General features: G+C 35.8%; 1 protein-coding gene across 1 annotated transcript; it reads left to right on the top strand.

The window, feature by feature from the left end:
• Positions 1-10,765: 10,765 nt before the first annotated feature.
• Prx4 (Peroxiredoxin 4) lies at positions 10,766-102,473 on the top strand. The gene is made up of 6 exons (XM_090391826.1): positions 10,766-11,130; positions 21,627-21,744; positions 52,462-52,578; positions 58,110-58,232; positions 80,111-80,276; positions 102,061-102,473. Exons 1-6 carry the CDS (start codon positions 10,977-10,979, stop codon positions 102,115-102,117), a joined length of 735 nt encoding a protein of 244 aa, XP_090247952.1. The 5' UTR covers positions 10,766-10,976; the 3' UTR covers positions 102,118-102,473.
• Positions 102,474-103,414: the final 941 nt, after the last annotated feature.

The following is a 103,414-nucleotide window of genomic DNA, read 5'->3' as shown; positions in this document are numbered from 1 at the left end:
TTAATTATCCGAACATTGATTGGATAGCTATGAAATCGCATGAGAAGAATGAAACTGAATTTATTGAACTGCTGTGAAAGAACTTTCTCAAATAGCATGTGACAGAGCTTAGCAAAAATTCCTCTAGTCGGTGACTAGACTTGAACTCCAAGTCTGCCTTTAACTTTCCTACCTGCTGCGGTGGATGAAATATCCAGCCCACCATAGCATTCTGCATGGATCAAAACTTCATCGGCATTGTACCTTTTGTCATGCCATTACCTCCCTATTTTAGAGCCATTCGGGGATTAACTGTTAGTGCCTGACTAACAGTTTGTGTCACCTGTCTTTACACACACTGTTTCACTTGGAATTTTCTTTATTGTCCTAAAATATTTGACTTTTTTGCCTCTAAAACGATTTATTGTGTTTTTTTTTTCAAAAATTGAAACGAATTTCACATGTGCGAAAATAATCAATCCTGAAATGACCATCTATCAGCCTTTGCAATGAATCTATTTAGTAGTAGCAATGTTGTTATTATTCTGCTGTATTATAAATTCATTCTTCAAATCACTGCAATGGAAGAGTTGCACTGGTTGTTCCAATATAGAAAAAACTTTTTTCGCGAATTTTCGATGTTTGCATTGAACATATTATGTCACATATTTATATTTTTAAATTATATTTATTGAAATCAATATGACCTTTTGCTTTCTTTCCTAGCAAAATACTGTTATATGGATCATCACATTTCAGTTTTAGAAACGAATTTTTTTTTTGTTTTGTTTTATGAACAACAAACGATGTTATATTGCATAACTCGGTTTCCGATTGTAAATGTTTGTAGTATCAAAAATTTATATCCAATGATGTTTCAGCAGGGATTCTTCGCCTTTTTTTTTTTTTTTTTTTTGTAGGATGCACATTATTATAATATCCAGTGCGTAACAACCGTAGATATGTTGAAAATATAATATGAAGGATATCATATATAGAATGATTCAAAATTTATGCTCATTTTGAAGATTTTCTAATGCTTATTTCCTCCTTCCCCCCATCCTTATCCTCTCTTGGAATTCAATTACATAACCACTCTAAATTTCTACAGGTTCATAAACGTTTCCAGACAGTATTCAAAATCTATTACTTCATTTTACCGTTTCGACAAAAGAAATAAGACAATAATATTGTTTTACCCTGAAGCTTCTAATTCTGTACTATTTCTTTGCAATCTAAAACCAGCTGTTCTACTGTCTGCTGAAATTATTTGAAATTTTAGAAATACTATGCTATATTTTCATCACATAAAATTGTTTATATACATACCACACAAAAGAAAGTTCAGTAGTATTATTTTAGTTTCTTTTTCTTAAAATAATCTAAATATTTTTACTTCTATTTCTGCTTGCTATTTCTGAAGTAATCTACGTTTTAGAAATACTTGTAGTAGTCCTCTTAGCTGGAGGCAAAGGCTTAGATTACTCTCAGTGCTATTGAGGAAGAAAATTGAGAACAGTTAGCTAGAAGAGATACTAAAGTGCCTCAAGCTATAGTGCGAGATACATCAAGAATTTTGTATTTCGTTTTCAATTGTTGATTAGTAGACATGCTAACATAGAAAAAATATAGACATTTCTTTTACAGGCTGATACAGTATTTATGCTGAAATCTACTAACGCCTTTTTATACCCGTATATGGAGTAGGCGAGGAAGTTTTAGCTCTATCTAACTTTTGGAGACTGAGTGAGCAGTACAATCTCCACTGTTAGCCAATCAGAGATAGCTGGCCCAGGGCTATCAATGATTAATCGGTACGAGGTGAAGAAGGCCGCTAGCAAGTGCTGCCATCTCGTGGTCCCTTACCTTAACACAATATTTTGATGTCTGAAATAGTGTGGGTTCTAAGGTCGATTTTCTTGAGTTTACGAAACGAAAAAAACGCTTGCCCGTGCCAGAGATCGACTAACTCGGGAACTGGTCGAAAAAAGGCTTAGCAAAAATTCCTCTAGTCAGTGACTAGACTTGAACTCCAAGTCTGCCTTTAAGCGATTTAGCGCTGAGGACTGCAAACATCACTTCCACTGAGTTTATTTGTATCAACAACAGCAGCTGTGTACATTTAAAAATAAATATATATATACAGTAATTTACAATTTATAACATAGGCTGCTAATTCTATTAGGCATTTTCATTTACTTGTTACAATATACTTATGACATCTGTTTTACAATCACTGTTTAAATAAGATACAACATGTCACATGCTCAATTTCCATTTTCCTTATTGTCCTATTGAATTGTTTGAGCTGTTATTTTTGTTGGTACATGTTACTTAGTGATTTCAGTCTATTTATAAGTTCCATTATCAGATCAGTCTATTCACATTTATAAATATATATATATATACATACGCATATACATCCACATATATATATTATTATTATTATTTATTATTTATTGTTATTTTAACGGTGTCTCCATGGAGGCATGTGTATATATATATACATATATATGTGTGTATATATATATACATATATATATGTTTATATATATATATATATATATATATATATATATATATATATATATATATATATATATATATATATATATATATATATATATATATATATATATATATATATATATATATATATATATATATATATATATATATATATATATATATATGACAGAATGATCATTGACTCGGTTAACATACATAGTTTTATGAAAAATATTGAATGACTAGAACCGAGATTTAATTAAAAAGGTTTTAATATAAACACACTACTAGTTTCGGCATGTAACAGCCTTCTTCAGGTGACATTATAAAAGAAAAAACACTAAACATTGAGGGTTAAAAGACTATGAACATCATAGACAGTCTTTATACATAATTAGCATTAAAACGTTGTAGTTGTATTTGAAGCTGTTCTTTCATTTGTTGCATTGTTGGGAGAGTGCGTGCTTGCTGCATCACGTGAACGCCAGTACATGATTACAGCTGAATGACTATCTGGGAGGTTGTAGCTTAAGTTGTTATTTAGATGAACAGGATTGAAGATGATTTCTCTCGATTCCACAATTTTTCTCTCTATTTCGTCACTGCAACGGAAGATGTTTGTAGATTTTTCCCAGCAGACTTTGTGACTTTGGTTATTATCATTAGGATTAGCCGAGAAGAGGATATGACTTGATAATGCACTTGCTCGCTGTCTGTTGTAAGTAATGTCTCTCATGTGTTCTTCCATACGCATTTCGACAGATTTGTCTGTCTGCCCGAAATAAGGAATATCGCAGTCACATAATATTTATATACGCCAGGGTATTTGAGTTGATGATGACAAGGTTTTGGGTGGCTAATTAAGGAACGGATCTTTGAAAGTGGAGTGAACAAGGTTCTGATATTGTAATTTTTTTTACAACTTTTGCAAATTTATGTGAAACAGTACTTATGTAAGGAATAGATATATTGCTTTTGAATCTATTTGTTTCTTCTGAGTGATGTCTGGGAGGATTAAGAAGGAATTTGTTAATGATTTTCTTGGAATATCCATTAACTTCGAAAGACGTTTTCAGATGGTTTATTTCTGTAAGCAGTTCATTTGGATCATCAAGAAGAGAACAGGCTCTATGTCCCAAGGTGGAAATTATTCCAAGCTTATAAGGAGGGAAATGATGGGATTGACTGTGCAGATATCTGTTGGTATGTGTGGGTTTTCTATATATCGATATTTTTAGTTTACCAGCAGAAGAGCGAGTCAGTTTGACATCAAGAAAAGGTAAGGAATTATCCGTTTCAAGCTCAGCAGTAAACTTAATACTTTGATGTCGGCTATTGAGATGTTCGAGGAAAACCATAAGGGATTCATGGCCATGGCTCCAAACAATGAAGACATCATCCACATAACGTTTCCAAACTTTAGGTGTTAAAATAAAGGAAGAGATAGCTTTGGTTTCAAAATCTTCTAAGTAAATATTTGAAAGAACAGGAGATAAAGGATTACCCATAGCCAGTCCATGATTTTGTTTGTAAATATTATCTTGAAATTTGAAGTAACCGGACCTGATGCAATGTGTAAGCAAGGCTAACATTTTTTTGGATAACTTGTCCTTGAGTAATGTTAGGACTTCATCTGTTGGGACATTAGTGAACAAAGAAGTTATGTCCAAGCTAGCCATGATGTCATTTTCATCAACTGTAATATCCTTGATGTATGTAACAAATTCTGTAGTGTTCTTGATAAAGGAAGGTGATTTCCCTGAAAAACATTTGAGGTATTTTGAAAGATTGTATGTAGGAGAATCGATACCTTCTACAATTAGGCTTAATGGGGTGTTCTCTTTATGGATTTTAGGAACACCATATATGCCAGGAATTAACGGATAGAGAGAGTGAAGAGATAAACGGACGTTTCGGGATAATTCAGTTGTTGTTTTTATCAATTTTATAGTAAATCAATCATTTTATTCTTGTAATCTTCGGAGTTCATGATGACTGTTGCATTTCCTTTATCTGCAGGGAGGTATCATTATGTAGTAAATCAATCATTTTATTCTTGTAATCTTCGGAGTTCATGATGACTGTTGCATTTCCTTTATCTGCAGACAACATTACTTCAACTGAACGCAAAGCTATTAAAAGTTTAAAAAACAACAGAGATATAGTCATCCTCCCTGCAGATAAAGGAAATGCAACAGTCATCATGAACTCCGAAGATTACAAGAATAAAATGATTGATTTACTACATAATGATACCTACTCAATACTTGAGAGAGATCCAACTCGTGAACTTCAAAATCGTACAAACAACTTATTAAAAACAACTGAATTATCCCGAAACGTTCGTTTATCTCTTCGCTCTCTCCATCCGTTAATTCCTCGCATATATGGTGTTCCTAAAATCCATAAAGAGAACACCCCATTACGCCCAATTGTAGAAGGTATCGATTCTCCTACATACAATCTTTCAAAATACCTTGCCAAATACCTCAAAAGTTTTTCAGGGAAATCATCTTCCTTTACTGGTATGTAATTATTCACATGTATTCCTGAAGGAATCCTTAGTTGGTTTTCCCACTTTCCAATTATTTTGCAGTGGGATTTTGCTAGATTCACATTCAGTGCTGAGGCTTTGCTGAAGGCTTTTATTATTTCGAGTGTTGTGTCCAAGGATTTTTGTGTTCCTAGTATTAAAGTGACGTCATCAGCATATGCCAAAATTTTTGCGTCGCTTTCTCCGTGTATATGTGTTCCTTTGATATTATTGTTTGTGTTAATGGCTATAATGAGTGGTTCAATAGAGCCATGGATAGTAGGTCTCCTTGCTGGTTAGAACATTTTATTGGGAAAGAGGCTGATATATCTAACTAAACGATCTATCAAACTATCGACCAATCAATTATCTCATGAGCGATGATAAACATTATGTAGAAGTTGGTTAGGGTTCGCATTTAGAAATGGGGTTGATAGAGAATCTCTACTTTGCAACGACACTATGTGTTTATTAAGGTAATGTCATGCTTTAGCAACTAGCTCACATTCTATAATAATGTTACCATTGAGTTAGACAAGGGGAATGGATACACTATGATACTTTGGGATTTTGCTAAGGTTTCTAATCGAACATGGCATGGAATACTCTTACATAAATGGAGAATATAGGATTGGAGTATAAACTGTTAACATGCATAAGAGGATGGCTGACTGACAAATATCAAAAAGTCGTATAGGGTGGGGTGAACCTGCAAGATACAAGGACCAATGGAATGTATATGCCTCAAGGATCAGTCCTTAGTCCATTGTTATTTATTCTGTATATTAATGATATTGGAAAGGATTTGACATGAGATATTGATCTATATACTAATGCAAAGGTAGGTAGGATGATCAGGAATGCAGCTGATATGCAAGTTATTGCATATCAGTACTTCATTTAGACTCCTAGTTTCCATGGTGATTCCAGTACGGTAGAGGGAGTGCACATGATAAAAAAAAATCAGGTAACACCTTATTCCAATACATGGAGTAGGCAAGGCCATATCTAACTTTTTGGAGATTTAGTTGGCAGTTAATCTCCTCTGGTAGCCAATCATGGAGAGCTGGCCCCAAGACTCTCTCTAATCTAATCGACAATTATTGAAGAGACGACTAACACGTGCCACCATCTGGTGAACCCTAATATAATATTTTGAATGTCTCAAAATAGTGTGGGTTCAACGGTCGATTTTCTTGAGTTTACGGGACGAAAATCCCGAGTTTCAGGTAGAAAACCCGCTTTCCCGTGCCACAGATCGACAAACTTGGAAACTGGTCGAAAAAAGGCGTAGAAAAAGTTCCTCCAGTCACCACTAGACTTGAACTTAAGTCTGTCTTTGAGAGTTTATGGCTGAGGAGTGAAAACACCGCTTCCACTGAGCTACACAGGCTCAGTGCAGAACTCATGCATTTCCTACGTACAAATAGTGAAATGATGTATTACTGTATTAAATATTCGATATTAAAGATAAAAAATGATATAATATTTATAATGTGGCAATAAAACCTGTTACTAACATTTTCATCATTTTGCTTTTTTTTTTTTATCATTTCACCATTTTTGCATTTTAGTAAAAGGTTTAAACATACCTCTGTAGAAATGGTAAATTTCTACAGAGGTATAGAAATGGCATGTGCATTTATTTCACTAGAATGCTCATAAAAGATCATTATGGTGTTATTTTAACTCCTTAACTAGAGAAAATTTTCTAAGCCTTTCTTTCGACTGGATCCTGAAATAGTCGATCTCCAGCCGAAATCAGTCTGTGTATTTCGGCCAGTATCGACGATGCATTTTTGGTTAGAAATAGCTGGGTTCGAATTCCATTTATGATGCAAAGAATATATATTGACATCTTTTCAGCTGAAGATAAGTCAGCTGGTCTTATAAGGAGGCAAAAGGATTTTTTATTTTTTTCTCTGCAAACTCAAGTTTTTCATCCATCAAACTGGAAAACATGCCGCAAGAAAACAATTGACACTAGCCTGTCAATTGTTTAAGTTGCTTCGTCTATAATCCCAAATAACATGAACAACATCTCGCAGCATGGGCAAGTAGGGGTTTTTCTAACAGAAGCTCTGGTTTTTATCTGGAGAAATTCATCTTAAATTTCACACTATTAAAGACAAGGAAACCGAATGTTAAGGTTTAGGACCACGAGATAGCAACCGTTATTTGCCATCACCTCCCCCCCCCCCAAAAAAAAAGAGTTAGTTTATTGATGGCTTAGGCGAAGATCGGTTTTATCATTAGGCGAACCTAGGCAATCGCTTAGGGGCGCTAAGACTTCGGTGTACGTGTGTGAGTATGGCAAAATATATAGAGAGAGACAATGTATAGAGGCGCCTAAATTTTCTTTGCCTAGGGGCATTAGATACTCTCGGACGAGCCCTAGCTCAGGCTTATTATCAGTAAAGGTTTGAAGGATGGAAACTTGCTGCCTGCCAGTCTACAAGAAGTTAGTTAGTCCTTCATTATATCAAAGCTTGTACACGCCTCCATAACTTTTATCCAGAAAATTATAAATGGAGAGCTCAACCACTAGTTCTGTAAGATGAGATTAAAACAGTTTTTGCTCTTTATACGTGATACTAACTGTATCCCTAACGAGATTTAGTTTATCCTAATATATCAAATGCACTCAAAAAGGAGTTGATATTTGACGAACCGTTTTTGCAGTAATCCGTTAACCCACTATCATTTAATTAATTATTATAATACGTTAAACACATATTAATTATAAATGATGAAAGCTTGTGTAGCTCAGTGGAAATGGCTCTTGCGTCTTGGTCTCTTGAAGTCAGACTTAAGTTCAAGTCTAGTCGCCGACTGGAGGAACTTTTTCTAAGCCTTTCTTCGCCCGATTCCGAGTTAGTCGATCTCTGGCACGGGCAAGCGAGTTTTTCCACCCGGAAATTCGGGTTTTTCATCCCGTAAACTCAAGAAAATCGACCGTAGTACCGACATTATTTCAGACAGTAACATATCTTGTTAGGGTTAGGTACCAAGAGATGGCAGCACTTGTTTGCCAGCCTCTTCATCGGTGGCTGCTATAATTAGTGATCGACATGGGCCAGCTATCTCTGATTGGCTACCGGTGGAGATGGAGCTTCCCACTCAGTCTCCAAAAGCTAGATAGGGTATAAAGGCTTCGCCTACTCCCTATAAGGGAATAAAAGGCATTAGCTGAATTTTTTTTTTTTTTTTTTTTTTTGATGTACAAGATGTGGCGTTCTTACCCTACGGCACTTGCCTGCATGAAGGAAGACTTTGTTTCGAATCTAATCGTCGACTAGAGGAAATTTTTCTAAGCCTTTTTTCGGCCGGTTCCCGAGTTAGTCGACCTCTGGCATGGGCAAGCGGGTTTTTCTCCCGGAAACTCAAGTTTTTCGTTCGACCCGTAATCCCAAGAAAATCGATAGAACCCACATTATTTCAGACATTAAATATATTGTGTTAGGATTAGGGACCACTAGATGGCGGCACTTGTTGAGCCGTCTCTCTTCACTGCGTGCCGCTTATTTAGTGATAGCTTTGTGCCAGCTATTTCTGATTGCCTGCCAGTAGAGATTGAACTGCCCAGTCAGTCTTCAAAAGTTAGATAGGGCTAAATGGCCTCGCCTACTCCATATACGGAAATAAAAAGGCGTTAGCTGAGTTGATTTTTTTTTTTTGAGGTATCTCTAGACAGGGTGGGTCTAAATTCCATGTACAAATTTAAGAGGAGGTAGAGAACATCAAAATCAACCATATTCGCATAGGAAAGCATGACTGAAAACTAGACGCGTAGCTACGGAGGGAGCAGAGGTTCGCCCCGTGTGGCACTTTGAATTTTTGCAGTTAATTCTTAAATACAGTCTGAAGAACTCATTTCCAAATATTGTAACACTGCTGCGAATTTTCTTCATAATTGCTGTAAGTGTTGTTAGTTGTAAGAGGAGTTTTTCTAAATAAAAAATTGATTAAGAATTACCTACATTACTATGAAATAGACTTTGCCAATATCATCGACGATTTTGCTAACAGAAAAGCAAGAAAAATAACATTTTAGAATGTTGAAATTAAAGTTAACTTCGACCATAAACCTAGTGTTTTAATTTTTTCCCCTATACGTCGTTTTGCCTTTTTTGTAATATTTTTGGTGTGTGTTGAGAGGGGCGGCAAACTAAGGGACTTCCCCGAGCTGCAAAAGCTCTAGCTACACCACTGCCGGAAACGGCACTGGAAGATACTAACATGACTCAAAGATATACAAATAACACATGGCAGTAAGTAATGTATAAAAAACTCTATTAGGCGTAACTGAACAGTTCAGTAGTAGTTGGATACATGATATGGTTTCACATCAGGTGCTCAAAGTTACGACCATTACCAGTGATGAATGCCTGACACCGCCGACGCATTGACTGCTGTACATTTTCGAAAATGCCTGGAGTTTCCTGGATATTAGCAGCGGTGATGGCGATACTTGCCACGAGGTCCATGCCAGAGGCAACATGCGTTTCGTACACAATGGGTTTAACGGTCCCCACAGAAAGAAATCAATGCTCGATAAAGCAGGTGAGCTTAGTTCCATGCGACGGGTCCACCACGCCCGATCCATCGAACCCCAAAGGACCTATCGAAATACTGACGCACAGAAATGCCAAAATGGGCTGGAGTCCTGTCGTGTTGGAACCACATCTGCTGACTCACAGTCATTGGAACATTGTTCAGTAAATCCGACAGAACTTCTTCCAGAATGGTCCGATACTTCTGGAAGTCCAATCGGGGTGGTAACAGGTATAGGCCGACTAAACAATCAGCGATGATACCTACCCATACATTAATGGCGAAGCGTTGTTGTGCAGCATGTGATCACACAGCGTGTGGGTTTTCATGGGGCCCACACATGAGCATTGTGGTGATTGAAGACCCCTTTGCGGGTAAATGAGTCTTCATTCGTAAACAAAACACAAGTTGGAAAATCCGGATCTACGGTACTTTTCTGCAAAAACCGCTGAGCAAATTCCACACGTCGAGGATAATCTTCGGCCATCAGTAACTGGACTTGTTGCAGATAAAATGGATCTAAGGACTCAGAGTGCAAAACGCGCAATACACTGGATCGAGATACTCCTATAGCAGAGGCAACGGTAAGTGTGCTTGTCTCTGGTTATTGCAACATCTCCTCTTCCATGGCGTGATTTCGCGTCGATCTTGGCCGCCCACTATCATGTCTGCGATCTCTGAATGATCCATAGTCACACAAATTCCGATGCAAATTTCCAAACATTTGGTGATGCGGCACACGTCTGTTTGGGTACCTTTCGCGATACATTCGTACAGCGTCTCGTCCATTATCGTGAGCTAACTCGTAAATGAGGTGCATGTCTGCCATCTCAGCATTAGTAAAACGACGCATATTCTTCGTACGACGTCGAAAGCTTGAATGAATAAGCCCCAATTGCTCACCTAGAGCGCTGGAGAACAGCGCCACCTATCACTTTGGGGTGGCGTTTCAAGTCATGCTTTCCTATGTGAATATGGTTGATTTTGATGTTTGCTACCTCCCCTCAAAGTTTGCACGTGGAATTTTGAACCACCCTGTATAATTCTTAACAGTTCTAGGCTCTTTTTCCGAAATAAAGAGATTTCACGATCAGTACCATCTTTTTCTGAATTTTTTTTTTTGTTGTTGTTGTTGTTACACTCTCGAACGGAGGGTACACTTGTTCGATTTTATTACGTTAAGACTTTGCCGAATGTGTGACGCATTTTGTTGTGTCATTTTCAAATCAAACTGATGAGATTATATATCGCAGAACACCTGGCCGGTTCAGTATTCACGTGGCATGTAATGCGGTCAAGTCATATTAAGAACTGTTAAAAAAAGTTATTGATCTTTTGAAGTTAAATTTTTTTTTTTTTTTTTTATGTGTGTAAAATAAGTTTCTGAAGAGACCGAAGTACAATGTCGATTTTGTTACATGCATTTTTTATTTATGTGGTTTTTGTTAAATCCACAAAATTAGAAGAAGCTTGTTATTCCTACGGAGAAGGTCAAGTTTACCCGCATGAGTCCACTCGATCATCAGGACATACTCTACATTGGAGCAAAGCCCAAAGTGAGTTAATAGTTTAAAATTCATTGGGAAAAACACACTTTATGCTTGTATTTTTAAAAGTCCCATATTCGTGTTAGGTCCAGTGGTCTGTCATCACCACACCAACTAATTGGGGTTCCTTAAAACTTGATTAATGTTCTGATAAGATGATTAATGCTGTCAGCATGGTGTATTGTCTGTCACTATTCTTCTGTCCCGATTTACAAGATGAAAAACGCGAGCGTCTGGGAGAGAACCCAGACGCTCCTCCCACCCCCCACCCCACACACCTGCCTATGAGACCGGCTAATTCAGCGGCAGCTGAAGATCCTTGAGAAAGGTCATTGCGTCTTGGAAGGGATTGGAAGCCACGTCTCTCCACCGACTGGGCATCTTGGAAACCATTTTGCTGTGGAGACCGTAGTGTTTTAAATTACTTTAGGAAAGTGTTGCTGATATAGCATGTACAGATACATCATTGATATATTATGCGAGATCTGTTTGCTGCTTTTCAGTTGTACAACTAAAAAGTAATTCAGCTGTGTGTATAAAGCATTTAAATATATGTTGAATAGCACTGTATTTTCGGGCAACATAGATACACGAAGAATTGACATTTAAACTATTAATCAATAATTTATTGCTTGCATCCTAGTGTTCTGCGACCTAGAAATACAGAATAATATACCCATTATGAAATATAAGTAAGGCTGGGATTGGTAAATTAACATGTCCTTTAAAGACACTGAAGGTACTTTTTCTTTACTTGGCTTGAAAATGCAACCTATCCCTAAACACCTATTTAGGAATAGGTTGTCAAACACACAACCAGAAGTAGTTGTGTGTTTGGCTATCCTAAGCAGCAAGATGTTTTTTTACACATGCTTTAGTGGGGCAGGGGAGGTATTATGCACCCAAATTTAAAGGGATGCCAAAAGTTAAAATACAGTAAATACAGTTTTTATTATTACAATAAATGCTTTAATATTTGCTTAGTGTGATAGGAAGAGATTGAACTCTAAATGGAGAAAAGAAATTGTTATTGCAATCTTTGCAATAAGCTTTCATTTCTTATTCCCACACTTGAAATGTATTCTGTTTCACAGGATCTTATTGGTGGCATTACCTCCGAATTAATTCCAAGAATTTCACTGAATCCATACGAAAAAATAGCTCTCCATCCTGCCAGTAGTTTCACATCAGCTAATATTTGATGTATTTTTTATGTTATTAGTTGTGCTTTTTTTTTTCTTCACATAACATAACATTTCACATAATATCTTGCTCCCAAAATCTTAGAGAATCCAGCAGATCATCATTATCCATCTGGAAAAAATCAGAGCAAAATAATATAATGAACTTTCAGTTAAGTAATAAAAGAAACCCATTTATGTGCATTTTTTGAATTACAGCATGTATTTAAATATGTATAAAGTATGTGTAAATTAAGGGAAAAAATAACTCTTGAAAAAGTAATGCAAATTATTATTATTACATTGATTACTCGGAGTAGTTAACACTCATCATAGGATATTCGTTCTTGGAGTTTATCACACCACTCCTCACCTTGAAACCTATTCGTTATCTGCACTTTACCACCTTGTCATGCAATATATTCCAGGCCCTTATCCATCCTTAATGCAAAAAAAAAAAAAAAAACCAATTTCATTGCGCAGTTTTCAGTAATGATATAAATAAAATTTTCAAATATTTTTATGCATTTAATTTTTTCACCATTACAGCAATACTGAGTTAACCTTACCTTATCTTTCACCTTTTAAAAGGCATCACTGAACATCCCTTGGGTGCTCCATTTCCTCTGGTATTGTTTTACTAATAGGAGACATAGCCTTTCATCTGTGGATCCCAAAGTTTACAACTTTACACTTAGTTACACTAAACTGGATTTCCATATGCATACTCAATCAGCTTATTCTAAACCTCATGAAGTCTGTGTCAGCACCATTTCTGATAATTGTATTCAAACAACTTGGCACGTCCTCTAATCCATTTACAATATCATTGATATAGAGGGTGCATATAAGTACCCCATTCTGATCTCTGTAGAATCCTACATATATTACCTTCCTGATCCAAGTCCTTCTTAACATTGCAATTTTGTATGTCAGCATCATTTACTTCTTGAACTTTAATATTAACTTGATATGCAATAAAAGATAACGAACCAACATCTAATAAACAGTTTAAAATTCATCTCCTGCAACAAGGAGAGTATTAGAAACTTATATAAAAGCAGACTACAAGATAAAATAAAACCAACCACAAATAATATTGAAACCAACTGGAAAAATATAAACAAAACCATACTAAAAGCAGGCAGAAGAAAGTTTAGGATACAAATCAAGGAAAAACAAAAAATGGCTCAGAACTTGGAATGATAACTTATAGGAATTAATCAAAAAGAAAAAACAGGCTTTTAAAATCTATCTGCAGAGTAAAAATACTGCTGACTATATACAATGTAAGAAACTATGGGCTGAAGTCAGAAAGCTTTCCAGAAGTATACACAGAGAAGATTGGAGTAAATATGTTAAATCATTAGATTAGGATATCACTGGACCACAAATAATAGGTTTTAAAATTTTCAGGCAACTACACACACACAGCAGAAAATGACCAGTTAAGAAATAATGTAATTTCCAAAGAAGATTGGATAGAACACTATAAAATATTGTGGAATGAAAAACAAGAAATACAAAATGATGACAAAACTCACAATATTGAAGATATCAATATACAAGAAAGTACAGAAGAAATGGTAATGGAAGAATTAGAAAAAGAATTTAAAAACTCAAGAAATAGAAAAAGCTTGGGCCTGGATGGAATATGCTTTGAGCTCTTTAAATATGCAGACAATAGCCTAAAAGAAAACCTACTTGAGCTCTTTAATAATATCTGGAAATATCAAAAGATCCCAAAAGAATGGGAAACTGGAGCAGTAATAAATATTCACAAAAAAGGTCCCAAGGACAAATGTGGAAATTACAGAGGCATTACTCTCTTAATAACAGCATCTAAACTATAGGCAAACATCTAAGAACAGGCTAATTAAATATACAGAAAATTATTTAGAAGAAGAACAGTGTGGTTTTAGAAGAGGGAGAGGATGCACAGATGCCTCTTTCACAATGCAACAGGTCATAGAAAAAAGAACATTTAACCTGTCCACTTTTCTTCTATTTCTTCTATTTATAGATTATGAAAAGGCATATGATAATTGAACAGAAATCTAATCTGGAAAATATTACAAGACGATAAAATACCTCCTCAATTAATTAAAGTAACAGAAAGTCTGTACAGAGAGGCAAAAATTTATATCAGATTTGCAGATGGAACTTTATCAGAACCTATAACCATAAATACAGGAGTAACATAAGGTTGTGGCTTATCCCCAATCCTATTCAACAGTTATATAAGCAAAATTCTAAAAGAATGGAAAACAACTGTCAAATATGGAATTAAATTAACAAATAATATACAGCTAAATACAATACTTTATGCAGATGATCAGGTACTAATTTCAAATTCAGAAGATACACTCCAAATTGCAACTAACCATCTAAAAGAAATGGCAAAAAAAATGAAAATCTCTGAAACAAAAACTATGGCAATATGTGAAAACACCATTCAAAAATTCAAAATTATGCTTAACAATAAAATAATAGAACAGGTTACAGAATTCAAATACTATTAGTATTATCAACACCCGACCTCCATTGATTCAGAGACTCATCGTGAGAGGTACTCACTATTGCATACAATGCTCATCCAACCGCATCTTAAACTGATTCAGTGTGTCCACATCCACAACACACTCAGGCAATGCATTCCACTCGCCACCTACCCTCCCATGCAAAGAACCTGCTTCTCACTCCTTTGCTTACACTCTCCTTATACAGTTTCCAGCGATGGCCTCTTGTTCTACTCCCCTCTCCCATTCTATGAAAACTCTCTTCCATGTCTACCTGATAACAACCCCTGACCAGTTTATATGGCTCAATCATATCCCCCCCCCCTTCCTCCCATTCACAAGGTTCTGCAAGTTACATTTCTCAATCTGTCCTCGTACTCCACATTCCAAAGACCACTGACTACCTTTTTGAATCTTCTCTCTCTCTCTACCCTTTCCAGATCCTCGTCACCATGAAAACCCAGCGACCAAATCTGTGCACAGTAATTCATATGATACCTGATCAAAGCATTATACAATGTAATCATAACCTCTCTATTTCTGCATGTCAGGGTTCTCCGCATCATTGCCATTATTTGATGTGATGTCTTCACAACTTGTGCAATTTGGCTGCTGAATTTCAGGTCCTTGTCCACCATCACTCCTAGATCTCTCATCTCCTCTACTTCTGTTAAAGTTTCCCCACTAACTATATACTTTTAATCCCATCATTGCTTACCAAATCTCAAAACCTTACACTTGGTAACATTGAACTGACAGTTCCACTTACCTGCCCATTCATGCAATCTATTCAAGTCCTTGTGTAAAGCATTAACATCAGCCTGACTGTGTATTGCTCTCCCCAGTTTTGCATTATGTGCAAGCAGCTGGATATCACTAGTTAAACCTAATCCAATATCATTAACATACAAATTGAACAACAATGGCCCCAAAACTAACCCCTGTGGCACACCACTGTGACCTTTCTCTTTTGAGATGCTGCACCCCCATATACAACTTTCTGATACCTATCTGACAGCCAGTCTCTGATCCAACACAGAAGTCTGTTATCCAATCCCATCTGTTTCAATTTATTTTAGAGCTTGTCATGTGGTAGTCTAGCCTTTGCAAAATCGAAGTATATCACTGTATATGTATCTCCTCTATCCAAGGTATTTGTCACCTTGTTATAGTACATAAGTAAGTTAGTGAAACATGATCTTCCCTTAACAAATCCATGCTGATAACCACAGAGAATATTGCTGTTATCAACCCATTTCTGTATCCTACTTCTCACCAATCTCTCCAGGACCTTCACCACAACTTCAGATATACAGACCGGCCTATAATTTAAAACTACAGCCTTATCACTGCCTTTATGCAGTGGAACAATTTTGCACTCCTTCCACTCCCTTGGGACCTGTGCTGTTGCAAAACTCTTGTTAAACAGGCATGACAATGCTACTGCCAGTTCCCTGGAACATTCCCTTAAGATGCGTGGTAATATTTCATCAAATCCTATTGCCTTATTAACATCTAGGTTACTTATTTCCTCAAATACCTCCTGCTCACTCACAATTAAGCTATCCTCTCCTATGTCCTCTACACTTAAGTTCCTCATGATTCCATCCTGATTATGATGAAACACACTTATAAATCGATCACCTCAACAATGTCTTCTGCAGCAGTTACCATTCTACCACTTTCATCCCTTAACTTCATCTTTCCATGATCATTCTTCCTTCTACTTGCCACATATCTAAAAAAAACTAGGGTTTTTTCTTAGCCCGATTTGCCAATTTCTGCTCATACTCTACTTTTGTTTTCTTTACTAACTGAGCGACTCTCCTGGCTTGTTCTTTATATTCTTCATGTGACTGATTACCATTATTCATCTTGTACTTCCTCCAAAGGACTTTCTTTTTCCATTAAGATTTCATACTTAAGCTCCACACTCATCCATTTTACATTAAACTTATTCAGCCTTTTGGCCTTTGGGATACATTCATACATTGATGCTGTTATGCATTTTGTAAGTTCCCATGCAGCATTTATTTCCTTACTGCTCAACTCCTCGTTCCATGTTATAGCTCGAAGTTGTCTCCTAAGCTTGTCATGATCCACATATATCTTGCCTTATAATTCCACATATATCCTTTCTTTGCAAAAGCCCGCATATGACTAGCCAGAACACAGGTGATTACTTCATGATCACTTTCACCAACTGGAGAAAAATGTGAAAACTCCTTCTAACAATTACATCTTCTAATGAAATGATGAGATCTAGAACTCTTGATCCTCATGTACCTTTCTTTACATGCTGCCTGAGATAGTTATCTCTCAAGAACCTGAGAAATTCACTTTCCTTATTCCCAAATGCTATCTCATCATTCCAATCCATACCGCCATAATTAAAATCACCCATAATAATTACCCCTTCCTTTATTCACTAATCCAAGTTGTTTATACATTTCTTCATCACCACCTTCCACATTCCCAGGCCTATAGCAACATCCAACTAAATATGTCTTCCTCTCAACCTCCACGTTACACCATACTGCCTCATAACCATTGCCACTATTTCCCCCCTTTCGTGTCTACCTTATGCGGACTCAATTCCCCTGTTATCATCAGGCAGCGTTCCCCTCCCTTCCTGCCCTTTCTATCCTAATGGAAAATACTGTACCCTTCCATTTCTATTCCTGTTACGATATCATCTTCATTCAACCATGTTTCACTTATTCCAATGATTTGGGGGCGAATAAACTTGATCACTGAAACCATTTCATCCCCTTTATTTCTGATACTTCTGGCATTTGTAAACAAACACAACAGTTCATTTTTAGGTCTATAACCAGTCCTATCCAAGCCATATGTTGGTTGTGATTTCCCCACTACACCCGCCAAATCGCTTTTATCACTGCTTACCACATATTCCTCCTCAATCTCCACTTTTCCACCCACATTACAACATACTCCATCTTCATACACACATTCACTGCCACTTCAACATTCACTCTCTCTGCTCTCCTACCTGGGAAAGATTGCCAAATGAGATTACTGACAAGATTGCAAAAAATCTTGAGGAGTAAAAACCTCGTACCTGATGAGCAGGTTGGCTTTTGTGAGAATCGCTCAGCTGTACAACAAATCATCAGAGTTGTGGAACATATCAATGTGGGATACAGTTGGAGACAGCACACCGGTTCCGTCTTTCTTGACGTTTTGCAGAGGCATTTAATAAAGTCTGTCATAGAAGGCTCTTCTATAAACTAATCAATGTTAAACTCCCATTAGGCCTGACCAGCCTTATCAGTTCTTATCTCGAGGATCAGAAGCTTCACGTGAAATTACAGGGAATCGGATCATCCAAATGCAGGATTACAGCAGGAGTTCCCCAAGGCTCCCTACTGTTACCCTTTACTCTTTGCCATTTGTTGCAAAGAGTAAAGGCCATGGCACCACAACAGTGGCTTTATATGCAGACAACTGCAATATTGGCCCAATCCCTAAGTCTGAGATTGGTAACTGAAAAGCTGCAGACTATCTCAGAATTAGAGCAGTGATTCAGGAGATGGCACATCAATGTCAGTGCAGACAAAAGTTTCACTGTCCTCTTTACAAGGAAAAAGGGCACACCCCCAAAGCAAGATCATCATGTTTGACACCCCCATTCCCTGGTGGCCAGTTTCCAAATACTTAGGAATACAGCTAAACAAAGGACTCTGCTTTGCATCCCATGTATAGTATGCCTGCTCCAAAGCAATAGGACCATTTTACATGTTACTGAACCAACACAGTTGGCTAGCATGGAAAACAAGTTACTCCTATACAAAATGATGATCAGATCTGTACTGACGTATGAATCACCAAGCTAGTAACACACAGCAGAATAGAACATCAAAAATATACAGATCATACAAATCAAGTGCATCCATATGCCATTTGATGTCCAATGGTTCACGAGAAAGCACCGCTTCACCAAGAAGCTGAAATCCCAGATGTTGCAACTTTCCTACGTGAAATGACAGATTTGTTGCAACTGCTATTCAGTTTAGATAGAGAATCCTGGAGACATGTTAGATGTGTTTAGGAGTAATTATAACAAAGAGTTAAGTTTGATATCTTCCATTCTGATATCAAGTTTAATATCACTTTCTTTCCTAATGTGATCCATATAAGTGATGAATAAGAGGGGAGATAGTGTGCACCCTTGTCTTACACCTGATTTTACATCAAACTCTTTCTGTACCTCCTTCAACTCTAACTGCTGAGACACTATATAGAATAATACAAGTATTACTCTATGTAGTGTCTGGTTTTCACCATATAATTGTAATGTTTTGAAAAGCTTTTCTCTTGCCATCTTGTGTAATGTATTTTCCAGATCCACAAAACTTAAATACAGATCCTTGTTATATTCCCATGATTTCTCAGGTGAGTTAAGAGAGGAAGTTTATATCATTAGTGGAGGGAAAAATAGAAGAAATCTTATTTACTTGCTTGAAAGTTGCTTGTAAATCAATTTTTTTAGAACCCTTGAGATTGTGTTCAGAAATGCCCTTGATATAACAAGTGGAAATTCTCTGATTTATTAAAATCTTGACATGTTGTCTTTTTGGCCTGAACCCATCTTGTTCTTCTCCAAGTTTCTTTTCCACGTTTCTTAACCTCTTCTCAAATATGCTTGCATAATCTTACCTGACACTTAATTAAGTAGAGAAAGTCTTCAGTAATTCTCCATTCTGCTTTATTCCTCTTCTTATAGATAACAACTATGAGAACTCAACTGCAATCATCTGGAATCCAACATTCTGACCAGGCCCTATGAATTATGCATTGTAGCTACTGGAGAACTTATATATATGAGCATTTCTGGTTGTATAACATCTACTCCAGTTGCCTTTCCACATTTCAGGCTTTTGATAGCTTTTGTACCTCTTTCAAGTATTGATTTCTGCTCTGCATTTTGCTGCTCATAAATGGAAATTATGTGACTTCTGCATTGATTTAATCTCTATCTTCCTGGGTCTAGCTCCCACTGAGGAGACTTCAATAAAGGTCAGAACTGGTCTGGGTAAAGATCCTTCTCACAATGCATGGCAATATACATGTTTGAGAGGCAGTGTGGTTTGCATCATGGGATACTAAGACAATTAATGTGAAGTTAAACAACTTCTGTATACAAGTAGCCTAGTCATGAAGATACTTCATATGCAAACTTTATTTGCTCATAATATGTGAACAAATAAAGTTTGCATGTTATAATTCATCTGATTATAATTCACCTGATTACCAAACAAAAAACTTTCTACATCTATCTGTGGAATTTGATCTTTAAACTAAAACTTCAAACTACAATGTGATTCATTACACATTGGTAGTACACTAATTGATAGCATTTTGGTAGAAAATAGTATTAAAAAAAAGTTGGAATCCAACCTTTTAAGAAAATTGGTTCACATGGACATTAGGAAAATTCTGGATATGACAGTCTCTCAGAACAGCTATGCTTTCTATGCAAATTATAAATCTGACCTGCTGTAGATTACCATTCTCACATTTAGTCATATTCCTAGAAATACTAAAAATTCTTGATGAGTGCAGTAGAAATTGGGGCAGTTAATGATGACTTAATTCTTTCTTGTTACATGGACATTAATTTTTTAGTATACCTATTTTCTAGATAGTTCCTAGGATTCCATGACAGTGTCAATTAAGATTAAATCAGTAATTCTTCCACTTTCTTATCTGTTTAGATATGTAACAGGAGCTATCCATCATGCATTTGCAGATAGACCAATTTTTCTTTTTTCCTTAACAAATTGCACAAATTTATAGTGTAATTTGTGCTGGAAGTAACTTATTTATTAATCTGGTTAAATTATATTTAACATTTTTATTTTTCAAATACAGTCATACCCTGACTTACGCAAATCCGGAGTTACGCGGTTTCTTATATGTACGTATTCCCATCCTGCTTCACGCCTCATCACTAGTCGTATCTTTCAGGCGCTGGCTGCATTCACTGGTGTCGCACATGCTGTGAACAAGCACTGACGTGTTTTGCGCGGTCTCCATTCATACACAATTTTTATAGTCTACAAACCTTGCGATTGTTTAATGTTATGTTCGTGATAAAAATTTTATCACATAAAAAATAATAATGTCGTCCAAAAGAAGCAAGTCCGATTCTTCTACTGCTAGCAAGAAAAGAAAAACATTGACTTTGGAAACAAAACTCAACATTATTAAGGATTTTGAAGGCAGAATGAAAATTTGTGAGCTATCAAAGAAGTTTAGTCTACAGGAATCCACAGTAAGAACAATCATAAAAGAAAGGTTTACAGATTTTGGAGGACATAGATTCTAAAGAGGAACGAATTGTAGCCACAAGGCAAGGAATAAAAAAAAATCATTTGGCTTGCTATGAAGAAATTCTGTGTGACAAGAAAAAGACATTATGCCGTCAGACGAATCTATTAGATTTTATGAAACTATCGGCATCGAAATAACTTTCTTTTTTTTTATGTACGAAAAACTACAATTATGATTATATTTCTTAAAAAATATAGGCGTTTTTGTAAACCTTTGGTCCCAGTTGTATGCTTGTATATATAAATTACATGCAAAATTATACCCCGAGTTAAGCAAATTCAACTTATGCGCTTTTTGTTGGTCCCACCTACTGCTTAACTTCGGGGTTTTACTGTATATGCTTTTTGCAGCGTTTTAAAATTGTGCTTTTGGTTTCATAAGGATAGTATAATTGGAATGTTTGCCAACTGGAAAAGATTGACTTAAATTTATTTTGTTTATTTTTTAGTTTCCAAAGCTGCACCAAAATGGGAAGGTACTGCTGTTGTCAAGGGCGAGTTTAAAGAAATGAAACTTTCTGATTTTAGAGGAAAATATCTTGTATTTTTCTTTTATCCTTTGGATTTGTAAGTTGATATTAACCTTGGAATAGTATACCTATTGTTGCAATATTTTTAGGCAATTTTTTGTTACTAAATTTTACTATAGGGAGGAGGAGAACTGGTCATTACTTTTATCTCATAGCGTGCTTATAATGCATATATCATTATAGCTGAATGTATCAAGTTTGTTGATCAGTTTCTTTTCTGTAAATTATAGTTTGTTTGTTCGTTTTTCTCTCTCTATCTATATCCATTCACTTATATATCTAACATAAACAACAGTATAAACAACTTGGATTAGTGAACAAAGAAAGGGTAATTATTATGGACAATTTTAATTTTGGCAGTACAGATTGGAATGAAGAAATAGCATTTGGGAATAAGGAAAATGAACTTCTTGAGAGATTACTATCTCAGGCAGCATGCAAAGAATGGCATGCGAGGATCGAGAGTTTTAGATCTGATCATATCATCATAGAATGTAATTGTGAGTGAGGTTTCACACTTTCCTCTAGTTGGTGAGAGTGATCATGAAGTGATTTACCTGGGTTGTGGCTAGCCAAATGCAGACTTCCGTGAGGAAAAGATATATGTGGAAGTTTAAGGCTGGTGATTATGACAAGCTTAGGAGACAGCTTGGAGCTATAGCATGGAATGGGGAGTTGAGCAGTAAGGAAATAAATGCTGCTTGGGAACTGACAAAGAAATACATAACAGCATCAATGTGTGAATGTATTCTGAAGGCCAAAAGGCTGAATAAGGTAGGTGTAAAATGGATGAATTGAGTGGCTTAAGCATGAAATCTGGAAGAAGAGGATACTTTGGAGGTAGTACAAGATGAATAATGATAGTAATCAGTTACATGAAGAGTATATAGACAAGCCAGGAGAGTGACTTAGTAAGGAAAATAAAAGTGCAGTATGAACAGAAATTGGCAAAATGGGCAAAGAAAAAACCCTAGAGTTTTTTTCAACATGTGGCAAGGAGAAGGAAGAATGATCATGGTAAGATAATGTTAATGGATGAAAATGGTAGAATGGTAACTGCTGTAAAAGACATCGTTGGGGTATTCAGTGATCAATTTATCTTGATCAGGGCAGAATCATGAGGAACTTAAGTGTAGAGGACATAGGGGGATGGCTTAATTGTGTGTGAGCAGGAGGTGTTTGAGGAAATAAATAACCTTGATGTCAATAAGGCAATAGGATTTGATTACATATTACCACTTGTCTTAAGGGAATGTTAAAGGGAATTGGCAGTAGCATTGGTATGCTTGTTTGTCTTACAATAGCAGAGGTTCGAAGGGAGTGGAAAGAAGGTGAAATTGTTCCATTGCATAAAGGTGGTGATAAGATTGTGTCTTCAAATTATAGGCCAATCTGTATATCTGGAGTTGTGAAGGTACTAGAGAGAGAGATTGGTGAGAAGTAGGATACAAAATTGGGTTGAAAACAGCAGTATTCTTAATGGTTATCAGCATGGGTTTGTCAAGGGGAGATCATGTTTTACTAACTTATTTATATACTATAACAAAGTGATGAATATCTTGGTGTACTTGGATTTTGCAAAAGCTTTTGATAGGCTCCCACATGATAAACTAATAAATAAATTGAAACAGATGGGATTGGATAACAGACTTCTGAGTTGGATCAGTGAGTTGCTGTCAGATAGGTATCAGAAAGTTATATATGGGGGTGCAGTATCCCATAAGAGGAAAGTCGCTAGTAGTTGTGCCACAGGGATCTGTATTGGGACCAATGCAGAGTCAAGCAGATGTTATGGCCTTGCAGGAGGACTTGAATAGATTGCATGAATGGCAGGTAAGTGGAACTGTCAGTTCAATGTTGCAAGTGTAAGATTTTGAAATGATGGAATGCAGAGTGTACACTTGGTAGGGAAACTTTAAAGGAGGTTGAGGAAATGAGAGATCTGGGAGTGGTGGTGGACAAGGAACTGAAATTCAGGGGCCACATTGCATAAGTTGTGAGGATATGACATCAGATAATGGCAGTGATGCAGAGGACCTTGACATGCAGAAATAAAGAGGTTATGATGCCATTGTATAAAGCCTTGATCAGACCTCATATGGATTATTGTGCACATATCTGGTTATCGGGTTTTCATGGCCACAAGGATACATTGGAGTGGGTTCAGAGAAGATTCACAAAGGTTATCAGTGGTCTTTGGAATTTGGAGTACAAGGATTAAGAGAATGTAAATTGCAAAGCCTCATGAATAGAAGGAAGAGGGGAGGGGGGGGTTATATTTGAGACATATAAGCTAGTCAGAGGTTGTTATCAGATTGACATGGAAGAGATTTTTTATAGAATGAGAGAGGGAGGGGGTAGAATAAGAGATCATCGTTGGGACTGTTGAGGAGCAGGTTCTTTGCATGGAAAGTGGTTGGTGAGTGGAATGCATTGCCTGAGTGTGTTGTGGATGTGGACACATTGAATCAGTTTAAGATGCGGTTGGATGAGCACTGTGTGCAATATCTTCCATGATGAGTCTCTGACTCCATGGAGGTCGGATGTAAATAATAATATGTATGTTCTCACACACACACACACACACACACACACACACACACACACACACACACACACACACACACACACACACACACACAAAAGCTTACAAAACCTATAACATAATAGTGCTGTGTTGGTAAGAGGTTATATATTTCCACCTGGATAATACATAAGGTGGGACCTTATGTATTATCCAGGTCATGGAATGAGGAGTTGAGATCACTGTTGAGATATAATGATCCACTCATGATGGTTTTCAATTATGACCAATGTACATTTATACAATCCAGCATTTGCTCATATGATGGTTTTAGCCACATGATGCTGCTGCTGTGAATCAGCTGACGTACAGTATTGTGGACTCGGTTTGTTTACTATGTCATTGTTTATTGCATTTCAGTGTTTTGCTGTGAATTATAAACTGTTTAACTCTTATTTTATTTTATTCTTGTTGACAGTGGCAGATAAAAAAAATCAAAGTAAGGATGTTGTTGCATCCAGTGAAAAGAAGATGACGCATAAGCATATTAAATTAGACACTAAGATTAAAATTAAATTTAGTGGTGAAGGTACATATCACCACTAAGATGGGTGACAGACTAAACTTACCCTGCACTACTGTTGTTACAGTTGTTAAAAACAATTTTTTTTATTTTTGCAAATGAAAAACAAAATGTTCATTTGAAATGTGATTCAAAATTTTTTGTTTGTATGAGTGATGTAAATAAAACATTTTTTACATCAGTTATGTACCTAATGTGACCACTTTAAAATGTTACTAAACCATTATTATGACGTAAGATAATGGCGTCCAAAAATACGACGCCATTGTTCAAAAACTGTAGTGTGAGAGAGTTTGTCCGGTGTGATGTGTGTGGAATGTATGCATTCCCGAATGAGTCTGGAGTATGGGTTGAAAGTGATAGTGGTGGGAGAATGTGTAGAAAGTGTATGCAAAGTGAGGAGTCGAAGTATGTGTCAGGTTGTGAGACAGTTATGGTTGAAGAAAGCCAGAATGCGAGTGAAAATAGTGGCTCGATAGGGAATTGCGGTGTACAAGATGGCAATGTGAGCGGTGATCTAAGAAAGAGTGAGAGCAATTATACAGAAAGAGAAAATGGTTTGAATGATAAAAAAAATGAGGAATTATTTGTAGGAAGTGAGATCGCTAGGCTGCGCGCAGTGATACAAGATGCGCAGCGGCAATTAGAGCACCTGCAAAACTCTTTCCAGAGTGATTCGGCTAACGGAAATAAACAGCGTGGGCGAGTTTCCGAAATGAAGGAGAGAGTATTGTATGATGACTCGTTATTAAGAGGAGTAATTGATGGGAGTGTAACTAAATCGTACTTGTCGGGTGCGAAATTTAAGGATGTAAGTGAGAGCATTAGAGTGCAAAAACAGAGGGTGAAAGAAATAACAATTGTGGCTGGTACGAATGAATTGAAAGGTGATAAATTTTTTATGAGAGAGGACTTGAAAGTATTGTTAAAGGTAGCGAAAGAAAAGAGTGACAGAGTTAGAATGGTGAGTCTGTTACCGCGGTATGACAGAGAGGAGTTTAGAAGGAGGGCCATAATCGCAAATGATATTATGCGCAGGTTATGCGGACGGTGTGGTGTGGAATTTGTGGACGTGTGGAATGAGTTTGATGGGTGAAAGGACTTATACAAGATGGATGGACTGCATTTGAATGGACTTGGTGTGCAGAGACTGGAAAAAGTGTTGCTGAATGAAGTGAAAATGGATGTGCACAACCAGGTAAACTAGAACTACCAAGGAGGGGGGAAGTGGATATCCAGACATCAGTGAGACAGTTGAGTGTAAAAATGTATATAATGTACCTGAGCCAGCAATAAGGACAAAAAATGGGAATGGGATATTTAGAATAACGCATCAAGATAGGGGTGGGACAAAGGGAACACTGCAATTCATGTATACTAATGCCAGGAGTATTAGGAACAAGAAGGAAGAATTTTTGGCCTTGATTGGCTCTTCCTGGCCACAGGTTATTGGCATTAGTGAAACATGGCTGACGGAAGATGATATAGTTAGTGGGATAGAATGTGTAGGTTATAGTATGTTTAGGAGGGACAGAGAGAATAAAATTGGGGGAGGGATGTTATTGATGATAGCTGATGAACTGCAGCCAAGGAGAATTGAAGTATTGCAGGATAGTGAAAGGAGCTCATTTGAGGCTATTTGGTGTGAGATTGATACTGGCAGAATAAAATATACAGTTGGGTGCTGCTATAGACCAGGTGATGGAATAGATGGTGGAGATGGTATGCATAAACAAATTGATGAAATGAGTGGAAGGAGGGTAATTATTATGGGGGATTTCAACTATGGTAACATTGATTGGAAGGAGGAGAGGACACATGTGAGGAAGGAAATGGATTTTATTCAATTATTAAGGGATAACTATCTGAAACAGCATGTAATTGAAAATACTAGGGGTGTGAGAGTGCTTGACCTGGTAATAGTATCTGAGAATTTGACTGTAATGAATATGACCATGTTGCCACCTATTGGTGAGAGTGATCATAAGGTCTTGACCTGGGAGGTGGCTAAAGGTGTGAAATTTGTGATTAAGACAGGGTATATGTGGAATTACCATGCTGGCAAGTATGACAAGCTTAGGAGATTGCTTGGATCAGTGCCATGGCATGTACAACTGCAAGGGCTGGACTTCGATAGAGCATGGGAAGTGATCAAAGAGCATTTACAGGAGGTTATGGCTGATTGTATACCTAAGGTCCGAATAGTGAAACAAGGAGGGGTTAAATGGATGAATAACACTATTAAGCTTGAGCTGCAAAAAAAGAAACAACTATGGAGGGAATTTAAAGAAAGGGGTGACCTGCAGGCACACGAACGGTATAAAGTACAGGCTAGAAGGGTAAAGAGTGTGGTAAAAACAGCAAAAGCCGATTATGAAAGGAAACTAGCTATGCAAGCAAAAGAGAATCCCAAACAGTTCTTTCAATATGCTGCAAGCAAGAAAAAAACTGTACATGGCAAAATGATTTTAAGGAATGACAATGGTAAAGAGTTCACTGAACCAGTCGATATAGTGGAGTTACTGAGCGCGCACTTTGCAAAAGTATATCATCCAGGTGGTGACGTTGAAAAAATGAAGGAACCATTAGTTTATATGGGAATTGTGATGAATGAAGTGGAGGTGAATAGTCTATTACAGAACCTTAATGTGAATACATCTGTGAGATTGGATGGTATACCGGCACGGGTCTTGCGTGAAGCGGCTAAGGAATTATCAGTGCCCTTGACCATGTTGTTTAATCTGAGTCTCAGGTCTGGCTTAGTCCCGAAGGCGTGGAAAGAGGGGAAAATAGTTCCACTGCATAAAGGAGGATCCAAGACTATGGTTGCAAATTACCGACCGATCAGCATATCAGGAGTCGTTGTCAAGGTCTTGGAGAAAGTAGTCAAGGGAAAAATACCGGAATGGATTGATGAAAATGAGATACTGTACAGAGGACAGCATGGCTTTGTGAAGGGTAGATCATGCCTCAGTAACTTGCTCAAGTTTTATAACAAGGTGACGGCTGAACTGGATAAGGGAAATGGGTTTACAGTGATACTGCTGGACCTGGCAAAGGCGTTTGACAGGATACCACATGGAATTCTAATCCGTAAACTACAATATATGGGAATGGATATAGGGTTGGTGAGATGGATAGCTGGGTGGTTGATGGAGAGATATCAAAGAGTAGTTTATTCAGGAGTAGAGTCCAAAAAACGGCCTGTGACTAGTGGTGTGCCACAGGGTTCTGTTCTTGGACCACTGCTGTTTAATCTGTTCATTAACGATATAGGGAATGGTCTAAGTGGGACAGTTCATTTGTTCGCTGATGATGCAAAGTTGGGTAGGGCGATAGTGAATGCAGAAGATGTCAAAGTCTTGCAAGATGACTTAGATAGATTGGAGTTCTGGACTAAGGAGAATGGATGTCAATTTAATGTGACAAAATGTAAGGTTATGCATTTCGGAGTGAAAAGATTAGCAGCAGTATACCACATTGGTGGAACTGTACTCCAAGAGATTGATGAGGCCAGGGACTTGGGAGTGTTGGTGGATAGGGAGATGAAGTTTAGGGGGCACATTGCGAAAGTAGCTAAATCAGCTCATCAACTCACTTGGTTGTTGAAAAATACCTTGACGAGCAGAGAAAAACAAGTTATTGTACCTCTGTACTGAGCCCTGATAAGACCTCATCTTGACTACTGTGCCCAGATTTGGTCACCTCGGTTCCTTCTTGATGGGGAGGAGGTTGAGAGGATCCAGAAGCGAGTGACTAAGATGATAGCAGGTCTATGGAATGAACCATATGAGAACAGGTTGAAGATTTGTGGGTTGCAGAAACTAGTTGATAGGCGAAAAAGGGGAGATATGATTGAGACATTCAAATTGCTAAAAGGATTCTATAGGATTAATTCAGATGATATTTTTGAGATCAGGACTGGTGGTGGGAGAACTAGGGGACACCCATGGAAGCTGGGCAAGAGCGTGGTTAGCAGGGGTGTTAGAGCTGGGTTCTTTACTTTTAGAGTGGTAAATGAGTGGAATAAGCTGCCAGAGTCTGTTGTGGGTGCTATGACAGTGAGCGAGTTCAAGGCAAGGTATGATAGATACTGTGAAAATGTTGAACAGCTGTGTGAACATGATGTTTAGGGCCTCCCTCGATGAGTCTAAGGACTCCTGGAGTAGCCCGTGGTAGTAATAATAATAATAATAATAATTATGCATCTGCAACTGCGGGGGGGGGGGGAAACAGCAATTCTCTACATTAAAATTTACTATATGATGGTGGCCTAAAATTTAATGTGTCATATGACCTAGGTGCACCTGTACATATTAAAATTAATTGTTACATTATTTGTTAGAGAGTTTAAAATTACAATTTCCCAGAATTTTTAAATCTTTAAACCATCATTGTGATTCTAATAATAATCAGGTTAATTATTATTATTATGTGATACCTCCATGGTGTCCGAAGACTCATCAAGGGAGAGTGCCAACAGTATCGAACGAATGTTCACTTCCAACTACTAATTCCACTCAAACTTGCTTAACTTTTTGCATGAGCAATCGACCAACCTTTGCTGGCAAAGGATTCATAACATTCTTGTGAAGAACTTTTGTGTCATTGCAAAGGATTCTGCAGTGTGACTTATCTGGCCAGAATAGGAAAGATCTCAGGAACAAGGAATTTGATATACTCTCAGGTGAGTTAAGAGAGGAAGTTAGAAGAAATCTTGTTTATTTGCTTGAAAGTTACCTGGAAATCAATTTTTTTTTTTTTTAAACCCTTAAGATTTATTCAGAAATGACTTTGATGTAACAATTGGAAATTCTCTTGATATCTGATGATGAGCTGATATGCTGGAAAATCATCAGAAAACAAGTGACGAGCTGTCTCTTCAAAACATGTTGATAAAGAGGAAAACAACGTTAAAAGTTCATCACGATGCCAGAGCTATAAAGGTGCAGATCTTTCACTTTAAAGTGAAATCTGTGGTGTTTTTTATATAGATACGTGATTTTCTGCTTAGATTAATGAACAGTTTCAATGAAAATTTTGAAAGTTATGAGTAGAGCCGAAATCAACCAATAGCTGCAAAGGAATGCGTATTTTATGTATTTTTGGAAGTCACATAATCTTGTAGTTTTGGTATGAAAAATTCCTGACTTTTTTATAGTGCTACAAAATTAGCATTTTTGTTTAGCAACTGATTTACTTTATTTACTTGTGATTTGGTCAGATCTCTGGTGATAGGTTTATAAAGAATATTCTCTAAGAAGAAGGCTAATGTTATGATTATATTCAAATGAATTCATGATCACTGGAATTTCCCTTTTCCACTTTTGTGATAGTAATATGATGGTTATTTTTTTAATGAGTTTAGAGCTTTTATTTCTGAAATAGGAATGTTTAAAGGAAGTATATACGAGGGTGGTCTGAAAAGTTCTCAGCCTAACAATGAAAAAACGAATTTATAATTTCAAAAAGTATTTTTATTTTTCAACATAATCTCCCTTAAGACTAATACATTTATTCCAGTGATGCTCCAGCGCTATTATCCTGTCCCTGTAGTGGTTCTCAGTAAGATCTGCAAAATACCCTCCTACAGCTGCAATCACCTCTTGATTAAAAAAAAAACGCTGACCAGCAAGGAAGAGTTTCGGTTTTGGAAAGAGGCAGAAGTCAGAGAGAGCCAAATCTGGTGAATAAGGTGGATGTTCCAACAATTCATAGTGTAGATCCCTTAATTTTCCCATTGCCAAAACACCTTTGTGGGCATGTGCATTGTCCTGATGAAAGATGATTTTTTTCCTTCTGCAAACCGTGTCTTTTCTCATAAATTTTTTCATCTAGTCTGGTTTAAAGATCAGAATAATATTCCCTGGTTATTGTTTTACATAATTAATAAACAAAATGCCTTTAGCATTTCAAAACACCGAAGCCATTACCTTTCCTGCTGATATAACCGACTTTGACCTCTTTGGCACTGAACCACTGGCTCTGTGCTGTTTGGATTCTGGTGTGTAATGGTGGATGCAAGTCTCATCCATAGAAATAAATCGATGCACAAAATCAGTTTTATTCTTGTTAAAATGCTCCAAGCAATGTTCAGAGATTTTCATGTGAGTGCATTTTTGATCTGCTGTGAGCAAGCGCGGCAGTCATTTTGTGTAAAGCTTTTTTATTTGCAATTCTTCATGCAAAGTATATCCTACTCATTCTTTTGAAATGCCTATAGTCTCAGCAATTTCATGCACTTTGACTCACCGCTCATTCCAATACTATATTGTGCATTTGATCAATGATTTCTGGTGGTGTTACACTTTTTGGACGTCCTTCACGTGGATCATCTTAAAGGCTGATACGGCCACATTTAAACTTGGCAGCCCATTTCTTAATTGTTGAAAACAAAGGAGAAGAGGGCCCATAAACTTTTATGAACTTCGAATGAATTTCTTTTGTGTTAAACCTTCTTTTTACAAAGAATTTTATAACCGCATGATACTCAATTTTATCCATTTCAAGGGATACAAACACTTTTGCTTCAGACAGCTAACAAACTACTTGATAGACTGAGTTGCAATTTCACATGGATGCTTATGACAGATGTACCAACTTAGAAAAAAAAATCTTGCATATAGTGTTGCCATCTATGGTTGAGGCCGAGAACTTTTCAGACCACCCTCGTAACATATGTGCCACTTCAAAACGTAATTTATTAGCTCTATTAGAAGGAAGGTTGTGTGAGTTCCTTTCTAACTGCAACATAAAATCAGTGTAAGGAATTTTCTTAGGAGTGAGAGCAAAATCATAACCTCTTGATAAGGTTAATTTCATCTTGAGTGAATATAAAGCATGATATGTTAACTGACTATTTTTCTGTAGTCATGTAGTCGTGGAAAGAGTAGAAAATTTCAAACATTTGTGTATGATTTTGTTTAGATTTTAGAAATATTTTGTTGCCAGATTCTTGAGAGATAATCAGGGTATGTAAAAAATAAAATAAAAAATGCTGAGAATTCAGTTCATTAGACAATGTTACCTAAGCTACTAATAGAAATATCAACTTTGGTCAAATCATGTTTTGCATAGTCACTGGTTATAAAGTAAGGATTCACTAGTTTGTAAGTTAGTCAGTCTTGTACGCATATAACGAGACTAGATTTTTAATTCTGGTAAAGTTTAGGAATACAGTCAGCCATAGCAGCATTTAGGAAATGTTGCTCTTTTCTGTAACCCTGTAAGCTTCTGATGTAACTTACTGAACTGGTTAGTCAACTTCTGAAATTGATATTCCCATGCAGAATACCAATTTGGTTATTAATGTTAATAAAATTCATAGACATGGTGAATTTACTATATACACAAATTGCATAAAGAAAAAATTTATTAAGTATTTCATAAAAATACTTATATTTTGTGATGAGTATTTTACAATATTATCATAGTGAACACAAAAAAAGATGGACCATCATCACATGAAGTGTGAATGGAATGAAATGATGTTACAGAGATCATTCGTACCTACTACTACTATCTGACCAGTAATATGATATGAACTCTTGGCACAGAATATAAACATAGCCAATAGGCAGGCAGTGGAGTGCAAAGGCTCATTGCAGTATATAGAATGTGGATGTAAAAAAAAAAAAATAAATAAATATAAAAAAAAAACATTTATGGCAAGCATATTGCATCTCACAATTACTCAGATTATTCCTCTACAAGGTATGTAAAAAATAAAATAAAAATACTGAGAAATTTCAGCATCTCTGAGATAAACATCAAGAAGAACATCAAGAATATATTTCACTTAAAGAGTCCAATAAATTTGATTTAGCAAGCCACACCTTATCTACAAAACACAGAATTTTGTGGAACAATACCAAAGTTCGACACAAAAGCTATTTTCTTCTGGAGAGACTGTTCAAAGAAAGCTGTGGAGCACACATTGAACAATCCCAACCTTAACAAAAACCGTTGCCTTAAACTTTCTCAATTTTGGAAGTTATCCTAACTAATACTCATCATTCATGATTTTCATAAATTGTAATTAATTATTTAAATATTATACTGTCTTCCACTTGTTTCGATTTTTAAATCAATCAGAGATGTTTAACTAAGGTGGTTTCTAGTCTCTGGAATGTTGAGTATGAAGAAAGTCTGAGGAAATGCAATTTGCATAGGAGGAGGAGAAGGTAAGGATTTAATTATCAGATTAATATGGATCAGGTTTTTCGTAGAATGGGAGAGACAGGAGGAGAACGATGCCATCCCTGAAAGCTGTATAAGGGGGGGGGTGAGGTGCACGTATTTTGCATGGGTAGTGGTTGGTGATTGAAATGCATTGCCTAAGAGTGTGGGGACTGAAGGCACTCGGGCACAGTTTGATGAGCTATGTGTGGGACAGTGAGACTTCCCACAATCTTTTTGACTCCACAGATGTCTGATGATGATGATAATGTGCAATTCTTATGTAAATGTATATTTTTAAATATCAGTCTCACACATGAGAAGTCTCAAGCCCTATAACTAGATAGTGTAGTGTGTGGGAAAATGATCAGAAAGAGAAGAAAGGAATCTATTAATGTTTTTCTCTAAGGGTTGGAGGTTGTATGCATTGGGGAAAATAATCCAAAATAAGGAAAAATAATCAGAAGGACAGGTACAGTAGAATAAAGAAAGAGGAGAAGTTAGTTTGAGTCTGGAGCTAAACAGCATATGAATATTGACCAGTAACTGACTGTATATGTACACAATTACAGAGAGAGATAGATCAGCATCCATTGAAATTATTATGGAAAAGACAATGCAGAAGCAGAACATCTGTGGGAATGCAGCTGTAGAACAGTCAGTGATGTTTATCAGTTCACAGGAGCAGTGACATGGAAGTACCTTTAGAAGACATATGGAGCCAAAACATTGCATCTGTGAGATAGAGGTTGAAGCAAATATAGTAGAGAAGAGTTATCTATGAGAAGGGGAGAGAAGAGAGACATCTGTTCTAAGGATGATTGGATTTGTAATTTGTATAGGGTTAGTAACTGAGTGAATGTAAAACAGCTTCAGTAGAAAGGAATGCCTGTGTTTTAGAGGCTAAGGAAGGTATTGATGTGGTGTGTGTGTATGCCATGAGAGAGAGATTCAATCCTATCTGGCGATTTGTGTATTGCTGAGGGTAAGGGCTGGTCACTTTCATTGTCACCAAAACACAGTCCTGCCTTTTCTCTCGCATATACTGATGGATGGTCTAGAAATGATGTTTAAGACATTAGATACAGATGATCTTGAAGCTTGAGATGTCTGACAAATACACACTTTGGCAAAAGAGTAGGATGAATGGATTGTATACTATCACCAAAGCTATGAATAGGATGTGGATATTGCCTAGATATTGATAATGCAGAGTCAAGAGCAGCACAAATGACATGATAGTGAGAATATGTTGAAAGGGATGTCTGAAATATGTGGATACCTGAATTGCATTTGATGATAGAAAAGAGCTGTATGCAAGAGGTGGACTGTATTCAAACATGGAACATTTGAAAAGATTGTTGTTCTCTGGACAAGTGAGCATGTTAGAGAAGGGAAACTAGTTGTCAGAGTGGATTGTAGCAGGAGTAGCCTCTTTTGGGGGATATGGGAGAATGTGTGGTATATTGCAGTTGTGAAGGCTTGGGAGGGGGGGGATAATATCAGGTATAAGAATACTTGATATTATTATTATTACCCCAAGACCTCATGGAGTCAAAGACTCATCTGGGAGGTCCTTTTATCACACACACAGCTCATCATACTGTGCCTTGAACACATTCAAACTCCTTGCAGACACCACATTCTCAGGCAAGGCATTCCAATCATTCACAACTCTGCACGAAAAAAACCTGCCTCTCATTCCATATTATGCACTAATTCCTCTAGACAAATTCCAGAAGTATCAGGAATAAAGGAAATTGAATTAGTGGCATTAATGGCCTCACTCTGTCCAAAGATTATTAGAATTAGTGAAACATGGTTGACAGAAGATGATGTTCTGACAGGAATAGAAAGGTATACAATAGAAAGATTCACCAAGTTCGGAAGGGTAAACAGAGAGAGAAGGTGGTGGAGTATTACATGTGGTAAGTGATAAGTTGCATTCTGGAGAATTTGGAGCAGAAATTATACTAATGATTTTAAGAGCATATGGTATTGAAACAGGCAGGTAGGACAGGATATTTGGTTGGATGTTATAGGATAGTGAACACAGAGGGTGAAGAGCAGATGATTAGGCAGTTTGACAAGTGCAAAACAAGTGATGATTACAGGAAATTTTAATAAATTCAAAGTGGAAATAGCATGTATTATGGGAATTTCTAGAATTCTTGAGGAACATATATCTTTTGGCAGCATGTAGTAGAAGGAACATGTAGTTCAAGAGTTTTGCATTTGGTCCTAGCATCAGAGGATCTGATTATAACAGATATCATCTTGCATCTGGTTTGTGAGAGTGACCAATGTATTCTGGGCTTGGAAGATGAGACATGCAGGAGTATGAAAGAGAAAGGAATTTATATAGAATTATAAGGTAGGTGATTATAATAATCTTAGAAATCAGCTTGGTGTGGTTCCATGAATGGAAGAATTGGAAGGGACAGATATCACCAGTGCAATGGAGCCAGTGAAGAAATATTTGTCAGCAGCAATAGCAGGTTGCATACATCAAGTGAAAAAGGATAACATGTTTTGATGTAAAGCGGATGACTAATGACATCAAACAAGACTTAAATAGATTATTTGAGTGGGCAGCAGTATGGAACTGTCAGTTTGTTGTTGCAAAGTGTAAGTTGTCACATTGGTGAATGTGAGGTGGTACTTGGTGGGAAAATTTTGGAGTAGTTTGAGGAGACAAGAGACCTTGGAGTGGTGGTGCACGAGGATAAAATTCAGAGTTCACATTGCACAAGTTGTGAAGTGATCACATCAAATTAGGCAATGATGCAGAGAACCTTATGCAAAAATAGAGAGGTTCTGGTTCCATTGTATAAGGCCTTGATCAGGCCTTGCATGGATTATTGTGCACAGGTTAGGTCCACTGGTTTTTCATAGTGATAGGATTATATTAGAAAGGGTCCAGACAAGACTAATTAAGGTGGTAACTGGTGTCTTTGGAATGTGGGATATGAAGAAAGATTGAGAGAATGCAATTTGCAAAACTTTGTGAATAAGAGGAAGAGAGGGGATAAGATTGAGATCTTTAAGTTGGTAAAGAGTTGTTACTAGGTTGATATGGAAGAAATTTTTCATAGAATGGGGATAGAACAAGGGGATATTCCTAGAAGCTGTATAAGGGGGGGGGGATGTGTGAGCAGGGGATATAATGAGCAGGTTCTTTGCATGGAGAGTGGTTGGTGAGTGGAATGCATTGCCTGACATTGTGGTGAATGCAGATACATTGAATGAGTTTAAAGCATGGTTTGATGGGCTTTGTGTTTAGCAGTGTGACATACCATGATGAATCTTTTGACTCCATGGAGGGCTGGTGTTAATAATGATAATAACAACAGAACTTGCAGATGGAAAGGAGGTTATGGAAAAATTATAAAAAGAGAGGTCGAGAGAAGTTGCAACCCAGTCACTTACCTGACATCAGTCACATATTCCTGTGACTGATGTCAGGTAAGTGACTATACCAGTCAATTTCTGAATTATTTTGACTCAAGGAAGACAAAACTGTAATACGAGAAGGGACTAACCCTGTGATCCAAGGAAAACTGTAATGACTTCTTTCATTATGTGTTTGATAGGGCAAGAAATAATGTGGAAGAATGGCATTGTTAGATGAAACGTTTGAGCATTGAATGCAGATGATTAATGATCACTTTATTTGAATATTTCATCCTTTCTGAATGATATATTCAGAGGTTAAAAAAAACATTTGTCTGCTTGTCTATAAAAAAAAAAAGTGAAAAGAGTTTGTTTTATATGGCATGTTTTATGTTGAGTTTTTTTTTACACCTAACTTTCACACTTATTGGATCAATCATGCAAAACATGCTTGTTTTGTTGATTATCATTTCCATAATCATTTCCATCATCTGCTGATGATGCTAAGTTGGGTAGGGCAATAGTGAATGCAGAAGATGCCAAAATTTTGCAGGATGATTTGGATAGTCTGGAGGACTTGGCTAAGGAGAATGGATGTCAATTTAATGTGGCAAAATGTAAGGTTATGCATTTTGGGGTGAAAAGATTAGCAGCAGTATATCACATTGGTGGAACTGTACTCCAGGAAATTGGTGAGGCCAGGGACTTGGGAGTGTTGGTGAATAGGGAGTTGAAGTTTAGGGGGGGGGCACATTGCAAAAGTAACTAAATCAGCTCATCAAATCACTTGGATGCTGAAGAATACTTTGAAGAGCAGAGATAAGCAAGTTATTGTTCCTCTGTAATCGAGCATTGATACGACCCCATCTTGATTACTGTGCCCAGATCTGGTCACCTAGGTTTCTTCTTGATGGGGAGGGTGTTTGAGTGGATCCAGAGGCGAGTGACCAAGATGATAGCAGGTCTATGGAATGAACCTTATGAAAACAGGTTGAAGATTTGTAGGTTGCAGAATTTGGTTGATAGGCATAAAAGGAGAGATATGATTGAGACATTCAAATTTCCTAAGGGTTTCTATAGGATTAATTCAGAGGATATTTTTGAGAACAGGATTGGTGGTGGTGGTGGGAGGACTAGGGGACATCCATGGAAGCTGGGCAAGAGCGTGGTTAGTAAGCGTGTTAGAGCTGGGTTTTTTACTTTTAGAGTGGTGAATGAGTGGAATAAGCTGCCAGAGTCTGTTGTGGATGCTATAACAGTGAATGAGTTTAAGGCAAAGTATGATAGATACTGTGTGAATGTCGAATAGTTGTAATGGATGTGATGTTTAGGGCCTCCCTCGATGAGTCTAAGGACTCCTTGGCGTTGCCCATAATAATAATGGAATATGACCAATAAGAGGATATGATATGCATCATTTCCTCTTTAGAGAATGTTCAGACATGTTAAAAATTAACACTAATTGCAACATGGTAACCTAAAATAAATGCTCAATGGATGGCAGTAATTTGCTTATTATTTTGACTCAAGGAAGACAAAACTGTAATACAAGAAGAGACTAGCCCTGTGATCCAAGGAAAACTGTAATGACTTCTTTCATTATGTGTTTGGTAGGGCAAGAAATAATGTGGAATGACATGTTTAAAATTTGAACTGTGAATATTAAAATTTGGAAAATCGAGAAAGATATATTCTTTATTTTCCAAATATTTATAATTTCTTTATACTGATTCTAAAAACAAAACTTAAATTACTTTTTTCAATTATCTCAATTGCTGCTGCATCATATGACATCACTAGTCCTTTCCATTTGATTGTTTTGGGCCCAATCAAAATTTAAAAAAATCTGCTGTAGTTAATGTGCATTTAGACCTGAAGGGTTTTTTTATTAACATTTTTTATGACTTGTTTTCATAAGTAATTCATGACATATAAGTATTAAAACTGAAAATGTGTGCAAAAATGACATGCATCATTAATAAATAGTAATAATAAATTGCCATGTATCACTCACAAAATATTATGAGCTTTTAATTTACAGATTGATAAATACAAATATAGGGTGTTTCACTTGTTGGAGGAGGCCCTGAGTTATCATTTATTACAGACATAACATACAAACAAGATGTTTGCAACTATGGGAGTACCATGGATAGAGACATTTAAATGCAACATGGCTCCTCATGTCTTGCCTGCGTGGCAGCACATTGCGGCTGCAATAGAAACCATTGCCAACTTCTAACGTTAAGCTCCCCTCATCTTGATAAGCTCGATTCGCAGCCAGTCACAGTACACATACATATGTCATGTCATGCACACGAATCATAGGGTCTATGTTGTTTGAAACGACAGTGAACACAGACATGTACTGCAAAATTGTCGACACATTTGTTAATCAGTTGGATAACATTGAGTTACAACGTTTTTGGTATTTGGTAACAATGTAGAATTGCTTCTGCACTCTTTAAATAACCACTCAAACCTAAACCTGCACCAATATAAAGGGCACATATTGGACCATAGGATATCGTGGTCAACGGTAAGAAACAAGTTACAATGTGGCTACATCCAGCAAGATGGAGTGACCTGTCACACATCCAAAAGGACGTGTAATATGATACATGAGCAAGGCCAGATTTTTCAGTGTTGTTAATATAAGATTGGTGTTCGTATAGTCTTTTTTTCAGCAAAACGTCCTGTTTGTCCTGAGCAGAGTTTACCAAGTTCAATGCAAGTATGAGCAGAGGTGCTTGCAATTGAACTTGGTAAACACCAGGGAGAGGGGAGGGGGGCTGTTTATCTTTTTTGGATGGTAACCAAAAGGAGAGTTTGTTGATCTAAATTACATCTTTTCAGAATCTTAGTAATTGTTTCAGAGATGCCTGCATAAGGGTCCAAGATGCATTTAAACTTCCTTGAGGTGAAACCATTCTATAGTAAGATGCATTGGATGGTGCTCAATTCTTGTTGGAGATTTTGGGAATTGGAACAGATAACACGTGCTCTGTTGAGCAAGGATTTGAAGACTGCCTATTTTTTGACATGGATGGTGTTGCTGAATCTTGCTGTATGTAGAAGCCCGTGAAGGTAGGTTTATGATGAATAGAAGTAGCAAGTATTTCAGAAGGGGTAAGCAAAAGGAGGATGTCCAGGAATGCTAATTGTCCATTCCTTTTCTTTTTCCATAGTGAAGTTGATGCGTGGGTGTAGGCTGTTGATTTTGGTTTAAAAGGCAAGTTGAGATTCTTTTGAGTCTGGCCAGATGGCAAACACATCATCTAAATATTGAACCCAAAAGGAAGGTTGGGGTTTGTATTGAAGAGAATAGAGATTTTTCCAAGATGCTCTAAGTAGAAATTAGCAAGTGCAGGTGACAAGGGGCTTCCCCATGGCAGTTTTTTTTTTTTTCAATCTGTTTGTAGAATTGGTTCATGCAGATGAAATAGCCTGAGTGCATGACAAAGTCAAACAGTTCAACTATGTCTAGAGGAAACTCATTGATAACTGTTGGAGAGTGTCAGCCAGAGGTACAAGTAAATAAGGACTGGATATCAAAGCTAATCATGAGGTCTGTAGGTTGAAAGGTTAGTTTTTTTTCTTTTTGTCAAAAAATCTGATGAATTCTTCAGAGGTTTGTGCGTGGCCAGTGCAGGAGCTTAAAAGATGAGCTGGGAATTTGGCTAAATGATATGTTGGGGGCAGGGAGAGTCTATGCAGTCTGCTACTTGTTTGAGTGGAAAATACATAATGAACTTCTTCCTTATGTATTTTTGAAAGGCCATAAAAATATGGACTCCTACCAAAAGGGATCTTTAATTTTTTGTTTGTGTAAGTGATTAGTTCGGATGTCTTCATCTCAACTAATCACTTATGTTTGCAGAAGATAATTTCTTTTCACAAAGATTTCAAAGTGTTTATTGAAGAAACAAATATTGTATATCATCATCATGCTTTTCAAGGATTTAGGCCTAGAGTGGCCTGTTCCAGCCTTAGAACATCATCGAATCTCTTTCAAGGATGTCCTGGTTTTCTTTTTTCTATCATCATCAAATTCCTGACATGTACCCTCAAGGGGGTGTACAGGATATGATAGTACTACATGAAAAAAAACTACATCATTACTAACTTCCTATCTACAATTTTCCTCCAAATCAGTCTGTTACTTGTCAAGACTCCAACATTATCAGATCTTATATTTCTATTGTCTAAGGCACTTTGTACTGTATCAATCCACCTATATCTTGGTCTTCCTCTGGGCCGTTGTCCTGCCAGCCTGGCAGAGAACACTTGTTTTGCTAATCTTTCCTCGCCCATTCTGTTTAAGTGACTATACCACCTGAGATTAGCTCTGCTAACGCATTCCTGGATGCCGACAATGTCAAGTTCTTTCCTAATATCCTCGTTTTTAATACGATATTGCCATTCAATAAAAATCGTGCCTAAGTAGCTGAAATGTTTTACTTGTTCCATAGGTTCTCCCATTCACAACACAGTTGACATTTTCAACAATTCTACCTATTTTCATTGTCTTTGTCTTTTTAATGCTGATCTTCATACCATATTTATTACAATAGTTATTCGATTTAGTCAGGGAATCTTGCAAACTTGTAGCAGATTTATTTAGAAGTATAGCATCGTTCGCATAAAGCAAAGAGCTAACATTAACATCTCCAATTCTGATATCATGTTTAATACCACTTTCCTTCATAATGTTATCCATATAGATAATGAATAACAGAGGGGATAATGTATACATCCTTGTCTCACACCAGATTTAACATTAAACCATCTTCCTGTACTTCCTTCAATTCTAACTGCCGACTTACAACTCAAATACAGACTATGTATTGCTTGGTATAATGCCCCATTGACACCATATAACTGAAGCATATTGAATAGCTTCTCTCGTGGCACCTTGTCATATGCCTTTTCCAGATTGACAAAACTCAACCTTTTCTCAAGTATACTTGCATAGATCTTGCCAGGAACACTCAGAAGGGAAATATCTATGTAATTCTCACATTCAGTTTTATTTCCCTTTTTATATATATGGTTACTATTAGAGGTCTACTCCAATCATCGGGAATTCGTCCCTCTGTCTAGGCTTTCTGAACTATGCAGTGCAGCCACTGTAAGACTTTTATACCACCGTATGTCAGCATTTCTGGTCGAATATCATCTACTCCTGCTGCCTTTCCACATTTCAAGCCTTTGACTTTTTCTACTTCAAGTATGGATATGTATTCCTGACTGTATGCCTGTTGAGTGTTTTTTACCACTGTGCTATCACTGCTTGTTTCATTTAGTAATTTTTTGAAGTAATTACTCCATACTTCAAAGATATCTTTTTCTCCTGTTTTCATGTCACCTTTATCATCTCTAACTCCTTTTACAGCACTCTTTCTGCCATTTCTAAGCTCCATTTCTTTTTTCTAATGGTTTGTAATTTAAGGCTTGTTTTGGTAATCTTTCTGTTTTCATTCTTTTAACATGTTCCATCCATTTATGTTTATATTTCTTAAATTTTTCTCTTACTGATTCCTGGTTTAATTCTTTCATAATTTCTTATCATTCAATATCATTCATTCCACAAATGGATTATTTATAAAAGTATTGATTATAAATCTGTATAAGACTAGATATGTAATTTTTAAAAACAAGAATAAAATATGATATATAAGGATAAACAAGTCACACATTGATATGTTTTATCTTTTTTTTTGTCACTCTTACCTACTTGGTTTTAAACCTATAGTACATATTTTATGTTTCTATTTTTATTTATTTTTTAATTTATTTTTTTCCTTTTTTTATTCATTTTTAACTGCTTCAGAAACCTTGTTCTAGAGACCCAACATGGAACTTTTTCAAGCCATTTCAGGCTTTCAGTAAGCAGGATGGTGATGGTGTAGAAGACATTGGAGAGGATGGCTTAATTGCGAGTGAGCAGGAGGTATTTTGAGGGAATAAATAAGCTCGGTGTCAATAATGCAATAGGATTTGATGACATTGCCACATGTCTTAAAGGAATGGTTCAAGGAATTAGCAGTACCATTGACATGCCTGTTTTAATAAGTCTTACAACAACAACACAGGTTCCAAGAGAGTGGAAAGAAGATAAAATGTTCGCCTACATAAAGATGGTGATAAGGCTGTGGCTGCAAATTATAAGCCAGTCTGTATATCTGGATTTGTAATTAAGGTATACTGGAGTGATTTGTGAAAACTAAAATACAGAAATGGGTTGATAACAGACGTGTTTTCTGTGGTTGTCAGCATGGATTTGTTAAAGGACGATCGTGTTTTTCTAACTTATGTACCATAACAAGGTGACAAATGTCTTGGAAAAAGGGGAGATGCATATGCAGTGGTATATCTAGATTTTGAAAATCTTTTAATAGACCACCACATGACAAGCTATTAAATAAAATGAAACAGATGGTATGGTAACAGATTAGTGAGTTGGATTGGTGACTGGCTGTCAGAGAGGTATCAGAAAGTTGTATATGGAGGTGCAGTATCCCAAAAGAGGAAAGTCACTAGTAGTGTGCCACAGGGATCTGTATTGGGACAGATCCCATTGTTGTTCAGTTTGTATATTAATGATATTAAGATGAGTTTAACTGGTGATATGCAGATTTTTTTGTAGATGATACAAAATAGTGGAAAGCAGTGTAGAGTCAGGCAGATATTATGGCCTTACAGGCAGTCTTAAATAAATTGTATGAATGGCTAGGTAAGTGAAACTGTCAGTTCACGGTTGCAAAGTTATAAGGTTTTGAAATTGGTAAGCAATGATGGGATGAAAAGTATACACTTGGTGGGCAAACTTTAAAAGAGGTAGAGTAGTTGAGAGATCTGGGAGTGGTGGTGGTAGACAAGTATCTGAAATTCAGGAGCTACATTGGATAATACATGATGTAAAGGGCCCTGACATGCAGAAATAAAGATGTTATGATTCCATTGTATAAGGCTTTGATCAGGCCTTGTGGATTATTGCAAACAGATTTGGTCACTGGATTTTCATTGTGATGAGGATACGCTAGAAAGTGTCCAGAGATGGTTCACAAAGGTGGTCAGTGGTTTTTGGAATATGGCATAGGAAGACAGAATTGAAAGAACGTAAATTGCAAAGCCTCGTGAATAGGAGGAGGGATATGATTGAGACATAGCAACGGTTTTGTTCCTCCTATTTCTGTTACTTCTTGCTGGCATTCATATACAAACAATTAATTTCTGGGTCTATGTTATGACTCTTCCTTGCCACCATTTGTGAAGAGTGTTTATTTATGTTTGACCATTTATTGGTACTTTGCTTATGGAATTTTGCTGATCTTGTTTAACTATTAATAAAAGGCTTTAATTTAAAAAAAAAAAGTAATAATAAAACTTTAATAGCGACATTTAATGAATTTTAGATGCACTTTGCGAAATCCATAGTATAGCAGCTAGAATAGAGAATGTTGGTGCTGGTAGGATGGCCTCAAACACAGCGATTGTTATGTTTATACACAAATGTAAGGAGTATTCGAAACAAGAGAGCTGAGTTTGTGGCATTAATTGAGACAGTATGGTCAAAAGTAATTGGAATAAGTGAAACTTGGTTGTCTGAGGAGGATGTGATGTCGGGAATAGAATTAGAAGGATATATATAATTTTCCAGAAAGATAGAGAAGTGAAAAGAGGAGGGGGAGTGTTGTTAATGATTGCTGAGGAATTGTGCCTGCAAAGTGTGGAAGTTGATGGTGCATGCATAGATTTTGAATTGGTGTGGTGCGAAGTTGAAATAAGCAGTTTAAGATACTTATCTCTCTTTCTGAGAGATAAGTATCTTAAGCAGCATGTGATAGAAGCAACTAGAGGCTTTAATGTTTTGGATTTGATGATAACTTGACAAGATGTAGTTGTTAATGAGGTGTTGACACTGCCGCCAGTTGGTGAGAGTGATCATGAGGTACTTGTTTGGGAAGATGAAACAAGAAAAAGTCACTTCCAAAAATGGATACATGTGGAAGTGTATACAGGTGATTATAGAAAGCTCTGTAGTCAGTTAGCATCAGTACATTGGGTTGAGTGGAAAAGAGGTTGAAAATGCATGGAAACTCATAAAGCAATGTATGACTGCATACTGAGGGTTAAGCAAGTAAATAGAGTGGGAGTGAAATGGATATACAGCGAAATCAAACAAGCCGTGCTGGAAAAAAAAATGTTATGGAGAAGGTACAAGACAGTTGGTGGTGATCAGATCCATGGAGATTATAAGGTACAGGCTAGGAATGTGACAGGCATGGTAAAGAAAAAAAAGCTGCAGTATGAGAGGAGATTGGCTGGTCAGCCCAAGTTAACTCAAGGGAATTTTTCTGTTACATGGCAAGCAAGAAGAATAATAATAATTATGGCAGACTAACATTGGTAGATAGTCATGGCAGCAGACATAACAGCTGCAAAAGATATAGTGGAATTATTGAACCAGCACTTTATCAGCATATATCATACTGGTATAAATTATCTGGTACAATATATGGAAGAGAGGCAAGTATTAGGAGAATTCAAAGTGAAAGAAACAGGTGTATCAGATGTTGGTTGGGTTAGATGTGAATAAGGCTGTAGGAATGGATGACATATCACCACATATGCTTAAGGAATGTGCACCATGGTTGGTTATGCCCCTGACCTTGTTATTTAATGAAAGTCTTGCAGTGGTAGGGTTCCTAAGGAGTGGAATGAAGGCAAAATAGTACCACTCCACAAGCATGGTTCTAAGATGGAAGTCTCCAACTATAAGCCAGTCTGCATAACTGCAGTTGTGGTCAAGGTGTTGGAGAGATTGATAAGGAATAGAATATAGTATTGGGTTGATGGACATGTCATTCTTTATGAAGGTCACCATAGATTTGTAAAGGGTAGGTCCTGTTTCAGTAATTTACTTGCATTTTATGATAAGGTGATAAGTGTGTTAGATAAGGGAGAATCATATATGGTGATATTCTTAAACTTTGTAAAAGCGTTTGATAGATTATCACATGATAAGTTGATATACAAGCTGCAGATGATGAGAATAGAGAGTATATTCCCGTCATTGTCAGATAGATCAGAGATTGGTTCTCTGTATGATACCAGCAGGTTGTGTATGATGGGACAGTGTCTCAAAAAAGAAGGGTAACCAGTGATATGCCCCAGGGTTCTGTTCTTGGGCCCCTTGCTGTTTAACTTGTTTGTAAACAATATATCATGTGGATTGACTGGGGATCTTCAGTTATTTGCTGATGATGCAAAGTTGGGAAGAATTATAAGTAGCACTGCTGATGCTGAATCCCTTCAGGAAGATTTAAATATTTTTACTTGGACAAAAGAGTGAGGTTGGTTTAGTGCAAGGTATTGCATTTTGGAGTGCAGAAATATAAGGCTGTGTATATTAAATATATTGAGTTCTGTACTACTGCAGGAAGTGGATGAGATTAGAGATTTGGTAGTGATGGTTGACAGTAGACTGAAGTTTAGAGGGCATATTGCTAGGGTTGCAAAGGTTGCACATCATAGTGCTGTTATGATAAGAACTACTTTAATATGTAAGGATAAGGAAGTGGTTGTGCCACTGTATAAGGCACCGGTCAGACCACACTTGGATTATTGTGCTCAGATCTGGTCATCTGGTTTTCAATGTAATGTGGAGACATTGGAGAGGGTCCAGAGATGAGTGACTAAGACACTATCAGGAGTTTGGAATTCTGGAGAGAGGTTGAAGAGATGTGAATTGCAGAGTTTTGGTGGATAGGAGGAAGAGGGGTGTTATGATAGAGACGTTTAAGTTAGTGAGAGGATTTTATCAGATTAATCCAAAGGAGATTATAAAAAGAGTAGAAGGTGAGAGAGGAAGAACCAGATGTCTTTCCTAGAAGTTAAGTGTGTTAAGTGTAAAAGTGTGGTGAAGAAGGGTGTGAGGAGTAGATTTTTTACATGGAGAATTGTCAGTGAATGGAATGCATTGCCAAGAATTTGTTGTTAATGCAAGGAGTGTTAAGGATTTTAAGATTCTATATGATAGAATCTTAAATATGAATATGTTGTCAGTTGAATGAACTTCCCACAATGAGTCTGTCAACTCCATGGAGGGTGTAAAATAATAATAAAAAAAAATAATAAGATTCGTTTTGTCTATCCTTATGCAGGTTATTCTGCAGTTCTGGCAAGATGGATTTTATTGAAAATATTATTATTATTATTATTATTATTATTAAACAAGACCTCATGGAGTCAAAGACTCATCTAGGAGGTCCTTTTATCTCACACACATCTCATCATACCGGGTCTTAAACACATTCAAACTCCTTGCAGACACCACACTCTCAGGCAAGGCATTCCAATCATTCACAACTCTGCACGAAAAAAACCTGCCTCTCACTCCCCTACTCACACCCTCTTTATACAGTTTCCAGGGATGATCTCTGGTTCTCCCCTGATCTCCCACTATTCTCTGTAGAACTTCTCCACCATTGATCCTATAACAACCCCTTTTTAAGGATTTACAATCCTTAAAAAAAAAATTGGTTATGCCATTCAATTTTTTTTTTTTTTTTTTTCCAATTGGACAATTGCAGAAGTGTCAATTTTATTATTATTATTATTATTATTCAGGCCTCCATGGAGTCAAAAGACTCATAATGGGAGGTCCTTCCTAAGAACATAAAGTCTGTCAAGATTCATCGAGGGGAGATCCCCCCTTAAGAAACACAAAGTCTATCATGCCACTCCTTAAACTCATTGACCGTTCTCATTCTCACCATTCCATCAGGCAATGCATTCCACTGTTCAACCACCCTCCACGCAAAGAAACCACTCCTCACCCTCTTGCTCACAGTTTCCTTTCGTAACTTCCAGGGATGGCCTCTTGTCATCACTCCTTCCCGCTGTTCAACCAAGCGAAAGAACTCCCCAGTGTCAACCCTGTAACCACCTCTCAACAGTTTAAAAGTCTCAATCATATCACCTCTCCTTCTTCTATCCACCAAACTCTGCAGTCCATATTCCCTCAGCCGATCCTCATAACTATGCTTGTACAGTCCTGAAACCATCTTTGTCATCCGTCTTTGTATCCTTTCCACAGTTAATTTATCCCCTTCAAATCCTGGGGACCAAATCTGAGAACAATAGTATAAGTGTGGTCTGATCAGAGACTTATACAATGGAATGATAATCCTTTTATCTCTGCAGGTCAGTGTCCTCATAATTGCAGCAATCCTCTGTGCTTACCTTCACCACCTTTGCAATATGTCCCCTAAATTTCAGGTTTCTATCAATCATCAACCCCAGATCTCTTGTCTCCCCTACTTCCTCCAGTATAACTCCTCCCATAGAGAATATACTTCAGTAATTTTGCTCTCACTGGATCAGATAAATATTTAGGCTGTATGAGGTATTCATGTAATTCAGTTTTAGATGGTAGAACCCATTAATACACCATCACCTTTCTTATTGGAGATCTGAAGTCTGTGGTGACCCTTGCCATGCTTGTTCTCCAGAATATGGTTTCTGCCTAGGGTTATTGATTCTTGGAAGAATATATGCTATATTCTCCTAAGCATAGGCTTTTTAAGTGATTATTTGACAGGTCATAAAATTAAATAAACTATGAATTACATCATTCTTTTAATTTTTATATTTCAAAATCCTTTTCAATCCTATGAAAGTTGGCACTCAAATTGAGTGAGCTTTGTATTTTATAATCATATGCGCTTGTGCATGTTATCTACTATTGTCATGTAATGCATGCATTTCAGACCATAACAATCTCACACTGTATTTCCATTTGCTGTACTGTGTATTGTGTATATATGCATATTAAAAATTTTAAATTACATGTTATTAATATCTGAGAGGAACAATGCTGAAAATAAAAATTTTAAGAATTGTCAATATATTCACTGTAATTGTACATTGTGTAAATTTAAACACTTTTTTTTTACCTAATAATTTTTATTTGTTTGTTTGTTGATTTTGTGTATGTATCATGTAGTTTACTTTTATTTCTGTTGTTACTGTGTATTTTATAATTTAAATAAAATTATAAAACTATTATATTTACGGCTACTTTGCCTGCTTCTGTTTAGGAGTGCAGGCAATATAGCCGTAAATATAATAGTTTGTTAAGAGGAGTAACATGGGAGTTTTCCCAGAAATAATATCCATTATAAAACTTTTTTTTCTCATAAAAAATTAAGGGAAAAAATATTCTACCAGAAACATAGTTTTGGCAGTTGGCAAACTTATTTCTCCTTTTCTCCTTCTTCCATGTAGTGGGAGAGGGGTTGAGCCTGTGAGGGCATATCATATGTAGTGTAGAAACCACAAACATCAAACGATAAAGTAGTTAACAGTCTCTACAGTATGTGTGGTAAGTTCCTTAGCAGACTCACTTGTAGGCAGGTTCGAATCTACAAAAAAAATTTGAGGGAAGACAGAGGCCAATTTCTGCTGCATGTATTATAGTTTCAGAATAACTATTATTTTATAAAATCACTTTTTTTGTTTTTTTCTGCTTCTTTGGGTAAAGAAACACATACAAAATAATAATAATATTATTATTATTACATTACACCTCCAAGGAGTCCAAAGACTCATCGAAGGAGGGCACCTACTCTCCAACTCTGTCTCCACCAACTACAGCGAACCACATCATCTGCACCAATGTCATATACTGCTCACCATCACTACTAGTATTTTCACAGACAATCATAAATATCCATGCTGATGGCGGGATTCGAACCTGCAGTCTTTTGACTGTAGTGCAGATTTTATACTTCATAAAAGCTTAGGCCTTGTTTGGGTGATTTAGACAAATTTTAAGCATCTATTTTTGCAATGCAATGCATTTATCATTACTATTTTACATATTTTTATTTCTGGTTTTGTTCACATTCAAAATATAATTTTGATTCTTGTTTTGGTTTTGCAGTCCCATTAAGTTGCTGTTTGGGACAAGTGCTGAAGTTTTCTCCCCCTCCACCGAGATCTGTCAGTAATGCATAAAGAAATCTCCCAAACCAGTTAATTCAGCCACCATTTTGTCAGATATCATACTTGAAAAGTAGAGAGAAGAAAAGTAGTAGTATGCAGTTCCTTCCTCTCTGTTGAGGCCATGCATTAGACGAGTGAATGCTCTCTGTGTGGGAGGCATGGCTGTAAGTCTTTCAACCCACATTGCATTGTTCTCCACAGCACCCGGCAATGCAAATCATCATAAATAATTTTGTTAATACAGTCATCCCTTGACGTACATTGGGATTCTGTTCCATCTGACAGGATGTAAGTAGATACATTAAATCAACAGAGTTATAGGGGTTAGGGACTTAACTGTAATAAATCTACTGTCGTTTTAATTTTTAATCCTTATAAAACTGTACTGTGCATTACTGCCACTATAAAACAGGAGAATAATCACCCAAATCTTCCTCCACAATCACATCCTAGGACCAGGCTGTGGTTCTTCTGGTGTAACCTTTGTTTTTTTTTTGATGAAAATGTGCAATGTGCTTTGCTTATTTCTCTTTTTTCTTTTCATCATAAATTAGCAAGCAAACGCATTATGTACTTTCCTTTTTACTAAGAAGTAGTGTTCAACGGGGGGGGGGGGGGGTCCATGTCTTCGTCCATTTTGAGAGTATTGCTAACTGCAGAGAACATTTCTGCAAGACCCTTCACTGTGAATTGTTTAACTACCTCTTCTTTTTCTCTATTCCTTTTCTCGTTCTTCCTCTTCTGCAACACACTGTTCCTCCAGTTCAACCAATTCTTTGTTGGTCAACTCTTCAGGGGGCACCTTCTACAAGTTGAATTATGTCGTCATCATTCACTTCAAGATTCAGATTGTTTGCTAGGCCCACTATTTCTTCACTCAATTTACAAAGGTCTTAATTTTTTTTTCAAAACTTCCAAAATTTTGCACAAAACCTTTTTAATATCTTTTTCCATATGCCACTCATACGTTGAGAGGTTATTTTGTCCCAAGCCACAGCAATATTTTTAATAGCATGATAAATATTGAATGCTTTCCAGAATTGCACGAGATTCTGATCATTTCCTTCAGTGGCAGAAATGACCTGTGAAAAAGTTCTCCATAGATAATAAGCCTTAAACACTGCAAGAACTCCCTAATCCATCGGTTGGATCAGTGAAATAGTGTTTGAAGGAAGTAGTAGTGTTTGAAGGGACACGACCTTGATCTTGGGGTGAAGATCACTGATGTATGGTGAATGGCCTGAAGCATTATCTAGAATTAATAAAATTTTAAATTCTACATTTTCTTTCACACAATAGTTTTCTATTTCACTTATATGACAGGTTGATTAAGGCATCCTCAAACAATTTTTGAGTCATCCACGACTTCTTATTGCTCTCATAATTAACTAGAAGAGGATTTTTCCTAATGTTTTTGAAGACTCGGGGATTCTTACTATGCCATATCACAAATGGTTTCAGTTTATATCCAGCCAAATTAACCCCTAACAGAATCGTAATACGGTCTTTAAGAGTTTTTAAACCAGGCATAGATTTTAGCTTTTTTGTGGATGAATTTCTGCTCAGGCATATTTTTCCAAAACAAGGTCTCATCCATATTAAATATTTTCTGTGGCAAATAATTTTCCTTCTTAATAATTTTATCCAGTTTCTCCACAAACTCCTTGTCAGCTTTCTCATTGGCACTTGCAGATTCACCATACATTTTCACATTATGCAGTGCAAAATGCTGTTTGAATCTCATGAATCAACCGGAAGAAGCGTTGAATTCATAGTCTTAATCGGCCTTGCTTTCTCCTTCAACATGTTAAAGAGACTTAGTGTCTTAGTGTTATGGTCATATTTGATGGAAGCAGATCCTTTCACAGCCTCTACAATTTCATCCTTATGTCACAATATGGTTGTCATCGTAGAATGAGACCATCCAAAGTCATGTGTGATTACACTGACAGGCTTACCAGCTTCATGTTGCTTTATAGCTTGCAATTTCGTTTCAAGATCAATTGCTCACCTCTTTTTCTGTGATTCTTCACTAGGTCTTTTGAATGGGTGTGTAAGGGCCATGTTGCACAAAATATCACGAAATATCTAATGATAAATACACAACTAACCTATTTCTCAAACTAAATCAACAGAGGAACTGTTGAAGTCATGTGCCAGTTGCTCAGGGAGGTTGCCGCTGAATGCATTGTTGCTAAACAGCAACCTTTTTACTTGATGCTCGCTTGTGTCTTGTTCAAAAGCATAGTCAAAAATGTTTATTCCGTTATGGGATCATGGATGTATCTTCGAGCAGATGTAGTTGAGAGATGACTGTATCAGTCATCAGAAAATAATATAGTGTAATATAAATATAATATAAAATAATGATACAGAAAATAATACCAAAAGAATACAACAGAACTTATCAAAATGTTTTTTTTTTTTAAATCTTTGTAATAACAAAAATCTTTCATGATGAGCTTTGACTGTTAGAATATCACATAACAATAATAAACTCCAGATCTGGTCACTGGAATTTGAAGAGGATAAATTAACCTTGAGGCAGATAACCAAAATGATATCAGAACTCTACAATGTCATGACGATAGACTGAGGGTATGCAAACTGCAGAGCTTGTGTATAGAAGATGGGTGACATGACTGAGTCATTTAAACTGTTGAGAGGCACTTACAGGATCAACATGAAAGGAGAAAATTTTCTTATAATAGAACAAGGGGAGAGGGTACAAGGACAAGAGGTCATCCTTGGAAGTTGCGAAAGGAGATGGTAAGAGTGAGAAGTGGCTTTATACATGGGGGAATGGTTGACCCATGGAATTCATTGCCTAATAATAGTGAATGTGAATTCACTGTGAATTTAAGGATTCATTTGACAGATTTTGTGTTGTCTAAGATGGGCCTCACATGATGAGTCTTATAATTCCATGGTGGTCCATGGAATTATTATGATAATAATTATAAATACTACTATTTATGATTATTAATAATGATAATAATTATAAATACTACTACTTTGTAAACAAAATATCAATAATATATCCATTTTTTCTTCCATTTTAGTACCTTTGTATGCCCTACAGAAATTATTGCCTTCAGTGATAGGATTCAGGAATTTAAAAATATTAATACAGAAGTTGTAGCTTGTTCTGTTGATTCTCCCTTCACTCATTTAGCATGGTATGTATAAACCTATAATAAAAATTGTTATATTTTGTAAATTAAATTATAAAATTGAAGCAAGACATTTCCCAGAAAAGTATGTTAATCAACTGCTTTTGATTTCATTTTTATTGTTGGAAATGTTTTCATTTTATAATGAGACTGTTTTTATTAGAACAGATTTGTTTTTAGCTCTCAAACTGACCTAATTCCTGGAGAAAACTTTATATTTCATTTTGCCTGCTTTGTCAAACAAACACTAGTTCAAATTCCTAGTGAAGTGTATCCAGTAATAGTTTGTGCATATACGAGGGTGGTCTGAAAAGTTCTCAGCTTTGACCATAGATGGCAACACTATCGTCAAGATTTTTTTCTAAGTTGGTACATCTGTCATAAGCATTCATGTGAAATTGCAACTCATTCTATCAAGTAGTTTGTTTTGTACAGCTGTCTGAAGCAAAAGTGTTGTCTGTATCCCTTGAAATGGATAAAATCGAGTATCATGCAGTTATAAAATTCTTTGTAAAACAAGGTTTAATGGCAAAAAAAAAAATTCATTTGAAGTTCATAAAAGTTTATGGGCATTCTTCTCCTTCGTTTTTGACAATTAAGAAATGGGCTGCCGAATTTAAACGTGGTTGTACCAGCCTTGAAGATGATCCACACGAAGGAGAAGACATCCAAAAAGTGTAACAACACCAAAAATCATTGATGAAGTGCACGATATGATATTGGATGACTTCGAGTGAAAGTGCGTGAAATTGCTGAGACTATAGGCATTTCAAAAGAACGTGTATGATATATTTTGCACGAACAATTGCAAATGAAAAAGCTTTGTGCAAGATGGGTGCTGCACTTGCTTACAGCAGATCAAAAATGCACTCACATGAAAATCTCTGAACAGTGCTTGGAGTGTTCTAACAAGAATAAAACTGATTTTGTACATCGATTTATTACTATACTATGGATGAGACTTGGATTCACCATTACACACCAGAATCCAAACAGCAATTCAAAACAGTAGAGAGAAGCTGGTTGTTCAGTCCCAAAGAAGACAAAGTCGGTTCCATCTGCAGAAAAAGTCATGGCATTGGTGTTTTGGGATGCTAAAGTTTTGTTTATTAATTATCTTGAAAAGGGTAAAACAGTAACCAGGGAATATTATTCGTATCTTTTAACCAGACTGGACAAAAAAAATTCATGAGAAAAGACTGGTTTGCAGAAGAAAAAAATTATCTTTCATCAGGACAATATACCTGCCCACAAAGGTGTTTTGACAATGGGAAAATTATTGGATCTGCACCTATGAATTGTTGGAGCATCCACCCAGTTCCCCAGATTTGGCTCCATCTGACTTCTATTTCTTTCCAAAACTAAAACCCTTCCTTGCTTGTCAGCGTTTTTCTTCAAATCAAGAGGTGAATTCAGCTGTAGAGGGTATTTTGCAGATCTTACTGAGAACCACTACAGGGATGGAATAATGGTGTTGGAGCATCGCTGGAATAAATGTATTAGTCTTAAGGAAGATTATGTTGAAAAACAAAAATAATTTTGAAATTATAAATTCGTTTTTTCATTGTTAGGCCGAGAACTTTTCAGACCACCCTCGTACATTTGTAATGGTATACAGTAATACCCCGACTTGTGTGAATCCCGGAGTAGCGCGGTTTCTTATATGTATGTATTCCCGTCCTGCCTCACTACTAGTCGTATCTTTCCGCGCCAGCCACATTCGCCAGTGTCGCACATGCTGTGAACAAGCACTGACGTGTTTCGTGTGGTCTCCATTCATACACGATTTTTATAGTCTACAAAATCACATAAAAAATAATAATGTCATCCAAAAGAAGCAAGTTCAATTCTTCTACAGCTAGCAAGAAAAGAAAAACATTGACTTTGGAAACAAAACTCAACATTATTAAGGATTTTGAAGGCGGAATGACAATTTGTGAGCTATCAAAGAAGTTCGATCTACAGGAATCCACAGGAATTCTCGCTGCTGTGAAAAATGCCTAATCATTGAATTTAAGCATAATTCATAAACGTCATGGGATTATTGGAGATGGAAATGATGCTTAAATTATGGTGTGATAATCAAGTGAGAGTAAAAAATTGCCCAGTTGATCAAATGACGATATGTAACCAAGCCAAGCTGATTTTTGAGAGGCTAAAAGTAGAAGCAGCTGGAGAAGCGGCCAAAGAAGAAAATTTCGTGGCCAGTAATGGTTGGTTCTACCGATTTAAAAATCGCTGTAACTGGCACAGCATCGCGGAAAGTGGAGAGGCAGCAAGCGCTGATAAAGAGGCTTCTCAAATACTAAAAACACATATATTAAAAACCTCCCTCCCTCCTCTTGATGGTATATATTAGAAATTTGTTGATGTTTATTATTATTGATTTTTTTGCCATTTCAGTAGGTACAGATTCTTCTGCCTGTAAAGCTACACCATACTGGGGATCTGGTGTTGTGCTATGATCTTAATTTGGCTATTCACCTGAATTTATACCTTAATGAATGATATGTGCAAACATGAGATCATTTTTATTTTTATTTATTTATTTTATTTTTTTTAAGGCATATAGTTAGCAAGTGATAATATCTCTTAGTGAAGTAAACTTACAGTTAATTATACTTGCCATATAAACAAGAATATAAATTATATTGTTTAATCTTTTATCTAAGTGTAAGCAAACAAATTTTGCCTGTGAAACATCTTCACGACTAGGCTACTTGTATATAGTGGCTGATGACTTCACATCATTTCCCTTAGCATCCCATAATACAAAGCACACTTCTTTTTGGATGTGCATAATTCTAAGAATTAGGGAGAGTCACTACCCAGACTAGTTTCAACCTCTTTGTAAGTAATAGCGTCTTCTTCAAAAACTAGGCAATTCTTTGGATTGCCCTAACCTCAGTGAGTGATCCAAAGGAGCATTTTAAAAAACTCATTGACTCTTGGTCACTTCAAGATACTCAGCAGTGGTTCCACTCAGTGACAGCAAAAAAAACACCAAAAAAAAAAAAAACCTACCACTGAGCAGAACCGTTCGTCTCCTAGGGCAAACACCCACTGCAGGGCACTGATCAAGGCCATATCAATAGGAGCTATGCCATAGGCAAGCATCCATTGGAATGCAGTGATCAACACCACTTCAGCAAAAGCAACCTCATCTGTGAAAAACCATATGAGTGAGACAATTGATTTGACAACAAATTACCTCAGTATCCATTATGCTTAGCTCACTTCCTCTCAGAATGTATATATATTTCTATACATTATGAGAAAGAACTCCAATTGTTGGACCCTCAATTTTCCTTTGAAGTATATGGCTATATACTTCAAAGTTATACATGGCAAATAGCTCCTTTTTAGCATTGATAAATGTCAAAATCCATCTGAGTAGTGATGTTTTCATAATGTATGCCATATAATATACTACATGCTTGAAAGGAAGTGTGCTGTGCATTATGTGATAATGAGGAAATTTGACGTGAAGTTGCCTAGAAAAATTCATATGGCATACGATCTTTTTGTGTCAGATAACACTAGGTCGAAAGTGACTGAATGAGAAGTGAGAAGAGATCAATAAATTGGTGCCCGACCTAGGACATGCATCAAAAGGAAGTTTGCTTTACATTATGGGATACCATGGCAATTGATGCGAAGTCACTCGATGTATAGGAACATAAAACATTATAATTAATAAATAACATAAAAACTGATTTACCTTACATATATATTTTTATTAGTATAAAATTTTCTCCCTAGTATCAAGGGCATCTTCAGGTTGACTCTCAAATTGTACAAGACCAGAAACCAGTATGTTCAATAATGACATGGGCAAACTGCCAAAAGAATTTGGCATCTGGTGGTGATAGCATGCTCTGGGAATTCCTGATTGCTCAGGCTCATAGAACGTAATGTAGTCTAAATGTTCATCATGATTCATGGATGTAGATCTGTTTGGTCAGAATATGATAATCCACACTGACAAGGAATTTGATTCACTTCAAGGTAGTCTAAAGGCAGAAGTTTATCTTTAGCTGAGCCTAGAAAATTAGATATCTTATTGATAGGATGTCTACTTTTCTAGAAAAGTAGATATCCTGTTGATAAGAGGTAAGGACACTTGTGGACTAACAGATCTAAGTAGTTTGGCTATACTTTCTGAAGAGCCTTTAACATAGGGTATGATGATATAGACCACTTCTGTATCTCAATTTCAATGAGAGGCAGATGACAAAGAAGTTCTATAATTATTAATTATCTTGTCCACATATGATTTGGTAAAGCAATAAAGGTATGAAAGTCATACTGAAGATGTTCTTGATACAGTGGTGAAAATTTTATACTAATTAAAAAAACAACAAACCTTGGACAGGATGGCATGGAAATCTCTTTGGCAAAATCTCGACGCTTAAAAGTATAAGAGATTATAGACGAAGAAGAAGAAAATACATACTGTATGTAAGTTAAATCCATTTTATTTTATTTATTAACTGATGTGAAGTCATCAGCCTCTATAAAGAAGTAGCCTGGTCATCAAGATACTTGTCTCATGCAAACTTTTTTGCTTACACCTGGGTAAAGGATTAAACAAGAATGTTCAGTATTGACTTTCAAATTATACAAGAACAGAAACTGGTATATTCAATAATGACACTGGCAAACTGCACATACATGATGTATGGTGTCATGGTCTAATTGTATGAAGGTTCTATTAAAAATAACTTTAACAAGGTTATTAACTTGTTATTTATTTATTATTATTAAAGAAGAATGACTGAACAAGAACAACATCCAAAAAGATATGTCCAAATTTTCCTCCTATATTATTCTTCATATATTAGTTTTATAACACTTCAGTAATGCCATAAGATTTGGGTAAAGAGCTAATGACATTATAAAAAAAAGGACACTCCTAAACAGAAGTAGGCTATATTAGCCATTAAAATAATAAGCAAGAATGTAATTTCTTGGCAAGTATAATTTGTAACTAGTTATATAACAAAATTCATATTTATATCAGAATATGTATAACTAAAACCAGAATGTGTTCAAAGGTGATTGTTTGTAAAAGGAAAACTGGAGCACCCAGAGGAAAATCAAGTTTATAGCCACATTTTGAGACCAACTGAAGGCTGAAAGAGAGAAAAGAGACTGAACAACAGATGAACCGTATGTCGACAAAAATTCACTATGAAATTTAATTCTTTTTTTATATTAATCCCTCACATAACACAAACAGTTCGCAAAACCTCTAGCATGCTGGTGTCATGGGCAATTGGTTAAAAGGGGAGAAGAAACCTGTTCATGTTTATTGAATAGTTGGGGAGCCCTTAGGACAAGAACACCACATGAAGAGACTATTCCACAGGAAAGAGATAATTGGTGTTGACCAGCAGTTGCTAGGCCTAGAGAAAAGTGGAGATGAGAGTCAGTTGAATTTAATGTTGCATTTTTTAATGTAGCTAATTTCTTTCTTTATGTAGATAACTGTTTAGAAAGGGTATGTATATTACTATTACTTCTGATATTTTTAGGATTAAAACGCCACGAAAACAAGGTGGTTTGGGTCCTTTGAACATTCCTCTTCTTTCTGATCTTACACATCAGATATCCAAGGATTATGGTGTATATTTAGAAGATCTTGGTCATACTCTTAGGTAAGGAAGTTAAGGTAATTTATTATCTACAGATGCAAAGCCTGAGGACAATATAATATAATATTATGTTATATTATACTAACAGAGACAAATCAAAGATTTACCTAGTCTCTAGTGGCTTTTACTCACCACAAGTTAGTAACAGTTTAAAAATTTCTCTCTTTTGGAAATGCTGTCGTTACTTTTTGCTTTTATAAACTTATTTTATTTTTTAGTAATCTCGCATACCAGAAAGGTTATAGAACATACAATATATTATAGGTTGGTTAAAAAAAATTATTAATTTTTATTTTAAAATCCAGTAATTTGTGTAAGGATTTGCTATTAAAACTATAAGAGTTGTTTTACACCTTTTGTGACAGTACCATAACTGCTGAGGCATTATTTGAAAGTCATTTGACACTTATTTTATTTCTTCAAGGTTGTGGGGATTCATTGTATTAAGAAGCTTTTATGTAAATCCTGCCCTAAAAGCCACTTATGTACCTGTATGGTACATTAACACTGTGGATAGGCTAAGAATTAGATAATCTGGAAACCCTGCTCTGGAGACTAAACATGGATTATTTTCAAGCTACTTCAGCTTTTAGTAAATGGTGATGGGTTCACACTGAACAGTAAAATTCAATTACAGTTACTCTATCTAAAGCAGAATTGTAGAGACCACAGGAACAGTGCAGTGGATAATTTACTGTGGTAAGCTTTGATTAGGACTTTTCATTAGTTGGTTATAGCAAGAAGTTTTATTATAGAAGTGTTTGTTATTGTGAGAGTTAACTGGACAGCCTAAAGATTTCACAGATTTGGAAATATTTTTGCTTGGTTAAAGTTTATGATCCTGGAGAAGAAATTATATTCTTATTTTAATCCTTTACCCAAGCATAAGCAAGGTTTGCATGCAGAGTATCTTCATGATTAGTCTACTTGTATATAGAGGTTATTGAGTTCATATCAATTGCTTGAGTAACCCATAAAGGTTGATACTTGTCTGGGTAGTGACCTTTCTCATAATATCAAACGTATATACAGTTGAATTCACATCAACTGTATATACACAAATAGGCAGTTGATGTGAATTCAACAGCATCTAATATACAAATAGACTAGTCATGAAGATATTTAATGTGCAAACTTTGTTTGCTCAGGTAAAGGATTAAAACAAGAATATAATTTTGTTGTGAAGATACTGCGTACTCAAACTTCGTTTGCTTATGTTTGAGTAAAGAATTAAAACAATTGTAACATCTTGTCATAATATAATTTGTAATCAAGTGTAAACACTTTAATTATCTCTGATTTAGAATATTTTAATAATATATTGATACACTATTTTATTGCTTGTATATGGAATATATATGACTTATGATCTCTCATTAGCATCATCTAGCTTTTACTGATGAGATCTCAATAAAAGTTGAAGCCAATTTGGGTATTGGCTCTCCCATAATGTTTCAGCATTATGGGATACTGAGGCAGTTGATGTGAACTCAACAGCATCTAATATACAAATAGACTAGTCATGAAGATATTTAATGTGCAGACTTTGTTTGCTTGGGTAAAAGATTAAAACAGGAATATAATTTTTTGTCAAATATAACATATTTTGCAGATAGCCATGTCACAGTGGAATTGAAATCCACATCCTGTTGGTTAGATGCCATCCACTCACCCAGTCCAGCCATATCTAAAAACTGTGTTGCCATTGCAACAAATGTAAAAATGAGATTACCATACCTTAGATAGAAAGATAGCTCTACCTAATGTTTGCAGAAATATGTTTCTGTTGCAAATAGTCATTTAGATAGCATTCTATAAAATTTCTTATGTGAAGTTTTAGAACTATAAACTAAAATGTATGGTTAGATATAGCACAATTTTAACAGGCTACAGATCTATTCAGTTGGAGAGACCTGAATTCAGTATCATCTAGGAAATGAGGATATTGGTGATGGTGAGTTAGCTAGTCTCATGTGAAAATAGCATGGTTTTAGCTTCTGAAGTTTGGTTTTTACTCCTGCTTAAGACATTAAATGAAGAATGCATATTTCTTTTCACGGATGCACTGAATTTATTACCTTTTCATAATCCTAATATTTTCCTTACTCCTGATTTTTCTCAGAATTCCAGGCTTGCAAAAGTGAGCTGAGAAAATTTGAGGAGGTAGGGCTGACAGTAATGTTTTTAAGATGTTCTTAAGTTTGTATGGAAAGAATACAGAAAAGTGTTCCTCCATATAAAAAGGAAAGTGTTATTGATTAATACATTGAACTCTGTATTATCTGAACCTCAATTAACTGAATTACAAATTTCAGAGCAGCCTAGTTTCATTGATTACTACCAGAGGTGTTATGCTGAATATAGGTTATAATTCCTTTGTTTTGTGTATGTAGAATTATAACTATTCACTTTTTTTTTAACACAATTTCTCTCATATCCACATATCATATGGCATTACAAGAAAGCCAAGTGGGACGATCTACACAGCTATATGTCACTTTTCCTTGGATGGATTATTGTTTCTGTCTATCTGACCCAAACCTATATGTTAAGCATATCACCAAAATAATTCTTACTGGCATTTATTTCCTGTTCCATCTTCCTGAGTTCTCATTCCTTCTCTTAATCTTGGTCCTCCCACAGTTTTGCCAAAACTCTACAAGAGAAGAATACAGCATACCATAACTGGCTTGCATCTAAAATTCCATCCACCTATAAAGGCTTTGCCCCAAAAAAAAGAATTGCAGGTCATAAAGGTGATATAAAAAAATTGAAGATATGGGTATCCTAAATGTCTGGAGTATAGACTCTCTCACTAGCAAATACTATTAATAACAACTGACGAGTCCTGACTGAAGTAATCCGATGGGCACAAAGAAAAAATTGTTATAATAAATTATCCACTATAATTAACTCTTCATGTGATCCTTACAAGTTTGCTATTGAGGTTGATTGTAGTTAATTTGAAAAATACATTAAGGAGCCAAAACATTATGACCATCCACTCTGTTTACAACCAACCAGACTGATCTGGAAACAGGCTGTTGGTGGTATCTTGTATGAGATTTGTTCCCATAGACATTACCATACCATCCAGGTCCTCTCATTCGCTTAACACACCTTGACCACTAATTCTTATTGCCTTACATGCTGATAGTGTGGCTCAATGAATTGAGCAAGACGACTTTCTTGTCATGCCAAGCCAGATTGCTCAGATTAATTGCTCACACAAATAGAGCATGTATTAATAAAGTTGTTATAATTCTAGTCTTCTGTGATGGATGGTAGGCTGATTGCTGTTGAATGTGGCTAATAATTAATAATGCAATGTTCCCTCGGCTATACCATTGCAATGTTTTATGTATAACATCACTCAGCTCTTATTTTTTCAAACCAATCCATTGTTCATGTTCTGCCTTGTAGCCATCGATGATGGCATATAATATTTAGGCTGAAATATATGGATTTAATTAAATAAATATTATTACTTAATACCTTGTGTTTTTTGTGTTAATATAGAAAAGTTATTATAAACCTGAGATTAGAAACAGTAGCTGTTTCTAATCTCAGGAATAGATGATATCCAATTCTAATCTGGAATAGATGATATCCAAGATTCAGAATTGCTAAAATATCAGGATGAAGTGATTTGAAACTGTTGCTATGGGTTTGTTTCTTCATTAAAGCAAGCGAGATTCTGATATTTTAAGATGAATTTAATTAAAAATGCACCTAGTTTTCATATATGTTAAGGCATAAGAGTATTAAATAAAATATTCTTCTTGTCTTCAAGGATTAATCATTTGCTTGTTCTGGCATCTTGCAGCTGATTTTCCTTTCTCTCTCCCCCCTCCTGATCTACTATATTTATCAACTTCCTTTGATAGCTGATATCTTTCCATCCTAAAGAAGTTTTTTTCCATTTCTCTCTATATTCTGTGATCTTTTCATTTACATTATAAATATCCAGTTCTCTTCTGTTATCTTTATTTTTTATATGGTCCAATTTTGTGCATCCTTTAATTGCTCTTAAAAATCTCCTTTCTCTACAGCTTGTATTTTATTTTTATCTTTCTTTTAAACAGTTCATGTTTCTAAAGCATATAATAGAGCAGGAGTGGCCATTATTTTATAAAAGTTTAGTTAAGTTTCTCGTCTTTTTTTTTTTATTCAGTGTCCTTTTAATTGTTCCACAGATTTTCTGAAATTTCTTTCTTTTTTTTTTTTTTTTTCATCTATATCTATTTTTTACATATATGCAGCCTAAACTATGTCAGAAAATAGGAATAAAACCATAAATATACAAAATTTAAATAGAAGGCAATGAATTTCAAGATTATAAAATTTAAATGACCAGACAGCAGCATAAATGGTGTGTTTGCCTGCTTTGGTGGATTGTTATGAATAACAATAATAATAATCCATTTCTATTCCTGTTCTGTTATTTTATTTTCTGTGACTGTTTTTGATCTAACGTTATCTCAACCTTTAAGTGCCATGACTTTTTGTTTTCTTTTGTTAAATTTTTAAATTGTATTGTTGGCTTATTTTGTTTAATTCATAAACTGATTTTTGAAGGGTATCTGCATACAGCATTATATTGATAACAGTTCTTCTGGTTAACTGGATACCTTGTTTATTGTTGTTTTACATATTTTAATCATCTGATCAATATATATCATCATCATCAAATTCCTGATATACCCTCAAGGGGGGGGGGTACATATCAGGAATTTGATTAGAAAGTGTACAGGATATGATTGTACTACATGACAAACTTACATCATTACTAATTTCCTATCTACAATTTTCCTCCAAATCAACCTGTCAAGACTCCAAAATATCAGATCTTATATTTCTGTCTTCTAAGGCATTTTTTACTGTATCAATCCACCTATATCTTGATCTTCCTCTGGATATTTTTCCTGCCAACCTAGCAGAGAACACTTCTTTTGCTAATCTTTTCTCTCCCATTCTGTTTAAGTGACCATACCAACTGAGATTAGCTCTGCTAAGGCATTCCTGGATGTTGACAATGTCAAGTTCTTTCCCAATATCCTCATTTTTAATATGGTATTGCCACTGATGCCACCTGTTCAAGCCTCTAATCTTTCTCAGGATTGTTATATCTGCAGTCTCTAGTAGTTTTTGGTCAAGTGTTTTATTTCTAACCCAGCTCTCAGATATATAAGTTAAACTTGGTTTGAACACTATCTTGCTAATTGTACAGCTAATTTAGTGTATTGACTAATTTCTCTTTTATTCCATATAAATTTATTGAGTTGACTTCCTTTGTTGATTCTGTTAAATATGGAAATAGACAACAATAGACAACTTTTCCAGTTTCATTTTCGCTAAAAATTGTGCCTAAGTAGCTGAAATATTTTACTTGTTCTATAGGTTCACCATTCACAATGCAGTTGATATTTTCAATGCTTCTGCCTATTTTCATTGTCTTTGTCTTGTTATTGCTGACTTTCATACCAAATCTATTACAACAGTTATTCAATTTAGTCAGGGAATATTGCAAACTTGTATTGGATATATTTAGAAGTATAACATAACCAGCCTTATTGGCCGAGTGGTTAGCATATCCACTCTCCAGCCAAAAGGCTGCGGGTTCGAATCCCGCCGTGGACATGGATGCTTGTGATTGTCTGTGAAAATACTAGTGGTGGTGGATGGCATTGGTAGTGATGATTGTAGTTGCTGGAGATCGACAGCTGTAGAGTGGGTGCCCTCCCTCAATGAGTCTTGGGACTCCCTGGAGGTATCATGTAATATAATAATAATAATAATAATAATAATAACATCTGCATAAAGTAAAAAACGGAGATTAACATCTCCAATTTTGATATCAGTTTAATACCACTTTCCTTCATAACGTGATCCATATAGATAATAAATAACAGAGGGGATGAATATGATACATTATATTGGATTTTTTATTGGACCATGATTCAATTTGTTTAACTAATTTTTAGGTCGTTACTGCATTCTTTTGTTTTAGCATTTAATATAAATATAACCTTTCTCATCTTGAAGAAGCCAGACAGATCCTAGCTGGCGAAACTTGTCGGCGATTATGTATAATATGCTTATCAAAATTTTGGTCCAATAAAAAATCCAATATAATGTATCATATTTAGTAAAAAAAGGACCAAATATTAACTATCAAAATGAACAGAGGGGATAAGGATAATGTATATCCTTATCTGACACCATATTTAACATCATAAAACCATCTTCCTGTACTTCCTTCAATTCTAACTGCTTACTTACAACTCAAATAAAGACTAAGTATTGCTTGATATAATGCTCCATTGATACCAATGGAGCATTATATCATTACAACTGTAGCATTTTGAATAGCTTTTCTCTTGGCACCTTGTCATATGCCTTTTCCAGATCTATCAAACTTAAAAACAGATCTTTGTTATATTACCATGATTTCTCAACTATTTGTCGTAAAGTGAAAATATGATCCTGACAGCTTCTATTTGGCCTGAATCCATCCTGTTCTTCATTAGGCTTTCCTTCCTTCCACAATCCATCTCAACCATTTCTCAAGTATTCTTGCATATAATTGTACAAGTATAATCTTACCAGGAACACCCAGTAGGGAATTGCCTCTGTTCTCATATTCAGTTTTATTTCCCTTTTTATATATGGGTGCTATGAGAGCTCTACTCCAATCATCTGGAATTCATCCCTCTGTTCAGGCCTTCTGAACTATACAGTGTAGCTGTAATATTATGGTATTTAATTATTTCTTCCTCAATATCTGGGCTGTTTTGCCTTTGTATTAATTCTACTCTTTTTCCGTTTCCTATGTTTGCTTTAACATCTAACTCTCAGTTAAGTATTCTTTACCTTGTTCTAACTTAAGCCGATGAATTTAGTCAACGCTTGTGATCCCTTATATTTCCTACAAGTATTAGCGCTGTTAGTGAAAAGGTATTTAGAATAGGCAACTCACAGTTACAGTTAACTATTTCCCATGCAATATAATTCAGGGGAAATTTATTGTTTTCTGACTGCGCCACCCTGAATTAATGTTATATCACGGGAAGAATAGTTATGCCACTTATAGAATAGATCACTTTCTAAAATAATACCTTAAATAGTCAGTCATGGCAATTTCTCTAATTTAAGCAGACAGGTTCGGTTATTTTTGTGAGACAGTGCATTGGTCAAATATCAGGTGATAGTTTTAAACAAACAAAACGTGTTTATTTTACCTTAAGCTCTATACAATATGAGACACATTAAACAATTTCTCTCTAATGCCTATTTTTAAACTAAATTGTAATAACCTTACAATTTAGACCTGCAATTCACAATGCTTGAATTACTTGCTTTACAAAATCTAGGCAATTACTGCCTGTTACAATCAATATCATTGGCTAACATTCTTCTCAATAAATATACTGGTTAATTTTCAGCCTCAATTCTTCTTATAGTGACTTATACAACTATTTTAACAAAGCTATGTTCAGCAGACATACAATTCTTAATCACCATCTCAGTGTTAATATATTAGAACCTATTCACAAATTCGTAGAAACATATACAGTCCTACCAGTCTTGAAGATTTGTGGTGGTTCTGCTGACTGCTTTCCTCGGTCCTATTTCCTAGCCTTTGCTTGAACGACTTTTGGCAGTCTTCGTGGTGTAGTCCTCTGCCTGGATTTGTAGCAGAGCTCACCGTCAGTTTTGGACCTATTGTTGGCATATCTGGTCGCATGTGGCACATTCTGCTACCGAAAATACATTTCCGTAGATGATCTGGCTCTTCTGGGTTTTCCCCATGCCTAGAGGTCACGATCCTACGACGAAATATGGAGGTCTGAGCAGACCAACGGACTGCAGCAAGACAAAAAACAACTCCTCTCTAGGTTCTCAATACCTCTTTTATATGATTCAGAAGCTCCTTGTTTTTAGGGTCGGAGACCCCGAATCTTCTGTAAATAACTGACATCACTGTTATCTTGACCTTCAGATTTGGTGGCAACAATCTCTACATCTGAATGACCTTCAATGCCTTTTTTTACTTTCAAGATGCCAACATAATCTTGTCTATTCCCCTTAACTTAAGACAGAATTACTTTTAACATTCTATTACATCAAATCAACATAATGCACAATTTTAACCTTTACAATATTTTTATAATTTGTGAACAATTTCTATATCATTCTTTTTGTTAGTTAGTTTTAGAAGTTTACAATCAGCACTTCTCCTTTAAAATGCAGTCATTTAAATTTTGTTCTTTCCACATGATTTATGACCTCTATAAATTCAATGTCAGAAAATCTTTATATAAAATTTCACCGCATCAAATTTTACACATTCTGCCCCCCTCCTCGATGCCTACACCCCACCCCTCGAGTTCCGGACTGATAGGCCGGTTTCCTCGAATTCTGATGACTTGAATTTTGAAAACTCAAAAGGGGGGCACCCTTCCGAGTTTTCGGCATCCAACCCCTGAGTTCCGGACTGGTATTCCGGTTCTCCTTGAATTTTGATGACTCGAAATTTGAAGCCTCAAAAAGGGGAGGCTCCGACCCCCACTCCCCTGCGGCCCACCCCCTGAGTTCCGGACTGGTAGGCCTGTTCTTGAATTCTGATGACTCGACACTCAGGGTTGCCCCGAGTTTCGAAACATTTCAAATAACTTGACAAAAAACGTTACAAAAAAAGTCTTATCATTTTATATTATAGAATAGATATATATATATATTGAATAAAGTTGGAGATAAGCCACATCCCTGTCCAACACCTTGATTAATTTCAATCTCTTCTGTTAATTTATTACCTAATTGTAACTATTTTTGTATCTTTATATAAACTTTGTTTAGCTTGTACCAAATGTAATCTCTATCCTTGTTTTTTCATTATCCCATAATTTTTCTCTCTGTATTTTATCAAAAGAACTGTTTTCTCCTAATCTTTAAATTCCAGATGAGCCTCTAAATTACATTCTCATCTTTTTCAATAATTTGTTTTAACACATAAATATTGTCTATACGTCATCTTTCATGTCGGAAACCATTTTGTTCTTTTGAGAGTACATTGTTTGCAATATTTCTAAGTCAGGATTTGCAATATTTCAGGATTTTACTGTAAATTTTGTAACCTGTATTTAATAAACTTATTCCATTCAAAATAAAAAATAACAAACTATTCAGCACTTATAAACAAATAACTATTGAAGTAGTTCTTTATTTTCACGATTAATACATCATAACCACACCTTAATTTTTTTTTTTTTTTGAAAGTTTTTCCACTTGTTTATATTATAAATTAAAGATGCCAAGAAATTATATTCTTAGTTTCATCCTTTATCCAAGTGTAAGCAAACAAAGTTTGCAAATTAAGTAACTTCATGACAGAGCAACTCGTATATAGAGCCTAATGACTTCGCATCAATTGTCGTAATATCCCATAATGCAAACATCCATATGGACATGTATAATGAAGGGCCATTACCCAGACTGGTCTTGAAATTTATTGAGGTCTCATCAGTGGGAGCCAGACCTAGAAGTGATACAAAGGGATACTATCCCATTATGGGATGCTGAGGCAATTGATGTGAAGTCATTAGCTTCTATATGTGAGTTGCCCTGTCATGGTTACTTATTGTGCAAACTTTGTTTGTTTACAGTTGGATAAAGAATGAAACCAAGGCTATAATTTTTTTGTATGTTTAATTTATAATATAACCAAGTGGAAAAGCTTTCAGCATCTATTTCTTATCCAGAGTATTTTAATAATTAAGGTGTGATACCTTTTGGCTACTTGTATATGGAAATATGACTTTTGCATTACTTCAACCTTGATATTACTTCTGAATCTGGCTCACACTGATGAGATCTTAATAAAGGGTGAAACCAATGTGGGTAATGGTCCTTGCTTACACTTGGATAAAGGATGAAACCAAGAATATAATTTCTTGGCATCTTTAATTTATCACATTTTAATTACATGTTCTTTATCTAACATGTCAGCCACCATCTGTATAGATGAACACAAAAAAATACATCTGCAATGATGACTATGGTCGGTCTGATCTTGCAGACTATGCATTTCATACTATTTGTAGATTCAACTGGGAAAGAAAACACCTTACTCCAGCAGATCAAATTTAGAAAAGAAAGACTGTTTTTAGAATCTTCAGCTATCCTCAGAAATTAGCATAATTTAAATAAATAGATGCAAGAAACTTCCCAAAATATGGTAAACATTAATCCTCAGAGATCCCAATTTACAACTGAGGTCTCCTACAGATGCTGACAGAGGGTGCCCTACCTTGATAGGATTCTATCTAGGTGATGCCCTTTGTGAATACTAAATGAAATGTGTATATCCATGTGATGTCTTTGGTTTGTTAGGATATATATCATATCATCTGGAAAGGATATCACTCTCATCTAACCGTGTTTCACTTATATTGCAATTATTTGCAGGTGAATTAAACTCAGTTAACACAACAATTTCATCTCCCTTATTTCTGTTACTCCTGGCATTCGTAAATAAGTATAGCAATTCATTTCTTGGTCTATAACCAGTTCTACCCATGCCACTCCTCATCTATGACTTCTCAACTGCTTTTATCTGCTCACCTTTACCATTTGTTCCATATATCTCCCTTTATAAAGATGTCTGAAGACTGTCTCTTAATGAATTATAATGGGATCACACAGTGAATTTCTTAGCATTGTAAACTAAGCGACTTTGATCAGGACTTTTCAGCAAGTTATATTGTGAGTTTATTATTATTATAGTGGCGTTTGGTATAGTGAGAGTAGACTATATATGATATTCTGGATAATGAATGCATGCAGCTTGAGAATAGATAGAAAGTTATATATATTTATATATAAGGGAAAGGCTCAACAAATTTTGCAACTCTATTCAGCAGGCAAAAAAATTTATTTACCCAGGATCACCCATCTTTATTAAGAAATCTAAAAAAAAAAAAAAAGTTCCACAAAATGATTAATATTGCTGTACCATTGTCGAAGTTGATATTGTTATTTCCCCTCTTGCAGCTAATCGCCAGCTAGTAAAATCTACTTGTCATGGGCGAACGGATTTGGCAAGCCCTTTATTAAGGATGTAGGCAACAGGAAAAACAGCTATTGGTGCAGTTGACAAAATGCTCAGTGTTATTTAAACTGAGAAATAGCCAACTTACAGTAAATACTAGAGGTGGCTATAAGTATTGCTGTGTACCAAGTGCAAACTTTGGAAGAAAATCGCTGAACCCAGCTATCAGATTAATTGAGTCCATATTACTTAATTGCAAAAATTGTTTCACTGTAGACATTTACAGACAGGAGATATAGTGGTTATCTAGAGCAGAGCTTCCCAAACTGTGGGCCGCAGCCCCCTAGGGAGCCGTAAGTTTTGTTGAGGGGGGGCCGTGAAAGAATGAAAAAAAATTTTAAATGTTTTAAGACTAAGTAGTTTTTTTTTTCTAATCTTAAAAGAAATGTATTTAATTTTTATTATTTGTTATTTTTTATATTTTAATAGAAAAAATCGCACATTGGGGTTGCTCAAATTTTGCTTCCTGCATATTTCAGCGCTTAATGAATATTAGTAAATATATGCTTATTCATATAAGTTTCATTTCAAAGGTATTGATAAAAAGCACAAAAAAGCTTACAAACGCAGAATCTTGAATATAAATACAATAAATATTATAATAATATATGTCTGTAATGAAAAAGATATAAACGTAAAAATTGCAAAATATTTAAAAATAACAGGTGTAATTAACTCTATATTTATTATTATTATTATTATTATTATTCAGGCCTCCATGGAGTCAAAAGACTCATCATGGGAGGTCCTTCCTAAGAAACAGTCTATCAAGACTCATCGAGGGGGAGGTCTCCCCCCCCCAAGAAACAAAGTCTATCATACCACTCCTTGAACTCATTGACCGTTCTCGCTCTCACCACTTCATCAGGCAATGCATTCCATGGTTCAACCACCCTCCATGCAAAAAAATCGATCCTCACCCTCTTGCTCACAGTTTCCTTTCGTAACTTCCAGGGATGGCCTCTTGTCATCACTCCTTCCCGCTGTTCAACCAAGCAAAAGAACTCCCCAGTGTCAACCCTGTAACCACTTCTCAACAATTTAAAAGTCTCAATCATATCACCTCTCCTTCTTTTATCCACCAAACTCTGCAGTCCACATTCCCTCAGCCAATCCTCATAACTATCATTGTATAGTCCTGAAACCATCTTTGTTATCTGCCTTTATACCCTTTCCACAGTTAATTTATCCCCTTCAAATCCTGGGGATCAAATCTGAGAACAATAGCCCAAGTGTGGTCTGATCAGGATCTTATAAAACGGAATGATAACTGTTTTATCTCTGCAGGTCAGTGTCCTTCTCATTATTGCAGCAATTCTCTGTTACCTTTGCCACCTTTGCAATATGTCCCCATTTAAACCAAACCTAGTTCAAAAACAAACCAGACTAAAAGTATACAATACATTAGCCCTACCAGTCTTAACGTATGGAATCGAAATCTGGACAATAAAACAAAAAGACAAACAAAGATTAACAACAGCAGAAATGAAGTTTATGAGAAAAATTGCAAAGTATACCCTATTTGATCACAAAAGAAATGAAGAAATTATGAAAGAATTAAACCAAGAACCAGTAATAGAAAAAATTAAAAAATATAAACATAAATGGATGGAACACATTCAAAGAATGAAAACAGAAAGATTATCAAAACAAGCCTTAAAGTACAAGCCATTAGGAAAAAGAAAACCAGGACGTCTTCTTAAATGATTCAACGATGACTTCTAAGGCCGGAACAGACCATGCTAGGCCTAAATCCTTGATACGCATGATGATGACGATATGTCTGTATTACGATTTTTTTTCCGATGGGGGGGGGGACGTGACATATTTTAATTTTACAAAGGGGACCTTGCCATCCATAAGTTTGGGAAGCACTGATCTAGAGAATTGATAAATTCATTAGAAGGTGATTTAGCAGAGGATAGGTGTTCTGGTATTGAAAGTGACAAATCTAGAATAGATAATGCTAGTGATAGTTTGAAAATCCTGTGATCTCTCAATTATTTGACCTTCAAATAAATGAACCTCCAATTAACTCAACTCTAATGGCTCAGTTTATCAACTAACTTCTGCTGCAGCATCATGTAATTATATCCTCCATTATCCAAGTGACAAATTATTCTATCACTGTGGATGAATAATTGAAGGAATCCAGTAACCAGAATCCATCATTTGACTGTGTTAAATTGTGAATGAAACTATGTTGTTGTAATTTATTTTTTTCATTCACATTTAACATTGCTTACTATATATATTAATCATGATTTGTATAAAAATTATTTATTGTTCCTTAGTTAAGGATTACTATTTAAATATTTATTCTAAACTTAACCTACTATTAATTTATTAAATAATAATATGTGTAGAAATTTATGATAACTAAAATATATATATAAAGTAACGAAAAGTGTTATTATAAATAATTGTATACGTAATGAAAAAGCTGATTAAGTAGCTCAAATATTCTGTTTATTCTTATTTGTAAAAATTTAACGTTATGTAATCACTTATGTAGTTGTAGAGCATTGTATTACATTATTACAATATACGAAATGTTTGCGTATATTGGTTGTCATAGAGACGCATGAAATAAACATGCACGAGTCGAAGAGTGCGTGACCTTGGAACCAGAAGGAGAAAGCAAGACAATAAGAATTTGAGATAAAAGAAAAGGAGAGAGTTTTGCGGAGCCTGAAGGAAAGTAGGATACAAGAAAAGAAGTGAAAGAAAATTATAAATTCTTTAGGGCAGAAATTCATGAGAAGAGTGTTTAGAAGTGAGCAAAAACGTAGTGAATCATATACTCAGCTGCAAGTGAAATCAGCTGTTGTTGTAGAGGAAAATTGATGTCGTAATCGGATAAATAAAGAACTGGACATTCAATGGGAAATTCTGATTAGTTCCAGCTAGTCTAGGATTACGTCTTAATTCTATGTTGCCCTGAGAAGAATTATAATGAATTTAACTAGTTGGAGAAAAGTAAACAAGGAAAGATATCAGTACCTTATTGTTGTTATTTAGAGTAGTGAAGCGCGATTAACAGTAGTTCAGTTAAAGCGTTGGAGAATTTTATTTAATGTGTTCTGCTAGCTAAAATAAGTTAATTCATAAGTGTGCTCACAATAAATTGAAGTATTGAAGATTGTATCTGGTAAGAGTAGTCATACATGTTTGTTTATTCTAACATTAACTATAACGTATCTTCGAAGTTCAAGGTCCGAAATAAGATTGCTTGGAATATTGTCTACCTTGATTAGTGCCTGCTGTGAATTTAAACATTAAGTACAACTGATAGATATGTGCAGACTGATAAAATGAGAAGTTTTGTTTTATTAACTTGAGTTAAGAAGGCTTGTAATTTTGAAGCTGTGGATTGTATGTTAAAGTTTAGAACATTGAATTGGAATGAGTGACTTAGCAAGATGTATTAAGTTATTTGTATTGTTTCATTTAAAAGTAGAATTCTTGTATTTGTTATATATCATATATTAAATGTCTTATTTTGTTAATCTAAATATTGTGTTTGCCTGAATTCCCTTTTATTGCACCGTTCATAAAAAAATTCGAATCTTGCGGGTGCCCCAAGTAGAATAGTAAATAATTCGGCCTAAATGAGAAGACTGAAGACTGCTAACTTAATTAAGAATTGATCCTACTGTTTTATATAGACTAATCTAAAAATAGGGTGGCACAGTATAATTATAAATTTCCCTACTTTTGGATCGGTGATCAATTTGCAATTAGTTGTTTTATTAATAAGAGTGACTTGAAACAAGATGGCAGATTAGAACACAACATGAAAATAGAACGTCACGACAACTGTGTTAGATACAGATTCTGCTTGAAGTGTTTAGATTAAAATCTGGCAATTCTATTGGAGCTAGAATAATATAAATTATTTGTAAGGAAGATGACAAAAATTTTGAAGTATTTGTTAGTTAGAAATTGATGCAAGAGTATGGTCGTTTAAAATTACTACAGGAATAATTATTGCACTTATTATTAATCGTTAAATCAGGAGCTACAAAAAATGGCTTTTTTTATTAATATAATGCCCGGATTTAACATTGAGAAATTCACGATGAGAGCAGTGACAACTAATTAGAGATGTTTACTGGCAATAGTGACCAACTCTAATGGGCATTCTGAAAGTAATTCTTCCATTATGATGGCCCCCAACTCAAAAAAACAGATATCTCAGTGAAATAGCAAAAGATATCTTGAGGTCTGTACTTTATGATATCTCTCTCTCTCCCTTTAAACTAATTTTCTAGTATTCTAGAGCATTCTCAGTATGAATTTTAAATTAAACATGCAGTAGAATTGCTTTTGTGAAGGGCTTTATGTTCTCTAAGTCCAGACTGTTCCAGCTCATGGTATTTCACATAAGTTAGAAGTTAATCATAGCAAATGGCTGCAGATATACTAGTTTAGCTAAAGTTTGCTCACCCAGAATGAACAAGGAATTTGATAAAGACCAGACTAGGCTAAAGGCAGATGCTTATTTTTTTCAAAGCTTAAAAGGGTGAAAATATTGTTGACAGAGTGAAAGGACACCTGAATTCAGGCCAACAGATCTAAGCAATTCTAAGCTATTCTTTCAGAACTGCCTTTAACCTCCCAACTGGCTAGGACGTCTATAGATGTCCAGCTAAATCTGGATACGATTCAGACCACCTGTTGAAAGAACATGGATAAGAAGTGCAATTTGGCCATCATGTCATTTAGAAGGTGTGATAATCCCTCATGCTGAAGAGAACAATCAGATTATCTCATGTTCATAGCTGCATCTCAGTTGCCTATAACAAGAAACACAGGATATACTGGATAGACTAAAAATATAGAATTTATTTTTGTTTTCTCTTTTTATTGTACAATACAATTTTAATGCCTGGACAAAATAAAGATCCTTGCATAGTTTCTTCACTTAAATATTGCCTTTCCTTGGAGAACCAATTTAATTTTTAATTTTTTTTGTGCTAATTTTTTCTAATTGCCTACTTGACAAAACATTTTCTTTGTTCTTAAAAAAAATTAATTCACGATAATTATTTGAAATATAATTAAAAAAAAAAAAAACCAGCTGCCGATGTTCCAGATTATGTTATTTTTGTTCAAAAGCATATTTCGACAAATACTTCACATATTTCCTGAAGGATGCACTTGGGCAACGTTGCTTTATAGGGAATAACATGAAATTCTTTAATCATATCACTAATTTTTTTTACTTTATATCGTAATTAAAGACTGTTCTTTGCACTTTCACCTTCTTGGTTTCCCTGTATAATTGGTCATTACAAAATGACCAATGATTTAATTTGATATGTATATATTTTCTGCTAGTTCAGATATTATGCTCCAATTTTAAAGTAAGGGATACTTTTGCTTATATTCTATCATTCAAAATGTGTATATGCACATGCATCAAATGTGAAATTTCATTTCCATATTTTTACAATAGAATTGAACTTTATTTTGCCTTTGATAGTTTAATCCCCCCCCCCGACTGCTGCATCACTATCACACACTCGAAAACTGTTATGAAACATAGGCGCGGTTTTTATTTATTTCATTATTTTTTCTCTACTAATTGTTCCACATAACTGGTTCCAAATTTCTTGTGTGGGAGATATATTTTACAAAGTTTTGTAATAAAAATTTCCACTACAATGAAGTGTGACAGAATCAACAATATTATTGTCTTATTTCTTTTTCTCATGTGGGAGAAAAATGGTAAAATGTCACTCTTATAATTATATCAGATGTTATAATGGCAAAAATAGCAAGAAAAAAATCATTTGCACTTTCTTTTCAAAACACAAAGAAAGAGCATTGTAAATTCACCCAATGAAAAAGAAAATGCTACATATTTTTCTTCTGCTATCTGATTTTTTTTTCTTGTGGTACAAAGAAGAAATCACTGCATATAACATGGGAGAATGCAAGAGAGCAAAAATCTGTAAATTGATTACATTATAACTAATAGAGAAATTATGCCAGAAAAAATTATTTATGTAAGAGTTCTCACATCTCTTACATAAATAATTTTTTTTATGTAAGAGATGTGAGAAAGAACTTGACATTGCCAGCATCCAGGAATGCGTTAGTAGAGCTAATCTCAGGTGGTATGGTGACCTAAACAGAATGGGCGAGGAAAGATTAGCAAAACAAATGTTCTCTGCCAGGTTGGCAGGAAAACGACCCCAGAGGAAGACCAAGATATAGGTGGATTGACACAGTACAAAGTGCCTTTAGACAATAGAAATATAAGATCTGATAATGTTGGAGTCTTGACAAGTAACAGACTGATTTGGAGGAAAATTGTAGATAGGAAGTTAGTAATGATATAATTTTTTCATGTAGTACTATCATATCCTGTACACCCCCTTGTGGGTACATGGCAGGAATTTGATGATGATGAGTTCTCGCATCAGCAGATATAATGACATTTTCTTCTATTTTAGATTCTTCTAGCATTGTTGAAGTAGCTAAACCTTTGCTACTATTTTACACTAAAACGAATGGGCATGTTCCCAAAGTGATTTATGTTTGTAACAGTTGTCTTGCGAATGATTTATAAAAGAAATTCTCTGAAATATCTGCAGATTGAATAGGTCTATAACCCCCCCCCCAAAAAAAAAGATTATGTATAGTACGCCCACAGATACGAGACCCTTCAACACTTCTGCGCATGTCAACAGAAGGAGAATCCATTCTGATAATAGGGTAATCAATCCGTATTAGGGGATGAGTTGTTTATTATTACACGTTGGAAAATTAACTTCTCTTTTATGATCATTGTAGTTTTTAAAGTGATAGCTATTTTGCTTGTATAATAGTTGGAAAATTTTACCTATAAAGCACATGATTTCATGTGTTGTTGACCAATTCATTCATAGCCTTATTTCTTTCTCCCCTTCAACATGAATTGACTCTTCTTGGCAGTCTGCCAACGAGAGTTCTCACTTATATGGTCAGACTATAACACATGGCTCCTTTTCGTTTGAAATAATTCAAATCCTCTTTTTCAAGGTAATTGTATCAAATAATTTATAATCTTTCGATAATAAAAGTGAAACTGATCATTATAAATTAAAAAATTATTTTGGCACAAATAATGTATCAGCATGTAAAAGAAATGTCAGTATTTTTGTGTTAAGATGTCTGCTAATCAAAATTGTAAATGAAACAAGACATTCTTGATGTATTCTGCACTACAGCTTGAGGCACTTTAGTGTGACTTCTGGCTAAGTGTTTTCTCTTTTCTTTCTCAATAGAGGTGAGAGTAATCTAAGCTTTTAGCTTTTCCTCTAGCTAAGAGGATTATTATCAAGTATTTCTAAGACATAGATTATTTCAGAAATAGCAACCAGTAGTAGTAATATTTAGATTTTTTAAGAAAAATAAATAAAAATAATACTACTGAACTTTCTTTTGTGTGGTATGCATAAAAAACAGTTTCACATGGTGAAAATATACCATAGTATTTCTAAAATTTCAAATAATTTCAGCAGACAGTAGAACAGCTTATTTTAGATTGCAAAGAAATAGTATACAATTGGAAGCTTCACGGTACAACAATATTATTGCCTTATTTCTTTTGTCAAAATGGTAAAATGAAGTAATAGATTTTGAATACTGTCTGGAAAAGCTTTCAAACCTGTAGAAGTTTAGAGTAGTTATGTAATTGAGTTCCAGGAGAGGAGAAGAGGGGAGGGGGGTGGGAAGCAATAGAACATTTTCAAAATGAGCATAAATTTTGAATCATTCCTTATATGATCTCTTTCATATTATATTTTCATCTCATCTACAGTGGTTATGCACATAATGTGCATCCTACAAAAAAAAAAAAAAAAAAAAAAAAGTCCCTGCTAAAATATCATTGGATATAAATTTGCGATATTAAAAAGACACAACAAACATTTGAAAATTCACGAAAAATTTTTTTTCTATATTGTAAGTGAATTGAAAAAACAATCAGTGCAATTGTTCCATTGCACTGATTTGAAGAATAAAATACAGCAAATTTACTTACTAAATAGATTCATTGCAAAGGCTGATCGGTGGTCATTTCAGGATTAATTATTTTTGCACATGTGGAATTTGTTTCAATTTTTGGGAAGAGACACAATAAATCAATTGTGAGGCAAAAAAAAGATCAGATATCTTAGGACAGTAAAGGAAATTCGAAGTAACACAGTACACATAAAGACAGGTGACACAAAGGTCACTCACCAACAGTTAATCCACTAATGGTTCTAAAATAGCCATAAAGGGATTAACGGCGGAGGGTCGTATGACATTTTAACTGATGTCTATAATAAATAAAACTGTATAATCTATAGAAATAATAAATATTAAATGGTATTGACATGATAAAAGGTAGAATGCCAATGAAGTTTTGATCCATGAAAAAAGCTAGGGTGGTCTGGCTATTTCATCCACTTCGGCCAGTTGGGAGGTTAACGGAAGGAAATAATGTCATGAACCACTTCTTCTTTGGAGAAAGGTAAAAAAACAAACAAACTTATAGTTGCTAAATGACCTTGTTGGCATAAAGCCGGGTGAAACCATTGTTTAGTAAGGTGGCCTTAATATAATTTATTTTGTGTGATAGCATCACTTCAGCAGAGCATAAAGAGTGAGTCTAATGTTCAAGCGTAATGGGGTCAGATTTTTTGACAAGGATATAAAAGAGCATGAATGAAATCTAATTTCTGTTTTCTTTCTAAAAACAGAAATGTAGGCTACCATCTGGCTGATGAAGTAATAAAGGCATAAAAATGAGATCTTTTAATTTCAAGAGTTAACTGAATGCATTTGTTTTGTGAATTCTGTTAATCTTTGTCATGAAATCTTGACATTCCCAAAGGGAAACCTTGCCAGACTGCAAAAATGTCATCCATGTATCTGTACTAAAGGAAGACTTAGGAGAAGGGTTATTTATCTAGCAATCTTTGTTTAAATCACTCTCTGATATAGAAGGGTTGAAGAAAGAGAACTACTCATTGCCGTGCCTTCAGTATACTGGTAAACTTTCAACTTTCTCCTTTGTCACTCCCTTGACTTATATAAACAATCAAATATATATTTTGTCATGTTGACTCTTCTTTCATACCACATAGCTTCAAATGCACTACTTCTTTAATCCTGCCTTCCTGATAAATTTCTATTCCTTTTTGGATGTAGATGTCTTTTTCTTATCATTAGCAATCCCCCCCTCTCATCCTGTTCTCTTTATTCTCCCGAAAAAAAAATCTTCCCTTAAATTATCTTTCTTCTGTGTTCATAACAATATCCTCTTTCATCAGCCATGTCTCACTAATGCTTTACATTTTTTGGCCAAATCAAGCTAACTGATGCTAAAAACTCTTCAACTTTGTTCCTGATGCATCTATCATTAATGCACCTACAGTGCAATATCTCTTTGAGCCAACCACTATTTTTGCATCTGTTGAGTGCTCCATTTGGTTTTGAGACTCAAGAAACTTCATTCATCATTCTTTGATCTTTCTTATTCCTACACTCACTCACTCATCCTTCATGATGGCAGTATACTTGCAAACCTTCTTCTCTCTCTAATAAAGTTTTTCTCTAATTTTCCTTCTCTTCTCTCACTGAACAAAACTTTCTTGAGACACCTAACTGCAGATCCATTCAAGTACCATCCATCAGTCATATGCAACTCTTTTTCATCAGTCAGTTTCACTTGATATATCTATATATCTAAAAACTGCCCACCATTCCCTTATAAGCTTGCATATTGACCATTGACTCATTTGCAATCATGATCTCTCAAAATTAAGTGTACAAAGTGAATATTAACTGTTTATGCATAGCATGTGTGCTATAGGTTCAGCAGCTCTTTCTCTGTGTGTGTGTGTGTGTGTGTGTGTGTGTGTGTGTGTGTGTGTGTGTGTGTGTGTGTGTGTGTGTGTGTGTGTGTGTGTATTGGAGGAGATGCACACATGCATAATTGATATATATATATATATATATATATATATAAAAGAAAATATTTAGATAAATAAATTTCATCCAAGTTAGGTAGTATATGAATTTCATCACCCATTAAGTACAGATTGAGGGAATGGGCTCTGTAGAGCTTTGCTGACGAGAGGTGATGTGATGTGATTGAGATATACAACTTGGTGAGAAGAACCTGTTTGTGGTCAGTGAGGGTTGGGCTTTCTGTGATGAGTCTTCTGACTTCATTAGACTCAGAAATAATATTAATACTTATACTGTTATGCTAATACTTATAAAAATGTGTTAATACTTATTTGAAGAACTAAGTGATGTAATTCCAAAGAACAAGTAAAGAGAAGTGAAATTTTCATGTTTTTTTCAGTTAGCATCAAATATCAAGTACATAAAAGATAGTTTTTGGATTCAATTGAATTGTCTGAAAGTAAGAAACTAATTTGCAAACAGCATATATGGACATATTTAATGTGGATATTAAAGGTTTTAAATAGCTGGTGTTTCTAATTATTTAATACCAGATGAGCATCCTATGGTTATTGGCAGAAACACTAAATTTGTTGCTGTGACAAAAAAAAAAGTATGAATTGGATAATTCAAATCTATTTAGGTGGATTTTTGTTTTTTCTTATGTAATTTGAATTAATGATTTTCTTTGGTGAATGATATTGTTGATCATTTTATTATATGTATATAGATATGTATATGCTTGTGTGTACTGTTCAAGTTATTTTTCTAAGAAGAAAGCTTCTATGTTTTTTTTTTTTTTTTTTTAAATATGTTACAGAGGTTTATTTATCATTGATGATAAAGGAATATTACGGCAGATTACAATGAATGATATGCCAGTTGGCCGTTCAGTGGATGAAACCTTGAGATTAGTCCAAGCATTTCAGTATACTGATAAGCACGGTGAAGTCTGTCCTGCTGGCTGGAAACCTGGTGGTGATACGGTAATGTCTAAAATTATGTACTATAAAGGAAATACATTGTAGTGCTTAATAAATAATTCGATTATGTACAGTTGCAAAATTTTAACTGATGCCTATAATAAATAAAACTGTATAATCTATAGAAATGATAAATATATAATAAATAAGATTTAACATGAAGGATTTTGTGACGTACAGATTTTGTGTATGAGTGAGTGAGAGATTCTTTAGTTGAAAGGGTTTATGGATGGAAAGTGATAATGGATGAGAAATTGTGTCGGATGTCATTTAAAGCCAATGCTAAAGTGTAAGCCATTTAAAACGCAAAATGGTGGAGTGCTGAACTACTTAGAAAAGGTGCAAAATAGAGAATGAATGCAGATAGAGATGCACTTGTGAGATTGAATGAAATATGCATGATAGCATGAAAGAAGTGGTAGATTGGGCAAATGATGAGGTGGCACTGTAAACAAAAATAGTGTAAAATTTTGTAAAGTTTTACTTTTATTGTAATAGTATTTTATACACTAGTTATTGTATGTCTACAAAGAGCTAAAGTCTTTCCTTTGTTTTTTTACTCACTTACGCTGCCTTGCCCTAATCTTTATCATACGTATGGATGGCTTTAATTCTAACTGATAATTAATTTACGGAATTAACAACGCATATAAAGTAAATTAATTAAAGATAACTTTAATGAATCACTTCTATATTTCGACAATGTCACATTGTCATCTTCAGGAACATAAAGATATGGTATGTGCACTACAGGAACTAACAAAGCAAATGAGGCAGAAATTAAGACACTAATTTTGTTCCTAAAGTCCTAATGGTGCCCTCTTGCGGGCTAATTTGGTAGTCTTGGCCGTTGGGCTGAAGTTCTCATAATGAAAGTCTCCCAAATTTGGGGCAGTTTCATGCACCCAAATTTGTTGAGGTTAGGAACGTTTTTTAGAGCTGCTGAAGATTCTTTGAATAATCTTTCGTATTTAAACTTGCTGCGATGGATTATTTTTGTCTTCTTCCAACGAATTTTATGGTGGGTATCTAAGGCATGGTCTGCCAGCCCAGAGCGGCTGTACTGGTGAAACCGGATGTAGTCTTGGTGTTCTGAAATCCTGATATTTGTTGTTCTGCCTGTTTGGCCAAAGTAGGACAATTTGCAGCTGCAAGGGACCTGGTATACACCAGGTAGGTCTAGGGGAAGTGGTTGGTCTTTGGTAGAGCGGATAAGGGATGCCAACTTTTTATATGGTCTGTAACAGGAAGTAAGGTCATATTTCTTGAGGATATTAGTTATTTTTTCAGAGGTGCCCTGGATGTAGGGGATAGTGATAGACTTGGTGTAGTCTTTATTGTTGAGGGGGGAAGGGGGGTTGTGGTTTTCAGGTTTTAGTATTTTTTGGATTTTTTTGGGGTTATAGCCATTGGCTAAGAAAGTGTTGAGGATGTGGTTTAGTTCTATAGTCAGGGCCTTGTCATCTGAGCAGATTAATTTTGCCCTGTTATATAGTGTTTTTATCACCCCATATTGTTGTGAGGGGGGGGGTGGGATTGCTGGTGAATGTATCTGCCAGTGTGGGTGGGTTTTCTGTAAACAGAGAAAACCAAAGATCCATCAAGCTGGCGGGTGATTAAAGTGTCTAGGAAGGGTAGGGTGTTGTTTTCCTCTTTTTCTAAGGTGAACTGGACTCTGGGATGTTGGTTGTTTAAGTGTGTTAGGAAGGAGTGGAGTGAGTCTGAGCCATGTGGCCAAATAGCAAACACATCATCCACATAACGAAGCCAAATAGTGGGTTTTTGTGGGGCGGAGTTTAAGGCTTTTTCTTCAAATGTCTCCATAAAGAAATTGGCCAAGGGTGGGGAAAGTGGTGAACCCATGGCTGTCCCCTCTATCTGTTTGTAGAACTTTCCTTGCCAAACGAAATAGCCTGAGTTCATTGTGAACTGAAATAGGGCTGAGATATCGGGAGGAAACTTGGCTTGGATGAGCTCAAGGGTTTCTTTGAGTGGGACATTAGTGAATAGGGAGGAGACGTCAAAACTGACCATTATGTCAGTGTGTTGGAGTGTGAGGTTTTCTATACTGGCTTTAAAGTGGGCCGAGTTTTTTATGTATGATGGTGTGTTGCCAGTGTAGTGTGTGAGCGTTTTGGCTAAATGTTTGGCTAATTTATATGTGGGGGAATCAATGCCATCCACTATGGGACGTAATGGCACATTTTGTTTATGTATTTTTGGGAGTCCATATAATCGGGGGGGTCTAGAGTTATAAGGTTTAAGCTTGTTGGTGACTTCCACAGGCCAAGAAGTGACTTTCTTAAGGAGTCTGTGGATAGTTCTAATCTGAGAGCTGGTCGGATTATATTCAATGGGGAGGTAAGTAGTACGGTCTCGTATTAAAGAATTTAGCTTACCTTTGTAGTCTTTTTGATTGAGTACCACAGTGGCGCTTCCCTTATCAGCTTTGGTGATTACTATTTTTTTGTTGTTTTTTAATTCTTGTAGGGCTGTATATTCGTTTTTGGATAAGTTGGATTTTGGAGGTTTGGCTTTAGTGAGAACACCGACTACATCCAGTCTCACGTTGTTGGCGGTATGGATAGGCAGGTTGCGAATTCCACGCTCTATTTGAATCATGATTTCTTCAGCAGGAATACTTTTTGGAGCTAAGGCGAAATTGTGACCACGTGAAAGTGCGGTGAGTGCTTCAGGCTTTAAAACTGCTGACGAGAGGTTGACTACTGTGTTAAGTGGTGGCTGGGGTACAGACGTAGAAGTCTTGGTCAGGTTCTCGTATTTTTTTATGTGCCGACTACGTATTTTTTCGAATTCCTTTCTTGCCGATGTGCATGATATGTCATGGAGTATCGACCATAGATCAAGGCCGAGTGTGTTAGAAAGCTCTTCCTCTAGCGTCCGTACGTTTTTGTTTTCGTCGGCAAGGAGAACGCGCGTCGCGGTAATTTGTTCTCTTAACAGGGCGAAGCTAGTGCGGTTATAAATGCGTAGAGCTTTCTCGGAAGTGAAACGGTGCTTCAATTTGACACAGTTGGGGATCACTTTGTTATCCCGGCAGCGTTTTAGGAACGTCAGGCGATTTATTTGCCTCGATATCTTTAACCTCAATTTGCCGTATTGACGGGCCTTTCGTGCGATTGCATCTCCGTGGATGATCATGATTCTAGTGGTAAGACTTATACGTTGGTTAGACATAACTGGTAATTAATTTACGGAATTAACAACGCATATAAAGTAAATTAATTAAAGATAACTTTAATGAATCACTTCTATATTTCTCGTCACTCTCGTCAGCAGTTTTAAAGCCTGAAGCACTCACCGCACTTTCACGTGGTCACAATTTCGCCTTAGCTCCAAAAAGTATTCCTGCTGAAGAAATCATGATTCAAATAGAGCGTGGAATTCGCAACCTGCCTATCCATACCGCCAACAACGTGAGACTGGATGTAGTCGGTGTTCTCACTAAAGCCAAACCTCCAAAATCCAACTTATCCAAAAACGAATATACAGCCCTACAAGAATTAAAAAACAACAAAAAAATAGTAATCACCAAAGCTGATAAGGGAAGCGCCACTGTGGTACTCAATCAAAAAGACTACAAAGGTAAGCTAAATTCTTTAATACGAGACCGTACTACTTACCTCCCCATTGAATATAATCCGACCAGCTCTCAGATTAGAACTATCCACAGACTCCTTAAGAAAGTCACTTCTTGGCCTGTGGAAGTCACCAACAAGCTTAAACCTTATAACTCTAGACCCCCCCGATTATATGGACTCCCAAAAATACATAAACAAAATGTGCCATTACGTCCCATAGTGGATGGCATTGATTCCCCCACATATAAATTAGCCAAACATTTAGCCAAAACGCTCACACACTACACTGGCAACACACCATCATACATAAAAAAACTCGGCCCACTTTAAAGCCAGTATAGAAAACCTCACACTCCAACACACTGACATAATGGTCAGTTTTGACGTCTCCTCCCTATTCACTAATGTCCCACTCAAAGAAACCCTTGAGCTCATCCAAGCCAAGTTTCCTCCCGATATCTCAGCCCTATTTCAGTTCACAATGAACTCAGGCTATTTCGTTTGGCAAGGAAAGTTCTACAAACAGATAGAGGGGACAGCCATGGGTTCACCACTTTCCCCACCCTTGGCCAATTTCTTTATGGAGACATTTGAAGAAAAAGCCTTAAACTCCGCCCCACAAAAACCCACTATTTGGCTTCGTTATGTGGATGATGTGTTTGCTATTTGGCCACATGGCTCAGACTCACTCCACTCCTTCCTAACACACTTAAACAACCAACATCCCAGAGTCCAGTTCACCTTAGAAAAAGAGGAAAACAACACCCTACCCTTCCTAGACACTTTAATCACCCGCCAGCTTGATGGATCTTTGGTTTTCTCTGTTTACAGAAAACCCACCCACACTGGCAGATACATTCACCAGCAATCCCCCCCCCCCACAACAATATGGGGTGATAAAAACACTATATAACAGGGCAAAATTAATCTGCTCAGATGACAAGGCCCTGACTATAGAACTAAACCACATCCTCAACACTTTCTTAGCCAATGGCTATAACCCCAAAAAAATCCAAAAAATACTAAAACCTGAAAACCACAACCCCCCTCCCCCCCTCAACAATAAAGACTACACCAAGTCTATCACTATCCCCTACATCCAGGGCACCTCTGAAAAAATAACTAATATCCTCAAGAAATATGACCTTACTTCCTGTTACAGACCATATAAAAAGTTGGCATCCCTTATCCGCTCTACCAAAGACCAACCACTTCCCCTAGACCTACCTGGTGTATACCAGGTCCCTTGCAGCTGCAAATTGTCCTACTTTGGCCAAACAGGCAGAACAACAAATATCAGGATTTCAGAACACCAAGACTACATCCGGTTTCACCAGTACAGCCGCTCTGGGCTGGCAGACCATGCCTTAGATACCCACCATAAAATTCGTTGGAAGAAGACAAAAATAATCCATCGCAGCAAGTTTAAATACGAAAGATTATTCAAAGAATCTTCAGCAGCTCTAAAAAACGTTCCTAACCTCAACAAATTTGGGTGCATGAAACTGCCCCAAATTTGGGAGACTTTCATTATGAGAACTTCAGCCCAACGGCCAAGACTACCAAATTAGCCCGCAAGAAGGCACCATTAGGACTTTAGGAACAAAATTAGTGTCTTAATTTCTGCCTCATTTGCTTTGTTAGTTCCTGTAGTGCACATACCATATCTTTATGTTCCTGAAGATGACAATGTGACATTGTCGAAATATAGAAGTGATTCATTAAAGTTATCTTTAATTAATTTACTTTATATGCGTTGTTAATTCCGTAAATTAATTACCAGTTATGTCTAACCAACGTATAAGTCTTACCACTAGAAGAAGGCTTTAATTCTGATTACCACCAGCGATATGTCTATGACTTATTTAGTCCCTTATGCTCTTCAGTCTGGCAAAATTTGTTTGTTTTTCGACTGCACCAACCAGCCAGACTGTACTTCCGAGAGTGAGAGATTGAAATGTGGAATAATGGCAATGTAGGGGCTCGTAACTTTAACAGAAATTTCTTATTTATGTTACTCAATAATAGGTTAGTCGTGCCAATTTCTTACTAACACACAGGTTCGTAATTTTTTTCGAGATACTGCATTGGCAAGAATCCGATCAGCATGTTGTTCACAAGTCATTCATTTTAACTAAGAAATGCATGTATAGTTAAAGCAACAATTAGTTATAGCTACACTTCCCTAGCTGTTTTGATTGAATCTTGATTAAAAGCTATTATAAAATACAAAATTATACACTATGCTATTATATAACTTATTGCATACCTTCTCACAGTTGCATATATCCCTATCACAAGAGTGCTAACTTATCACAGCTATTCACAGGTCTTCCTTTACAAACAGCCCTTTATATTCAGTAAAAGTTCTGTCAGGATACCTCTTTCTTCTGTCTTGAAGTGACGTTTCTTTTTCTCATTAGGGCGTTGTGGCAATGCATTTCATCCTTTATGGTAGCTCAATGCAAATTACAAGTGATGTTCTCCCTGTCCTTTATTTCTGTAGTCAACAACTGGAAGCTTTTTTATCGGGGTAATTCCTGGGGAGATTTGGACTACGTCGGCGAGATCCATCCTTCGGTTCCTGGTCACAGGTGCCAGTGATCACTGAGAGCCTGGCAACTTCTGTACTTCGGAACTTCTCAACCCTGGGAACATCTGGAAATCCCCTTTTCTTCTCACCAGGTCACTTATATATCCTTTTCTGTTCTGTCTTTACTTCTGCATTTTTCGCGCTTATCCTCAGGTGTGCCGACGTCATTTTTGCGCGCCTTTACCGAGGTCTTTGTTCTTGATGATTTTTTACCTTCGCAAGTATTTGCAACTTTTCCCTACAGGGATTTCCCTTTGTTCTTTACTAATCTAGCAACTTTTCTGCTGACTCATTACTTAACAAAGGGCGATTCTTTTCCTTTGTTTGAGCACAATTGTTTTGCAGGTAATATAAAAATTCATACATATATTACACATCATAACTATTTTTTCATATATACTTTACATCATCTTCAGTTTACATCTTATGTAATTTCTTGATTTAAGACCCTTGTAAAACCAAGCATGATAAGTTATAGAATAACTTGTCGTGCGAGATTTTACAATAGCTTTGTCATTAATTATTATTATTACTATTACTATTATTACGGGAAACTCCAGGGAGTCATTAGACTCATCGAGGGAGGCCCCAAATCATATTCATCGCAACTATTTGACATTCATACAGTATCTATCATACCTCGCCTTAAACTCATTCACTGTCACAGCATCCACCACAGACTCAGGGAGCGCATTCCACTCATTCACTACTCCAAAAGTAAAGAACCCAGCTCTAACACCTTTACTAACCACACTTTTGCCCAGTTTCCATGGATGTCCCCTAGTCCTCCCACAACCAGCTCTGTTCTCAAAAATATCTTCTGAATTAATTTTATAGAAACCCTTCAGTAATTTGAATGTCTCAATCATATCTCCCCTTCTCCGCCTATCAACCAATTTTTGCAACCCACAAATCCTCAACCTGTTCTCATACGGTTCATTCCACAGACCTGCTATCATCTTGGTCACTCGCCTCTGGATCCTCTCCACCTCCTCCCTACACAAGAAGAAAACTAGGTGAAAAAATCTGAGCACAGTAGTCTAGATGGGGTCTTATCAAGGCTCGATACAGAGGAACAATAACCTGCTTGTCTCTGCTTGTTAACGTATTCTTCAGCAACCAAGTGATTTGATGAGCTGTTTTGGTCACTTTTGCAATGTGTCCCCTAAATTTCAATTCCTTATCTACCAACACTCCTAAATCTCGTGCCTCATCAATTTCTTGGAGCACGGTTCCACCAATGCAGTAAACTCCGGCCAATCTTTTCACCCCAAAATGCATAATCTTACATTTTGCCACATTAAACTGACATCCATTCTCCTTAGCCCAGACCTCCAATCTATCCAAATCATCCTGCAAAATTTTGACGTCATCTGCATTCACTGTTGCCCTACCCAACTTCGCATCATCCGCAAACAAATGAACTGTTCTTCTCAGATCATTTCCTATATCATTTATGAACAAATTAAACAGCAGTGGTCCAAGAACAGATCCTTGTGGCACACCACTAGTCACAGGCCGTCTTATGGACTCTACTCCCAAGTAAACCACTCTCTGATATCTCTCCGTCAACCACCCTCCTATCCATCTCACCAACCCTATGTCCATTCCCATATGCTGCAATTTACTGATTAGAATTCCATGTGGAATCCTGTCAAAGGCCTTGGCAAGGTCCAGTAGAATCACCGTAAACCCATTACCCTTATCCAGTTCAGCCGTCACTGTGTTATAATACGTGAGCAAGTTACTGAGGCATGACCTACCCTTCACAAAACCATGCTGTCCCCGATACAGTATCCCATTTTCTTCTATCCAGTCTTGTATTTTCCTCTTGACTATTTTCTCTAAGACCTTGACAATGATTCCTGATATGCTAATCGGTCGGTAATTTACAACAGCAGTCTTGGAACCACCTTTATGCAGTGGAACTATTTTCCCCTCTTTCCACCCGCTCGGTACTAACCCAGACCCGAGACTCAAATTAAACAAAATGGTCAAGGGTACTGACAATTCTTTAGCTGCTTCTCGTACAACACGAGCTGGTATACCATCCAATCCCACAGATGTATTGACATTGAGGTTATGCAATAGACTACTCACCTCCACTTCATTAACCACAATTCCCGTATAATCTACTGATTTATTCGTTTCTGCAATGTCACCACCTGGATGATATACTTTTGTAAAGTGCTCACTCAGTAACTCAACTATCTCAACTGATTCAGTTACCGCCCTACCATCGGCATTCTTTAAAATCAATCTGCCATGTACATTTTTCCTTTTACTTGCTACATATCTAAAAAACTGTTTAGGATTCTCTTTAGCCTGCATGGCCAATGTTCTTTCGTAATCCTTTTTTGCTTTTCTTACCACACTCGTCACCCTTCTGGCCTGCGCTTTATACCGTTCATGTGCCTGCCGGTCACCATTCTCCTTAAATTCCCTCCATAGTTGTTTCTTTTTTTTGCAACTCATGCTTAATGGTGTTATTCATCCATTTAACCCCTACTTGATTTATTATTCGGACTCTAGGTATACAGTCAGCCATTGCTTCATGCAAGCACTTCTTAATTACCTCCCATGCACTATCAACTTCTAGTCCTTGCAGTTGTACATGCCATGGCACTGAACCAATCAAACTCCTAAGCTTGTGATACTTTCCAGCCCAATAATTCCACATGTACCCTGTCTTAATTGAAAATTCTGCACCTTTAGCCACCTCCCAAGTTAAGACCCTATGATCACTCTCACCGATTGGTGGCAATGTGGTCATATTTGTTACAGCCAAATCCTCAGATGTAATTACTAGGTCAAGCACTCTCTGACCTCTAGTATTTTCCATCACATGCTGTCGCAGATAGTTATCCCTTAATAACCGCATAAAATCCAGTTCCTTCCTCCCGTGTGTCCTCTCCTCACTCCAATCAATGTGACCATAGTTGAAATCTCCCATAATAATCACCCTCCTTCCACCCATTTCTTCTATTTGTTTGTGCATACTGTCACCACCATCTTTTCCATTACCTGGTCTATAGCAGCACCCAATTGTATATTTAGTTCTGCTAGCCACAATCTCACACCAAATGGCCTCAAATGTGCTCTTTTCTCTATCCTGCAATTCCACTTCTATTCTCCTTGGCTGGAGCTCATCAGCTATCATCAACAATACTCCTCCCCCCATTTTATTCTCCCTGTCATTCCTGAACACACTATACCCATCACATTCAATCCCACTAGTTATATCATCCATAGTCAGCCATGTTTCACTAATACCTATAACCTGTGGTCTGGAAGTGCCAACCATGGCCAAAAACTCTTCCTTCTTGTTCCTAATACTCCTAGTATTAGTGTACATGAATTTAAGACCCCCATTAGCCCCAACCCTACCTTGATGCCTTATATTAACTATCCCACTCAGATTTGTTGTCCTTATTTGCTCTGGCATATTATATTCATTCTTACATTCAACTGCCTCCATAAGGACTGTATCTCTACTCCCCCCCCCTAACAAATCTAGTTTCCCTGAATTTGCACATCCACTACATTCAGCAACACTTTCTCAAGTCTTCTTACACCGTAACCATTCAAATGCAAGCCATCCATCTTATATAGATCCTTTCGCCCATCAAACTCACTCCACACATCCACAAATTCCACACCACTCGTCATACATAACCCACGCATAAAGTCATTTGCAATTATAGCCCTCCTTTTAAACATTTCACTGTCATACCGTGGTAAAAGACTAATCATTCTAACTCTCTCACTCTTTTCTTTTGCTACCTCAAACAATTCATTCAGGTCTTCTATCATTTCCATTTTATCTCCTTTCAAATCATTCGTACCTGCCACAACAATCATTTCTTTCACCCTTTCCTTTTGCTCTCTAATAGACGCAGTTACGTCCTTTATGGTCGCACCAGGTTGGTACGATTTTGTCAAATCCTCTACTAACACACCTCGTACTAACGAGTCTCCATACAGCACTCTATCCTTCATTTTGTTCATGTTCACATTCATACGTCTATTTTTCCTGTCATACCTTTTATTATTGGTTGGTTCATTCAGTCTACTTTTGTTCATGCACTCTAGCTGCTGTTTTGCTCTTTCTGTCGCACTATTCAACAACGCGATCTCACTCAATGCATCTATCTCATCTTTTTTGTTCTCTGAGAAACCATTTATACTATCATTCACACTTTCTACATTCACACTCTCACAATTTTCATGTACAACCTTGCCGTTTCTTCTCATATCCCTATTTCCTTCATTCTGAAGGTTGACAAAAATATCACACTCACGATCCGAAATACACTTCAATTCCGCATTCTCCCTACATTTTCTACACACATTCAATCCTTTATTATCATCTAACCACACTCCGACCGCACTCCGCAAAGCGTACATTTCACAGCTAGTACACTGACTCATTTCTTTTATGCTACCGTTCTTTGATAACGGTGGCGAACCTTCATTACTGGCCGCCATTTTCCTTCGCACAGGTGCCATACTTATCCGTAACGTGTTTTGTCAAATTATACGTTATAACACACCAAAAATAGACGCACTAAAATACGCAAGGCAAACAAAACAAAACTACACAATATTAAATAATTTGTATCGATAACTGAAAATGATACTTATCTTATCTGGAGCTTGCACGAACACTACACATTACGAATTCATCTAGCGGTGACTTCCCGACATAGATTATGTTATAAAACACTTTAGTACACTAACCACGCTAATAAAGCTCCAATAATATACCAAAATTAAACACTTAAGTCCATTAAATTGAATCCAAAACACCAATAAATCAACAAAAAACACAAATCTCTCAAGAGCTCTCCGATAGCACGTCCGTTCACCAGCTAGCCTTGACACCACCTAATTAATCAGAGATTTTTGCAGGACAACACTTGAGGTAACGTGACTGGAATTAATTGCCTGGTATACAGTATAGCTGAGCAAAGAAAAAATGAGAGGCGAGAGAAAAGAGGAGAAGATGAAAGTGAGCAAAGGGAAATAAGAAAAGAGTATTGTGTGGTGATTTCATGAGAGGAGGCATGCTCAATGTGAGCATGAAGAAATCGCGTTTACCAAGTGCGCAGATTACGATTGTTACTGTTGTTGTAGTAAAAAGATGAAGTGAAAGGGGTGACTATTTTGATAGGTAACAATGATTTCAAAGGTCACAAGTATAAAATGAGAGAAGTTATGCAAGAAATAAAAAAATAATAAAAAACTGGAAGAAGCAAAAAGAAGTGAGAGAGTAATCTTAAGAGATTACTCTCTCATAAGAGAGTAATCTCTTAAGATTACTCTCTTATCAACAAACTGGCAGAGTAATCTTCTGCCAGTTTGTTGCCACAAAATGGCAGAAGTCAAATGAAAAGGACTATGATTGTAAATAAGTGAAATTTGACTGCCTGCCCACCAGTATGCCCAAATCCCTAGCCTCATCAGTTTCCTGTGATCCATTTCAGCCAATTCAGTACAGCTGATAATCTTTTCATCCCAAAATGCATAACTTGACATTGCCACATTCAACTGGTAGCCATTTTCCTTTCCTTATACTGATAATCTATTTAAATCATCCTGCAAGATCCCTACAACAGGGTCATTCCATGTTATATCATCAAATTAACAATTAAATTGAAGCTGCATACTTCTGTATTTGATTGAAAGTGATTATTTAATTATTCAATCCTTTAGATGGAAGAAAAAAAATTTTTTTTTTTTGTTAGCATCCTCTTTATGGAAGCCATACTAATTTTACATATTTTTTGTATTTATTTAGAGCAGGGTCCAGAAACCCTGCTCTAGAAACGAAACATGGAGCTTGTTTATGATACTTCAGGCCTCCAATATGCAGGGTAGTGGTTTCACACCAGACAATGAAATTCATCTCCCACCTAAAGACAGTTAGAAACATCCCTGTCCACAGCAGGATTTGAATCCACAGTCTGTTGGTTGGAGAGCAGATATGCCAACCATACGGTCAACCAAGTTGCCTTATTTCCAGATTGTCCAGCTTTTGATTTTTTTCACTGCCATTTTAATGCCAAGAGTGTGTTTTTTGATTTCTTATTCACATTTTCAGATAATTTTTTTCATGATAGCAGCCTCTGTAGGTATACTCAAGTGCTCTTTTTCTCTATGTTGTGCTCTATCCTGTAGACCAGGGGTGGGTAATCCCATGGCCAGTGGCTAACAGTGTTTTTGGGAAAGTTAAAATTAAATTGAATGCTTCAGTGTTTTGAATTTTTTTGCATAATATGGCCAACATTGTTTTCATTTAGCACTGCTGGGGTGGCAACTTATTTATTAATAAGTTGCCACCTCTGCTGTATGCTTTAGGTTGAATCCACAAGTCTGATATTTGCAGATTTTATGTATGCAGTGGAAATATTAATCCTCCAAATCACGTTGATTAAGTGTTTCTTCTATGAAAAAAAAATTGCAAAAAATTAAAAAAAGGTTGTCTTTGAAACTCGGTCAGTTGTTTGTGGAGATCAAATAAAAACTGAAATTTTTACAAGATACTCCTGATCTCCTGATTATTAGCTATAAAGCAAAATTGGTCATATTTTATTATTTTCATCCTATCAGTGAAATGGGATGAAAATGAAGAAAGCAATTTTCTTGTTGCATCTTCCAGTATATTTAGTATATATCCAGCTATGAAGACAATTTTTTTTCAGCATTATAAGTGGTGTTCCATGTGACAATAGCACATAGGAGAGTAAAAATAATGAATTTTTAAAAAGCAAAAAAATTAACATTTATGTACATGTATATAAATATTATAGGTATAAATGTACATAAGCATTGAATGAATCCAATCAGAGAAAGTCTAATTTAATATGTAATTTAATTATTATTTTATATTTTACTATTTGCTCCATTTCATTTTCAAGAGAGTATAACATTTTGAAACTAAAGTGATAAAATAGTATGGTTTTAAAATTAGATATGGTAATAATTTAATTAAAGAAAGATTAGGATATGAACAGAAATGATATAAAATACTAAAATTCTCATGTCCAAATCTATACTGAACATGAGAAGTTTAGTGAGAAAATTGTGGAGGCTGTAGAACTTGTGGTAATGTAGTCAAGTTTTAACATGCACTTTTTTAATATAAAGAACACACAACACTTTATAAACAAAATTAAAAACATAACACTCGGAAAGGATGATCAATTAGTTGGTTTCGACGTTTCTGTCCTTTTCACAAATGTCCCAATCAATGACACAATTCTTCTCCTACAGAACAAATTTCTGCCCGACATTATGGCCCTCTTTGTCCATGTACTACGCTCCAGTTACTTTGTGTGGCAAAATAAATTTTACCTACAAAAAAGAAGGTACGGCCATAGGCTCACCACTATCCCCCCCCCCCCCCCCCCAATTGCTAACTTTGATATGGAAACCTTAGAGCAAAGTACTTTTGATTCCTTCACTCTAAAACCTACAGTGTGGCTTAGATACGTTAACGATGTTTTCGTTATCTGGTCACACGGGCAACAAACATTAGACACATTCCTTAGCCACCTGAACAAACAACATGAACGCATGCAATTCACTATCGAAATTGAAAATCAGAACTCACTCCCTTACCTGGATACACTGGTCACACGTCTTCCTTCAGGCAATTTATCCTTCATGGTCTACTGCAAACTGACACATACTGGCCAATACATACATGCTAAATCATATCACCACCCATCACAAAAATATAGTCATTAACATCCTTAAAAACAGAGCTACAACAATTTGCTCTAATCACAAGCTCTTAAAACAAGAATTAAAAATTATAAGCAACACATTTATAAATATTGGCTACAACAAAAAATACTATTAATAAAGTCCTTCATAAAACTTTATCAAAAAACAAAAAAGAATTTAGATTACAGTAAAACCATAGCCATCCCATATATTAAAGGGTTATCAAAAAAAATCAACAGAATCCTACACCATTATAATCTCAATGCCACCTTTAAACCACCTACAAAATTAAAAAACATATTCAACTCCTCTAAGAATCCTCTCCTCCCATTGGCACATCCTGGAGTTTACTGCACCTGTAACTTACCTTATATTGGTGAAACTGAACGTACAATCCCTATAAGGAAAAAAAGAACACAAAAAGACACATTAAAGACACACAAAAAGGTCTGCTTCACCAACAATTTTGGTGATGCAGACCTCTCAGACCATGCTCTCAACACCTTACACCAAATTGATTGGAAAAGTACCTGCTCTCTACACCATACAAAAACCTGGTATGAAAGAAGATTTAAGGAAGCCTGCAAAATTCTGATTAACCGCCCTAATATCAACAATACCGCGCGGTTAGCCTAGTGGCTTTGCGCTTCGCAACCATATGCCTGGGGAAGGAGTGTCCTAGGTTCGATTCCCGTCCACGACGTGAGGAGCTTAAGGATCTTCCTCAGCCATAGCCAAGTTAGCCGGTCTTGGGCGTGGGCAGCAGGGTTTTTTCCGCCAGTTTATCTGGGGTTTTTCATCCCGCAAGCAGACAAACCGGCCCCGTGAACACACAGGTTACAGTCATAAATACTTACGGCAAGGAAGGCAACGGGAAACCACCTTGCTCATAATCATCTCTCCCTAGAATGGTAGCATATAGCTACCCTCCCGCGGCCATATGGCAGATGGGAACCAGAAGAAGAATATCAACAATAATGGTGGCATGAAAATTCCAAGAATCTGGATGGCACATATTCAGCCTACTTAATACTTAGTACCCAGCATACTTTAGGACCTTAAGCAACCTTCAGCTAGTATTGGAAACCATTCCATACCAACTGGTTGAAATTTATGTATAATCATGTTTTTAATATATATATAAACATATTGTTCTCCAGCCCTATGTAATTTTGTAACCAATAGATAATAATAGGACTCTAGCATTGATGCAGTCAAGTTTTTTTTTTTTTCACCAGAGGTCAAGCCAACAATTGTTGTAACGGTTGGTCGGTAACTTTAGCAAATCATGTAGACTGTAGTGCAGCTTGTTTCTCTGCATATAATGCATATGCTCCAGAAGATGATCTTGATATAAAGATCAAAACATTGAGTGTTTATTTTGGTTTATACTAAACTAAAGTTTTACTCAAACATGGTAGTTGTCTCCATAATTTTCCAAAATGTAGTCTAAAAGAAAGGGTTTTAACATGCATATCTGTCACTTATCAAACATGCTGATGTTGGCTGACAGAATTCAATGTTATTTGCCATCCCATCCACTCCACTCCATTTTTATTCAATCTCATGTTAGATATCTTTGCTTGAAGTTGTGTTTGTACTCAGGTTGACTAAATGTGATAATGGAGTGCTCTGTTGGACTTTTTTTTTTTGTTAAAGAAGCATGCCATACACTTGTTTATTCAAAATCTTCGCAGTTAACAGACGAGAGTGAGTTAAGTTAGAACACTAAGACATTAATAAAACTTAGACCAGATGTAGATAATGTTGTAATTATCTATAAGAAGCATGTGGAAAAATTTTTCATTTGTAATACTAAATGTTGTGACCTATTTGCTGTATACAAAAACTATTTCAAAATCATTAAGAGAAATAATTCTGGAGCTGTGTGAAAAAAACGAACTGTTTGAACGTGTACCAAGTAAGACTGTATTTATTCGATTTTGAAAACTTAAATAAGCCTGTAGAGTTACAGGATGAAGCCTGAATACAGCAAATGTTATGATATAGCATTTAAATAAGTCTGTAGAATTAGAAGGCAAAGAAGAAAAATGTTCTGACAGTCAGCTAGAGCGTGTTCTTCAAGAATTAGTTAAGCAGCTATGTGCTTGCTTTGAATGAATTTGTCTTTTGCTTATATAAACTACCTTATTCTAAAAGAAGAAAAACAAAAAAACATTAAATAAATCAAAAAGAAATTAGAAACTAGTTTCTGTGTTCTTATGATTCTAGCTAATCCTATATGTAGTTACTATATGCCATATAAAGCCAAGGCAGGAACAGCTTACACAAGAGCTCAACTGTATCACTGAAGTAGTGCTATCTTATTTAGTCACTTGTTCAGCTGCATACTCAGATTCATATAAATATAATGATAGGAAATGCACTGTTCTCTTTTAATTTCTGGAAACTCTGCTAAACTCTCTTGAACTTGGAATTCTTTTATTTGGAAAAAAAGCCATAAACATACACCATATTTACATATTTGTTGTGATATCATATAGAATCCCCCCCCCCCACCAGAATTTCAAAATTTTCATCCTGTAAAATAGAAAAACTGGCCAGAGGAACAGAGACAATGAACTTTCCACCTCATAGCCTCATTTGCTTTGGTCATAATTCCAAAAGCCCAAAGGCTTATTATACATCAAATACAAAATATCAAGTATATGCTGTGAGAAATTGCAGTGGCTGGGTAACAAGCTACTGCAGCAACTTTTAGTTTGTTTCACATTTACATGGTACACTTGTGATATAGCTAAACTTCTACATTGTGTGTCAAAATCAAGAGGATTATTTTTAAAACTAATTGTAAATATCAATTTCCTGATATGCACTCTCAAAGGATGTTCAGGCTACTATAACAGCACTACAGAATTGTTTACATTATTCATCAGCACTCCAGTATTCTTGTATCCAACATTTCGTGCTTCTAAGGCACTTAGGACTGAATCAGTCCACCTAAAGCATGGTCTTCTTGTGGGTGTTTTGGCATCAAACACCTGTTTTGTTAACCTTTCCTGATCCATTCTATTTAAGTGGCTATACCACCTAAGATTAGCTTTGCTCATACATTCTTGAATGCTAACAATGTCAGGTTCCTTTTCTTAATATCTTCATTTCTAATATGATTTTGCCATTGCTGCCATCTTCTGTACACTCTCCTAATTTTTCTCAGAACTCATATCTGTGGTCTCTATTATTTGATCAGATGCTTTTATTTCTAACCCAACTCTCAGATCCATAAATTAAAACTGGTCTATCTTGTATACTGCTAATTTCTTTCTTATTCTGTATAAATTTATTCAACTGTCTCCCTATCATAACCAGCTTTGCTTATTCTGTTGTCTACTTCCAAATTTTATTTGCTGTCTTCTAAAAACTGTGCCTAAATAGTTGAAATATTTTACTTATTCTGTAGATTCCTCAATGGGGAATCTACAAAATAAGTAAAATTTTGATATTTTTATTGCCAATTTCCATGCCAAATTTGTTACAACTGTTATGTAATTTAGTTAGATAACGCTGAGGACTTGTACTGGATGTGTAATAGGAGTACGTCATCATCTGCATTAAGCAAAGAGCTAAGTTTGATACCTTTGAATTTAATGTCAGGTTTAATGCCACTTTCTTTCATAATGCAATCCCTATAGATCATGAAGAAGAGTGGAGATAATGTGCATTCTTGTCTTACCCTTGTTTATATCAAACCATCTTCTTGTATTTCTTCTTACAACTTAAATATTGACTATGTATTGCTGTGTATAATGTTTCATTTACAGATGTGTCGTTTTCTTACATTTTACAACTATTTTCAACCTTTGTGCTATATCTCCGTAATACGCTCTATCAGGTAACACGTGTTACCTCTGAGGGACAATGGAATTTCCTCGAGATCGAGGCAGTATCAGAGTGTCCGAGATTTACCCCTCGTAAAATGCTAAGAAATTAATTTATTTCGCTGTGCCACTTAGCGCTATTAGATTATTAATATTAACAACCAAGAGGTAATCTCAGATCAGTACTTAATGATACCTATCAACTCTGCAGATGTGGCCAAAATATACCCTTTTCTAATATCCCACATAGGTTCGCATTAATATTTTATAAGAGGTGCATCAGATTCCAGAAATCACAGAAAGTCTTTGTTAGAATCAAAAGCAAGGTTTATTAATTGTCAAAAGTAGATACACTTAATAACATTAATTCAAATCCCATCTTAAGGGAGATCCATACAAAGCATAAAACATTCAAACACTACTATTATACTTATAACATATTATGTAGCAGCTATCTAAAGTAAGAACTATATTAACACTCTCTAATGCATTATTTATGTATTATTATCATCACAGTTATTCCAAAACTCCGTAGCTCTGTCAGACTACTTAAGATAACATTCATATCTTTCACAATCTCTTTATAATTTGTAATTCTTCACTCTAAACATATCCTTAGTTTCATTCAATATAAAAGCGAACTTTAACACATCGACAGACAATAAAATTAAATTCAATATCCTTCTAAAGTGATAGCAATACAACCTTATCCTATATCATTAATGTTCCCTTTTATAACATATTAACGTGGCACAAATCTTTCATTCATATTCAGTGAAACACAAACAAAGTCTACTTATCTTCCCCTATGGTTCTTTGTTACATCATAGGTTCACAGGAAACTGGCCTTCTGTGGATAGCCGGACTTGCTTTTTTTCCGTGGAGATACTGCCACCAAGATTGCCTTAATCAGAATCCCTCCGGTATGAGGGCACTGGCACCCTTCGCCACCACGAGAGGGGAACACACAGGAGATCCAGGAACAAAAAAAGCCTTGTTTCAGGGTTGCATGACCCTTATATTTCCCTCTTTTCTTCTCGGCGTTTCTCGCCCTATTCGATGTCCAGCGAACTCTCACGTGCTATTATGTCACGGCGTCCATCCTCTCCCCTGCTATCGCGCGTACGCTGATGTCACATTGTTTGCTTGGGGTGATCTGCTCCCTCGCGTATGGCTCCGTAACCTTTGGACTTGACTCCCCCCCCAACTGTTGAATTTGTGCTTACATTCCATAATTCTTTTATATATGTTATTTTATAAACCTCTGATAATGTTTTACATTTTCAATATTAATTTAACCTCACTCGCGAATGGCACAAAATGTATACTTATTTAACCTTTTCATAACAGAACACACTTGATATACATATTACTTATTTTACACTTAGAGGCAATTTACTGTATTTATCTCCTTTTTTTTGTTTGGAAAAGCAGGTTAGATTGTGATAAGATAGGAGTTCATAAAATTCCACTCTATCACAATCCAACACAGACATTGTAGTGTTTTGAAAAGCTTTTCTCTGGGCACTTTCTCATATGCCTTTTCCAGAACTACAAAACTTAATCCTTGTCATATTGCTATAATTTCTCAGGTATTTGTCTTAAAGTGAAAATCTGATCTTGACAACCTCTTTTGTCTAAACCTAGCTGTTCTCCAGGTTTCTCTTCCACAATTATTTTAGCCTGTTCTCTCAAGTATGCTTGTATAAATCTTACCAGGAACACTCAGTAGGGAAATTGTCTGTAATTTTTACATTCATCTTTATTCCATTTTTCATAGATAGGAAATATGAGAGCTATACTCCAATGATCTGGAATTAGACCTGAACTGTGTAATGTAGCCACTGCAAAACTTTTATACCTCTGTATTTGAGCATTTCTGGTCAAATATCAAACTTCTTCTTGAAAATATTTTACTATTCTGTCACTGATTATTTTGTTTGTCTTTCAAATAATTACTCCAGACATCTAGGGTATTCTTATCTTCAGTTTTCACGTCGTCTTTATCATTTATGATTGTTTACATTACTCTTCCTCTATTTTTAAGCTTTTTCAATAACCTCCATGACATTTAACCCCTTCCTGATATTTATTTCCTATATTCTTACCAGTCTTTTCATGACTTTTGTTTAGTTACTTTTACACATATTATAACTCTTACATTTTTCACTATTTTCTCAGTATAAACTTGAGTTGCAAATTCTTGAATGAACACTTGACCCAGTCTGCTTACTTTTACTATTGAAATCTACACGGCCATTTTTCAGAAATTCATACCTCCATAACTATTCATTATTGAGCTATGCTTATTTTAAAATTTTTTTATACAAGACCTTTCTTTACTTTAGAAATGAAGAGTAAAAAAAAAAAAAATTATATATATGCAGAATCAGAATGGCTTGCCCTTCAGAATTCCTTGTTAGGACATGAACATTTATAAGCACTTTTCAACTGAAGGTGAGTTAGCCATCTCATATGATGGTGGTTATGGTAGGGATTTTCCTCTTGGAAATTATGGGATTGCTGCCTATGAGGGTGGTCTGAAAAGTTCTCGGCCTAGCAATGAAAAAAACAAATTTATAATTTCAGAATTATTTTTATTTTTCAACATAATCTCCCTTAAGACTAATACATTTATTCCAGCAATGCTCCAGCACCATTATCCCATCCCTGTAGTGGTTTTTAGTAAGATCTGCAAAATATCCCTCTACAGCTGCAGTCACCTCTTGATTTGAAGAAAAATGCTGACCAATGAGGAAGAATTTTAGTTTTGGGAAGAGATAGATGTCAGAGGGAGCCAAATCTAGGGAATAGTGTGGATGTTTCAACAATTCATAGTGCAGATCCCTTAATTTTCCCATTGCCAAAACACCTTTGTGGGCAGCAGGTGCATTGTCCTGATGAAAGACGATTTTCTAATTCTGCAAACTGGGTCTTTTCTCATCTAGTCTGGTTAAAAGATTGAAATAACATTCCCTGGTTATTGTTTTACCCTTTTCAAGATAATTAATAAACTTTAGCACCCCAAAACACCAATGCCATGACTTTTCCTGCTGAACAACTGGCTTCTGTCCACTGTTTTGACTGCTCTTTGTATTCTGGTGTGTGTAATGGTGAATCCAAGTCTCATCATAGTAATAAATTGATGCACAAAATCAGTTTTATTCTTGTTAAAACACTCCAAGCACTGTTCAGAGATTTTCATGCGAGTGCCTTTTTGATCTGCTGTGAGTAAACACTCCACCCATCTTGCGCAAAACTTTTTCATTTTGCAATTCTTCATGCAAAATATATCCTACACATTCTTTTGAAATGCCTATAGTCTCAGCAATTTCATGCACTTTGAATCGCCAGTCATTCCAATACTATATTGTGCATTTGATCAATGATTTCTGGTGGTGTTACACTTTTTGGATGTCCTTCACGTGGATCATCTTAAAGGCTGATACGGCCACATTTAAACTTGGCAACCCATTTCTTAATTGTTGAAAATGAAGGAGAAGAGTGCCCATAAACTTTTATGAACTTCGAATGAATTTCTTTTGTGTTAAACCTTCTTTTTACAAAGAATTTTATAACTGCATGATACTCAATTTTATCCATTTCAAGGGATACAAACACTTTTGCTTCAGACAGCTGTATAAAACAAACTACTTGATAGAATGAGTTGCAATTTCACATGGATGCTTATGACAGATGTACCAACTTAGAAAAAAAAAATCTTGCTGGTAGTGTTGCCATCTATGGTGGAGGCTGAGAACTTTTCAGACCACTCTTGTAAGTTGGTTGTGTCATTTAATACTGAATTTATGATGATTTTAAACCAAAATACAAATGTTTTCATAATTGTTTTGTTAATAATGGACACCAATATTCAATGTTAACAGCTATTACTAGTTAATTTTTGTTTTCTGCCTGTTCCATTTTTCTACATCCAATCTATATTATGGAAACAAACAAAAAATAAAATTTTATATAAATATATATGTAATATCACAAGTGGATTTTTTTTTCCCCCATAGATTATTCCTGATCCAGAAGATAAGTTGAAATATTTCAGTAAGGTGAACAGCAAATAAGAGTATACACGGATGGAGATATATGGTTATGTTTTAATAGATTACTTTTAGCACATTCCATATGTGAGAATGCATTCTTTATCTATAAATTAACAGATGGTGCATGTCTATAGTGAAGCACAGCTGAAAGGATTTATACTGCCGAAATATACTTTATATAGTATATATATTTTCATTTTAGTTGTAAATATTTGACTGTTTTAAAAGTGTTCGCTACTTAACTTCTTAACATTATTCAGTCAGAATTTTATATGTGCAGGTGATCACTATATTTACCTCACTTACATGAGCATTGTGTATATGAAATGTGCACTAAATCAAAAAAATAAATAAAATGAAATGATTGCTTTAGGTAACACTGGCATGTTCTCACTATCTTTCAGTGATGCATACTTAAAATATTTAAATATGCTATTACTAATCCATACATCATTTTCCATTAAATATAATTGAAACAGATGGATGAGTGTAGAGAATTTAAATATGTACACAGGTTAACATATGGCTGTAGTATATTTCAAATTCAAACAATCCTTACGAAGTGAACTACTAGTTGTAGGGACTACATGAATAATTTGTTGCAGTGAATGGCTTGCTCTAGTGAATTTCCTTTAAGCAATAGCATTCTACCTGTGGTTGTGACTTTATTGTAGTATGTTATAATGATATCTGCTATTCTGAGTATTGACTGTATAGGATTATTTCTACATTAATATCTTAATAACACTGACAAAATCTAGTCAAAAATGTTTGCTATGAAATTTGTTGTATAAAGAGCCATAGCACTTAAAATTAATGGAGAGCAATGAGGCATCATTATACACAAGATGTTCCATGAATGGGTGCATAATTATGTTATAATATTTATTAATATTAATATGAGTCCTCAGACTCATTGATGCATTATCTATCCATTATACTTTGCTTTGAACTTATTCACATGGCAACCACAACAGATTCTGACAACCTATTCCACTCATTCACCAATCTCCAAGCAAAAAATCTAGTCTTGACACTCCTGCTAACTCCAATCTTGCTCAGCTTTCAAGGATGGCCCTCTAGTTCTACTACCAGGCCTTCTGAGAAATTTCCTTTGTATTAACCTTGTAAAAACCCTTTAGTAATTTGTAAGTCTCAATCATATCACTCCTTTTCTGCCTGTCAACACAAATCTTCAACCTGTCTTCATAAGATTCATTCTATAGACCTGATACTATCTTGATCACTTGTCTCTGGATCCTCTACAGAGACAGATGAATGGAATAGATGGTACAGATGCAAGTGAGATTTTGCAGCT

The sequence above is a fragment of the Typopeltis vanoorti genome, chromosome 4 (genome assembly GCF_054136105.1).
Source record: "Typopeltis vanoorti isolate ZY-2024b chromosome 4, IOZ_Tvanoo_1.0, whole genome shotgun sequence".
NCBI classification, from domain to species: domain Eukaryota; kingdom Metazoa; phylum Arthropoda; class Arachnida; order Uropygi; family Thelyphonidae; genus Typopeltis; species Typopeltis vanoorti.
This window is presented reverse-complemented; position numbering and strand designations above follow the sequence as displayed.

Excerpts from the sequence above, each read along its gene's own strand:
- Prx4 (XM_090391826.1), top strand. The coding sequence starts at position 10,977 with ATGTCGATTTTGTTACATGCATTTTTTATTTATGTGGTTTTTGTTAAA. Across the intron at positions 11,131-21,626 it reads ACATTGGAGCAAAGCCCAAA|TTTCCAAAGCTGCACCAAAA; the intron begins GTGAGTTAATAG and ends TTTATTTTTTAG. Across the intron at positions 58,233-80,110 it reads GATCTTGGTCATACTCTTAG|AGGTTTATTTATCATTGATG; the intron begins GTAAGGAAGTTA and ends AATATGTTACAG.